Source organism: Equus caballus, chromosome 2 (assembly GCF_041296265.1).
Source record: "Equus caballus isolate H_3958 breed thoroughbred chromosome 2, TB-T2T, whole genome shotgun sequence".
In the NCBI taxonomy this organism is placed as follows: Eukaryota; Metazoa; Chordata; class Mammalia; order Perissodactyla; family Equidae; genus Equus; species Equus caballus.
In genome coordinates, this window is record NC_091685.1 from 123489807 (window position 1) to 123633395 (window position 143589).

Genomic DNA, 143589 nt, shown 5'->3' on the forward strand with positions numbered 1-143589 from the left:
TAGCATTGTGGACATCCAGGGAGAGAAGGATTAGAGATTAGGACAAGGCTAGGCAGAAGCGAACGGGTAAGAAGGAGGAGGGGGAAGAAAGAGACTGTGTTTAACCGCGTGTAACATGTTATCTTCTGTTGGGTAAGTAATTAGTATCCCCAAGCTTGTAAATAGCAGGATAATGTTCCCTCACTGAAATCAGGACCTTGTTTTTATGTTAGAAATTTATAATTTCCTAATTGCTATTGATATTTGTTGCAGCCTAAATAGGAAGATGTGCTTTTAAATTAGATTTGCCTATTATAAACAAATACATGTCTCAAGTTCAATCCAATTTTTTCTTAGTTCCTTATTGTAGGAAAGTATTTTAATTTTGTTTACTCCAAAAAATACGCACAATTGGCTTCTCTGTGATTAAATATTGTATAACTTCATTTGATTTTTAACTTTTTTGATAAAGTGGTTATTTTCAAAAGTGAATGAAGGCAAATGATTGTAGTAGGCAGTGAAATTAAGCATTTATAAATAAATATCTAATGTATTTCCTCTAAAAATAGGTCATTTCTGAAACAGACACATATTTGCAAATATAGTCCAGGCACAATATATTAAGTTTCTGCAATGTTTTTCCAAAATAGTTAATATATTTTTTATTTACCTATTTCTGCCTAAAAAACTTGGTGGCTTAAAGTCACCACCATTTTATTATGCGTCACCATTCCATGGGTTTGGTTTTGGCCTTGACTTGTTTATTTCAGCCCCAGGACTGGAACGTCCAGGATGGCTTCCCCACTCACAGCTGCCACTGCAGCTAGGATGGAGTAATGATGGGTGGCTGAAATGGCTCTATTGCATCAGCTCCTTGGGGTTTGGTTCTCCCATTGGTTGGGTTCCTTGGTCCTTTGCATGGAGTACCAGATCCTCTCTTTCCTTATGTGGTCTCTCCATGGTGTTCTTCTGGCAAGATAGCCAGACTTCTGAAGTCATCAGGCTTAAGCCTGGAACTGACTCACAGTCACTCCTGCCACATTCTGTCAGCCTGGATTCAATGTGAGAGAGGACTACACAAGGGTGTGATTACCAGGAGCGGTGGTTCATCAGGGGAAAAGAGGTAGCTTGTAGAGACTAGCTATTACAGTACGTGTCCTTGACAAGCTCATTTCCTGGATCCTCAATTGTAAAATCAAGTGTTTTTCAGGATGTCTCTTTTGTGTATTCTGAGGCTTACAAAATGCTCTTCAGAAAAAGTGTACCTGGTTCAATAAATTTGGGAGACAGTGCAAAAGATAGCCCTTCTCTTAGGCTTATAATGGCGTGCTAAAAACACTAAGGATGTTGCAGTACAAAAATGTTTACTTTGTTTAACCTGGCATTTCCCAAACATTTAAGTGTGTAGAACTGTCTGGCACTTAGTAATCCCTTATAAATATTTGTTGAATGAGATTTATCATAGGACCCTTTTTTGCAAAACACACATTAACATTAAAAGAATCCATGTTTCCAAAGGAAGGAACTTTGGGAAAAACAGGTTTATTATGTAAAAGAGGAGTACATGATTCTGAGTTTCTTCCTGACCTACAACACCCACGTAGGTGCTTCCTAATGAATTAGTTGTACTTTGGACTACACGACCCCATCTCCTGGTTGCAGGTGACTAGACTCCAGATGGGCACCTGACTCAAAGGCAGCTATCTACAGGCTGGTGGGCAACTTAAAAGATACGCTGGCACAAGAGCTTTGACCAACAGGGGTAGCCTAAATGGATTGTGATAGGCAGGCCAAATTGGATCCTATGACTTGGGTAGTTTGAGCGTGAGGAAATCAGTCAGTCAGTTGTTAGAGGCGGGAGCAGCAGCAGCAGAAGCAGAGAATAAATGAGCTTCCATTCTATGGAGCCCTATGGTGCTATTTCTTCACTATGCTGTTGTGTGGCTGCTGAAAACACTTCTTCTTTCCCTTTTTCCTCCTATCTTTTGAATAAAACCCCATCTATGTCCAACGGTGGCCCATCCATGTCTATTTTGCACTATCTGAAAGAGTCCAATTAATACACGATGTCAGGGAGAGGCTGGTGCTCTCTTACTCAGAATAAGAAAACACTCTGTTGAATTGTCTGGTCAGGGGGAAGTGCCACTATGACATGTCCCTTCACAGGCAAGCAAACACAGGAGGGACCCCTCCTAGGGGGCCCAACCATAGGCAGGACAGGGGCAGCTGGCAAACCAAGTGTTCAGGCAGTTTTTTCAACTGCTGTAGGAAACTCTTTGATCAATAGCTGCAGAAGAAACTGGCTATAGGTGAGAACTTTTCTTTATAAAGGATCTCAGAGATGTATGCTGAAAATTCTAGTTCTGGACGTGTTATTTCCCCCCAGTGACTACCAGAAAGGAATAACGAGGAAATTATAGAAGGAAGGTGACAGATGAAAGGAGATCTCACACGGACACCAGTGAAACCGGAACGGTTGTGCCAAATTTAGCTAATTACTAAAGCAGAGCTGTTCTAGGGAACACTGGAAAAAGGTTTGCTGGCCACTATGGTGGAGTCAAAATGCAATCACTCCCTAGGGTATTTATTAGGAGAGGGTGCTAAGGAGCAGGGAATGGCACTCAGAAAATTCAGTTTAAGTTCACGGAAAAGCCAGGTCTAGAATGTCAGTGACAAGAGGTAGAGTATTGACATCAGAACATCAACTCAATTAGTGGCACAGCTGCAATTCTCATGGGGGAGAAGAAATTAAGTTGAGAGGCAAGGAGTGAACAGTACTTGTCTGCTGTTGTGGTCTGGACAGGCTCATGGATGCTGAGCATTTGTAGATCCAGCACAAGAGAGAAACATGTTTGCTTTGGAGTGTCAGGATTCTTTTTTTTTTTTTTTAAATAGTTTTTATTTTTTAGAACAGTTTTCTATTTACAAAAAAATTAAGCAGATGGTACAGAGAGTTCCCATATACCCCATACTCAGTTTTCCCTATTGTTAACATTTTTCATTAGTAGTGGACATTGTTACACTTAATGAACCAATACTGATACATTAACTAAAATCCACAGTTTATTCAGATTTCCTCAGTTTTTACCTAATTTATTTTTCTGTTTCAGGGCCCCATCCAGGTTGCCATATTACATTTAGTTGTCATGTCTCCCTAGGCTCTTCTTGGCTATGACAGTTTCTCAGACTTTCCTTGTTTTTGATGACCTTGACAGTTTTTTTTTTTTTCAGCGTCCAAAATCTTCTTAATAACAAGGTAGAATCCACGGTTAGTTTTTGTAGCCCCGGCTGGCCCGTCGGCCTCAGGCGTGCTCGAACTTGCGGCCCTTGGAATGCACATAGGGTTTGGTGTGGCTGTGCGGGGTCCCTGGAGCCTTGCCGAAATGCCTGTACACCTCTCGGCCCTTTCGAGGACCAGAGAGCAGGACGGTGCCACAGCACTTCGGGCAGTCCAGGGCCAACTGGTCGAAGGTGAGGATCTTGCCCCCAGCCTTGAGGATGCGGCTCCGGGCACGACTGCTCACACGCAGGGCACACACCTTCAGTTTGGGCACCTCCTGGACCTGCACGTCGTCGGTGATAGTCCCTACAACCACAGCTGTTTTGTTTTCCCGGCCAAGAAGCTTCATCTTCCGGATCATGTGGGAAAGGGACAGAGGTGGCTGGTTGGTGCGACTCATGAACAGCCTCTTCAGCACGACTTGGTTGAAGGTGGAGTTGGTTCGTCTGGCCAGAAACCTGTACAGCTTGACCAACAGTCTCAGGTAGATGTCCTGGCTCTTGGGCTCCTTGCGCCGAACCTTTCGGTCCTTGTTGTGGCGGATGTCGACTCCCATGATGGCGCCTGCTCCTCAGCCAGGTCCGGAAAGAGAGCACGGATTCCGGGTGGGTGGGGAAAGCCTTGACCTTGACAGTTTTAAGGAGTACTGGTCAGGGATTTTGCAGCTTATTCCTCTACTGGAATTTGTCTGTTTTCCTCATGATTTGACTGGGGTTATGGGTTTTTGGAGAGGATCACAAAGGTAAAGTGTCATTTTCATCATGGCACATCAAAACTACATACTATCAACATGATTTATCACTGTTGATATGGATCTTGATCACCTGGATGAAGTAGTTTTGTCAAGTTTCTTCACCATGAAGTTAACTCTTTTTCTCCCCATTTCCAAATGCACTACTTGAAAGGTAGTGTGCACAGTCCATATTTAAGGAGTGGAGATTTATGCTCCCTCTCCTTGAGAGTCAAGTATTTGCATAAATTGTTTAGAATTCTTCTGCATGGGAGATTTTTCTCTTCTCCCCATTTATTTATTTATTCAATCATTCATTTATATCAATAAGGGCCCATAGATATTTATTTTACAGTTGTGATAATCCAATACGACTTTATTTTGTTGCTCAAATTGTTCCAGCTTTGGCCATTGGCAGCTCTTTCATTCGGCTCCTGTGCTCCTTTGACCGACCTGCATGAATACGGTGTTTTGTTATTTTTGGGGGGTTTTTTTTGGTACTTCCTCGCTTTCTGGTACTCCAAGACATTCTAGGCTCATCTTGTATATTTCTTTGCTAGTCTTAGAATCAGCCATTTTTCCAAGAAGCTCTGGTTCCTTTTATTGGAAATGGTATTGGAAACCAAGATCTGGGCATTAGGTGTCCTCATTGCTACTGAGGTGTTGTTTCTTTTGAGCCCTTTCAGCTGACAGAGTAAAGAAATATACATGTGTATTTCACTTATGTATATACTCATATCTATAAATATTTCTATATGTAATCATTTATATCCATATTAAGCTAAACATGAGTTCTTACTAATGTCTCCAATTCTAATCCATTACCACAGGGATCATTCTAGCCTCCCCCCAACCCCCACCCTTTGCTTATCCCACTCCAGCAGTGAGAATCTTGGCTCCCACTTTGTGCCACCCATTCAGGTAATTGTTCAGTTCCATTATATATGTATAGCAGCATCAGAACTGTAACCTGTATCCTCATGGGGAATGACTTATCAACTAGACTACAATGCTTACGTGTAGTTCCTTTTGCCTTTAGTTTTACAGACTCCACTCATTTCCAAATTTACTGAGGTCAGCACCCCACTCCCCTTTAGTGAACTATAAGGAAATGAAAAGGATGGAGAAGTACATTTACAGATTAAAATGGTTTTAAAGACATATCTTACTTTTTAAATTGTCAAGATTAAATTATATTGCCCAGGAATGTACATTTAAATGGTGAAACAAAAAAACAAAAGAAGTTATTACTCTAAAAGTAACCACATAAAAAAGCAACTTCTAGGGGCTGGCCCCATGGACTAGTGGTTGGGTTTGGCGCACTCCATCTTGGCGGCCTGGTTTGGTTCCCTGGCACGGACCTACATCACTCAGTGGTGGACATGCTGTGGCAGCAACCGACATACAAAACAGAAGAAGACTGGCACAGATGTTAGCTCAGGGCGAATCTTCCTCAGCAAAAAAAGAAGCAACTTCTATTTCTGGGCAAAGTGTCAGAGATTGGATATACTCTCCTGCCTGAAATAACTACAAAGACCCCCAACAAAATAATATATGAAACAACAGATCAGACATTGGATACCAGGTAGGGCAGGACAGTGATCCCTGAGCCATGGGGTAATACATGAGGCAAGCCCTATAATTGCTTTAGCTTAGTATCTGGACAAAGTTTCCAGGCTACAGGGCAGGGAGGGGGAACCCAGGCAGAGACCAGCATTCCCCCTGAGTTAAGAAATTGGAGCTGGGAGTCTGGGAGAGACCCCAGAGTACTTGAGAGGAGAGAGCTCCAGAGATGGCAGAAAGCCCAGCTGAGCAAAGACAAGTGAGGAAAATGACATAGGATAGAAAAAAACACCACCCAAAAGGAGCAAAGGAAAATATGCCTGGAACTCACCACCAGCAGACAATAGATCATGTTCTCAGTAGCCAATGTGGAAAACCTTGGCATTGGGCAAAGTACTCAAAATGGCATTCTGACTGGTGAGATACAATTAGTCACAGACTAAAGGCTGCTCTAGTACGACCTAATGATGCTAAAAACAAGCCTTGAAAGGATCAAACTGTTTCCAAGTAATTGAACTGTGGCCCAGAATAAAGCTCAAGAATATTTATAGGAATACAAAAATATTAAGCATTCAATAAGGCAAAATTCACAATATCAGGAGCTGGATAAGGAGGAGAAAAAAGGAGACAGGACAGGAAGATATAACCCATTATGAGAAAAATGAGTCAATACAAAGAATACAGAAAACAGATTTAGTAGTTTGAGGACATTAAAAGTTATTTTACCTTTTTCAAACAGGTAGGGGAAAGATTGCTCACATTAAATGGAGGCATGGAAGACATTTTTTTTTAAAAAAAGACCCACGTTGAACTTCTAGAGATGAAAAATAAAATGTTTGTGATGGAAGATATAGAGAATTTTCAAAACTTAGTAAGAAGAGAACAAACAACTCAATAAGAAAATAGACAAAAGATCTGTTCAGACCCTTAACCAAAGAAGATACGCAAAAAACAAATAAGCATATGAAAAGATGTTTAACATCATTAGTCACTAGGGGAGTGCAAATTCAAACATAATGAGATACCATTGCATACTACTACAATGACTAAAATTAAAAAGACCAACCATACCACGTGGTGGCAAGGAGATGGAGGAATGACAATTCTCATCCACTGCCGGCAGGAATGTAACATTGTACAACCACTTTGGAAAATGGTTTGGGCAGTTTTTCAAAAAATTAAACATCTGCCCTCCAAATGGCCCAGCCATTCCCTCCTGGGTATTTAGCTGGGGAAAGGAAAGCACACGTCCACACAGAGACTTGTACACGAATGTTTAGGGGAGCCTTATTTGTAAGAGCCCCAAAGTGAAATTATCCAAATAGCCTTCGACAGATGAATAAACAAATCATGGTGTATCCATATGTCAAGAGTTCAGCTACCCTGCTCCATAGTGTTGCTGCCTCGGCATCCATTTTGTTTGGCCAGGTGGCCTGCAGAGACCTTTAACTGACACAGCAAATGTAAGTTCCTGATGTGACTTCCCCAACAGCCCTTGTGATCAACAGTCTCCCCTGACTCCTGAGACTTTCCCCTTGTGTGTTGCTTACGTAAGACCCCCATGGAGCTTACCAAAACCCCACTCTTTTTGGTTTGAATTGACCAATCCAGCCCTAGCCTGGGAACCCCAGAGCACTCCACCTGTGGACCCTAATAAATCACATACCCGAGGTCTAGTCTTCTCTCTGCCTGCACCCTGCCTTGACCTCCCCATGTGGCCCCTCAAGGAATGCTGGATACATCCTCCAGGACCTGTGAGTAATAAAACTTCTCTATTTCAGTTTCTCTTCTGGTCTGTTGTTGAGCCGCAGTTCACCATCTGGCACCCTGTGCTCCACTTAACTAATGCTAATTTAACAAAATCATAACACCATACAATGGAATACTAATCATCAATAAAGTGGAATGAACTATTGACACATGCACAACATGGATGAATCTCATAATTATGCTGAAAGAATCAGGGAAAAGAATATATGCTGTGCTTGGTGCTGCTTCCCATTACTTACTACTCAGCTACTTTAACATATAGAAATAGTACAGTGTTTAAAGATAATTTGTGGTTTTGATTAAATTCTTATGTTCAGGTTTATATGATTTTCCCAAGGTCATATAATTAGTAGAAAACCTAGAATTCTAGCAAATTATTTTCACTTACTGTGAAGAAGATCTCCTTTGAATTATGGACAAGCCATAATTTAAAAATACAACAATTATGGGGCTGGCCCGGTGGTGCAGAGGTTAAGTGCACACATTTTGCTTCAGCGGTCCAGGGTTCGCAGGTTCGCATCCTGGGTGCGGACACGGCACCGTTTGACAAGCCATGCTGTGGTGGGTGTCCCACATATAAAGTAGAGGAAGATGGGCATGGATGTTAGCTCAGGGTCAGTCTTCCTCAGCAAAAAGAAGAGGATTGGCAGCAGTTAGCTCAGGGCTAATCTTCCTCAAAAAAAAACCCCAACAATTTTTAGTAAGTGGTATTGTGAAATTCACTATCTGGGGGCTTATTTCTAAGGAAAAAAATGACAATGGAAATGCTTCAGATGAAATTGCTAAGTGATGTTTTAAGGCTTCTCCCAGCCCCATTTCTCTTATCTTGCTCTCTACTCAGTCAAATCCCCCGGTGGAGAAGATATGCCTTCATACTTCTCCACATACGCAAAGTGTGAAGCAATGGAACTGCCTTGACTGGAGGGGTAATTTCCTCTATTGTCTGACCCCTGGCAAGTCCCAGAGACTTGAAGTGAGTAGGAGGGAATTTTCCTGAACCTGCAGTGATTCCTTCCAGACGGAAATCAAATATCTCTGTCTGCTTCCAAGTCATCACCCCAGGTTCTCAGCTGGCGGGGGTTTAACAATAGGGAGTGTGGAGGTGAATGAGATTCTGGGGACCATTTACCTCTGGCTTGTGCGGCATCTTTTTAATTCTGTTCATCCTGACGACCTTCTGAGACTCATGCTCCAATATTACCAAGGTCAGTGACTTACAATGTTACCAAGCATACTTACTTAACCATTACCATCTTACTGAGAATATCTGTCTCCCCAAAGGGTTAAAATACACTTTGCTCTGGGTTTCCTAATTTTTATAGCTCCTCAGTTTAGCTTAAAATATTTAATTTGTTCTTCTCAGTTTGGATGACTTTGGGAATACGTGGTTAAGTTATGAGGGAAGAGTACCTCAGTGTCTAAGCTTAATTACTTAGTTATAGATATCTAGGAGTGCCCACTCGTTACTTAGAGCCATAGTTCTCAAAGCATGGTCCCCTCTCACTAAAGGCTCTGCCTCATACTTACCTGGGAAAATAAACGCCCTCAGGGGAAACTCCCTCCTCTTCCCACCACCTACTCAAATGGACTGGCACCTTGCTCATCTTCTCTTTTACTTTATTTTGCAGGAATTACCTGTGACCGTCAAAGGCCCATCTTCACTAGTACTTTGGATTCCAACCCTCAAGGACTTCCATCCATCTACTACTCTCCTGCTCTCTGTCGGATCATCCTTATCATCATCCAGTTTGCTCTAGCTTCTCCTTTCTTTTTAAAATATCCCATCCTGATTCTGGGTTGTCCTTCAGCTATGTCTCATTACTTTGCTCCTTTTTTAAGCCAAACATGTTAAGGGTTGTTCTCACATGCTCACTTCATTTGACTCTAATTCACTCTTTAAAAAAAAAAGGTTTTTTGCATGTGTGTGCCAAAATTATATACCCAGATAGCTTAGGGTCAAATAATTCTATAAGGAATTTTATGACAAAAAAGAAATCGTTGGTCATCTTCCCCTTCTCCCCCAATTTTCCTTCTCTTAAAAGTAGGCAACTACTCTTAAGTCTTTTAGCTAATCCTCTCTGTATGTATCTCCATATCTTGAAATAATGGGTGTATTGCTATTCTTGGTCTTTATATGTTAGGCAGTATCTATTGGTTTCTCTCTATGGAAAATGAGGATATATCCCTCTTTCCTCTCCTATCACTATCACACTCAGATACACACAGAATCACTCACACACACACACTCCTTCTATCTCCTCAACCTCTCCACCTAATCATATTGCAGCTTTAATGTTTGCATTCATTGTTTATACTATTATGACTAAGTATGTGTGATTTAGAGCTGAGCCACGTAGTAAAACTATTATCACCCTTCTTTTTCAGCATGATATTTTCACTTTGGAGATAGCTTTTTTTTTTTTTTCTGTGGGTGAGTGTGGTTTTCTTTATGAAGTTCTTTATTATTTTTCTCTTCTTAAAAAGTAGTCCCTTAAGTAAAAAAGAAGAGTACAGAAACACACCCATGCTTTTTCTTTTCTTTTTAAAGAATACTTCCTAAGTGGTTATAGCAAATAGTTCTGGTGCTCCATCCATATCCCCTCAGCCCCTATTATTGTGGAGCATGCCATTCTGACTTCTACCTGTGAGTATATCCCCATCTCTCTCTCTCTCTTTTTTGCTGAGGAAGATTTGCCCTGAGCTAACATCCATTGCCAATCTTCCTCTTTTTGTATGTGAGCTGCAGCCACAGCACAGCCACGGACAGACAAGTGGTGTAGGTCTGCACCCAGGAAGCAAACCTGGGGCACCACAATGGAGTGTGCTGAACCTAACCACTAAGCCAACAGGGCTGGCCCTAACACCTCCATCCCTTTGCATGAGGGCTTCCTTTGGGACCAGTGCCCTCTCTACCTATGCACATTGCAATCCAAAAGTACTAGGAATGAACACTTCCTGGGAGGAGCCCTTGAAGAATGATGGAAGGGAGCTGTATAAACACCCCAGCTCTCTCCTCTCAGGTACTATACTCTGAAGCACACGTTCAACACTGTTTCTCAGAGTTCCCCTGTGGGATTAAGCTCAAGATGCCCACAATGGCTGCTTGATAACATGCTCTTTATTGACTTCCTTCCTGTTCCTGCATTGTTTTCACACTCCACCAATGGTGCTTCCTGGGATCACCTCCCAAATAAATGACTTGTACCCGAATCCTTCTTTCCTTGCCTGGTTCTTGAACAACCCAAACTAAGACAATCAGTACTGAGTATTTCTTATTATATCCCATTTTATGGTAGCTGGTATCTGGTGTCCCAGGTTTAAAGATGCTAAGATTGATCAGTGGACACAGGTGAGGTGAGCCTGATCCCTCCATTAGAAAAGTCCTTTTCCTACCTGTGTTAGTCAGGGTTTCCCAGAGAAACAGAACCAATAGAATAGATGGATAGAAAGAGATTTACTATAAGGAACTGGCTCACGTGATTATGGAGGCTGAGAAGTCTCAAGATCTGCAGTCAGCAAGCTGGAGACCCACGAGAGCTGAGAATGTAGTTCCATTCCAAGTCCAAAGGCTTGAGGACCAGGAGAGCTGATGGTCTAAGTTCCAGTCTGAAAGCCAGTAGGCTTGAGACCCAAAAGCCAAGGTTCCAGTTCAAATCTGAAAGCAAGAAAAGACCACTGTCTCAGCTCAAGGCAGTAAGGCAGGAGTTCCCTCTTACCTGCAAAAGAGTCCTCTTTTTCTTCTACTCAGGCCTTCAACTGATTGGATGAGGCCCATACACACTAGGGAGGGCAATATGCTTTACTCAGTCTGCTGATTCAAATGTTAATCTCACCCAGAAACATCCTTACAGACACTCCCAGAATAATGTTTAACCAAACACCTGGGCACCCCATGACCCAGTCGATAAACAAAATCAACCATCATGCTACTCTTCACCTAGTACTTTTAGCACTCACTAACGATTATTGACTATATTAATTACCTCATCAGGTGTTTAAAATTATTTTTAAATGCCAATATTCCTTCTGCATTTATTAGCTAAAATTCTATCAGTGTGAACTTTCCCTCATCAACTATTTGATGGCCCTGAAATAGTTTGTACAGAGAGGGTACAATAAATGTGTCCTTTTTGATGACTTAGTTTTCTAAGTAGTTATCACTAATTTAACCCCAAACTCTTTGTCAGTTGTCTGAATCAATATAGTCAATATACTCAATCCTATCAGATGCTCTATTAACCTCATTTTCCTAAACAAGGCTTCCCAAGGGCCTTCCAACCACTTGGAGAGTCTTCTGGCTCATATACTCTAGACCTGGTATGCAGCAGTCATCCTGGGATCTCCCTTCACCATCAATCTGGGAATTTCCTTCTGCTGTGTCCTGTGTGAAAACCCTGCATGCCATGTCTTTCTCTTCCCATTTTGGTGGAGCATATCCTCCATCATTTCCTTCAGAAAGGGTATCTGATGATTCCACATTCTAGATTGGACATACTTTTCTCTCAGAGCTCTGAAGGTACTGTTCCACTTGTTTTCTAGCTCTCAGTGTTTTCCTTGATAACTTCAATCCATTTTTATTCCTACTTCTTTGTGAATTCTCTTTCTTCTACTTGGAAGCTTGTAGGATTTCCAAACAATTTCAGAACACTGGGGGACTGTGTGCTGAAATTTCATAGTGCTATGCTTTGTGTGTGCAACTTTTATCTGTTGAGCTAGACATTCATGGAAGGATTCAAGTCCTTCAGTTCTAGGAAATTTTGTTGAACCATTTCCCTGGTTATTTCCTCCTAAGAGTTTTCTCTTTGGAATTCCTAATATTTGGATGTTGGACTTCCTGGACTGTTCTTTCTTTTTTTAAACTCTCCTCTTTTTCTCATCTTTTCAGATTTTTGCTCTGCATTCTTGGAGGTATCTTCACCTTTTCTTCTACTCCTGGTATCATGTTTTTAATTTCCAAGAGCCCTATTTTGTTTCCTGAATATTTATGGCATTGTTACTTCATTGATAAATCTTTCAGTATGTAGCCTAAAATTACTCCTTTAAAAAATAGAATACTAATGCTATTATCACACCAAAACAAGTAAGTCTTTACTATCAAGAACACAAGGACCCCTTAAACTTCCCCATTGCCACATACATTCTTAAAAAAGTATTCTTTTATTTGAATCGTTGTTCAAATAAGTTCCATATATTTTAACTGCTTGATACCTCTCTCAATTTTCTTTTAATCTTTAGTTCTGCCTCACTTATTTTTTTCCTGTAATGGAATTATGGAAGAATCAAGTCACTTATTTATTTTTTTTAGGAAGATTAGCCCTGAGCTAACTGCTGCCAATCCTCCTCTTTTTGCTGAGGAAGACTGGCCCTGAGCTAACACCTGTGCCCATCTTCCTCTCCTTTATATGTGGGACGCCTACCATAGCATGGTGTGCCAAACTGTGCCACGTCCGCACCCAGGATCCGAACCTACAAACCCCGGGGCCACCGAAGCAGAACGTGCGCACTTAACCGCTGTGCCATGGGGCGGCCCCCTCAAGTCACTTATGATGTAGAGTTTTCCACAGTTTGGATTTGGCTGATTTCATTTGTGGTAATTTTACATCTTCCTCTTTCCTCTGCATTAACTGCAAATGGACAATTAGACCTGAATGCTTGATTAGAATCAGATTAGATTTTTTTTTTTTGCATTAATACTTCATCAAGAGGCAAAAAAGTTCTGACGTTATTTTCATGATAACAGCCACTGAGGATCATTGTTTTCATCCATTACGAAATCATCAGGAGGTGTAAAGTGGTCACATTACAATTTTACCATTCCTTCTTCATTTGCTAGCTGTACTTCCACAGAGGCCAACCTCCTGTCATCAACTTGTTCATCACCTGACATACAGCGGCGCAGGGGATGGAGGTGAAAGCCCAGTGCTTCCCCTTTCTTTATCGGTTTTCAAAATAGAGTCGGCTCATTAGCATCCTCCAAGGGGACAACTGAGTTCTTTTTAATTGTCGCCATTATGAATACTTAGATTCAAACACATTTGATTTGTTTCAGTGTCTTTCAGTGACTGTCTCTGTGCCCTCGCTGACACGGGGAGGCTCCTTCCAGTTGGCTCCTGAGCCCTTCTGACGTAATCCCAGCAGTTTTTGACACTCTCCTTGTTTCTCCTTTGACAAGATGTTTCAGGCCCATTTGTGCGACCCACACCAGGAATCATGGATCTAAATGGACAGTATCAATGGAAACTTACATTTGCCTTAAAAAACAGTCTTTCCACGAAAAAGCCTAGGCATAGGGGCTGCCTCGCGAGCAGTGAGCGTCCTAGAGCCCGACGGCGACTCCGAACGGCATTTCCCTCTCCGAGGGCCGGGCCTCGCGGAGACGCCGGCGGCAGCGGAGGCGGCATGTGGCGTCCGGACCCGGGAACCCGAGCCCCTCCGTCATCGGCAGAACTGGGCTCCACACACAGCCCCGGATGGGTCCCCAGGGAGAGCTGCGCCCCCGCGGGCGGCGGGGCGGCCGGACGCGGCTTCCGTCTCAGGCGTGTGGGCCCCGGCGTGACGGCCGCACGGCGGGGACCCGGGCACGGCTCGGCGGGACCGGGGCCGCTGAGGGGCGTCGAACGGTCTCCTCGGAGCAACCCGCGCCCCTCGAGACGTCCGTTATCGACGGCCAGGCGTCCGGCGCGGGCTGCTGAAGGAAATCGTGCGTTGAGCAGGATTTTGAAGCAAAGCGGAACGAGTGGAGAAGGAGCTGTTCAGTAAACCCATTAACGCCTCCCTTTGCGAGGCCGGCCAAGCTGGGACAGGCACAGACGCGGGGGCGACAGCAGCCAGGGCGGGGCTCACGCGGAAGAAACCCCGCGTCAGCAGCTCCTCCGAACGCCACGCAGCCGGGCGCGAGCCCAGTCTCTGCGCATGCGCAGCGCAGGGCTGCAGGCGGGGACGCTCCACGACAGCCTTCCCAGGCCCCGCCCCTTCCTCAGAACCAGGGGGGCGGAGCGTCCGGCGCGTTCGCTTCGCCCCGCCCCACGTACCTCTGCCTCGGACCCACTTCGGAGGCGCGGCCGCCACGCGGCGTAGTCGGAGCCGCGAGCACGAGCGCGTGCGTACGTCAGCGCGCGCCAGTCCCGACGCGAAGGCCCCGCCCCCGGCCCGGCCGGCTCTGCCCTGCCCCGCCGGCGTCCTGGTAGCTCTGCCCCGCCGGTTCTGAGAGCCCGGCGCCGGCGCTGCAGCCATGGAGGTGCCCGGGAGCCTGTGCAAGAAAGTCAAGCTAAGCAACGACGCGGAGAGCTGGGTGAGTGGAGCGGAGGCGCCTCCGGGGGCTCGGTCTGAGCCCGCTCCGCGGCCGCCGCGTCTCCGCCGCCTCCCGTGCATCCTCCCGGTGCGGGGGCGGTACCCGAGGCCGCCGGCTGGCGCGGGGCGCGGGGCGCGCGGGGCGGCGCGGGGGTGGGGGTTCGGGCGGCGCGCTGCTGGCGGGCCGACTCGCTCTGGTGGGCAGCGCGCCCCTTCCCCAGCCCCGCGGCTGCGAGGAGACCTCGGGGAGCATCTCTGGATGGGCTGGCGGCGGCTGGAACCCGCACCCCGACCGGGCGCCGCCCGCATCCTCGGGAGGGCCTCGAGGTCTGCGGAGGAGCGGGGGCGGCGCCGGCCGCGCGCTCCTGGTTTTTCCAGGCTCTGCCAGTGCAGTTAGTCCATCTCCTTGTCTTGCCATCTCTGAGTTCCAGTGTGGAGGGAGAGTCCCCAACAATGTGGCCATTCATGAGCTGAGGCTGCCCTGAACTGAGGTTCTTTGTGGCTCGGTGTTGAATTGGAATATCCGGCAAATAACATGGGGTTTTACAGACTCGATTCGTGGAGTCAGTAAGGTGTGGGAAGACTAATGGTTTATAACGTTTAGCAACGACTGCCAGTTGGCTCTGATGGTCGAGGGGTTTGTCCTCATCAGCTTGCTTCCTTCCCTAATTATTCTTGCGTAAGAAACAGACTCGAGCTAAGAGTGTAAGTGCAGAGCGGGGTGGGGTGGGGGCGTGGTGTCCAACTTAGGCGTCTGGAAAAGCACTGGTTTTAGGTTTAGATAGAAATTTTTATTTCACGGTACAACAAAATTAGGAGGTTTCAATGCGTCATTACCCTTGTTGAGTCAAGGAAAGATGAAGCTCTTTCAGGCAGATGTTCATTTGCGGTCATTAATTTACATAGCTGTTGTCATCAAGGACTTTCACCTGATTCCTGTCTCCTCCTCGTTATTTGACTCTTCCTCAGATGATAAGGAGGGAAGGGAGATGAGAGGCGAAGTACAGCATTGAAGGATCACTGGACTGCTGGCCTGGCCTCGGTTCCGCCCTGCCGTTGACCAGCTGTGTGCTCTTTTTTAAACCTCCGTTGACTTAAGAAGCGTGTAGTGTGTACTTCACGGGGCTGTTTTGAGGGATAAAGAAGATAGTGGATTTGAAAGTGCACTGAAACCACTGCCATGAAACGTTTGATATTGCTCCTGTAACCTTGAGTATTTCCTGGTTAGGGAAATGAGGTTGACCAAATTAGGGTATTTACAGATAATTTGTTCCACCATCCCTAGCTCATTTATTTACTATTCCATTTGCCAAATAAGTGCATATTCTCTGTAGAGAACTGTGCTCCACGTGGAAAAGATGAAGAATGAGGGCCTCCGTGCTTGCTTTCTGGTGCCCATGGCCTGGTGGGGATTGTCAGTGGCATTACCAGGGGATGAGTGTATCATTGCGGACCACAGACTGGTTGGTATGTATGGGTGTGAGATACAAGTTTTATCACAATTTGGAGGAGAGATTATCTTAGCTTGGGTGTTTTGGGGGGGTTTTCGGGGAAGAAATGTGCTCAGATTTCTGAGGAAGAGAGGAACTGTGATAAAAGCCTGGGAATAAGACTTAATATTGTTAATTTTTCTTCCAGGAACAATGAAGAGCCCTGTTTAACTACTCTGGAGAGTTTTTGTTGAAGAGTGGGATAACATTGAATAGATAAGATGGGGCTAGGTTACGTAGTTGTTAATGTTTGGCTGCTGTGTTAAGGCTTGATTCTGTGGGAGATTTTTCATGAGGCTAAAATTCTTAATTTTCTGGGCCCTGTCAGTCTTTCTGCACCCCAATAGGGAACGCCCACCATATTTCCCTCTCACATATTTAACTAATAGGCACATGACAAAATTGGTATTCCAGGAGGACTAGTCTGCCGAAGAGCTTAGACTCTGTTAGAGCCCAGATGTGAAGCCCTGGAGAACAGAGGGTTACAGTGGGGTTTAAATGAGTTAATAGATTTGAAGCATGCCTGGAGCATGAGCACTAGTTAAGGTGTTCTTGTCGTTATTTATTCATCCAGGTTGAGGGGAGAAGGGCCAGACTAAGGTGGTGGTGGGAGTAGAGGAATAGATGCATTAAAAACACTCAAGGAAGAGTGAGGAGAAAGGTTGTGACGAGCAAGGAGATTAGGAAGTAGGTTAGGGGCTGGGGTGAGGGGGATAGTAGTTACACACTGGAGAGAGTTTACCTTGTGCCAGGTACATCTGAAATGTTTTACCTAAATTAACTTACTGAATCTTTGCAACATTTCTTAGGTAGGTGTCACGAGAGACAGTGGTTTGAAGCAAAGACGCAGAGCTGACTGCCTGGGCTCGAATCTGGGCTCCACTGTTTGCTAACCATGTAGCCTTTGGCTAGGTACTCACTCAGTTTCTCTGTGCCACAGTTTGCTCATCTATAAAATGGGAATGGTGGCCTCACAGGGATATTGTCAAGATTAAGGGAGTTAAGCTATGAAAAATGCTTAGAACAGTGTCTGGCATCCAGTAAGTGTTGTGTATTAGCTCTTATTGTTACATTATCTTCTTTATTAGAAGTAATATCTCCGTTTTATAAAAGAAGAAAGTGAGGCACAGCGACGGCATAAAGCTTCTTAGTGGTGGATCCAGTTTAAAGCATGCTGTATTCGAAGGGACAGCCTTAGTAGAGATAGTCTATAGCTCAGTGCTATCCAACAGAAATATAAAGTCAGCCACGTATGTAATTTAAAATTTAAAATTTTCTAGAGGCCACGTTAAAAAAAGTAAAAAGAAACAGGTTGAAATAAATTTCAATAGTATGTTTTGGTTTACCCAATATATCCAAAATACTATTTCAACATAAATATTTTTTCAATATACTATAGGTTCAGTACTGTCATAATCAATAGAAGATTATTAAAAAGATATGCTACCAGAGTAAGCTTGGATCTTAAAAGCCTTAGATAACTTATTCATGTCTTAGCACAGCTTAAGAAAGAGAAGACGCTCCATATGTGGTGGGATTCAGATGATAGTTTTGTCACTTACCACCTTTGTGATCTTGGGCATCTTACCTAACTCCTTGGGCCTCAATGTCCTCATTTGTAATAATGGGGATAATAAAACATACCTTATAGTGGAGTTAACAGTGCATACCTCATAGGGTTTTAGTGAGGTTTAAATAGGTCATATATTTAAAGCACGATGGTGCCTGTCATGTGAGCACTATCTCAGGTGTTCTTGTTGTTACGGTTCATTGATTTGTGAAATATTTAACAGCTGCTTTGCATGTGTCTTTGTTCCAGGTGCTGGGGATGCAGTGGTAGAGACAGAAAAGGGTCCTGTTCTCATGGATAGTATGTTCTACCTGGGAGAGAGTTAATTAGAAAGCAAACAAATAAATGAATGAGATAGTTTTCCCTTTCTCCAGTTCCACCTTTTCTGAACAGTTTGTCCCTTGTACTGTTAGATGCCTTTCACAGAAGGCCAGCAGCCCGTTCTGGATTTTGGGGAAGACTGAGGTGGTGCAAAAATGAAAGAGGAATGCAGAAATGGAACACACAGCATATCAGAAGCCAAACCAGAGGATAGTGCAGTCGTGCGTTGCTTAATGACGGGATATGTTGTGACATGCGTTGTTAGGTGATTTCGTGGTTGTGCAAACATCATAGAGTGGACTGAAGGGGAACAAAATTTGCCACGCCAAAACGTGTCTCTCTAACATGAGGATTATTTTAGGCTGATTATTTTTAAGAAATAAAAGACTCAGAAGTTTTTCTTGTTACCACCCCCTTAATTGCCTAAAAGAATTCAGATTAAAAAAACGTGTCTCAGGAAGCAAGCTGTCACCTTAGCATAACATGAACTAAATGGTGGACAGGGAGGAACCCAGAAAAGCCTGTTGGGCTCCCTTCTCTGTTCTTCCATTTATTTGTGGCCAAACACACACTTGTTTTCCAATCGTTTGCTCCTTTTCACCTACCTGTGAATTGCCTTCCTTCCCTTTGAAGTCCCTGACTCTCCCCACCCCCATCTTCTTTTGTCTTTAGCAGAGGATGGTATTTAAGGTGGTGGCTTTGGCTGTTTTGGCAAGTTATTCAGTTTTCCTGGGTTTCTCCCATGTATACATGTTAGTAAACTCTTGTTTGTTTTATTCCTGTTAATCTGTCTCATGTCAATTTAATTCTTAGACCAGACAGAAGAACCTAAAAGGGTAGGGGAAAAGCTCCTCCTCCCCATAGTACTTACACAGACCTGGCTGGTACAGCCTACTACACACCTAGGCTGTGTGGGACTCATCTTCTGGGAGCACCGTCATATATGTGGTCTGTCGTTGACTGAAATGTTGTTATGTGGTGCACGACTGTATGTTCTTCAGAGCATTGGCCTGGCTGTGTCAGGGGCAGACAGTGATTTCCCTACTCCAGAAGCCAGGGAGATGGTGCTGGAAAAATTGCCTACATAGGGAAAGCTGGATTTCTATCAAGACTGTACTCTGGATGTTGACTAACAACAGGAACAAGAATGACGGCACCGTCTAGGTTGGCATTGTCCAGTCCTGTAGCTACTAGCCACATGTAGCAACTTAAATTTAAAGTAAAAAAGTCTGTTCCTTAGTTGCACTAGCCACATCTCAAGTTGACATTGGCACGTGTAGCTAGGGGCCACTGTATTGGAAAGCGCAATATAAAGCATTTTCATCATCTCAGAAAGTTCTTTTGGACAGGGCAGGTCTAGATAGTAACTTGGGGATGGCTACCAACATTTTTTTCCTACTTATCTGTATATTTATTTATTCACGTATTTATTTTTACTTTCTTTTCAGAGCAAGGAAATTTCAGGAGATAGTGGCTACTTTGGAATCACGTTTTGGGCAGTTCTGCAGCCCTGGCTTCTTACAGAGGACCCGGCAATGTTAGCCTTTCTTTAGCATAGTTGCTTCTCTAAGTTTGACATGTGAAATAAGCTTCTCCAGCCTGGCTCTGTGTTGAATTTTGAGGAGTAGTTCTCTGCTCCAGTGGTTCTCAACCAGGTAAAATTTTGCCACCCCCAGGGGGTGTTTGGCAATATCTGAAGACATTTTTGGTTGTTACACTTGCATGAGTTGGAGGTGGTGCTTCTGACCTCTGTTGGGTAGAGGCCATCAAGGCTGTTGAACATCCCCCCATGCACAGGACAGCTCCCACAGCAGATTATCTGGTCCAAAAAGTCCTTAATGCTAAAGTTGAGAAAACCTCTGCTTTGCTTTGAGTAAGAAAAAGGGGGGAAAATTACTTAAGTCTGAAATGCAGAAGTAGTAATTTGCAATAAAATCCAATTGATAATAGCATTTTCTCTTCCACCAGCCTGGAAGTTACCATCCCTTGCTCTGAGATGGGTCACTTACCTGTAGCATACCTGTCAATAAGACAGTAAAACCCCAATCCTGACTGTTTTGAAAGCAAATTACTAAGTAATTAGTTCAAATGAAGAGAACAACATTTCTTTTTGGTATTTACCTGCGTGGTAACTATTTTTGTGGAATATCCTTTCCTAAGGACATTGTCCTTTACCAAATAAGTTTTAACTGAGTATAAATAGTGAAAATATTAGATGTTACTGATAGAAGTCCTGTTTCTGGCTTTAGATGAATGCAGCCATTGTTCAGGCTCCTTTCCCTATTCTTCTCTCTAGTTTTTTTGATGCTTGCATCCCTTCCCTATGTCTTTATCTTTCATATGTTTAATTGTGCAACTCAGGGTTTTCAGTGTATTCACAGAGTTGTACAACCATCACCAATATCTAATTTAAGAACATTTTCATCACCTCCAAAGAAAACCCTGTACCCCTTAGTAGTCATTCCCTGTCCCCCCAGCCCTTCCCCGTAACCAGTAATCTACTTTCTGTCTCTGGATTTCTTTATTCTAGACTTTCTTATAAATGGAATCTTATGGTGTGTGGCCTTTTGTGTCTGACTTCTTTCACTTAGCGTGATGTTTTCAGAGTTCATCCATGTCGTAGCAAGGATCAGTTCTTCATTTATGTAGTTGAATGGTATTCCGTTGTGTGCATAGACCACATTTTGTTCATTCGTCAGTTGGTGGACATTGGAGTTGTTTCTCCTCTTTGGCTGTTGTGAATAATGCTGCCATGAACATTCATGTACGAGTTTTTGTGTGCATTCTCACATGGTTTTAGTAGTTTATTTCAACCTCTGAGGTAGACATTAGTGTATTTTTGGCTGTCCGGTCTCTGAACCCCCTTCATATGTGTGGAGAATGCCCTGCTCTCATCATGGTGGGAGGCAGGGGTCTGTCACAGTGTAGTATTTTCTTTTTCTGTCTGTGGTTGGTGTCCTTCTCTGAAATATTTTGTTCTGTTTTGTCTCTAGTATCTGGAGGGGATCCGCAATGACCAAATACTGAATGAACAGGAGTCCTTGACTCATTTCTGACGTCTAGGAATCTCTTAGGTCTGGAGTTCCCACCTGGAGGTCCTCCAGGATCCTCTCCTCTGAAAATACTGATATTTTAAAAAAATCGATTAAATAGATATTTAAATATTATTTAATGTTTAAAACAGAATAGTTGGAGAGAAAAAAATGCCTCTGCATGGGGAGTGATGGCCAGGAATGTGCGATCCTCACTTTTGCTGTTTGTCTTTGACTTGTTAATGTTCAAAAGACTAATTTCACTTATCAGTAACTGAGCTAAAGGTTTTAGTTATCAGTCAGTCTGCGAGTTAAGTTTGTGGAATGCACAGGAAATGCACATCACAGATATCAGACACCATGTGACAATAGCCTGGTAAAAGGAATGAGAGTCATTTAGTCCCACATGTAGAAAGGGAATGAATTCTCTGGAAATGAGTTGTCCTGCTTCTGCTAGACAAGATTTCTAATTTCAGTCATCATTTCATTTGCAAGTCATACTTTGAAATAAATGCCTTGTATCTAACTTCTAGTGAGCACTGACTAGGAACAAGAAAGGAGGTTAGCACTGTGGAAAATACAAAGAACTACCTCCTAGGGCTTGACCGACCCTCCTAAGGAGGTCAAAACGTGTATGCACAAAAGACATCTAAACATATCAAACAGTCTGTAGATATCAGACGAGTGCGCCGGGCAGTGAGTGTTCCGGGAACTGCCTGACTGTGTGTACAAAAGCCAGGTGACTGTTGCTGCAAACCACCCAGATTGTTAGGAAAGAAGCCGTGAGCCCAATTTCTCTGCCCTGTGGATAGAAACTAGGCCACTGAAGGCTCTGAGACAGGACCGTGGAGTCGGAAGGAGACAACCTGCTCTAGGCCCTTGGTGAGTCACCCGTGTTGTGTTTTTCCCACAGGGTGATAGGAAGGATTTGGGCAGAGTGGGTGGACGAGGAAGGGGATGGAGAAGACTGCCTGCCGAGCGGCCTCTGCCCTCCGCCCGGTTCACCGCACACCCACCACCTTGCGGTGCCAGAAGCCTTACAAAGTGCTCTCTGATTTACTCTGAAAAGCTGGGAGGGAGGGGGACGTGGCAAATCTTTTTTAATATGAAAAATATCAAACATACATAAGCCTCCTTATTCTCACATTGCCGGGGTGTTTGCTATGAGAATCTTTTAAAATGTAGGTGGCAAGACACCCCAGGAGAGCGTTCTTCTCTAGTGATTACAACGGGCGGTCTCTGCGCATGCTGTCTTCTCTCTCATCCATATCCTCAGCAGCTTATAGCTTGTCAGATAATTTCTGTACGTTCTACTCAATTTAGTAAGAAAAGCAGACGACATGTTATAGACCCAACATGAATTTAAATTCATTAGATACGTGCTTCTTCTTGCCTGAAAGCAGAGTGACTTGGAAAGAGTCCCCAGACAAAATGAGCGAGTCAGACAGGTTCTGCAAGTGTCGTTGGGGAGCTTGTGCAGGGCCCTCCCCGCTGCTCCCCCTCCCCTTCCGGATTCCGAGGGGCAGGGGTGCGTCTCCCCTGTCCATGAGGAGTGTTGTGGGGGGAGAGGTGGGAAAAGAGATCCCAAACCCCAGGACCTTCTCCGGCAGACCAGTTTTAGAAAGGAGGACATGAGAGAGTTGAGACCTGGATGGAAATACGTTCTATGAAGTCCAGGCTTATGTACCTACAGGGCTGTCTGTTCCTCATTTTGAAGACTGCTGGGCCAAACCACAGCCCTGGATGGATCGTCTCCGACATTCCGTGCCTCTGCCTGTGCCACTGACGTGGCTGCTGAAAATACGCTGTCATGGTGACTGGTCTTGCTTTAAATTCATGATGATGGACTTCAGACGAGTCCTTCAGGCTGTCCCCCGTCATTTTAGGTTTTCCTAGTCACTCTTCCACTTTTCTTTGCACTTGCTGGTCGCTCTGTCTGGGGGGTGCTTCCCCGAGAGGTCATCAAAGGTCTTAAATGTCCTCTTTTTGGTGAAGCCTTCCCTGACCATCCTGTCCAGATTTTCAGCATCACTCCTCTGATGTTTCTTCACATTTTTTGCTTTATTTACTTTTTTCCCTCTTTGATACTTATTCCTATCTAACTTATATAATTTACTTATTTATCTTGGTGGTACCCGTACCCTCCTATCTCTCCTGTTAGTCCAGTGGTTCTCAAACTTGAACTTGTATCAGAATCCCTTGGAAGGTTTTAAAATACAGATTGTTTGGGCCCCAGCCCAGAGTTTCTGACCCAGTAGGCCTGGGCCAGGACTGGAGCATTTGCGTTGCTGACGGTTCCCAGGAGACACTGAAGGGGCTGGTCAGGGGCCACACTCTGAGAACCTCTGCTCGAGGAGTGAGAACTCGATGAGCTCGTGAGGACAGTGGCTGTTGTTGGTGTTGTTGGCTTCTGTTTCATCAGCACCTGTAAGAAGGTCAGGTGTGTACTGTGCATTCAGTAAATATTTTTGAATGACTGATGAATAAAACTGTCTTGAAAAATAAGATTCATAGCAGTATCATACACAAACACCCTATCAAAACAATGCTGACACATTTAATGAAGACATAACTTGTTGAAAAGAAACTAAATTTTGTTTTTGCTCCATAGGAAGAGAGAATAGAGGCTATGTGATTCATTTTTTTTCTTTAGAAAATAGCTTTGAGATATAATTTGCATACCATTCAATTCACCTGCTTAAAATGTACAGTTCACTGGTTTTTAGTATATTCACAGAGTTGTGCAACCGTACCACAATCAGTTTTAGAGTATTTTGATCACCCCGAGAAAGAACCCTGTGCCTGTTAGCAGTCACTCTCCATTCCCCCTCAACCTCCTAGGCTGAGGCCACGACTAATCTCCTTTCTGTCTCTATAGAGTTCCTGTTCTGGGAGGTTCACGTAATGGAATTACACTTAGCATGTTTTTGAGCCTCATCCATGTCGTAACATGTATCAATACTTCGTTCCTTTTTATTGCCAAACCATATTCCATTGTGTTGATATATAATAAAATTTTTAAAATATCTTATCTATCTGACTATCAGTTGATGGACAATTGAGTTTCCACTTTTTGGCTTTTATGAGTAATGCTGCCATGAACGTGTACGTACAAGTTTTGTGTGGACATGTTTTCATTTCTTATGAGAGTGTGTTTAGGAGTGGAATTGTTTGGTCATATGGTAACTTTATATGTAACATTTTGCAAAACTGCTGTTTTGCAAAGTGGCTATGGTATTGTACCTTCCCACTAGCAAGAATGTGTGAGGATTCCAGTTCTCCTTATCCTCACCAGCACTTGTCTTTTTTGTTCTTGGTTTTTTGTGCTGAGGAAGATTTGCCCTGAGCTGACATCCATGCCTGTCTTCCTCTGTTTTCAGTATGTGGGCTGCCAGCCCACCGTGGCCCTCATGGAGCTTGTCTGTAGTTTTGATTCCAGCCATCCTCGTGGGTGTATAGTGGTATCTACCTGTGTTTTTTTTTTAAGTTTTTTTTTTTAAACCTTGGCACCTGAACTAACAACTGTTGCCAGTAGTCGTCTTCTTTTTTTTTCCTGCTTTTTCTCCCCAAATCCACCCGGTACGTATTTGCATATTTTAGTTGTGGGTCCTTTTATCTGTGCTGTGTGGGACGCCGCCTCAGCATGGCCTGATGAGTGGTGCCATGTCCATGCCCAGGATCCAAACCGGTGAAATCCTGGGCCACCCAAGTGGAGCGCGTGAACTTAACCAGTCGGCCACAGGGCCGGCCCACTACCTGTGGTTTTGATTTGCATTTCTCTGTGGCAAATGAGGTGGAACATCTTTTCATGTGTTTACTCATTGTTGGTATTTATTCTTTGGAGAAATGCCTGTTCAGATCCTTTGAGGCCTTTGTAATTTTATGTCCTTTTGTTTAAGAAGAAGAAAATTTGGGAGAACAACAGTTATGTTTACTTGTTTTGTGAAATAACCACAAATAATAACCAATACATTCCACTTTTTCACCATGCCTTTCATGAGCCCAGCAGACACCTCTTCCACACAGGCGTCTGCTCGGATGCCAGCTTCTCAGAGGCCCGTCTTGACCGTCTCGTATAAGGGGCACTCAGCCCCCACCTCCCCTGCCAGTCTTCTCCTGTTTTATTTTCTACAGCGTACTGTCACTCTCTGACATTATAACTGAGTTGGCTTGTCTCCCCAGTGGCATGTAAGCTCAGCGAGGGTGTGGACCCTGCTCTGTTCGCTTGGTGTACTAGTAGGGCCTCCGTAAATATTGGCTGAGTGAGTGAATGGTTGCATGAATGAATGAGTGAGGAGACTGGGCTCTGGAGTCCACCCCTCACTAGTTATGGGAAGTTGGGCAAGTATTTAACTTTTCTCAGGTTCGACGTCTTCATCTATAAAACCACAGTAGTAAGAGTTGCCGTGTCCATGGCTGGCTGTGAGTGTCAAATTAATTCATGTATGTAAAGGACTAAACACTGTGCCAGATGCTCTGAAGAAAAAAAGACTGTTAGTTTTCATCTTTTTCCTTGCTTTCGGCATATTCCTTAGGATGGTAATTGTATGTTTGCAGGGAATATGTGTTTACCTTTTAAAGGACTCAGGTGAGCCTGAATTCATTCTTTCTTTCTTTTTTTCCAGGGGATGCAGAGAGCGACTAATGTCACCTATCAAGCTCACCATGTCAGCAGGAACAAGAGGGGTCAGGTGGTGGGGACCAGAGGTGGCTTTCGTGGCTGCACAGTTTGGCTCACAGGTACAGTCAAGAGATAAACCAGTTTTTCAAAAGCAGTGTTTATAGACAGCCTTGAACTAGGAGCAAGCGTGTTTAAATTTTGAGTTCCGTTCTTCTATCTGGAGCATCATAACATGTAACTGATAAAGTTGCTTAATAATAACATGTTTCCTTTTGGTAATTCCTTTTTGTTTATAGAACTGCTGGTAAAATAGGAAAAACCGCAATGCATCTTAAAACTATCTTCTATTTGTTAACTCCATTGCATTCTGTAAACTTATGTGTGGAGATAAGACCTGGATTCTGCATTCAAGAAGCTAATAATGAAACCATATGAAGAGAGAGAATGAGCGATAAAGAGTTCACATCATCAGTTTCCATCATTCAGCTTTTGCTTTCGCCTCTGATTGGTTCTTCTGTTGGTTTTCCCATGGCCTCTGTTTGGGCTTAGCCGTTAACAGGCCAGTGAGAGGGTAAACTGGTCCAGGTTTTGAGGTAGCTTTAAAAATGGCGGATCCGTTCACTTCTGTGAATTGTATTTAAAATTTTGATACATCTCACCAAATTGCTCACTAAAATGTTATAGTCTCTGTTTTTACTCTCCCACTAACAGTGTGGGAGAGGGTCCATTTTCCAATGTCTTTGTCATCACTGGACACGACCAGTCCTTAAATTTTGCTGATTGGCAAAAAGCAACCTTCCATTTTCTGTTTTTTTAAATTACATTTTTCAGTTTTAGATAGGTCTGTCTGGTTTTGTATGAAAGAAGACAACACACTCACATTCTTTCCATCTCTTCGTTCTTAAGTTTAGATTGTTGAATTGTTACTTTCCTATCATCCAGGTTTGTACCAGTTATATTCTGTTCTCGAATCTTAAATTTCCATGATTGTTTGTATTTGACTTCTGTGAGTGAAATTGGTTCACTACTTACCAGTTCCCCAGCACTTCCTTGATTATGCCAGGTCCACTCAGGAGCTCTTTATTTGAGTCAAGTTTTCAGTGTATTTCATTGTTAAGTAGTTTTTGTAAGATGGTCTTCCCTTGGGTTCTGAATTCCCAGAGTTTTTATGTCTGAGAGTGTCTGCCTATCTTTTCCAACAACTTGGCTGGGTAAAATATATATTTGGTTCATACTTTCTTTCTCTTTGAGTTCTTTAAACATTACCGCATTGTCTTCTGGTATTAAATGGTGTTGTGAAGAAGTGTGAGACTAAGCTCACGTTTTTTCCCTTCTCTTTAGGAGCTTTCCTTTTTTCATCTGGATGCTTGAAGAATTCTTTCTTTTCCTGTATTTTCCTAGAATTTTGTCATTCTCCACTCAGGCCCTTTATCCACCTGCAGTTGGTTTTAGGGGGTAGTGAGAGGGAGGGATCCATTTTCTTCTTAACCATGTGGGTGATCACTTGTCCCAGGAGCGTATATTGATGAGGGTATCCTTTTTCTCTGATTGCAGTGCCAGCTGTCATAGATCAGTTTTCACTTATCTATGGATTTGTTTCTGGGCTCTCTGATCTGTTCCACCTGTATGCTTGGCTCTTATTCCTGTTATTGCCACACTGTTTTAATTACCCATTTTTATAGGTCTTGAAGTCCAGTGGAGTATGTCCTCTTACCTATTCTTCATCAGGAGTGTCTTGACTTTTAAAAAAAATTTTTGGCTCTTTGCCTATTGTATAAGTTTTTAATTGGTTTAACTAATTCCCCCAAAACCCTGCTGGAATTTGATTTGGGATTGCATTATAGCTAAAGGTCGTTTTTGGGGAAAATTGACCTTTAGCATCTTGGGTACTCCTTTTCTTTTTTTCTTTTCTTTTAAAGATTGGCACCTGAGCTAACATCTGTTGCCAATCTTTTTTTTTGCTTTCCTTCTTCTTCCCAAAGGCCCCCCGAGGACATAGTTCTATGTTCTAGTTGTGGGTCCTTCTAGTTGTGCTGTGTGGGACGCCACCTCAGCATGGCCTGATGAGCGGTGCCATGTCCGCACCCAGGATCCAAACCAGCCAAGCTCTGGGCCACCAAAGTGGAGTGTGCGAACTTAACCACTTGGCCACTGGGTCAGCCCCTGGGTACTCCTTTTGTTGAACATGGTATATTCCATTTATTTTACCACTGATGATGCTTATAAATACTGTTTATCCTATTTTTTCGTGCTTGCTTTATGGTCTAGTATGTAATCAGTTTCCATAGATGTGTGTTTGAAAACAGCGTGTGTTCCTGTAATGTGTGCAATATTCTGTGTGTGTTCGTTACATCCAGCTTGTTAATTATTTTGTCAAGTCTTCTGTAGCTTTCACTATTTTTTTGATGATGTTATTGGAAATGGAAGTCAAGATTTCTTGCAATTCAGTAACCTAACAGGGACCTCTCAAGGTGTTGAGTGGTTTGTGTGCCATTTTCCTGCAATACGGTTTGCCTTTTCTCAGGTTTTATTTCAGATAAACTTTCTTCTTTTGTGTTTTCACATTGGTTGGTGTATTAGTTTTCCAGGGCTGCTGAAGCAAATTACCATAACATGAATGGCTTCAAACAACAGAAATTTATTCCCTCACAGTTCTGGAGGTAGGAGTCTGAAATCTAGGTGTTGGCAGTTGGTCATTCTCTGCCCTAAGGGAGAAGCTGTTCCTGCCTGTCCAGGTGTCCCTTGGCTTGCAGACACCTCACTTATCTCCTCTGATTCACACCAGCTTCTTTTCTCTGTGTCTTCATGTGGTCTTCTTATAAGGACAGCGATCATTGGATTTAGGGCCCACCCTAATCCTGTATGACCTCATCTTAACTAATTACATTCAGAAAGACTATGTCCAAATAAGGTTACATTCTGAAGTTCCATATGGACATGAGTTTTTAGGGGCACGCTATTCAAGCCAGTACAGTTGATTTCTCTCCTTCGGGTATGCTGTTTATTCTTATCTTAGTTTTGGGTTGTCTGTCTTGCATTATCTATTAATTTTCTCCAACTGCTTTAATTTCTTTGCGTTTTTGTCTATGTTCACTGTAACCATCTCAATGAAACCTATGTCAGTAGTTTAATTTTCAGCAGTGTCTGTTTTTACACTGTTTCAAGTTAAATATGTACGTAAAAATATATATAAATACACATGTATGTATAAACTGACACTTTTATTGTAATTTAGGTTGTCTTTGTTGTATAAAAAGTTTAGGGTTTCAGGGTTTTTTCTTCCTGATACTTGGTAGTATCAGTATTTATGACTGGTAGTTAAAAATAATAACAAAAAAACCCCAGAACAACCTGCTCCTCCCCACCGTCTGTCTCTGTTCCAGTTATTGCTGCTGTGTAACAGATTATCCAGAACCTAGTGGTGTCACAGCCGTTTTAGTCTGCTTCTCGTTTTGTAGATGAGCGCTGCGGGAGGGCTCAGCTGCGTAGTTGCACATGTGTCTTGCCTGGTCACGGTCGTGCTGGCACGGGCTGCTGTCCTCTGACGGCTCAGGTGGGCTGGCGTCCACTGTGACCTCCTGAGGTGATGCTGCCTGTCTGCTGGGAGCTTAGCCAGCTGAGCCTGTGGACTGAAGAAGATCACGCACACACACACAAGCCTGTGCACAGGAAGATCACAGCTTCCTGAGCTCTTTAGCTTGGTGATCTCAGCGTGTGTAGTAGCTAGCTTCTCCCACATGGAGCGTCCAAAGAGGCTGCACAGCCTCTTCTGGCCCAGCCTTGGAAGTCACACATCATCACTTTCACTACACTTTTGGCTACAGGCGAGTCCCGAGGCCAGCTCAGATTCAAGGGCAGGGAGTGAGACTCTCCCTCTTGATGTGGCAGTGGCAGTGTCGCATTGTAGAAGAGCTTGCAGGATGGCCAATTCCATTGTGACCATCTTTTGAAAATACAGTCTGCTATACTCATAGTAATGTAAGTTTAATATGTAAAGCAACTAACGCTGTATTGATCCTCTCAACATATCCTCTTTTTTTTTGTTTTGGTGAGGCAGATTGGTCTTGAGCTAACATCTCTTACTAATCTTCCTCTTTCTGCTGCAGGAAGATTGTCCCTGAGCTAACAGCTGTGCCAGTCTTCCTCTGTTTTATATGTGGGACACCACCACAGCATGGCTTGATGAGCAGTGTGTAGGTCTGCGCCCGGGATTTGAACACTTGAACCCTGGGCTGCTGAAGTGGAGTGTGTGAACTTAACCACTACGCCACTGGGCTTGCCCCTCATCATCTTTTCTAATTTTTTTCAGTAAGCCTTCCAGATTATGATAACTTCTTTCAAGAGCATCAGTACATTAGACTTCAGTATTTTGTCTGTTGCCTTGTAACTGCCTTAGTTATGAATTCTGTAATTACACCAGGGTGGCAGGTGTTAGTGCATAAATATGCTCCATCCTTCTCCTTTACTTCTGGTTGTTCAGTGAGTCAGCGTGGGTAGAGGAAGGTGAGCTGAATGAGGACATTCTCTCAAGGTTGATTATGTTATAAAGTGGACTCCCAGGTACTTCCATCCTGGTGGTCTGTGAGAGGTGACGATCCTAGGGTATAGACTTAACTCTCTAAGATTTCCCTTACTTATGTCCTTTCTTTTTCTTCCCTTCCCATAAGTAATTTGGACATATAGCTTTGTTTTAAAATTGGCGTGCAGCTTTAGAATAGTGGTAACAAGAGGACAAAGTGAATATGTACCTAACCGTGTCCGATGTGAAAGTTGATTAAGCCTGTGAAGCTCGTCATAGATTTCTAGGAAACCCTTGGGCATAGACAAGAGTTACTAAGAACATAAATGCTTTTTAAAACTATAGGTGTTTTTCTAGATAAGCGGTAAATCGTACAGAGAATTATCGGATAAGAATGTTGCTGAGAGACTGCTATGAATAATGAGTACCGTCAAGCCTGTGCTTACAGTTGCTCATTACTCAGTGGTGTGTGGAGTCTGATGGTCTGTCTGGTTTCAGGCTTGTCTGGAGCGGGGAAGACCACGGTGAGCATGGCCCTGGAGGAGTACTTGGTTTGCCATGGGATCCCATGCTACACATTGGATGGGGACAACATTCGTCAAGGTCTCAATAAGAATCTTGGCTTTAGTCCTGAAGACAGAGAAGAGAATGTTCGCCGCATCGCAGAAGTTGCCAAACTGTTTGCAGACGCTGGCTTGGTGTGCATCACGAGTTTTATATCGCCTTATACTCAGGTGTGTGGCTCTGTGCCATTCATTGCTCTTCTGCTTACGTTGGTTGAGAAGATGGCATCAGGCAAAGCAAATAGTTTAAACATTGACAGGTGCTTTGAGGCTAAATCCAAATTAAAATAATTAACCTACAACATTTTTGTGCTGCAACTTTCTGTGTAAATTCATTTTTGATAAAACCTATAAAAATCTGCAAAGTGAACGAAAGTTATTGGCCTCTGGCCAATGGCTAAATTATTTCAAGCTTGACTTTTCAATTCAATAAACCTGTAGTAAATACTTGACATTTATCAGACACTAGAGAAAGTCTTAAGTTTCTTAGCACGTGTCCTGCTGTGGCTGCTTTGCTCACAATTCTAGGGCCTCATCTCTCGTCACACCCTTCCTCTTGTTTTAGAGACTGTAGCAGGACTGATTCACTTTTTCTGTTTCTCTGAAAAGGTTGCGTTTCTCACTGTGAGATTTTTGGACCCACCCCCCCCCCCACCTCCGCCCCGGAAGGCGCTCTCTCCTTCCTCCTGTGCCTCTCTTCTCAGCACCAGCACCACTCTGCCTGGTCGTGCTTTGAGCCTCAGGTCAGGTATCTGACCTAGGTGCTAGGTCTCTCTCCTCCTGAGACCTTCCCTTCCTCCTTCAGCCTTCATTGGGTACCTGTCCTGGGTGCCCTTCTTAGTGTCCCTTAACACGTAGTTTTATTATAGTCACCACTTCGTTGATTGGTGATGTGAAGAGCAGCAGCAGCAGCAGTAGTAATAATAATAATAACAATGATAATAGCAGCTAACATTTATGGAACACTTAGAATTACCGGTAATTGTTTTCAAGTGCTCTTATCTGAACTAACTCCTGTAGTTCTCTGACAAGGAAGGTAGAGGTGAGGAAACGGAGGTGTCAGTTACCCGAGGGCACACACTCCCTGGCAGAGCAAGGATTTGCACGCAGACGGGCTGTCACTGGAGTCCATGCTCCTGCCCACCCCAGTTTGCTGCCTCTAAACCCCACCGGCTTGTTGAGGGCTGGGACTGTGTCATATTTATCTTTGTAATCTTAGTGTCAGGCCCTGTTCCTGGAACCCGGTAGATAGTTAGTGTTTGTTAATCAATAGCGTGGCCCCTTAGGAAGTCCAGACATCACACAGCAGGCCAGGTAGTGTAGAGGGTGAAGGCTGGGGCTCTGGAGGCAGACACAGTGGGCTGAAATCTCGGCCTTGCCAGTTCCCGTCAGACCTCGGCCAGTTCAGCTCACCCTCCGAGGTCAGGGAGCGCCTGCCTCATAGGGGTGCTTGGAGGACTAGTTAAGTCCTGCTTTCCGAGCTCTCAGCACAGCGCCTGTGTAGTAAGTATTCAGTAAATGTCATGAATAATAGCACAGTTCCAGTACTGTATCATGAACAAGTTTGGATGGTTACTTAGACTTTTTTAAAAACAAAACAAAATTCAAGCCGTAAGAGTTATAGATAAGTATCGTATTGAGTGTCAATCATACAGGTTCACTTAATTGAACCGTGGCAGGAGTTCCAAAAGGTTCTGTGAGGACTTGCTACTTTTTCCCTGAAATGGTGGGATCAGTGTCAACACATCAGTTTAAAGTGTATTGATAATGAATTGTATAAGCAGCATGAGAGTTATATAGAGTTCCTGAGTCCTTGGATATGAACAGTTTTCATAGTTATAAAATAGTGGTATTCTTGCACCTTCTGGGAATTGTTGCTATTGTTGGAAAAGGAGCAAGTTGGTAAGACCTGATTTGGAGAGCTGTCAGCTGAGACCTGGGTATCTGAAAGTGTCTGCTGATCTGCTCTTTGGCCCCTGGTTTCCATAGTGTGGAGCAGCAGGATGATTGTTAATCTCATCTCTGAGAAAAAGAGGCTTGCACTCCACTTGGGGCATGTCAGAATCCACGACAAGAGGTGGATTGAACCATATAATGCAGGATGTGTGTAGTTTTCTATGTCACCACTGAAGTTGGGCATCTTCGTTCTAAAGGTAAGCCTGATAGTTCCTACCCTTAAGGGGTTGGTAGCTAGTCTGGTGGGAATGTAGAGATGTGAACAGTTAACGGTGTCTGGAGACAGGTTATTAGGTAAATGTATAGAAAAGGTGCTGCGAGGAGTCACAGAGGAGGTGCTGCTTGAAGGGCAGGGAGGGTGAGTCAGAGCATCCCAGGCAGACTGAGGAAGAAAGCTGTTTTGTGCAGGGGACAGTGCAGTATTCGCAAAAGCATGGAAGTCAGGCTGAGGGAGCTTGGTCTCCTGGGGAACCGTAGGTAGTCTGGTATGACTGCTCTGCAGGGTGAGTGTGAGGGCAGGTGAAGCCAGAGTGGTTTGCAGAGGTCTGATGATGAGCTCTGGACTGCTCAGGATTTTGCCCGTCAGGCAGTTAACAGTTTGAGATCGTACTTGGGAATGGCATCATTGGGTTTGCATCTTAGTGAGGTCATCCTCGAAGCCTGGAATGAGCATGGCTGGAGGTGGGAGACTAGTTAGGAGGCTTTTGGAGTGGATTCCAGCAGCAGCAATGGGGTTAGAAAAGATGGACCTGTTTCAGGGCTCTTGAGCCTGTAGCATCTACAGGACGCTGTGCCTGGTTGATTGCTGCTTTTGAGGGGAAATGAAGGATGGTGCTTTCCAAATAGAAGGTGGTGTCACTGAGTTAGAAAATACAGGGCGGGAAGGGAGGAGATGAGTATTTCATTTTAGGTGGGTTAAGTTTGAAGTGCTGGTGGAGTGAAGATGACACCTGGATCGTTGGAAAATTAGTTCTGGAGCTCAGGAAAGTAGAATTGAGATTCAGATTTAGGAATCATTGACTTTATTAGTTGACAGCTAGAAGTTGAGTATACAGAATGAGAAGAGAGCCCCTCATGGAAACTTAGAAACACCTTGATTTAAGAGGACAGTTGGAGTGATCACAGTTGCTCTGCCAGACGCTAAGGGTCAGAGCTCACGACGTGATTTCAGTATATCAGAATGAGATCTGTGACAGAGGTGCATAGTGGGTTCGCTGAGAACCCAGAGGAAGCAAGGGCTGTTGGTCAGCTGGGGGTGCATGGAAGGCTTCCTGGAGGATGTCACCGTGGAGCGCGCTGTGAGGGAGCATGTGGCTTTAGCTGGAAGAGAGCAGTGGAGTGTTTCTGGCAGGGGAGATGGCAAAGGCGTATGGTCCAGCCTTGTGGCCCAGGCAGATCTTAATTATTAATGGAGCACCAAGTGCATGACTGAGAATGGCGGGGCCAGGTAAAGATGGCCCGGTCCTCACACTAAGGAGCCTGGATTTTACCCTGGTGATGGTGGGAAGTTTAGTGACACGGTCAGATTTGCATCCTCTGTCATCCTGGGGACAGTGTAGAGCAGGGCGTGGAGCAGATCAAATGTAGAAGCCGGCCGACTGATTAAAAGAGTGTTGCAGTTGTTCAGACAAGAGAAATGAGGTTGAACTAGGGAGTAGGGGAGAAGCACAAAGTGGGTTGGTGTAATATTTAGAGGAAAGTCTGAAGGACTTTGTGACAGAATGCACGTGGCAGGCAAAAGGAAGGAACCTGAACATTCTCGGGACTCTGGGTGGATAGCGTTGTCGTTCTTGGATTTGGGCAGCGTAGGCGGGAATGCAAGCTTGGGAGAAGGAGATTGGATGTGGTTTTGCCATGTTGAGGGTGAGGTACCTGTGGGATAACCAGGTGGGTATCTTTAGGGACGTTGGAAATGTGTCTTTTATCAGGAGGGCAGGCTCAGGCTTCAGTGTAGGTGTCTGTGCTGTAGTTTACGCTGTGAAGGCGGTTGGGAAAGGTACCCAAGGACTGCGTCCTCTGAGCAGTGGGCTCCTGGGAATGTGAGCAGCTCTAGTGTTTAAGGGGTGGGAGAAGTAGGAGGAGCCCAGGGGAGCCTGCACAGGAATGATCAGGATAGCCTTAGAGGAGTACGTGGGGTTGGTCCGGTGAAATGCACCAGCAAGTCCTGGTAATGTAAAGATCAAAAAGTGCCCGTGATTAAGAATTTTCGTATGATTTGCAAGTTCACTTGTTTTTAATGGATGAGAGTGACTTATACTTGTTTGTTGCCAGGGGAGAGGCCAGTGGAGAGGGATGAGGCTGAAGATCCCATATGGAGTAGGGCTGATGGCTAGAGCAAGGTCCGTGAGAGGGCAGGGGTTTGGAGTCTGAAGGAGGAGCGACAGGAGGGAGGGAGAGAAGGGTTGTTGGGAATGTAGATCCATTTCTAATATGGCAGAGAGGAGATTGAGGGCATTCATGCCCGGGGGTTATCTTTTTGAAATGGAAGTATGGTCACCTGGTAGGAGTGGAAGTAGGAATAGTTGTTAGAGATGCCACAGGAAAGGTGGCGAGGGCTCGCCTGAGCTGTGTGGGGATAGAACGGTGGAAGTTGTGGGGCTAGCTTTGAGGGTGCTGGTGCTGCCTTGTACACAGAGTATGAGTGTGGAGCTGCACTGGAGATCGGCAGGATGTGTGGATCCTCAAGGGGGCACGTGGGACTTGCAAGGAAACAGTGTTCCAGAGGACCGGGTGGAGAGAGTTTAGACTGAGCAACGAGGGTGATTACCAGAGTTGGGGGTAGGGGCTGTGTAGAAAAGTAGTTTTGGGAATGCTAGAGATAAGTGGCTGCAGGAGTCTGCGTTTGTCGAGCGGTTAAATTTGCCTCAGGTTCTAAATGGACCTTTTGTGAAGCTGCCTTCACACCCGCTCAGGCTGAGGTTGAATGTGGTGTAGAGAGCAGCCTGATGGCGCCTGCACTCGAGCTGGGCTTTGGCTCAGGTTCCTCATAACTTTAGGTGAAAGTGTTTATGGGGCATCTGTTGCTTCCCCTCCTGTAACTCCCCAGTACCTTGGATTTTTAGGATAGTATGCCTTTTAAAATTGTTGCGAAGGGTGGATATGTTAACCTTTAATTTCTTGGATTTGCTTTTTTCAGTTTCTATTTTAAAAATATAAATTAAATTTTGTCTATTTTCCATCAGTTCAGACGAAAGGCACTTTTACGTGTCCTTGATATTAATATAGTACCTTTGATTCGTATAAGCACTTTTTATTATGTCTTTTTCCTAAGGATCGCAACAATGCAAGGCAAATTCATGAGGGTGCAAGTTTACCTTTTTTTGAAGTATTTGTTGATGCTCCACTGCATGTTTGTGAACAGAGGGATGTCAAAGGACTCTACAAAAAAGCACGGGCTGGAGAAATTAAAGGTAAGTGGTATTTTTTCCTAGTTGCTTTTTTTTTGGCTTGAGGAAGTTAGCCCTGAGCTAAGAGCCGTCCCAGTCTTCCTCCACTTTGTGTGTGGATTACCACCACAGCATGGCTGACGAGCGGTGTAGGTCCATGCCCAGGATCCGAGCCTGGACCCCGGGCCACTGAAGCAGAGCGCACCGAACTTGACCACTGCGCCACCAGGCCCGCCCCCTAGTTTCCTTTTGCTTAGCTGTCTTATACGAACCGTACCCAAGACTGATCTTTTCTACGAGATTGTGAGAGTTTGGATGACTCAGAGCCCTTTGAGAAGAGAATGTCTTGCCACAGCTGTGTCTCTCAGGCCCAGCAGCAGCACCTGCACTGTGGGCACCGAGTGAGGACTGTTGGTCAGGTCAGAATCCCACTCACAAGTTGGAGTTTGGAGGGTTGGGACTTAGGGGTGGGTGGAAACCTACTTGATATAATTAGGTGCCTAGTATTAGACTGGATATCAGTTGATAGCTGCTGCCACTTTGGGGGGGATGAGGGTGAGGAAGATTGGCCCTGAGCCAATATCTATTGCCAATCCTCCTCTTTTTCTTGAGGAAGATTGGCCCTGAGCTAACATCTGTGCCAGTCTTCCTCTGTGTTTTCTTATGTGGGATGCTGCCACAGCATGGCTTGATTAGCAGTGTGTAGGTCCCCACCTGGGATCCGAACCCATGAACCCCAGGCTCCAAAGCAGAGTGTACAAGCTCAACCACTATGCCACGGGGTCAGCCCCTGCTGCCACTTCTCTTCTTTTTGTTCCAGTGAAAATGTAGGAAATTCCATAGCTAATGGGAAAAATGCCTGAATTATAAGCATCTTGAGAGCGAAGACTGTGTCTTGTTCTCTTTTGTATCGTGTTGCTTGGGATGGTCCCTTATTCATTCTGAGTACAATTGTTGGATTAGATTGATTTAACATATCATTGATTCCATCAAAATATATGCACCTGGCTTTTTAGGTTTTCTGATCTGCTCTCAGAGTTTCAACTGTGATGAACATTTGGACAGAGAGACATTTAGAACCTGTCTGCTGTGGCCTTTGATCCCAGTCCTATTGTTTATCTTCTAGACATCCTTTGATGTTAGTCCTGTAATTGTCATCAGAACCAGAGGACATGCCAGCGTTAAAGAAAAATCAAAGATAGATGACTCAGTCACTGTTGTTTAGGGGTCCGTGATTCATGCCGGTAACATTTGTTTGCCTCCCCAGCAGGGAGAGTGATGGCCTAGGATTGTCACGGGAGCTCCCAGGAGCATTTAGCTTCTGGCCCCGAAAGGAAAAGGTGGGACAGCAAGGAAAACCTTGTCGCTCTGGGCTCTTCTCTATTTGGACCTGGGAATGCTTTAACAATTCCATGGGGCCAGTTCCACCTGCCGTGGTGAAATCTTGTTCCCAGGGCAGGTTGACCTCCAGTCATGCCGCCACAGAAACTCCGCTTCCCCTTTCAGCTGGCACTTGCTCAGAGAGAGCAGGCCGCCTGACCTGAGTAATGTATGACAACTGGAGGGAACCAGTCTCACCCGTGACCTTCTGCATTACCCTCTCTGTTGATGGCCAGTTTTCCCTTCAGTGTGTGGTAATAGAGATTTGGATCTCTGATCGGGATCCTGAAGTCTAAATCTTTTACTTGTTCAGTTGTAGTCAGTTGTGTTGTTCCTGCAAGGATGGATTGGTGAGGGGGTGAGGTTTGTCTGCCCGGCTGGCGTAAGCTCCTTGTGAGCAGAGGGATCTTGAACCTTTTTGTGTCTTTAGAACCCAGCACAGTGTGAGGCTCAGAGCATGATACCCAGCACTCAGGCAGTAAGTGCTTGCTGATGGATGAGAAGGGGGAGTGGAAAGCGGATGTTGAACACACGTATCGATCCTTTTCTATTTGCAAGGTCCACGTTTGGTCCCAGGGACGCAAAGATGAATAAGACCGCAGGCAGAGCACCTTGAGTCACTAGAGTTTGCCTTCTCTATCTGGGGGTGTGTTTGTGTTAGTTTAGTTTCTGTGTTACTTGTTTACTTCCCGGAGTGTTTCTGAGTTCCTCTGGTTAAACATTGATAAGACGTTCCTTAGGACAGTATATGTGTGTGTGCTCATGTTTATTTTGGGTTTGCCGTGGTGCTAGAGTTCCTAGTTGTAGAGTTGTTTGTTTTAAAAAAGTCATTTACTCATTGTCAGAACGGTGCTTAAAAGGTTGCCTATGGATGCTCCCATTCAGTGTTGGAGAGCCGGCTGGTAAGTGTGCAAGGACGGACGAGGCTGCAGACGTTCAGCAGACGTCCAGCTCTCGTGGACTGGTGTGTGGCATTTACTAAACTGTAAATGTATCCCTGTGCCAGCCATCCTAATACCGAGATTGTTTTCGTGGGATTACTGTTCAAGTAGTTAATTACCTACTTAAATACAAAAGTGTTTTTTACAGCATACATTAATTATAGTCACTAATGGGATAAATTAGCGAGGCAGAGAATTCCTGGCCTTTTAAGCTGGTAAGCCAAGTCTTCTAACGCACTGCTTCTCAAGGTTTGCTGCACATTAGCATTACCTGGGGAAAGTTTTAAAACTCTGGTGCCGAGGCTGTACCCAGACCAGTGAGAAGACAGTCTCGTGGGGGTGTGGCCCTGCGATTCCACTGTGTAACTACATTTGAGAATCACAGCTTAAGAACTAGGATTTTAACTAGAGTTAGTTTTTCCCCATCGATTTTATTGTGCCTCACCACTAAATTATCTTGGGAATATCGGTAGTACAGAAATTTCTTTGTGGGTTCAGGATTTCATGTGAGACTTAGAAATATCAAATATAAAAAAAAATGAAATAAGTGGGCTGTAGACTTGTGCCTATTTTAGAACTCTTGATAACCGTGCCTCTTAATAGTAATGATTTTATTTATTTGTTTGTTTTTGCTGAGGAAGACTAGCCCCGAACTAACATCTGTGCCCATCTTCCTCTACTTTATATGTGGGACGCCTCCACATATAAATCGCTCAGTGAGCGGTGTGTAGATCTGTGGCCGGGATCTGAACCCGTGGACCCCAGGCTGCCGAAGTAGAGCGTGAGAACTCAACCACTACACCACTGGGCCGGCCCCTCTAGTAGTGATTTTAAATTGATGCTTACCATTCTAACCCAAGGATGGCCCAGTCATTCCGAGGCAGACTGGCCCTGGGAGACTTCTGTGTGGGGTGTCGTCAGCAGTGTGAGACAGGAGCAGTGTATCTTTAGCTCAGCCCGTCCTGGAGGGCGTCATGTGATCTTCATTTTCTTGGCAGTTACCCAGCAGCACACGTACAACAGGGAAAATCGAGATGGCGGTTAACACCCAGGTGGACTGTGTCTGACTGTGGAATGTATTTTGTGCTGTAGCAGGGTCACCTTCCCGGCTGTGTTTGCTTAGCTCTCGGCAGTAGTTTCTCTCGCCTGGACTCTTAATCTCATGGCGGCGGCAGCCTGCAGAGCTTCTGCATGGCCGTAGGTAGTCCTGGCGGATGTGGGGTTGGATCAGCTTTCTGAGAGGTTGCCTCGAGAGGAGGAAGACCTGGTCAGGTCTGGTTTGTGCCCGGGCGTGGGCGCTGTGTGCTGTGTTCTTGGGAGGAATCGAGCCGCTCCGGGCCACGTGACATTCACACCCGCCTCCTCACAGTCAATTTAGGCCTTTACTTAAAGGAAAACAGGACAGGCGACAGAAGTGTAGTTGATCCTCATTATTTGAAGATTCCATATTTGCACATTCGCCTACTCACTGAAATTTATTTGTAGAATTAAAAAGTGTTGTGCCAGAGGCTTGCGGGAAGCTGACTCAGTGTCCCCGTGGGAGCAGCAGTTCGGTGCTGACTGTCAGTGTTCGCGGCGACTGTACTGAACATAGCAGCTGCAGGTTGTGAGGGAATCACCTGTGTGTTTAAAGAAGGAACAGAGGTGTCAGTAGAAGTCTCCCCAGAAAGGAGCCTCAGTGCTGCAGCCCTGTGACTTGGAGGGGGCAGCGTGAATACTAACTTCACCATAGCAGGCTCGCGCCGAAGAAAGAAACCTGGTTCCCTCCACCCCCTTGTCTGGTGCCTTTTACAGGTTTCACTGGGATTGATTCCGAATATGAAAAACCGGAGGCCCCGGAGTTGGTGCTGAAAACAGACTCGTGTGACGTGAATGACTGTGTCCAGCAAGTTGTGGAGCTTCTTCAGGAACGGGTAAGAGAAGATCAAAGACAGCGTCATCAGAGAGTGATTGTGTCCATCTCATGACCTTCCCCTCCAAAAAGACCATGGGAGTAGTGCGGAGTGATGTGTTTTAAATCCTTCGTACTGCTGACTGTTTTCTGTGTGTGTCACTGTGTTCGGTGTTGTCAGGGCACCATATGTCACAAAGAAATATCTGTCAACGTAAAGCGCAGGGGCTTGAGAGCCACCTTATCTTTTGTTTTATCAGTAATTTTACCCCACAAATACCTGAGAAAACTCAGCCTGATTGTTCAGCTGTAAAACTTGGCATTATTCTCTTTGTTTGAGTTCAGGTGTATAGTGTAGTTAACTTTCCCTAGGTGTTTGGAGCGCACCCCGATTTTCCCTGTGACAACGTGATGGTACAGCCTGAGGTTGAATTTTTGGGAGGGAAAGATTCTAGGACATAAGGACCTTTCTGATTCCCTCGGAGTTCAGTCAAGTCTGAGTTTTTAGAGCGTTTTTCTTCCCTTCTCTGCTCCTTCCTCCACGCGTCCCCATCCGTCTTCTCCCTTCCGGCGGAAGGTCGCACGATTCCCTTAGTTGGGGAGGATCAGCTTTGTGAGGTGTCAGTCGTTACTCTCTGCCCTCGTCATGGTCGGCGCTGTCCGGGGACTCCTGAAGTGGTGGTGCACAGGCAGCGATGCCTCGTTTCTCCTCCTCCTGCCCTAACTGGGGCTTATGGCATTTGAAGCCCTCTTGATCTTTAAAATCCTATTACCATAAACCTCTTTCCTCTGGTATCTCTTACTGGCTATATTAGACATACAACTTTTTTTTTAAATTACCTATGTCTATTTTATAAATTTTTATTTAGCCTTTGAATTTTTCCATATTATGAAATATCTACCAGATAATTAACCTGGGACTCGCCTTCCTAATTTATTTCCCTTATCTAAACATTGTAGCTGAATAAATAGAAATAATACAAATTGGTGACTGGGCTGCTCCGATGCTTTTCTTTGTACAGAAGTGTTACCTGCAGGTAATGAGACCTTATCCCAGACAGTTTTTCACTTGATCTTCCTGCTCTCCAGGTCTCCTGTTAACCAGCTTCTGAGCTCTTGGACCAGTCCTGTTTCTGTGCTTCTGGCTTCCCTCCCTTCTCTCCCAGGCTGCACCAGCATTCATTCTTTCGTCATCCATCATCAGTCAGACATCTATTAAAAGCCCACTACTGTGGTTCGTCGCAGTCCTAGGCACTGGCAACACGAAGATTGACCAGCCACGTTTCTGTCCTTGAGAGATTTACATGGTAGGTGATGGAAACAGGAATAAGAATACAGTCATGCGTTACTTTACAACAGGGCCAGGTTCTGAGAAATGCATCGTTGGGCGATTTTGTCACGCAGACATCGTAGAGTGTGCTTCCACAAACCTAGATGGTGCAGCCTGCTACACACCTAGGCTCTGTGGTACTCATTCACCAGGACCGCTGTTATGTATGTGGTCCATCGTTGACTGACATGTTGTCATGTGGCGCATGACTGTATACAACTCCTAGAGAGTGTGTAGGAAGCCAGGGTTTCCGTGTGCACGTGGCACACCAGGAGGCACAGGAGTGAACTTGGAAAGGCTTTGGTATCGGATCTGTCTCATCAGTTCATTTTTAGAAGATATTTTTGCTGGGTGTAGAATTCTGGCTTGACAGATTTTTCTTTTAGGACTTTAAAGATGTTGCTCCTTGGTCCTCTTGTTTGCATTGTTTCTAATTCTTTGTTCTTCTCCTTCTAGTGTTTCTTTTTTTCCTGCCTGAGTCCAGGATCCTCTCTGACCCTGATTTTGAGCAGGTTTAGTGTGGTTTTTCTAGGTCTTTCAGGATGTGTGAGTCTTTTTTCTTCCAGTTTAGCGTTCTCAGACCTTCCTGGTTGCTGGTTGGTTCTTTCATTAGTTTTTGGAAACTCTCAGCCATTATCTCTTCACCTGTTTGTTTTGCCCCGCTCTCTTCTGGGCCTCCAGGTGCACGAGTGTTAGACAGTGGGGTATTGTCCCACAGCTTTAGATGATCTGTTCTTTCCCATTTTTGTCTTGATTTTTCAGGCTTGATCATTTCTAATCACTTAGTTTCAAGTTTATTGATTCCTCAGCTGTATTTGCCCATAGAAAGAATTCTTAAACTTGGTGATAATCATCAAAAAAATTCTCTCATTATTTGGTTCTCTTTTTACATATATATAGTTTACATCTTTCTGTTGAAATTATCTGTTCATGCGTGTGGTCCACTTTTCAACTACATCATTTTACATAAGAATTCTATAGTTATTTTAAAGTCCTGACTGATGGTTGCAACCTCTGGGTCATTTCTGCATCTGGTTTTGTTGATTGCTGTATCTCTTCATGGTGGGTGGTTTTTCTTGCTCTTTTTGGTGTTAGAGTTTTGTACCAAATGCTGAAAGAACAGGAGAAATTGAGATGGGTGGTGTTTATGCCTGGGCGTTTACACTCTTTTCCAGTCACCCTGTCAGTGTGGTGAGCTGAGTTAATTTAGTTGGTAGCTCAGCTGGATTTGGATTTCCTTATTCTGTAGTGACTGTTCCTGCAGCCCCAGCCTCAAATTTCTGCAGTGATGGGCTGTCCTACCTTGTGCTGAGCGTGGCCTGGCCTGCCGCAGGGTTTTCTCAGTGTTTCTCCTCCTCCCTCAGCTTGCGAATCCCCTGCCTGCCCCATGCAACGGCTCCCTCCAGGCTCTTGGTCCTCCCTTAGCAGGATCCCTTATTCCTTAGTGCTAGGCTTGTGCTGGGGAGCAGTGGGGGTTCTTGGTTTTGCTGGTCCAGCTTCAGTCTGAGGCAGGACCTGTGCTCCTGGATCTTGGAGTGGGTCTTTCTCAATATCCTTTCTCCTCCCTGCGTGGTACCCAACCTTGAACCTGGGAGGTCTTGGCACGTGAGTTGTGTGCTTCTCACATGCATTGGCAGGTCCGTGGTATGTGTCAGTTCAGGATCCTGGACCAAGAATTCCTCTACCTCCCTCGCTTTGGCAGACCATATTTGCTCTGCCCCTCCCTCAGAAACAGTGGCCCCTGGGAGGGTTTCCTGCTCTTCCCCATCAGCTTAAGGCTTTTGTGTTCTGCCAACCAAGGACCCAGGGAGTGGGCAGACTTTTGTGCCTGTGCACCACTGAGGAGAGTTCTCTCTCGTCTCCAGACCTGCTCCTGATCTTTCTTCTGAGCACCTCTTCCACGCCTACTTGTGAATGAGTGCAGAGCCCCTGTGTCTGGGCTCCCAGTGAGACCAGTCCACACTCAGCCTGTAAGAGTTTTGAAGCCATTTTAGTTGTGTCTTCTTTGCTGCCTTTATTGCAATCCCCCTTCCTCCCATGACTGCCGAAGGCAAACAGTTCACGGGTCGTGTCCTTTCTTGTTGGGGCTTGTCGCTCTTTGGAAGCAGTTCATGTTACTGCTTTAGGACCTCAGCTCTGTGGTGGGCTCACGGACGTTTATGATTCTGTAGACTTTATGGATTCTATGGATTATTTATAGGCCTTTCCTCTTGTTAGGTGATGTTCTATCGTGGAGTCTCTGTTTTATTTTTAGCGAATTGTCTGTTCTTACTCTACTTTTATTCTGTTGTGGTTGTTTTATAGTTTTCTTACAAATTTGTGTGAAATCAATAGATACTAATTATATGCCCTTTTTGTTGAAACTATGTTTCTAGTATTTTTCCTTTTTGTTTTGATTGTGGTTTTGTTTGCGTTTTTTGTACATTAAACCTATCTTTTTTACTTGAGATTTGTTATGTCAATGTTAGAATGTTATACATAGTTTTATTTTCTTAGAGTTAATATTTTTAAAGTACTTTTAAGTGTTTCAGAGCAGATCAAAGACAGCACTGTCTGGACTGGAAAGAAGGTTGACTGGTAAGGAAGTGGACTGCCCAGGCCTGTCCCGGTTAGTGTGAGATGTTCGGTGTGGTGTGAAGTGAGAACAGTGTGTGTAGGTTGTCTCATTCATCTTGGAAAGCTAAGGCACGTTTTGCCAGATAAGTTATGATTCACTGAGGTTCTGAAACCTCAATCTAAGTGGTAAATGAGTGACTTGGGTTATTATGCCTTATGTAGTGAAAACCATTTCTAAAATAAAGCTAAGTTTATTTTATCTCCTCTTCAGGCTCAGTTTGTTGGCCTTTGCGGGTTTTTTCTCACACCATCCAGTTCTCTGATTCTCTGGCACCGGCTGGGCGTCCAGTAAGTCACTTCCGTCCTGACACTAACTCCCAGAGTCAGCTCCATCCCTGCAGGTGTGGAGGGCTCAGTCCCACAAGACTGCGCCCACTTCAGATGCCACCTGCAGCTAGGGTGCCCAGGCCACCCACATTCCTGCCTGGCTGGCAACAGTCATGGCTTCCCCAGACCCCCCTCCCACCTCCAGTGCAATAATTCGACTCACAGAACTCGGGAAAGCACTTACTTACTGTGACCAGTTTATTGTAGTAGCCAAATGGAAGAGGCGTGTAGGGCCGGGTAGGGAGTAGGGAGTGACGTGGAGCTCCTGCACCCGCTGTGGGCACACCATCACAACTCAGAAGCTCTCTGGACCTGTCCTTTAGAGGTTTTCATGGAGGTTTCATCACGTGGGCACGATTGGTTAAATCTCAGGCCATTGGTGATGGAACTCAATTTCCAGCTCCTTCCCTAGCCTGGAGGTCCAGCACTGGTCCTCTAATCTGGCTTGGTCTTTCAGAGGAGCCCTCAGCCCAGAGTCATCCCATTTTCATTCCAGACACTCTTGTCACTCAGGAGGTTCCAAGGGCTTTTAGAGCTCTGTTCCAGGAACCAGGGACAAAGACCAAATGTGTTTCCCATCGTACCGCCACTTTTTATTAGAGCAAAGAAGGCAGTCTTGGGCCTCCCTAGAGGATGCAGGTGTTTGAGAAGTGCTGTCTCCAGGGCAGTCAGTGGGATTTTGCTGTTTGATGCTTGGGATTATCTTGGAAAGACGCTTCTGAAGTTATTCTACCAGGTATTGTTTCTTTAGTCTTTTTTCCTAAGATTTAGCATTGGTTTCACTTTCCAAGAGAAATTTGTTTCCAGTATGCTGTACAATGGGTATTTTAGGATGGTGGGTCTTTTTGGTTAGCATAACGTTACGTGTCCTCTGTCATCTCTGGATTATCTTATTTTTTGATCTGGCCTATGTGATGTAGTTGGGATACGTAACATGGTCATTTATATAATACTTAATTTCTCAGTATTTTATCAGAGCATCTTTCCTTTTTTCCCCCAAGCCATTCATCTTTTTTAAAAGAATTTATTTTTTGTGGAAGATAGAAAAAAAGTCTTAATGTGCTTCAGTTGGCATAGTTTTATTCAAGAAAATACCAAACACTGATGAGTACTGAGGATTTTGGATTTAATCCTTTTCCTGACCCTCAAATGGTCACTAGGTGGCCTGCTGGTATTGCATTTTAACATGGTGTGTTCTGCCATCAGGAAGTGGTGTTCTTGCTGCTGGTTTTAATCTAAAGTGATATTTTAAATACTGTTTTTAAATCTACTAGGAACTCTAGATTTACTAGTGCTATAAATTATTTAAGGGTTTGTCTTTTTATGAAATGGTGGTTTAGTGCTCTAAATGGATTTTATACTGCACATAAAAACCAGACTTTCAGCCCCGTTTGAAAGTGTTGCCAGCGTGTCGCTCGGTGTTCTTGCACTGGATACGTGTAGTTTAGATAATGGAAATTTAATAGTTACATAAAAATATGAATGGGCTCTCGTGTTCAAAGCTGTTTGGCAGATTTGGCTCAAGAAAAAAGTGCAGAAAATACTTAAAGAAAAAACTTGAAATGTGGACTCACTATGTTTATGAACATGTTCACAGTTCCTTTGGAAGATGAAAAAGAGAAGGCAAGAACTGCTCTTTTCAGGTGGGATTGTTGTCTCTTCTGTCTGCCAGTTTCTGGGTAAAAACAAACAGTCGTCTCTGAACAAAGACATGGATACAGCACATGTTAGATCTTAAATTGTGTTCAGTTGGTCGAGCAAAGAATTTTGAGTACCCGTATTACATTAAAAAATTAATATGTAAACATCCGTGATATTTAAATATTTCTAGACCATCCTCATTCGTGGTAGCTTGTGAGCTGTTCACTGGCCCAGCTCAGGAGGACTCCAGAGCACCCTCCGTCTTCTTTCCCGTAAGTGCTGGTGGCCGGGGAGGCCCTAGGATTGGAGCTGAGGGGTGGAGGTCTGTAAAACTTGCTCCGGGCCTGGCTTGTGATCTATTTCTGTTTTAAAGGAAATTTCCTGAAATAAAGAGTTTTGTGCGTGCCAGTTAGAAAGAACACATTGTTTTCTAAGAGCCGACTGTGTCTCTGGAAACCCTAATGAGTCCCAAATAAAATGGAGAGCTCATGTGGCAGAGGCTTCACATTCTGTTGTCCAGATATCTTGTCCTACTTTGAGGTGGTTTTGCTCCTTTAGATGTTTAGAAGTGGTTTTGGAAACTGAAAAGATTTGTCAGTAGGATGTGCTAGAAACTGGCTGTCTGCATTTTTAAAATTGTTTTTGTCTTCCTGATAGAGAGTCCTCTCTCCGTGTAGAGTCTACATAGAACTCGCTTCCTCTGAGCAAGCGTTCCATGTTCCCCTAGATTCGGGCTCTTGTGTTTAATTCCAAAAATATTCACTTAATTATCTTTTTTGAAGAGAAAAACTGTAGCAACCTCTTGAACTTTTATTTTGGCAGTGGTGAAGCATCAGAAGAATTCTGTATCCAAGTTGTGAGGCTAAAACTCATTTTAAAATATTGGTTGATGTGAATTTTGAAAAGGGAAGAATTTTGTGAAATGCTTGTAATGAAAAAATTTGGACTCAAAATAAAAAATTCCCCCTTGAAAAGAAAGTGATTATAGCCTCTATGTTCCTGCATATAAAGCAGCACATTACTGAAAATGCATTCATCCTAAAGCTATGCTTTATTAGTGCACAAAACGTTTAAAAAAATGATTTGTTTGGGTTCATAGTTTAGATATTACTTTTTCGTGTTCAGATGAGTTCTCTTGGAGACACTTGGGTCTGCTCACAAATCATTTGTGCATTTGTTTTTAACTGAGGGTGTGGGTGAAGAAAACTGGAAACACGATGAGTAGAAGTATTTATTAGTTCTTAGCTCTCACCTTGAATGTCTTCCTTTGAAGGGAGTAGATTCGCCTACCCAAGTGTCCCTCCAGCGTGGTGGCACTCTGGACAGGGGCCATTCCAGAGTAGAGCAAGGAGCACGGACCAGCCATGTGCCCAGAGCATCCCAGGGCACATATTTGTGAACTGAATCTAGTGATGCTGGTGAGAAAACCAGCTAAAAATGCCCTTTTCCATCCAACAGAGATCTTAGTCTGTTGGACGCTCTCCTCTGACTCTCCAAGACTCTTGACAGTTATCAGTGTTAAATGTGGGGAGGGAGAGAGTAGTCACCTCCCACCACAACATAAAAAAGGTGTCCCATCCTTACAATAATATGGGCTTCAGAGATGGCAAAGGAAGCTTTGTATAGAGCTGTTCGTATCACTGGAGTTCTTCCCTTCCCTGGTGTCCCTGTGTCATTGGTTCCCAGAGGGTGGATTCTGGCTTTCAAAGTTCTGTGGGGTCCAAAGCGGTGGAAAGGGAAGTTTTCAATGTATTCAGTTATGGGGTTTGAAAAAGTTGGTTGAAAATCATTCGCTTATCCTTAATGGAAATGTTTAGGCCTGGCTGAAATGTCAGGTACCTTTACTTTCTGTCTAGAACTTGATCAACACGGAAAGATCACGTGCTGCCCAGAAACCCTGGGAATTGTGAATGTTTAATAAAATCATGGACAATAAACTAAGAACAATTGGTGTGAAGAATGTTTCATAGCTTCGTTTTCATGGAAGAGACAGTAAGGGCCTTTTGGAGAGGAGAATAACACTGGGGTGTGAGTCGGAGTCCCACTTTCCAGCATTTACCAATCAACTGTACGACCTTGGAAAAAGTAGCCTCATTTCTCTGGCTTCAGTTTTCTCATCTGTGAAGTGGCAGATACTAAGAGTACCTGTCTCAGAATTGGACTGAGGAGTCTGTGAGTTAATATGTAGAGTGCTCAGCACAGCTGTGGGGTGTAGCAAGCACACGATAGTTATTATTTATTGAGTATGTACTGTGTGTTAAGTGCACTGGGAGGCGGTCTGGCAGGGATTTGGGGCAGTTATTAACCTCTCCTGAGCCTCACTCTCCTCGTCTGTGAGAGGAGCATACTTCTGCTCTCATAGGTGGATTGCCAGAAGGTTCAACGAGTTAATTCATGGAAACCCTGGGACAGTGCTGGTGAGGCAGTAAGCATCCCGTTAGTGTCAGCCCCACCCTTCAGGTACTTACATCATTTAACTTCACAGCAGCCCTGTAACACATATGCATACACACACACACACGTATAGTAAACAGCTGAGAAGGAGACCAGTTCAGAGATGTTAGGTAATCTGCTCAAGGTTGCACTGTTAGAATTTAAACTTACATCTTAGGTACAAACCTCAGAAATAACTAACCCATAGACCCCTGTTGCTTTCTTGTATCTCTTTTTGGTTTTGAAGATGTTGTGTCCTAATGTTTTGTGAGTAATGTGAATATTTAATTTTAAGTCTGTTTTGTGAAACTTTATCATACTCTTCCTCATAAAAGTCCTAATGATGCCTGACTTTTTGTGTAACTTGAGTTAATTTCAGCATTTGTTCCTAGTGTGGAGGATTTCAGTTCTTTATTTTGCAGCCAGAAAAGTGGGTATGTCTCAAGACGTCTTTGAGAGCTCGACATATCCAAGAGGCTAAGTGAACATGAGGGATGTGTGTGTGGTTCGCCTATGCACGTCATCTTCTTCTAGGGAACGTCGATTCTGAATTCTTGTTTTCTAGCTGATGAAGTAATAGGCTTTGTACAGACTGATGAAACTACCAGTGCCCTGTACTGTGCTTGTGGGCGCGGGACAGTTGGAAAGGGGTATACAAAATGACCATTACAACCTTTTAGAGGGTGGTTTGTTTTTTTCAGCTCCAAATTCTCTTTACTGCTATTGTATAATCTAAAATAAATGTATTTTAAAAATTTCCTGGAATTAGAAGCACCAAACGGACTACCGTAAGCTGTTTCTCTTCCTAGATTTTCAGAAGTCTTTTTTTCCTTTTTTCCCCCAGTTTTGTTGAGATATAATTGACATACAAAGAAAAGAAGAGTCTTGCGTATGCGATTTCCTCTTCAGGTGCAAGTGAAATCAAGTATTAGTTTAAATCGCGTACGTTTACTTATCACTTGTTTGACCACCTTGGCCAAACTGAAGACGTGCCGTCTTTCGCTTGGGCTCCTTGGCAGTCGTCTGCCTCACTGCTGCAAGGTTGTAACGTGCCACATGGACAAAGGGAAATGGAGGCAGCGGTGGTGGCCGTCCTTCGTCCCGCACCATCCCCTACACCCTGGTGCCACAGGCGCCGGATGCAGGAGGCCCGGAAGCACTGTGTGGGCCTGTGCTGCGCAGGTTTGCTTCACACACACTGCCCCGCCTTCCTCCTGTGAGCGGTGGACGCTCGGGGCACAGGGGGCCTCCAGAAGTGCCCTTCCTGTGTGCCCTGCAGGAGCGGGCTCGCTGAGGTCGGTGTTGGAATAGGCAATGGTTCCTTCTTGGCTGTCTTTAAATTTCTTCTTCCTTCCTGTGTACTCTTCTTACTTGTTCTTGGGTTTGTCGTGAGAAAGATCAGAGGCCTTGAATTTACTGGTAGGAGGAGGCCAGCCTTGGCACATGGTGTCGCCAGTGCTGAACCGTGTCTCTCTCGTTCCCTCTCTGAGGAGCACTGTAGCATAATTCTTTCTAGATTCTCAGAACCCACGGGAGCAGCTTGAGAGCTGGCGCCCAGGCCTTGCTGAGGTCCTCTCGCCTTGATACACGTCTGACTCTGCTTTGTTCTTCTCCTGAAGATACTAATGTAGGTCAAGGTATAAGTTAAAGTTTCTTACCAGACTTATTCCTCAGGAAAAATAAAGGGGAATGTCCTTAAAAATCTGGTTCTTCCATTGATATTTATTTTGGATTACTTTTTTTGTTATTTTCATTTTTTAATGGGCTTTATTTTTAAGAGCAGTTTTAGATTCACAGCAAAGCCGAGTGGAAAGTACAGAGTGAGTTCCCGTGTAGTCTGCTTGCCTCCCGCCATGCACAGCCTCTGCTACTGTCGGCATCCCCACCAGAATGGTACATTTGTTGCAGTTGATGAACCTACATTGACGTATCATCACCCAAAATTCACACTTTCCTTCAGGGTTGTACATTCTCTGGGTTTGGACACTTACCTGCCATCGTAGTATCATACAGAATAGTTTCACTGCGCTGAAAATCCCGTGCCCTGCCTGTTCATCCCTCCCTGCCCCCAGCCCCTGGCAGCCACTCATCTTTTTACTGTCACCATAGCTTTGCCTTTTGCAGACTGTTGTATGGTTGGAATCGTGCAGTGTGTAGCCTTTTCACATTGGCTTCTTTCACCTGGTAATATGCATTTAAGGTTCTTCCGTGTCTTGTCGTGGCTTGATAGCTCACTTCTTAGTACTGAATAATATTCCCTTGTCTGGAAGTACCACTTTATCCGTTTGTTTACTGAAGAACTTCTCGATTGCTTCTAAGTTTTGGCAATTATGAATAAAGCTGCTATAAACATCTGTGCAGGTTTTAGTGTGGACATAAGTTTTCAACTTATTTGTGTAAATACCAAGGACTGTGATTGCTCGACTGTGTGGTTAAGAGTATGTCTAGTTTTGTAAGAAATTGCCACACTGTCCTCTAAAGTGGCTGCACCATTCTGCATTCCCACCAGCAACGAACGAGAGTTCTGCTCCACATCCGCATCCTCGTCAGCAATTGGCGTTGCCAGTGTTTTGGATTTTGACCATTCTAATAGGTGTGTAGTGATGTCTTGGTTTAATTTGCAGTTCCCTGATGACATATGATGTGGAATATCATTTCATAGGTTTATTGGCCATCTGTACATCTTTTTTTGTGAGGTCTGTTCAGGTCTTTGGCCCATTTTCTAGTTGAGTGGGTTGTTTTCTTACTGTTGAGTTTTAAGACTTCTTTGTATATTTTGGTACCAAATATTTTCTCCCAGTCTGGGGCTTGAGTTTTCATTCTCTTGAGAGTTACTTTATTTTGAATATTTCTTGCTTGGGTGAGATACTTGTAGGAAAGCCCTTGATCAGTGTCAGTTTTGTATGCATATAAAGGTTACCTGATAGATTTGGTTGCTTAAAAAAAAGTTAAGAGTAATTATTCCTGGGGCTATGACAAGTGTTGTGAGCAAGCCTTGTGAAGGTCACCTAGTGAGCAGGGTGGAAGTGGCGATGCCGTGTTATCACAAGTATGCTTGTAGGATCAATGGGAAAAGCTCTGTCTCAATGTCGTCTGAACGAGCACTTGGAGTTAGGATAAAATCTCCAGACTGCATTTCATATGGGATCCAAAAGTACTGTTTCTCAGCACACAGTGGTGGGAGTCAGACAAACGCCGGAGCACTGTGTTGTGTGACTAAGAAGGTGGGCTTAGTGACGCCAGAGACAAAGATGCATGTGGAAGCTGGAATAAAATGGTTCGTGGCATGTTAAAGATGATGATGAATCTGTGTAGAGTGACTTTCTGTTTCTTTTTATTGTTACTTCTTATTGGAGGTCACCTCTTCTGTGCAGTTGCCTGATTTGACATCTGGTACCTTCTGGAATTTATTCTTTCTCACTAGATAATGGGACATTCTGCGTAGTGACTTCCTGCCGTGGGCTGTCACCTGCTTAGGAGTTAACCAGCTGACATTAGGAGAATTGACTGGGGAGGCACGGTGTTCAAAGCCCTCTTCTTTAATATTTCTTTTCAGTCTCATTTTGCGATGTTAGTTTTCTCATGGAGATTCCCTCTAGAGAGCTCCGCGTTGTTGAGGCAAGTTAACCTGTGCTCTTGTGGTTGTGTAGGATATTGTACCTGTGGACGCCTCATACGAAGTGAAAGAACTCTATGTGCCAGAAAATAAGCTTCATTTGGCAAAAACGGATGCGGAAACCTTACCGGCGTTGAAAATTAATAAAGTAAGTGCTTTGTTGCTTTTCATACCAAGGGGTTTAGGCTTGTAGACAGTCGTTAGTCAATAAAATTTGTGGTTAATAGCAGTGTGTGAGGGCGGGGGAGTGGAGCTGGGGTGCATGCAGTGTGGTGTGTATCAGTTTCCAGGGGCGAAGTGTGTTTACTATGTGAAGCTATGGTCCCAGATTGCTATGACTTAGATTTCCTTTATTGATTTTGAAATATCAAAGAACAAAGATTGTGTAAGATTTTTGGGCTTATCAGAAGGAATGAGTTCTAGACGGTTAAGAAATACTAAATATAATAATTAAAATGCAGCTTTTTTCCTGTAAATGTTTCCTAATTTCCTACCAAAACCTTGAATCTCCCTTTCTTGTATGGTTAAGAATACTTCTGTTGTACATCATAGTGCTAATGATACCATTAGGTGCTTTTCCCACCAAAAAACTGCTTAAAGTTTTGATATGGTATGATGATAGTGGAAGTTATAATTTATCATTTTCAACTCCGAGAATTTTAAGTTGTATCATTTAGGTGTGCTTTAAAAACAGATTAAGAAATAACCTGAGCTGGAAAACTTTCTAGTTAAACTTTCTTTTAACGTAGGTAAAAATCCAAAACACAGAGGGAAGTGCTCAAATCTGAAAGTAAGGAGAAAGAAAAAACCAAAAAACTCTGGGCTTGGAGAAAGACCCTTGAGTGGTTATTCAGATCTCTGCTAGGCGCAGGTTACCTGACGTGCTTTGTGTAACTGAGTCTCTGAGCAGAAGCCGTGCGGGGGGTCTGAGCAGAGCCGCTGAGGACTGACTGTTGCAGAGGGACAAGATTTGTCACCGACAAACTATGGAGTGAACACACACGCGCACATACACACGCAGAGAAGGAATTAGGAGGAATGGATGGGAACAGGCCACTCCCGCTCTACAACCCAGAAAGACAGTAGCTTTGTCTAAATGGGAACTTCTCTTCAGCACAGTGGTCTGTCCTTTGCACAGTATGAACACAAACTCACTGAAAACTTCCTCCTAAGTCAGGTGGTGTATTGACCAGCTCAGGCTGCCGTAACAAATACCATAGACTGGGGGCTTACACAACAGAAATTTGTTTTCTTACAGTTCTCGAGGCCGGAAAGTCCAAGCTCTAGGTGAGGCCAATTTGGTTCCAGTCTCGGCGCTCTTTCTTGCTGACAGCCGCCTTCCGGCTGTTTCCTCACAGCAGAGAGGACTCTGGTGTCTCTGTCTCTTCTTGTAAGGGCACCAGACTATCGGATTAGGGCCCCACCCTTATGACTTTATTTAACCCTTAGCACCACAGGCCCTACCTCCAAATATAGTCATGGGGGTGTTACAGCTTCAACATACCATCTGAGTTGGGGGGGTGGGGGGACATGTACATTCATTCTGTAACAGGTTAGAATTGGATTCCAATAGAGATAAATAGTGGCCACTGTCAGAGGTTTAGGAAAAATTAATAAGAGGAAACCTTGAAAATAAAATAGTTTGGTCCATGAATGTAACTTTTCCTGTGAATTGGAGAATACCCTTATTTGATTTTGTAGTAGAACACATTGGCCAACATACTTTGGGAGTAGATAGTAAGCTGCATTTACTGTACACTATATTTATATATGTGCTTGCTCTCTCTCTATATATACACACAGCCAGTTAAAAAGTAAGTGTATCTGGGGGCCGGCCCGGTGGCTCAGTGGTTAAGTGCGCACATTCCGCTTTGGCGGCCCAGGGTTCGCTGGTTCGGGTCCCGGGTGCAGACATGACACTACTTGGCACATCATGCTGTGGTAGGCGTCCCACGTATAAAGTAGAGGAGGATGGGTACGGATGTTAGCTCAGGACCAGCCTTCCTCAGCAAAAAGAAGGAGGATTGGTAGCAGATGTTTGCTCAGGGCTAATCTTCCTCAAAAAAAAAAAAAAGTAAGTGTATCCAGCTTACGTTAATGATACGTAGTTCATCAGTTTTTTAACGTTCTGATGGGATATGCTAGAAATATTAAAGTTCAAGAAATAACACAATGTTTGTAAAAGGAGGATACTCTCCTTGGTGAGGGACTTTTTTTGGTAAATATTTTTATCTCAAGTTTGTTTAGTTGAGGACAGTAGTTGTCAAAGTGTAGTTTCCAGACCATCGTTGTTAGCATTTTCTGGGAACCTGTTAAAAATACAAACTCTCGGACCCTACAGCAAACCGACTGAGTCAGAAGCTCTGGGGGGTGGAGCAGTCTTCATTTTAACAAGCCTTTCAGGGGTTTCTATTCATATTAAAGTTTGAAAACCGCTGGTTGAGGAGGTGCGGTCCTCACTAGGAGTGCTTGGAAGCCCAAGGTTATTTAATTGGTTAGCAGAAATGCATGTTTTCCTGGTGCCCTTCTTCCTTATTAGATTTGTGTACTCTGTAATCATTCTTGAGATGTTTGTTTCCATTGCTTTCAGAACTAAACTCCTGAAGGCTGTTACTGCTTCTGTTCGTAAGTACACGAAACGGAAATTTCCCTACTTTCTTGTTTCCTAGGTGGATATGCAGTGGGTGCAGGTTCTGGCAGAAGGTTGGGCGACCCCACTGAATGGCTTTATGCGAGAGAGGGAATACCTGCAGTGTCTCCATTTCGACTGTCTTCTGGATGGTGAGACGTTTTACATGCCGCAGTTCATGGGGTGTGGGGGAGAAATTACAGCTACAGGGACTCATCACCATTTATAAAAAGCCATGCTAACGTCTTATCGGAGGTAGCATTTGAAGACTGTTAGATCGGTACGGAATACTTTCAGTGAACTTTGAATCTTTTTTGCATTTTCTGTTTTCCTGATGGTGATTTATTGCAGGAGGAGAGGAAAACCTGGGGATTAGGTCTGGAGGTGGATGTAAGGAGCAGATGCAGTTCCCCGTGTCCACCTGGTCACTGTGGAAAGCCTCTCCTGGAAAAGTGCACACACACCAAAGTTAGCTATCCTGACGACGTGCTTGAGTGTTCCGAGAAGGAGTCAGGGCCTCTGAGCTAAGGAATCCTGAAATAGGTGGTTAAAAGGATGCTTCTTCCTGTTCTTTTAAAACACTACAAAAAAATTACCAAAGAATGGATGTTCAGTATATTGTAACAATCCAGCTACCTTAAACTTTGTATACTGTTGGTAAGATTAATTTAGTCCATTAAAGAAGATATTGCTAAATGTCTCAGAAAGTACTCGGTTGCTACAATGTTGGTGCATGTTATGACGTCTTTTAACTAGGGGAATGAAGTAGATATTAGAAAATGTAATTGGTAATCTTTCTTCTCGAGAAACTTTATCACAAGAATGTAAGGATTAAATCCTGCTTGTTGGTTTTCTTCCTTGGAACTAATGGTAGATTCTGTGGACTGCCTCCTTGGTAGTGATTAGGCGGGTTTGCTGCAAGTCCACCTGTTAATTTTCCATTTTAAACTCCACCCAGTGGTGGCAATTTTAAAGCAGCCAAGCAGTTATCATTGATTTTGTTGACATCTTTTGTCCGAAGAAGACATGCCATGATTTCTCAAAAACGTATGGTTTCTATTCGGCATGTAAATAAGATCCACGTAGGAAATGGAAAGTGAGTTTTATTTTTCTAACCTGTGCCCGGTGAGCAGAAATGAAACTTAGAGCTTGAAAAGTTGGAAACTGAGAATGTGCCTTGATCTCACTGACAGCCCATTTTGGCTTGAGTGGGGCCACTGATTACTGCCTGTTTGTCTTGGCAGTCACTATAGCGACATCGGTTCAATTCTGATTGAAAACCAAAAAACACGAAGTTTTCTGAGTGTTTTTGTTTTCCTGGGTCAAAGATAGCCAAGTATACCAAGTATGGTCATGTGTCACTTAGTGTTGGGGACACATCCTGAGAAATGCGTCGCTGGGCGATTGCGTCGTTGGGCGAACATCGCAGTGCACTTAGAACTAGAAGGCACACCCGCCACACAGCCAGGCTACATGGTACTAATCCTGTGGGACCACCGTCGTACATTCGGTCAGTCCTTGCCCAAAACGTCGTTATGTGGCGCATAACTGTATACTCAAGTGTACTTAATCAACTTGCCATTCAAAATGCAGTTGTCAGCAAGGATTTCAGTATTTCCTGAAAAGGCCCTGAAAAGTAGTTCTTTGTCTTATTTATATATTGGAGGTGCTCAGTATATTTTAGGTGTTGATTCCTCCTTGTTAAACAGTTTCTTTTACTTCTGTGATTCTATACTATTTTTTTTCCCCAAAAGACAGTTTCATGCATTGTTGTGAGAAGTATTGCCTCACGCAGTGTTGAATCTCTTCATTTTTGCTGTTCTTTTAGGCTTGAGTTCTTGCTTGTTCTCCCTCCTGATTTTCCGTGCCAGGTACTAGCTGAACGCTGTCACTGGGCCCGTAAATCTGTAGTTGTTTGAAGACTGTCCACTGACGTGGAAGGTGGATGTACGGCCTGTTGAGTAATGCACGCTGTGTGCTTCTGTTCTTTTGTGCCCTGCAGGGGGTGTCATTAACTTGTCAGTGCCCATAGTTCTGACAGCTACTCACGAAGATAAAGAGAGGCTGGACGGCTGCACGGCATTCGCTCTGATGTACGAGGGCCGCCGTGTGGCTATTCTTCGCAATCCAGAGTTTTTTGAGCACAGGAAGGAGGAGCGCTGTGCCCGACAGTGGGGAACGACCTGCAAGAACCACCCCTACATCAAGGTCCTGAGCACACCTTGCTGCCTTCTGTCTTGATTTGCCAACAGTGTTTGTGCTGAAGTGTGGGCATTACCTGTGTATCGACTGTTCCATTGGAATTGCTAATATTTTGCAGAATCGACACTGGATCTCAGATTAGTGTGATGAGCATATGGCCTTGTCATTTTGCAAGATAAATATTTGTTCAACAAATATTTTTTAAACATCTACTGTATGCTGGGCACTGAGCTGGGTGGTGGTGCTGGGCATATAGGCCCGATGGTCACGACAGGCAGTTGTATGCTTGGAGGTGGAACAGATGTCAGTCACGTGCTCACAGGCAGAATGTGAGGTCAGGGTGCTGTGGGAGCCCACAGCAGAGTGGTTTCACTGGTCTGGGTTTTAACTGAATATGGAGTTTCCCACATGGAAGCAGGGAAATATAATTAGTCTCCCCAAAGTGAGACTGTGTTTTATGTCTTTGTTATCTTTGAAGTCAAATTTCTGTCAGTTGTTAGGTGTTCTAAAGTAGACCTTGAGCTTTAAAAGATGCTGTTTAAGTGAAATTTTAGTAGCTTTATCTAGAAAATTTCCATAACATCTGTTTAGATCACAGCAATGTGCTAAACCTCATTTTGTTGTCGTGTAAAGGACAAAAACGTGTTGCTTTTTTCATAGGGAGATATATATATTGTCTTAGAAAATAAGGAAATTGAGCTAGTAATGGTGTCAGCCATTCCTACAACATTAAAATTCTGCAGTCATTAATGACAACATAGTTTACGCGACATGCTGACGTACGTTCCTTGAACCACCTAGCTAATCTGCAGGAGGGGGGCATTTCCATCTTACGCAGGGAGAAGTTGAGACTTAGAGGGGTAAATGTCTTGACCAGAGTGATGCAGCTGGCAGGTGGGATGAGGGTCTATTTTGAATCCAAGACTTTGGGCTGCAAATCCATCTTCCATAGTCCACAGCGGAGAGTCATTATTGCTATACATAGAGCTTCCCATAATATGTACTCCGTACCACTAAAAAGTACCTCTTATGTGAACTCAGTGCAAGAGACATTTTTCAATCAGTCAACAAGCATGAGTGCTGTTTACATTATGTGCCCCTTTCATTTAGAGTGATCTGTAAGGCTTCTTAGGATAGGTAGTGCCTGGTGTGCAACCCTGAGGCACCCGTAGGATTTGGATGGAGGGGACTGTGAGAAAAGCAGTCCAGGTGTGTGGAGGCGAGGAGCAGAGACTCGCTGTGTGAGTTGAGTTGAAGTGTGAAGATAGGGGCCGAGCGTTCCACCATAAGGTAAGACTTTGTTCATAACAACAGTTTACACGTATTGATGCTTTCCAACCACGTTGTGTCTCTCGGTCCTTAGAGTGACCCTTGGAGGTAGACAGGTTGTTGCTTTGTCCAGAGGAGTCCTGGAGTGGGTGCAGCTTGCCCGGAGCTACAGAGGCGCAGCTGGGAGTCAGGACTAGAGTCTGCCCAGGTCTTTTGTGCTCTTTCCGCCACGCTGCTCTGCCTGCCCTGAACCACACTTGCTAGGAATGCAGAGGCCACAGGCAGGTTTGGAGCATGGGAGGCTCACAGAGTGGTGCTCCAGGAACTCAGCTGGTGGTCTTGTACAGATGTCCACATCCCACGTCCCACGTCCACTCCCACCAGTACCATCCAAGCTCTCCAGGTCTCTTGCCTAGACCTTTGCAGTCGTCTCCTGGCTGGAATCCTGCTTCCTCTCGTACCCACTACACACCATTCTCCCAGAGCAGCCAGAGTGAAAGTATAAATCGGAGCATATCACTCCACCCTCCAGAACTCTCCAGTGGCTGCTCCCTGTGGTTAGACTAAATGCAGGTGCCTGGCTGGGCTGTGAGCCCTGCGTGCCTGGCCCTGCCTCCTTACCCCGCCCTCGGCTCCTTTCCTTGCTTCCACCTCTTCTCACCACTTCGCCTTCCTCCTGTTCCTCAAAGACAGAAGCCTGTTTCTGCTCCGGGACTTGGTACTGGTCCCTCTGCCTGAAACACTTTCCCTCCATGACTGGTTTCTCTGCATCGTCTCAGGTTAAATGTCACCCTCAGAGAGGCCAGTGCTCACTCCCTCACCTTCATGTCACTCACTCTGCTCCCTGGGCACTGGCTTCATTGCCCTGTTCATTTTCTCTGCGACATTTGTGACCAGCTGGTGTTTCTCTGGTTTCTCCCTTGTCTCCCCCACTAGAATGTAAGCTCCGTTACAGCCAGGCCTCTCTCTCTCTCGTTTTCTGCTGTTTCCCAAAGCCTGGTGCAGGCCCTGGCGCACACCAGATGTCTGTTGAATGAGTGAGTGGTTTGATGGATGGGGACAGACCTTCTAGTGAGGAAGAGAGGTAGGAGGTGAGGGCAGTAGCCCAGGCGCATTGTGAAACGTAAACCGAAGCAGTGGGGTGGAGGGTGAGCTTCAGCTGCACTGTGAGGCTGGAAGGTCCTCAAAGGTGATATCTCCTCCCAGACGCAGCTAAAGGTGAGTGAGGCTGTGGGGATTGGAAGGCACGAGCTCCATCGTCATTACTTTAGTTGCTTAAAAGTTTAGGACTGGAGAGCGCAGAGGGTGGGGGACCTGAGGTTACAAGTTTTCTGTTAATCAGCATACAACAACAGTGCAAAGAATGTTGTTACTTGAAAAGTCATAGTTACTCATTTTGGTTTTGTTTGCTTTTCATAAGTAAATATAGCAATCGTATCACAAGTCCTTTGAGAAATTATAAAATATACTTTTTGAGAAATTATACAGTACATTCTAATTCTATAGCATCTCTAATCCCGATTCAGTTGATAAGCCGTAGAGATTTACCAGCGACCTTGAGATGCGAGTAGTTTACAGGTGTGTTTAGCTTGTATGGGGGACGTGTTCTTCCTCATTCTGATCTTGGTTTCTATTTAAAGAATTATTGTCTCTTTCTTCCCATTAGATGGTTATGGAACAAGGGGATTGGCTGATTGGAGGAGACCTTCAAGTCTTGGACCGAATTTACTGGAATGATGGTCTTGATCAGTATCGTTTCACTCCTACTGAGCTAAAGCAGAAGTTCAAAGATATGAATGCTGGTAAGACATGGACCTAATCATCCAATACGGGACTCCTTGGAGTCTCTGCTTGATGGGAATGTTCTGGAAGGTTTCTTCCAACGCTTGCTAAAATGTAAAACAGAATGACGAGGAAAGTTAAATGCAGCAATGGAATACGTAAGGGAAGGCGGTCAGTCTGAACCAACCTGGGTGATTTTGTTTTATTGGTGTAATTTGATAAATGTTATTTTGTATACTGCATGGAAGATGGATGCTAATAACAAATTGGCCTTTTACTTGTTTGTTATAAAACTCACCTGTTAAAGCTGAATAGAACTACGGAAGAGAAATTATTTGAGGAGTTCACTCTTATCAGCGTGCTTTCTACTTCGGAATGTCTTATATGAGTGGAATGTGTCACTGCAGAAAATAATGGAACAACAACTCTCATCTTGTTTGCTCTCATTTAACATATTTGTTGTGCATCTTTATGTGCCAGAGGGCCAAATGCTCAGGAAGCGTAAATAAATAAGACAGGAGCTCACGGTGTAGAAGAGACATTAAACGGATAGCAGAAAAGGGTGAAGAGTAGGTTGATTATGATTTCACATCGCTGGGTTAGGATAAGTGCAGCAGTAAGGGAAGAGCCTCTAGGTGCTGGTCTTTGCACTGCTGTCTTACATATTATCGGGTGCCCCGGGGCAGGATCGTTACACCAGACGTCTGCTGTTAGCAGGTCTTACACAGAGGGAGGTAAACGATGTGTTCACACTGGTGCGCCCACGCTCTTTCTCCCCTACACTCACGGTTGAAGGTGCTGTGTCAGGGAACAGCGTTCACTGTAGGCTTGGGGACACTTTTTTAAGATCTGAAGGATCTTACAATCTTGCTACTAATGAATCCTCAGCCAAAACAGAAATGGTTAAGCTCTGATCATTGGTGCTGCTCTTTTCTATATTTTTTATGTAGAAATCAAGCAGATGTGGCTGAGAAAAGTGAGGTGAATGTGGTTGTTTTTAGGGAAATAGCTGGCCACCAAGCCATGTTTGTTACAGAAGCCACACTTCCCAAGTGGCCTCAGAAGTCTGGGCACGAGCACCCATTTCATCAGTTGTGATTAGCTTCTGCGAACCCAGGTCCTGGGAGTCGTCGGGAGTCCTGTGTGCGCGCTGTTGCTGCTTCACCACCTGCTGGTTACGTGGTTGTGGGAGGATTGTGTTCTCTCAGGCTCAGTTCTCTCGGTTCTAAGAATGGGGGCAGTGATGGTACCTCACGAGTGGGATTTTATTTTAAAAAGTGAAATGAGACCCCATGCTTAAGGCCCTGAAAATGGTGCCTGGCACATAGCTAAGACATTACAGTGTCATAGTTTCTGGTATGTGAGCCTGAAGCTAGTCTTATCCGTATTTGTGTGGAGCTTAAAGAACGAATATCTGTTTTCTTAAGCTCTACTGTAGTTCGCTGACATTTGAAATGATTAGAGCTTCAAATGGCTCGTGAGCTCGAGGCCTCAGGTGGGCCACCCACTCCTCAGAGCTGCGCAGTCCCCACCCAGCCTGCCTGGTTCATTCACATCTTCTGCTTGGCTCCTGTAGGGTATTTGAATGCAGGCGCCCTCTCCCTTCTGAATTTCTCTCTTCTCTGAAGTAGCGAATACAGATCTTCCTTGACATATGATGGGGTTGTGTCCCAGTAAACCCACTGTAAGTTGAAAATATCCTAAGTTGACAATGCATTTAATCCCTCTACCCTACCGAACATCCTAGCTTAGCCTCGCCTCCCGTCAGCTTGCTCAGAACACTCACAGGAGCCTATAGTTGGGCAAAGTCCTCTCACACAAAGCCTGCCTTATAATACAGTCTTGACCGTCTCATGTGATTTACCGAGTACTGTGCTGAAAGTGAAGTGAAGTGGTTGGATGGGTACAGAAGGGTTGTAAGTGTGTTGTCCACCCTCGTGATTGCGGGGCTCACTGGGAGCTGTGGCTTGCTCCTCAGCATCAGGAGAGAGGATCATACCATGTATTGCTAGCCTGGGAAAAGATCAGAACTCAACAGTACAGTTTCTCCTGAATGCGTGTCACTGTCGCGCCATTGTAAAGCTGAAAAATCGTAAGTGGAACCGTGATAAGTTGGGGACCGTCTGTGTTTGGCTTAAACTGCTTGTGTAGGAATTTCTCTGAATGCTACACTGGTGTTGCCTGTACAGCAGCTTATTTTCTGCTTCTTTCTTGCTAACGTGTTTCGGGCCCAGTCACAGAGAGTATACTGTGCTTGGTCTGAGTCAGTGATGCCGCCTCTTTCTCTTTTGTCCATGTGTGGTTTAAGGGTCTGTTTGTAAGTCACTTCTGGCCATTGAGATGTAAGAGAGAGTGGTTTCCAGGAAAGATTTTCCTTACTGATGAGAAACTGGCTTAGGACAAAAAGTCATCTTTTCTCATCCTTCGCTTTCTTCCTACTTCGGATGCTGTCATGTGAGGGTACAGTGTTTGGAGCTCTGGCAGCCATTCTGTATCCGTGGGAATCCATGAGAATCTTCTACTGGAGGAGTTTGTGATCCAGCCTAGAGTCCTCTCCCTCCAGACTTCTTACGCAAAGACCTCGTGCACATTTGGATTATTTAAGACACTTCTAGGTGGCTGGTCTTTTATTTCCAACTGGAAGCATCTGGTAGTTTAACATGTGTAGACTGCTCTTTTCTTCTGGAGAACAGGGGCATGTCTATCGGAGGGCTTGCTGAGACCACCTCCTTTGCTTTAACTTTTTGCCAAATTTGAATTCCTGTCTGGAATTCATGTTAGGAAATTAATTGTTGGCACTGTTGAGGGGTCTTTTCGAGGAATTATCATTCGTAATTGGAGACTTTATTTATTTATTTTTAAAGATTTTATTTTTCCTTTTTCTCCCAAAGCCCCCCGGTACATAGTAGTGTATTTTTAGTTGTGGGTCCTTCTGGTTGTGGCGTGTGGGATGCCGCCTCAGCATGGCTTGGTGGGCAGTGCCATGTCAGCACCCAGGATCCAAACTGGCGAAACCCTGGGCCGCCAAAGCAGAGCGGGCGAACTTAACCACTCAGCCGTGGGGCTGGCCCCGGAGACTTTAATATTATAATCTGTTTTACACTCTTCTTAGTGAGCCAAACATTTTACATCATTTAGAGAATTTTTTGTGTAGTGAGTGAGTGCAGCTTTATTTAAAGTAGCTGAGAGCCAGTTATTAGCCTCATATCAGACAACAAAGATGGTAGAGTATTATTTTGTTGACTTTCCCATCTTGGACTAAGGCAGATAAGCAGCAGACTGAGGAGTTCCCTCTGTAGTTCTTGTTCACTCTTTCAGGAAGCCAGTAACAGGTCACCTGCTGACGTGTGTGAAACAGTTCATGGAAGAGAAAACGGAACATTTATTTTTCCTTTCCCTAGGATTTCTTTTCCTGCCTCCCCCTGTTCTCCTTCCTCATCCTAGAATAACCTTCCTTCCCCTGGGCTGTGGTCCCGTGCGCAGTAATGTGGTCAGTTCTGCTGTTCCTAGACCATCCTGCAGCTGGAAGGACGGAGAAGGCTTTAACACCCACATCGGTGATTGTGAGCTGACACGGTTCCAGACGGCAGGTTCTTTGACTCACCGGTGGTTGACCACTATCCTGGAAAGAAGGATGGATTTCACTTAAGCCAAGTAGGAGCCAGTTAGTATTTATTACATGCAGAATGCTGGAGTCCTGCTGGGTTACAAAGGAAGAAGTTGACATAATTTCTTTCAAGCTAATATGAGGTAGCTAGTATTTCTGGGATGTATAAATCTAAGAAAGCTTTACAGAGCTGTTGCACTACAAACTTTATTTTAAATGAATGGGTAGAGACGTTGGGTGGCTATCTTAGGCAAAGTTGGGAAAGGTACACGGGAAAGCTGAGGCAGAAGCAGTGGTCTGTCTATGAGGGCGCGAGGCTCTCTTGACCATGCGTGGCCGTGAGCTGGAGATACTGGGATCTGAGCTGGTGCGGGGGCCCTGTCAGGTCGAGGCTCTCTCAGATGAGGCTCTGAACATAATTTCAGGAAGCAGTATTTAAGGAATGGAGGTCAGGGCTTAAGGGAACCCACCGGAATGTTGAAGCCTCGAAGAACTACAACCTCAGATATGATTACCACTTCTGAAGGGGCATAGGAAGGAAGCAGCGTTTCTGAAGCTGGGCAACAGGAGTGGGAGCTGTGAGGGGGCCATGGGCAGCAGCTCATCATTGGGGCTGTAGGCACAGCAGGGGTCCCCATGCCAAGGCAGGTGCGCCTGGGCCAGGGCTCCCCTGACTTTTCCCTCCATCCTCTGGTTGCTTGCTAGTGTCGCCCATCACGGAGGCAGGAGGACAGGACTGCCCCACGTGCACACCCAGACACACCCGCATGCAGACGCGCACACACACCTGCATGCAATGCACACCTACACGTGCACATTCCCAGGAACGTGAGTACGCACACACATACCCCACCAGATCCTGAGCACGTGCGCACAGACACCCCTGCATGCATGTATATGCACCCGTGCACATTCATAGGGACATGAGCATGCACACACACACCACCACACCCTGAGCGCACACACAGACACATATGCATAGACATACTTGCAAGTGGACGCGCACACACCTACATGTATGTACATGCACATGCGCACATTCGCAGGGGCGAGTACGCACACACCACCACACCCTGAGTGTGTGCGCGCACATGTGTGCACAGACACCCCTGCATGCATTTACATGCACACGTGCACATTCACAGGGATGTGAGCACGCACACACATGTGTGCACAGACACACCTGCATGTGGACGTGCACACACCTACGTGTATGTACACGCACATGCGCACATTCATAGGGGTGTGAGCATGCGCAGACATCCCACCACACGCTGAGCACACGCACGCATACCTGTGCACACTTAGGCAGAAGACAGAGACTAGATGGGATGGGGAGTGGAAAACAAGCAGCACAGAAGCTGGTTGGCAAAAAACTTTATATTTAAGATTATTTTTTACTTTAATTTGAAAGCATTTCTAGTCTTGAGAATGAAAAACAATTCGTTGCTGCTCTCCTTTGGGGTGTAAGAGTACCTGTTTATGAAAGATTCTAATAAACATGCTCATATTTACTCAAGAGGCCTATCTCTGTCTTAGTGATTTTTTTTCTCATAAGCAGTTTAAGTAAAAGAAAGACTGGTGATTGATGACAGTCGGAGCGAGGGGTCGATCAGACCCTTTCTTACTTCTAGCTCTTCAGAGGACTCCCACAAAACAAAGGTTAAACGTGCGCAGGCACGCACACAGCCGGCCCTGCCTGCACAGCACTGTCGTCAGCGCTCTCTTGTTCATCTGCTGTGTTGATTTAGGGGCAATCAGAAGTGCCTGTTTTAGGCTTGCCTGTTTCACGCTTCGGGTAGATCGAGTGCTGGTCGTAAAGCTTGGGCAGGGCTGGAAGAGGGACTGCGGGCCCGCTGTGCTAGCACGGCCTGCCAGGGAAGAAGCTGAAGGGAAGGAAGCAGGAAGGTATGGTTCTGGGCTTAGTGGTCAGGATGGGTACTGGGACTCTCACTGGGCTGGGGAGCAAGGCATAGTTCTGGGACCTCGGGGGAAGGGTGACTAGGACTTGGGAGCTCTTGCCTGCTCTTTGCCTGGTTTGTTGCTTGAAAGAGCCCTGCCAGGAGCTGAAGGTGTCCTGGGCACGTGGCTGAGACATCACAGAACGGGGTAAACCCGCATGCTGAGCACTGCGCAAGTGTTGATGGCTTCCATGCCAGGCTGGGCAGCCCACGTCCCATGCGCCTGCAGGGAAGTCATGCTCCCCTGTCCCACCCTCAGGATCTGCTGATGGGTATTGTTTCCTTGTCACAGTCAGCACACGCTCAGAAGAACCTCCTCTGCTTCTTCCCTTCCACCTGCTGGAAGGAAAGGGCTCCGACTGTAGAATCCAGAGGAGGCATGGAACCTGTACTCTGGGCTGTTCCTTTACACACGCATGAAGGACAGGAGAAGGAGTGGGTTTGGGGACTAGATCTGCCTTTGGCTTGAGATGTGGCGGTCACAGTGAAGGTGGACGAGATGAGGGGTGTGGGACAGGGATGAGCGATGTCTGTTGAGATGGTTTTAGTGATAAATCTCATTGACTGATGAAGTGGAAGGTCAGGACTCAGGATGCAGCCAACAGAAGCCATCTGTGCGGCCACAGTAATTGAACCCAGGTGAGGGGAATGACAGGTTTCTTGAGTGAGTACATAAAGAGGAATTTCGCAGGACCCAGCAATGAACCCGGTTGCTCCGAGAGGACTACGAGATGTCAGAAACAGGTGATTAGCCCAAAATGACCAAGCAGAATATAAAATGTCATGCATACTTGATTACAGCTGTAAAACATGTGCAAAAGGAGAAAAACTAGGAGACTGTGCAAAGAACCCTAAAACAACCAAACAGTTATGTTAGGATGGTACAGTTGTGGGTGACTTTTTCCCCAAAATTTTCTTCAGTCGTTCATGGTTTTTACTTTAAGAAGAATAGTAAAGAGGCAGATGAAATGGAAAAGATTGGTGCCATGGCTGGCAGGCCTTGAGGCTGTGAGTGGTGGGGTAAATGTTTTTGTCGGAGGTGATAGAGAGGTCAGGACTGTTTAAAACGGGAAAGTGCCTTTTGGATGTGGCAGGAGTGTCATGCTCCCCTTGACAGAGCAGGCAGGGGTTGGCTGAATGCGTGAATCCAGTCTTGTTCTTTCTTCCCTCGCTTTATCCTCCGCACTGTCACCACACTTACTTTCTGGAAACAGAGATCTAATCACGTCCTGCTGGAGTGGAAGGAGTGCATTCCTTTTACCACGCACTTACCCTCTGGGTGGTGAACGTTCTCTCCTCCGCTGGCCAGATTGAAAGCTCCTGGGGCAGGACCGGTGCCCGCTACCTCAGGACGGCATATCTGAGATGGCATTTTCCTCTTGTCCAAAGTGGTTTCTCCCCTGCCCCGTCTGCCCTGGCGGCTGTGCAGGCTGCACCGTGGGGAAGAGCAGTCCGCAGACAGGTCTTGTGAAGATGAGATGGAGGCTCATGGTGTCAGCAGTGAGGAAAGCAGGGCTGCGAGGGAGCCCGGGGACAGGGCGCTTCCTGGCCTGGGGGGCCGAGGGCAGGCCGGAGTGTGGGACTCAGAGGTGGGCAGTGGCGCTGTGCTCCCGCAGGGGCTGGAGGGCTCGGAGAAGCGATGGCGACTGCTGGCGGTTGAATTTGAGGTGCTCGGGGAGCACTGCGAGGCCGCTGGAGAGGTGGCCTGGAGCTGAGGGCAGAGTTTGGTCTGAAGAGGCAGATTGGCGAGTCACTAATGTAGAGCCCTGCTCAGCGACCTCAGGCGCCAGGGGGCAGGGGGAGGGGTTTGGGGGGGGGGGTTGCCCTGTCTTCACCGCTGTTCCAGTGTGGCCCCATCGTCCAGCGGGCACATCGTGGTCTGTCAGGTGAGCCTGGCCGTATCCTGGGGAGGGACAGGTGAGTGGGGGAGAGAGACAGAGTTTGATTTGTGTGGAGCTGTGGGGACTCTTCCTCAGCAGCAGTCATCCTCCGATTTTGCTGTCTGTCCACCCTGCCCACTTGCTCTCCTCTCCCCACACTAATCCTGCACGGTCCTGTTAGACGAATTTTCTGTGAAACATTGCTGATTAACTCACAACCCCCGTTTGGTAAGCAGTATCCTCCCTCACTTGGCTTTCAAAGTTCTCCATAATGACCTTGTGCCGTAATGGTCATGTCCGTCGTGACAGAATGGATGACTATGTTCCTTAGCATGTCTCTGCTTTTCTCCTTCCACAGTTCTGCTCACACCGGGTGGCTTGGTGGCAGTGCTGTTGTTACGGTTATCAGCCACCTCTCATTTGTCTTTCAGAGGCTGGTAAGCCTGCAGGCCAAATTTGATCTACCGCCGGTTTTTATAAATCAAGTGTTAGTGGAAAACAGCCGCACTCACTCGTTTACGCGTTGTCTGGGGCTGTGTTGCGCCGCTGTAGCAGGGTTGGGTGGTGGCAACAGAGACCCCACAGCCTGCAAAGCCTGAAATACTCACTCTGCTCTTTATGGAAAAAGTTTGCTTTTATGCCTGGTGTCAGCAACTTCACAGTGTACTTTCTAGAAGTCAGGATTATAGAATTCCTGGTCTTTTCCCAAGAAGCAGTGGGACAAAGGGTCAGAAAGAAATGGAAATAATAAATGTTAAATTTCAGTCATTTTGTAGATCGCCTCCCATTTTCAAACAGTTTAAACTGTGATCATAGGTAAAGCAGTCTTAAACTAAGCCAGAAGGAATTATAAGCAAAAAGGCAAATGTTTTACACTGATGATGGTGTGACAGTGGGAACATCACTGTCCTGTAGAAGATGGGGATAGGAATGTGAGACATTAGTAACAGTTGCTGTGAGTGTCAGTGGCCCCAGGTCGATAGTGGCCCATTATTCTTCTTCCATACTTGATGGAAAATTGATGGAGGAAAATGTAGCAATGATGCATATTGGGTTTGTTACTTGGGACAATGTCCTGGGAATGTACACTCTAATAGATCAGATACTCCTGTTACATTGTTCATCCACGTAAGCTCCCTAGTGGAGAAACCAGATGGTATGGACAAAAATACAGCCTGGACCCAGACATTTGTGTGATTCATTGATAAATAGTTGCAAGAGATTGAGAAGACTGGAAGTTCAGGAAAGATCTGATAATTGGCAAGGAAAAATGGGCAGGCACATAAAGCAGTCATTGGGTTTCTTAGCGGAACTGATAGAAAGGAAATAATTCTACCTGGAAGAAAATTTGGCAGTGAAATCCTTTATGTGCTGCTAACGTGAACTGTTAATGTCGTCCACCTTAACTTCGTCTGTTAAATGTCCAGCGTGGAGCTTGATTAATTCCTTTTGGAAAGAAGCCTAGGTAGATAAATTATTAGAATCTGTGAAATAGGTTTGTTTGAGACAGAATGTATTTTTATGTTTCCTTTTGCACGTCCTGTCGTATACATAATCTTGCTAAATGGCGGTTTTACAGAATCAGATTTGGCCTCATTGAGGTCTAGGCGTGCAGTCGTCCTGCATCTGAGATGTGTTCCCCAGGGGTCCCGTTCGGAGATTGGTGCCTGTTCCCGGCTTAAGGAGCATGGAGGCGGTGTGTCTCGGCTCAGAGCTAAGGCACCCTCACCTCGGAAACACTCACTGGGAGTGTCAGTTCACAGTGGAGTGGACCTCGAGCCACCAGTAGAACAGTGGGTTCAATTCCTGCCAGGAAGTTTTAGATGTGGTGTTTTGTTTTGTTTTTTAAAAATTTTTTTCTTTGAGATTCATAATAGTTTACATCCTTGTGAAGTTTCAGTTGTACATTATTTCTTGTCTGTCACCACATGAGTGCTCCCCTTCACCCTGTGTGCCCACCCTCCACTCCTCTTCCCGTGGTAACCACTGAACTGTTTTCTTTGTCCATGTGTTTGTTTGTATTCCGCGTGTAAGTGAAATCATATGGCGTTTGTCTTTCTCAGTCTGGCTTATTTCACTTAGCATAATACCCTCCAGGTCCATCCATGTTGTTGCAAATGGGATGATTTTGTCTTTTTTATGGCTGAGTAGTATTCCATTGTATCTATGTACCACTAGATGTGATATCTTCTTTTAAAGATTGAATTATCTTAAGGAGCTTAGATTTATTGAGAGATTGCAGTGTGCATCTCACCATGCCAGCTACTTTATGTTATTTTCTGGTAACAATAACCTTAGTATCATCCCCACTTCAAAGATGTAGAAAGTGAAATTCAGTCCTGAAAGTCTTTATTCTGAAGCAAATCTCACACTCCGTGTCATTTTACCTAAATATTTCAGTACCTGTCACTTAAAGGTGAGGACTTTGAAAGCACAATCATGATACCGTTATTGCACCCGCGTAATAATAATACTTTTTTCATGTCATCAAATATCCAGTCAGTGTTCGAATTTCTAATAAGTTCTTGGTAATCACATTTCTTTTTTTACAGTTTGGTTTATTTGAATCAGAATAAGATCTACACATTGTAATTGGTTCATGTCTCGTCATAATTTTTTACTGTTTAAAAAATTTTTAATTTTGAAATAATTTGAAATTTACAGAAAAATTACAAGAATAGTACCAAGAACTCCGTATATTCTTCACCCAGATTCCGCAGTTACTTTATTTGCTTTTTTGCCATCACTCTATTTGAAAGTTGCAGACATGCTGCCTCATTGTCCCTTAGTATTTACACGTGTTTTTCCTAGCAATAGGGCCATCTCCCTCCTCTCCGCAGCACGCGCATCACACTCAGGACAGCACGCTGACGTAGTACGGTAATCCATTCTCCACTCACATCATGCCATTGTCCCAATCGCGTCCATGTAGCAGAACCGGCAACAATAAAGTCTTCTCTGCCGCCTTTCCTTTCTGGTTCAGGAGCTCAGCCCTGCCTCTTTAGTCTCCTTCAAGCTGGAACGGTCACCTCGTCCTTATTGTGTCTTTTACAGCGTTGACCTTTTTGAAGAGCACCTGTCATTTGCTGTTGAATGTTTGGGTTTATCTGCTCCTTCCTGATGATGAGATTCAGGTTACAGGTTTTTGTCAGGAATACCGTAGGAAGCAGTGCTGTGTTCTCAGGCTATCATATTGGGTGGTTCACAATTTTGATTCATCCTATTACAGGGGAAGTTAATTTTTCTTTTAAAATTAACTTTTATCACTTAAGATTGTGTTTGCCAGGTTTTTCTGCTGTAAGTTAATAAGTTATTTTGTACTTACTAGTTCACAAGTATTTTGGGGACAAGATTTGGAGACTCCATCAGTATCCCATTGTCTCCTGCCAGTTCCAGCTACAAATACTGCCAGATGGCGATTTTCTGATTCCATTGTTCCTTCTGCATTTGTTAGGTAGAGGTTCCACTTCTCCCCCGTTGGTCCATTCATTTATTTTATTCTTTATGGACTCAAGGATTCTTGTTTTACTCAGCAGGTTACAATCCATTGTTGTTATTATTTATTTGATGATTAGCTTGCCCTGGGTTGGCCACTGGGGCCCTGTCAGATTAGTGCTCTATCCTTTTGGCGTGTCCCCGTGATTCTTTGAGCACTTCCTGTCTTCATGACCCAATATGTTCGAGCTCGTGTTGTACTTTCCTTGCTCTGGCAACCCTAGAATCAACCGTTTTGCCAAGAACCCTGGTTTATTTAAGTGGAAGTTGTATTTACAACGCAAAATGTGGGCTTCATTTGTGCACCTTACCACTGGGTGGTTGCTGCTTGTAGGACCTTTCAGTGGACAGAGCTAAGAAATGTCCCTGTGCACATATATACATATACGCACAGACGTTTATATCTGTTCCTGTATCTGCCTGTCTCTACAGCTGAAAACCATGCTTAGTAACACTAATCAATACCACATGGTCTGTTCTAGCCTCTCTCCTTTCTGTGTTTATGCCTGCTTTCTCCTGTGGTGAGAATCCTGGCTCCCATTATCCTCAATATGTTTCCTTATTTGCTCTACCCCCTGACATGTAAGCAGTCTCCCGAATGGCTGTCTTGGCCCTGGTGCTGCAGGCTTCTGCTGGGCCAAAGTCCTTTCTCCTCCTGGGCTGCAAGCCTGGAGCCTGCCTTCTCAGAAAAGTCTCCTGATAACCAGCCCCACATAGGAATGAAGCCAGGGTTGTCAGCAGGCAATACGGAGTTAACCAGTTTAACTAATCTAGCATTTGAGTAATAGCATGTCCTTTTAAGGGATATTGTTGTTGCTAAGCTGTAATCCAAAATCCAGACCTGGCCTCACAGAACTATGTAGGGTCCAGTCAGGCAAAGTAATTAGTGTAAATAAGCATCCTTGGATAGTAAGTACTTTTCTTAAACTACAAATTTCTCTGCATTTCTGTCTGCCTTTAATACAGGAGTGTCCTAGGTTCTTATGGAAGGATTCACCTGATGGGTAATTAAGACGTAGACCAAGAATTTACGTCCACTGTAAGCAGTTGAACAGAGCATTAGGACCAGGAAGTCTGGTTGTTATTCTCAAGTTTCCTATGAATGCAGAAAGTGATTGTTAGGGATCCATCACTGTTATGTTACGCATCCTCAGACTTGTGAGGTTTGTGAAGTAACCATCACTGTGAGTCCTCTCGCCTTGGAGTAAGTGGTCAAACCAGTGCACATTTTCCACCAGTTTCTGATTCTGAGCACGCATGTTTGCTTAATCCTAAGCATCAAGCTTCAAGAATAATTGCTTATCCTTTGAAAGGTAATCTATTAAAAATGTACTGTTCTTAACTCTGGAAATTCTCTTTTCAGATGCTGTCTTTGCATTTCAGTTACGCAACCCGGTGCACAATGGGCATGCTCTGTTAATGCAGGATACCCATCAGCAGCTTCTGGAGAGGGGCTACCGGCGCCCTGTCCTCCTCCTTCACCCTCTTGGTGGCTGGACAAAGGATGACGACGTTCCTTTAATGTGGCGTATGAAGCAGCACGCAGCAGTGCTGGACGAGGGAGTCCTGAACCCTGCGACGACAGTGGTGGCCATCTTCCCATCTCCCATGATGTATGCTGGACCGACTGAGGTAGACTGCTCTTAAGATTTTCACTGCGGCCGCGTGGAAGCCACTCTTCCTCACACAGACCTATCCGTGGGTTTTTCTCTGATCTGCGGGTCTGTTCTCGACGTTCGGTGCGCCTGGAGTACTCTGCTGCTGTGTCAGGGGTATCCTCTAAGGCAGCCCCAGGAGGCAGCCCTCTGGGAACGGGAGGCAGGGAGAGGCTCTGCTGCTTGGGGTCCCAGCTGCGAAGGAGGGAAGGGTCCCTGCAGACGGGGCTGCCCTGGGGGAGGTGTGGCCCAGCCTCCGTCTGGAACTGCTCTGACAACACCCATCTTACCCTCTGACGGAGTCCTGGGTCACTCTTCCCAGGGGACAGATTTGGTTTGATTTTTACTTCTTCTGAATTTTGGAAGGGCCAAAGGTATTTCAGTGAGAAGAAACGCATTATATCTGAAAAAGTTCGGAAGACATTGCTCCTCCGTTCTTTGTCAAGGACTGGAGTGTGATAGAGTCTAGAAAGAAAACTGCTTCTTGATACTGGGTGGGAGAGGGTTCTGGAGTCCTACTTAGTGGTCAAAAGGATGTTTTGAGATCTTCTTATAAACATATCTTTTTATAGAGCAGAGGACTTAATTAGGTATTTGCTTCAAGGCAGAGTAGGCTTTCAAAAAATATTTGTTGAATGAATACGTCAATGAATCACCTAAAACACTGTGTGGGAAATTCCTCTGCAGCTTATTGTTGAGTGTTCAAGATAAAGAATGGAATGCACATTATTACTGCAGTCTTTTCATCCCCACCTTGAAGGGTGACGAATTTACTTAGATTTATCTGGGAGGCAGACCCCGTTAGAAAAGATTAAATAATTTAGTTGTGTATACTCTGTGAGGTCTTCATTCAAAAAATATTCAAAAGGAAACCCAAGCCTGTTTGGCTGGCCTTTGGAGTCAGACCTAAAAATTTTTATTGGAGCTTGCTTGTGGGGTTGTACACTGTGTTACCTCTTTGTCCAAGAAAAACAGACAAACAAAAACCTACAGTAACAGCTAAAAGATTAAAATGTATTTGACTCCTCTCTTGGATCCAGCCTAAATAATGCGCTGGAACTTCTGCCTCAGGTAAAACTCCTCGTATTCTCCCTTCTTTGTTAGTATAAAATGTTCATAATAATTGAGCGGTGACAGCCCTTTAAGTTTCCAAGAGACCACCATGACCTTCAGTTCTTGTATCTCAAAGAACTAAATTGTTTTGGAGATAAGTAACAGTTCTGTTCCAGTAGTTCCCGACTTCTCTGATGGTACTGTCTTCATTTCATCATCATCATCATCACTTTAAGGGACTCTTTTGGTCTGGAGTTCTCCAGAGTTATAGGATGAATGGTTTTCAGTGTGGGATGGCCCAGGTCAGTTTGGGGTCAGGAGTGAGTTCATGATCAGAAGCCTCATTAAGAGCCTGCGAGGAAAGTGAAGGAGTTTACCTTCCCTGTTGAGGGCATAGTCTGTCGTCCTCGTGTTTCTTATTCCCTATCTAAAAGAGGAAGAGATACAACATTTTATTAACTAAATAAACTAAAAACTGCTTTTAAGAAGGTGGGAATGAGGGGATAGATAAATAACAAAAACAGCCAACTATCAGAAAAGAGAAAGCCCTTTCTTGGGAGAACACCACAAAGAGTTAAGTATGCTGTTTTGTCTGCATTAGAAAGACTTTAAGTCTTCTGATTTCAGAGCCAGGTGTGTTTCTTAAGGAAGAGTCAAAGGTGAAGGTACCCGCAGGTACCTCTGGGTTGCTTGCATTTTGGGGTGCCATAGGGGCTTCCTCCTTGCAAGGCGAGGTGTGCCGGCCGCAGCAGGCCCCTCCCTGGCCTGAGGTTCTGCTCCCGTTGCTACCACAAGCGCATGGTCTGCGAAACACAGTAGGAGACTGCTGTCTGAGGCCTGCACGGCTCTGGGCCTGGTTTGCCGTCGGCTGGTTTGGGGTCTCCGACTTCTGGGATGTGTTTAAGTGCACAGTAAATGGTTATTCAGAGGGTGCGCGAGGAGGTGGGACTAGATGTTCTTTAAGGTTCTGTCCCATTCTCATCATTTTCTGATTTCTCTTATTTTCTTTTAACTTCATATTCAGATGAAGTATACATAGGAAAAGGTGCACATTTCATAGGTGGGCAGGTAAATGAATTTTGGATGATACATCCAGCATCTAGATTTTTAAAAAGACTGTTACCAGCACCTCAGAAGCTCTCCTTCCTGCCCTGCTGTGCATCACCTGTGCCCTCTGCTGCAGCCGCCGTTACTGTCCTCACTTCTCACGTTGCGGCTCCACTTTGCTTGTGTTGAGGTTCCGATGCTCTGGGAGGCAGACTCTGAGAGCCAGAGTAGCGCTCAGGAAGTTTCTTAGGGATTGCTCTTGGGATCAGCGCTTGTGGAAGAGAAGAGAGAGAGGGAGGAGGGCTGGGCAGGGGGAGAGGGTGAGCTGTGATTCAGTCTTCGTGGAGCCTCAGTTGACCCCATGTGAAGTTCTGGAAAGGCCCCTCGGAGATGCTCCAAGTTGCACAAGAATCTGCGTTTGTGCCCCGTGTTGGCCAGGGATTGGCGCCCACGGAAGGGGACATATGTGCCTTTGGGCGCTGCTGCTCTTTTCCACGGAGGCAGTTTCTAAAGAGGGCTGACAGCTGCTGGGTGTGTGCTGGCTGCACTCCTAGAAGCTGGGGCGTAGTCCTTCCCGAGGGGGACCTGGGCGTTGCATCCGGCATCCAGCCCAGCCTGTGCTGAGGCATCTCACAGCTGAGATCTTACAGTAGCTGCTCCTTTGTGTCTGACTTCTTTCACTTCACGTTATGTTTCTGAACTCACCCTTGTTGTTGTGTGCGGTTAGTTGTAAGCTGGTCATTCTCGGTCCTGTGGAGTGTCCCCTTGTGTGACTACCGCCAGTACTGTGGATGGGCCTTTGAGCTCTTTCCAGTTTCCTGCTGTTGAGAACAGCGCTGGTATGAAGACTTCTGTGCGTGCCTTTGAGTGGACATTTCTGCTGCTTGTAAACCAGGGACTAGCACTCCTGGGTCGTGGCGAGTGTGCGTTCGGCTTTCGGAGAGGCTGTCACTCAGTCTCCCAGTCTCCCAGGGTGGTTGAACCATTTTACACTCCCACAGCAGTGAGTTTCCTCACCTATCCTTATTCTCTTAGTCATTTTAGCCGTTTTGGTTCTTTAGCCTTGACTGTGTAAGCGTTTTGTGATACGTTTACTATTTCTTAAGCAACCTCAGAAATGTTTTATTGAACTAGTTTCACTGAAGAGGAGATGGAGAAGTGGTCCATGAGTTGTTCTTATTTACAGTGGTAGAGAAATAGAGGGCAGTAATAGCCCATTGTTATTGAGCTCTTACTGTATTTGCCAGGCAGTATTCCAAGAGTGTTACACGTATTAGCTAAATTAATGCTCAGAACAACACTGTGAGGGTAGGTACAATTAGTCTCAATTTACAGATGAGGAAACTGAGGTAGAGAGGTTAAAAAACTTGTTCAAGGTCACATAGTAGCCTATAGTCAGTCTTGCTCCAGAGCCATGTACCAAAACTTCCACAGGATGTTTTTTATCTTATTAATATTAAAATATTTTTAAAAAACATGTGGCCACATGTTTTTTGAAAACAGCCTGGAAACAAACTCTGGAAGTATCCTGTAGGAGTTCTGAAATAGTGAGGATGGCCCTGGCTGATGTTCATGAGAAGTGGTAGCTCTCAGACTTAGTTTTTCATTGTCATAGCCTAGAGTTGTGGTTGTCCTATTCTTTGTATCGTCTGTACTCTTATTATACCTGCGTCATGGCATTAGCAGTGTCTCCCTGTGTTTCTGTGTTGTGAGGAGTGAATGGGATGATGTAAATAAGGAAACACATTGCCTCGCTCCTGACAGTACGTGGTGATTAATATCAGCTGCCTTAAAAACAGTACCAGCTGCTTTGCTGCAAGTTCTTGATATCCCTGGGGTTCTGTCTCCGCATTGAGGGAGCTGCCTGCACCTCAAGGTTGCTTATCAGTCTGTGAAGTCCTGTGGCAGAGAGCCTGGGACGCCCTACTCCCAGCAGACTTCGTGTCGGAGCATGCATCCTCTGATTGGGATTGTCCTTTGTTGTTTGGTCATCTCTAAAGCTAGTATAAAGGATATGAAGGTAAATAATTTAAAAAAACAACAAAGATAACCACTTTTTAAGTGCCTGCGTATGGGTGTGTCCCACACTGAACAGGTCTCCTGTGTATGCTATGTAACCTTGTCCCCACAGCTTGGTGAGGTAGGTTGATTCCTGTAGGTAAAAACTGCATTTTACAGATGCGGTTACTGAAGCTCAGAGAGGCCAGGTAACTTACTGTGGTCTGTCAGAGAAAACCGGAGCTGCACAGTAGTTCGAGTAGGAAAAACAGATTTTGGTACAGGAGCTGTTGCAATAGAGGAAAGAGACCTCAGGACAGAACTGGGCTCAGTTCTGAATACGGCTTGGGCAAGTGGGGATGTACGGTGGAGCAGAGTGGGGGTGTCAGTGGATGGAAAATTACTAAGAGGAAACATCAGAAATAACAGGCAAGGGACGATTCTGAATCTAGCAGGATTCTTGTGAAAGCAGCCCAGCCTGATCCAACAGCACTTAGCAGATGGTAAGAATGAATTTGACAGATAATGGAGGATGGGGGGTTCTCATTAAACTGACTTTGCAAGATTTTTCTACAGCTGGCTGGGACAGGCCCTCCAAGGATGGACACTGAAGGCTGAGGCCTGGAGGGCTGAGAGGAGCCTGACCAGGGCTCGATCCAGGATAGTCTTTGTCAGAGCTTCCAGCCAGCAAGACCAGAGCTGGGATTGTCTGAGGCATGGCCTGCCTGTTCCTTTCACCAGGGCCCCGTGCTGCCTGGCAGCCTCCAAGGAGCCTGTGCCTTGGCGGCGGGTGGGAGGGCGAAGAGGTTCGGTGCCGACACAGCTCCCAGGTCTTCCAGGAGGGCTGAAGGCCCCTGCGGTTGTGTCTACCTGTGCATCTGTGTCAGGAGTGTCAGTTACGAACTAAGAGGTGTGATTCTGGTCAGAAAGCACTGGATCTGGGGCCTGAGCAAAAGGCAGTTTTTAACTTCTGAACTTTATAGCACAAACTTCAGAAACTCCAGTAAACGTGTTTATATGTTAAACCGTGACATGTTTCCCTGGTTATGACCTTGCAGGATTGAAGCTGTGAGGTCGCTGGCTCGTGAAAACTGTCCATTTCTTTCTCCAGTGCCTCACTTGTGTGTTTGACTTATTTGGCTTATTCACAGCCTTGAGCGAATAATTTTTTTGTAATAAAAAAACGCTCATTTTTGTAGCTTTTCCAGTGACATCAGGAAAAAGTCTGCCAGTAATGCTTATTTGCCAACTAGTAATAATAAAATAAAAGCGATGACTCCCTTTAATCATTTTCTGTAGGTCATTTAGGAGGCTTTGGTACCAGCTTTGTTTCTCTGACTGGCATGCTCCTCAGAACAGCGAGCAGCTCTGGAGCCGTTGGTCCCTGCTTTTCCAGTCCGTAAAGATTTAATGGCTTGACTCCCAAATTCCATTTTAGGAATTGGGGGTGTGTGTGGGAGGGGGCAGCATGTGGAGGGAGAGTTGCTTTTCTGATGCTAAATAGGTCTTACATATGTACGTTTTTATCTTTCTGAGGTATTAATTGACTGTAGGAAATGTTTTGTTCCGTCTCACAAAAGACTGAATCCTTTTTTGTAAAAAGGACAAATAACACTTTCTCAGACCTGTTGTGTGAAAGTGTGGAAAATAAGATGTGTTTTGGAATGTGGGTATGTACAACCAACAGCTCCATCCTGGGTTGAAGACGTTGGCATGAGAATTACCAGTGGAATTTTGGAGAGAGCACGTTGTTGGAGGTGGGGCTTTTTCTCTGCCGTGGAAGTTATCCATGCTGTGGTAAGTGGGTCCTGTGTTAAGTGCGCAGATGCCCGTGAACAGGGACGGTAGGACCATATTACGACCCAGATGTCAGCATGTTATTTAATAGTCCATGCTTTACAGCACGACCCGGAGCGGCAAATGACATGTCTGTTAGGATGGAAACCTGGCCCTCCCTGAGAGCTCTTCCAGGAGTTCTGACAACCTAAGGGGACGTTGCATCCTGAGCTCTGAGCCCCCTCACAGGAGCCATAGACTCCCCAGTTTTAAGTATAACCTTTGACCCTTTTGGGTCCTTGATAATGTTGTCTTCTGCTCATTTATTGTATTCATGTTTCTGGAGTGAGGCGACACAGGTTCACTGTCCCTTGTCCAAAGTCTGGGGTCACGTATTACTTGATTCTCCTGCTGGGTCTGGGACATGGAGCACGTTAATGTTTCTGTAGCAGAGTGAATCATTTTTCACCCCAAGAGGATCAGTAAAGCCCACAAATGACTTTATGTCAGTTTTGATCAGATTTTGCCTACTAAATTAGCTGAAAACCTAGGTTTTTGGATTTCAGATGGATGTGTCAGCTTATCTTACTGTCGTAATCGTTTCACAAAATATACATGTATCAAATCATCACATTGTACACCTTAAACTTACACAATGTTGTATGTCAATTATATCTCAATAAAGCTGGAAAAAAGTGGATTTCAGAATTTTGGACAAGCAGTTGTGGGTCTGTACCACAGAAACATTTCAAATCTATTGATTTGTTTTAAAAGTAATTTTGAGGATCTGTATAGTCTGATACTTTATAATACTTATAGCTTATATGTCTTGAGAATTGAAATTACTAATTTAATTCAGAGACATTAGATTTTATAGGTGTTGTAGGTTGTTTTTCATGGGAGGAAAAAATGTCCTTTTTTTCTCCTGATTTTGCTGTAGTTTTTCAGCTCAGAATCTGTTGTTGTTTCTTACTGAAGCCTCAAGTTCCAATATTGTCTGTTAGCCTGATTTTCCAGTGATTTAGGTTATCTGTGCCGTTTCTTCCCTAAATAGAGTACTAACCTGTGTTTTTCTCCTGCACTGACGCCCTGTCTCACGGTGGGGCTGGGCGCAGGGTAAACGGCTCAGTGCAATAGGGCTGTGTGGACTTGGCTGTTGGAGACACCCGGGAATTACACTGATCTCTCAGTTGTTTATTTTGCAGCCTTGGACATGTTACTGAAATTCCCCAAGTCTCAGTTTTCTTATTGGTTAAACGGGAATAGTAACTATCTTATCGATTTGCTGCAAACATTAAATGAGAGAATGTTTATAAAACGTTGTATACGGTGACTAGCATTTAGGAAGGACTCAGCAATTGGTTCCTGTTTTTATCTTCTCCTACCCAGTGAAGGACTTCGTGAAATGTTTTCCAATATCTCTCCCACGATTGCCTTCCTTAAAGTAATAGTCACTGAGAACGCAGAGAGGCAGAAGAAAATCAGGCCCCTCTGACTTTTATCAGAAAGAAATCTGGGGCCCCTTGGGCTTGGGAAGTGGAAGCAGGAGGGAGAGGTGGCCATGGCAGGTCTGCCGTCTGGTCTGCCCCCTGACACGCCCACTCTGCGGGCTGGGCTCAGCCAGGGCAAGGTAATTGACAAGGAGAAAGTTAGTTTGGTTGCTGATGATTCTGAACAATACCTCTTTTAACATTTGCGTCCTGCCTGGTGGAGAGTGGCTGCAGCCAGGATGAGAGTGGGATGAAGATGATGTTGGAAGATGACATTCCAGCCCAGCTGGAGCCAAGAGACCTTGTTAACAGCCCAGGCTTTCGACCAAGACACCAGAAAAGCATGCCTTAGAAGTAGAGACCACACCCCAGAGAGTGTATCCATCTGGGCCTAATCAGGAGGTGGAAACCACACAGAATGTGGAAAGGGCGAGTTTGAAGAATTATTAACTTTAGTATGGAAGTGACTGTACAAATGCAAAGTGAACTCTAAAGCTAGGGCTGAGGGAGGTGACTAAAGGACAGACTTGGAAAAGGGGTTCCCTCCCCAAGGCTGGGCTTCAGACTTCATTGAAAAAGGTGTAGTTTCATTCCAGTGGATGGTGGAGAAGTTCACTGGTTTGCAGGGACCACAACTGGCTCACAGACGCCAGGGAGGAAACGACCCTCTGGGCACAGGCTAGCTCAAGCTGATAGGCTGGAGCACACAGTGGGTCAGGGCACTGGGACCCCGCTTGCTGCCAGAGCAGTGTGCGGTGTGTGATACCCATGTTGATGCGGATGCAGTAGACAACCCTCTGGGGCAGAGGTGATCCAGGCTGCTGGTGAATAAGCAGAGGAGTCAGGGAGCTGCTGCTGGTAGCGGGGCGTGGAGCGCACCCGTGTCTGCATTAGGGGGGCTACAGTGAGGTGGTCGCTGGCTCAAGCCAGGGCTGTGAGGCTGCTGGAGGATCGTGCACTTGGGCCAGAGTGCCACCAAACGTCCCATACACAGGCACCACTGACACCCCTTCCTGCTACAGTGTCCCTCGAATGCCCTCTACTGATAAAACTTAACACTGGGCTTACTGTAAGAGAGAAATGCTTAAAGCGTCCTGCCCGTTATCTCAGAGCAAGTGCTGAGGGTGAATTTGGAGGTGAGAGGCACTAGATTGATAATTGGCACAAGAAGCTAGGCTGAACCTGCCCACCAAGGGTTAAAACCAAACCTCAGAAAGATAAGGAGCAGTGCCAGTCAATTGCCTGCCTGCCAGAATCAGCTCTTAACATTCTAAGGGAAAATAACCCAATTCAGATTCCTTAAAACAAATCATCCACAAGTCCAACATATACAATAAGAAATTGTTGAAAGTATGAAAAAGCAGGAAAGTGTGATTTATAATCTGAATAAAAACTGTCACTAGAAACATACCTTGAGATAATGCTGGTTGGAATTAGCAAATAAGAGCATGAAAGCTTCTTAAAGGAAAATATGGTCTTATAGATGAGGAATCTCAGAAAAAGGGGAACTATAAAAAAAAAGAATCCAGTGGAAATTCAAGGACTAAAAAAGTATGGTATCTGAAATGAAAACATTTATCGGATGGACTTGAAAGCGGACTTAGAGTTGGCAGAAGAAAAGGTCAGTGAGCTGAAACTTGGATCAATAGAAATTATTGGAAAAAAAGGAAAATAGATGGGGAAAAGTGAGCATAGCCTCAGTGGTTTGTGGATGGTACCATGGCATCTAGCATATGTGTAACTGGAGTTCTGAAAGGAGGGGAGAGAGAATGTGACAGAAAAAGATTTTGAAAAAAGGATGGTTGAAAGTTTTCCGAAATAGGTGGAAAATGTCAACTTACAAATTCAAGAAGCCCAGTGAATCTTAGAATAAACCCAAAGAAAACCACTCTTAGGCACACGGTAGTGAATCTGCTAAAAACTAATGATAGGAAGAGGAACCTTAGAAGCAGAGCACTGGGGAGGGAGAGTGGAGGAGGGAGGTAAGAGGACTGATGGCTGACTTCTCAGGAGCAGGACGAATGGCACCAATAGGGTCACACCTTTAAGAGGGAAAAAAAAGGTAGAAATAAGCCTGTTAATCTGGAATTCTATATTCAAGCAAAAATAAAGGTGAAGTGAAGACTTTTTCAGTTAAATGAGAGGTGAGAATTTTATCAGGGAGGAAAAGTTTTTAAGAAAACTTACAGCAGACTTCCCCAGAGGTACCATTATTTGCTCGTGCTGTGTGGCCATGTGGCTATGTGGCCATAAGGCAAGGACCTGGCATTTTCATCCTTTAGAGTGAGGTTTCTCTTGTCAAGGAATAAGGAAATGAGGGCAAGGAGAAATCAGTTGTTGTGTAGGCAACCAGCAGTGTTTGCCATGTATGAATTAAATTACTTTTTTTTCCCCTTTGCTGAGGAAAATTAGCCCTGAGCTAACATCTGTTGCCAGTCTTCCTCCCCCCCTTTTTTTTTCACTTGAGGAAGATTGGCCCTGAGCAAACATCTGTGCTAGTCTTCCTCCACTTTATAATTGAGTCACCGCCACAGCATGGCTGACAAGTAGTGTAGGTCCACGCCCAGGATCTGAACCCGAGAACCTGGGCAGCCGAAGCAGAGCGCACTGAACCTAACCACTGTGCCACAGGGCCAGCCCCCTAAATTACTTCTGTAATCAGAAAAAAGTCGCAAAGGTGTGTGTTATTTGGTACATAGGTGCAAGTAAAGCAGAAAATAAGTCGTTCGTTGTTAGGTTGGCCATTTATGGATTCCTAGAAGGCTTTGTGGAAAACCTTTAGGCGTTGTCTTGTATTCCTTCTTCAGGATGCGCTCAGGATTCCAGACATTGTGCCAGCTACCAAGCATAAAAAGATAAATAATATATCTTGACCTCATTCTGCTGGAGAAAGAAACAGGCACTTCTTCCTGGTTTTGGCACCCCTCTTCTAGGCATCATGCCATCTTTCTCACACAGTGAGTGAATTATCTTTAGAAACACCAGTTAGGCAGCAGTTTTTTCAACTGGGATTGTCGGGGAGCATTTCACAGAATGGTAGCAACAGTGGCAGTGTTGTGGCTGCCCTCCAATGATGGCCAGGCGCTGTCCCGAGTGCGTTCACATGTGGTCAGTCTTATGTGTTAAGCATCATTCTCCTTTTTGTAAATTAGAAAACTGAAGCTTATATTAGGAAATTGCCTACAGGCATTCAGTCAGCAAGGGGTAAAGCCAGGATTCCAGTCTTGGACAGCCTGCCTCCATGGACTGTGTTCTTAACCCGATTCCATGATGGCTGTGGGCTGACTCGCATCCTCCTGATTAAATCATGTGACCTTTTCGGCAGGTTGTAAGTTGACTCACACCAGGCATTCTGGGAAGAGTTACGTGTGAGGTGCTTGTTTACGTCTGATACAATTTTAAAAGCATTCCTGTAGGGAAGCCATTCAAATTGCCTGCAGGAACATGTTGACCCCCCATGTTTGGTGCATTCACATTTAATTTACTCATATAGCCTCTAGAAGAAGTCCAAGAGGCAATTTGATCAACGCAAAATTAGAACTGGCCACTGCCCCCAGTATGCTTTGTGAGCCTATAAGGCACCAGTTTTTCTGGGCTTCAGTTTCCTCTCTTGTTTAAACGGGTGGAGGGGGTGGGACTGAGTGATCTGAGCTTCCTTGTGTGTTAAAATGAAGCCCTACATTCCCACTTTATTGACTCTTTGGTACTTGAATGATTTAAGCTGCTAGACATATTTAGTGAGCAAAGTAAGTTCACCTAAATTCAGAGAACCTAGATGGACTTTTTAATTTAAGTCTGTGTAAGCAGCAGCTAATTTTGCATGAGGCAGAAAAGAGTTTTCATTTGAGTGGAGTTGCAAAGTGGTTAATTGATGATAAAATCCTGGCTGACCCCTTGCTGAAAATTCTGAGTCTGGACTAGCAAAAGTCTTCTGTGCATCTGCTGTGAAGGAGGCAGAGGGGAATGAGCAGAATTTTCCTGAAGACCTGAATCTGAGAGTGGGCAGAGGACGAGGTGGCGTCTGGAGAACAGAGGTTTTGTTCATACAGAAGTGTTGCAGCTCAGTGCATGCAGTGAATGTCACAGTAGAAACGAGGTGGTTGTAGGACTGTCGGTTTTCTCTGTCGAGCTGGCAAATGGGGAAAGAGAACTAGGCTCGCACTCAGGAAGCTTGTTAATGGTCCATGTTTGGAAGTGGGACACGTCGCCTTGGGTTTCATTCCTTTGGCCAGAGCTCAGCTTCATGGCCACACTGCAAGGGAGGCTGGGAATTGTAGTAAACTCTGTGCTCAGGAAGAAGCATCGTACAAGGTACACAGAAACACAGGTAGATGGAAAACTAAGGGAGTGCAAGGAGGTCAAGGCAGTTATTAACTCTGGGAAAACAAACAGTAGGACAAGGAAGGATATAAAATAAAGATAATAATGGCTAACATACTGTGTGTTTACTCTGTGCCAGGTACCGTTCTAAGGTCTCACGTTTCATATATTAATTTTCTTAAGAATTTTATGAGATAAGTACCATTGTAAGTCCCATTTTACAGATCAGTGTTAATTTCACCAAAAATGTTGATATCACTGTATTTATTGGATAAATGGGATAGGGAATGAGGAGAGCAGAGTAAGAGCCAAACATCATCTTTTATAGTAGAAAATATAAATAATGTGGAAATAATGTCTATATTATAAAATATCTAAGATTAAACAGCCAAGTCACAGCAGTATATGCGTGCTGTTTGGAAATAAGGAGGTGTAAATACCAGTAGAAACAACTAAAAAAACTGAAACTCCTCAGGGTGACCGGTTTGAGTGTGGGGGACGGGACTGCCCTCATGCTATTGTACTTTCTAAACTCTGTTGATAAAAATATACGTACGTGGTATAAGGGACTGTCGACAGAGAGAATGCACACGATGTGCAGTGGTCGTCATCTATCCTTTATGTTCATGTTGAACAGCCATGGTTTTGTAAAGCACTCAATAATGGAGACTGAACTGAGAGGCAGCTGAGGCCAGGTGGCTAGATCTGGGTTTGCTCCTGACTTTATTGGCCAAGTCACTTAACCTTTGGGGGTTCACTTCCTTCAAATTTTAATGAGAATGATCTCTTAGAGTCATTTTAACTTTTAAAGTTCCACAATTCTAGGTGTTAGACTAATTTTAGTTTTAAACGATAAATCTTGATGTGAAAATAGAGGCTTCAAAGCCGGTGTTGCATGCAGCATGCCTGTTTAATCAACAACGACACTCTATTTTATTCTTACCTTGTATCTTGGGTAGTAGTCACTTAGCTACATGATTTTCTCAGAACCAGCTTATGTAAGTATTCATAGACTTTAAATCATTTTCACCCAGTAGTTTTTTTTAAACTATTGAAGTATGACAGCAAATTGCGTAAGTCATAAGTGTACAGCTCAATGAACTTTTACAGTGAGCGCACGTTCATTCCCAGCATCCAGATCCTGGATCAAGGAACAGAACATTTCCAGGCACTCCTAGAACGAACATCAAAGTGGGTTAGGTACAAGCTCGTATTTCCAAAGTTGGTCAGAGGATACAAACTTTCGGTTATAAGATGAAAAGTTCTGAGGACCTAAAGTGCAGTGTGGTGACTCCAGTTTGTGATACTGTATTATCTATTTGAAATTTACTGAGAGTGGATCCTCAGTGTTCTCACCCCTCCCCCCGACACGAAGGCAGCTGTGAGAGGTACTGGATCTCTTCATTAACTTGATTCTCATATTTCACAATGTTTACATGTATCAAGTCATGTTGGATGCTTTACCTGTATACAATTTTGTCAATTATACTTGGTAAAGCTGAAAAAAAAAAAAGAAAAAAGAAAAGAAACAGAACATTACCATCATCCCAGAAGCCCCTTCCAGTTGCTTCTCTCAAAGAGTCAACCGCTAGCTTGACTTTTAACCTTGTAGATTATATTTTGAACTATGTATAAATGACATCTAGTAGTTGTGTAAAATCATACGTGTGGACACATGTATATTTACATATCTCTTATAAGTAAGAAATACATATAAATACATGCACATATGTATACATTTATATTTTTAGGGCGTGGGAGAGGTTGCAAATTTTGTTTCTGGCTTCCCAAGATGCTAACATTTAAATTTGTTGAGATTTCCTACTGATAGATACTGATTGTGTAAGATGTGCATTTATTATCCACTTACTACTTCTGAGTGCGAGTCATGAAAGCATGGTGTTATCTAATCTGAAAACCTTTCTTCTAGGTCCAGTGGCATTGCAGAGCACGGATGGTTGCCGGAGCCAATTTTTATATTGTTGGACGAGACCCTGCTGGCCTGCCTCATCCGGAAACAGGGAAGGACCTCTACGAGCCGACTCATGGCGCCAAAGTGCTGACCATGGCCCCTGGCCTGATCACTTTGGAGATAGTCCCCTTTCGCGTGGCAGCTTACAACAAGAAGAAGAAGCAGATGGACTACTACGACTCTGAACAGTAAGTTGCTCGTTCTCTGCGTGAATCTGAGAGACACCTTGTGCTCCGAGCTGCTCTGGGGCCTTTGACATCTCGTCTCATCTTTACGACAACTTTGCTGATGACAGGCTTTGCTGTACCCATTTCAGAGAGAAGAAAACCAAGGAAACTAATTTCTCAATATTCCCGAAGTTAGACATAGAAATAAAAATGAGCTGGTTTCATGGTTCGCGATTTCAGTTCTGTTGTGAAGTATTTAAGGGCAGTGTTGACGTTTCTGTGTCTGCATGTCTCTTGCATCTTGCTGAGCATGCAGAGGTGGTCCAGGGACTCGGTGATGGTTACTTGGGCAAGGCCAGGGCATCTGTGTAGTGAGAGAGAGTTTAACTGGGGTTTGTGCAGTCACTGTGTGACAGCCCTGTGCCCTTCGCTTTATAGGTATTAAATCAGTTACTCCCCACAGCAGTCCTGTGAGGAAGGTGCTGTATTATCCCCATTTTGTAGATGAGCAGTAAGCTGGGGCTAACAAAGGTCAGATAACGGTGTAAGGTTGCAAGGCCAGTAAATGGCAGCTCAGTAGCTGAGCCTGAGCACCCTGGCTCCAGAGCCTGTGCCCTTGACCTCTAAGAGTGCACCTTTCTCCCAAGCTCTTGGGAGGAACCAAAGCTAACAATCTTTCAGTACAGCTCGTTGGTAGTACTGAGCGTGCGTCCGTCTCCCTTCGACTGACAGCGTGTATTTATTTCTGTGGATAATGGCACTGGGCAGTGCACTCTGTAAGTTTGGAGAGCCAGTTGGGGGTTCTGGCCCCATCCTTGCTGTGTGACTTGAGAGTCGTGTGTCATCTCTGGCCTTGTTTGCTCATCTCTAGAACGATGGCAGTGGACGAGGTGATGACCTTCTTCTTAAACTCTGGTTCTTTCCACCGTCTGTGGCACCCGGTTGTGTTTATGTCTCAGGAGGTGCTTGACATTTTGTTGGTTGATGTTTATTTAACACACTTGCTGTTTCAGTTCAGATTATAATGCACGTTCGGCAGGTAGAGCAGGTAATTATTATTTATGTTTTGTCAGTGTCGCCTCTCCTGACAGGTGCCAGTCACCTTTCTTCTGAGAAGCCACATCCTTTTTTCTGTGGTACTTTTTGCAGTTGACTCGGTGTTAGGAATAATGCTCGCCCTGATTCTGTGACCTCATTTGGTGTGGCCCATTTTGTGATGGGGGGACAAGAAAGAAAACGAAACCTTTTGAAAGTTAAAACATTCTCATTTCTAAAAGAGAAGTAAAGTTTGGTGTCATTTAATTGTTTTGAGATAAACCACAGGCCGTCTGGTTACAGAAATACCAGTGTTAACAGTAGAGTTTGAGAGGTTTGTTGGCTTCTCATTTAATGGCATAAATAATTCTGGAGAAAATGCAATTTTAGATGATAGCAGGCTTTTCTGGGTGATGAACTGTAGCTAAAATACAGGAAAATCTTACGCGAGTGAATGAGCAGAAGAGGTGTGTATAATTGGTGCGGCGAGTAAGGACCCTTCCCTGTGGCCTGGGCGTGGGGTCAGGACAGCAGCTGTTCCAGACTAAGATCTGAATGTGGCCCAGAGTCCGGAATACTTCGGGACCACAACACAAGAATTTGCAACAAACCAGAACGTTTTCACCCTCGTACAAATCAGTTTGCCAACACCTAGAAATAGTTCTGAATCATAGGTTTCTTTGTTTTTTTGGCCTAAAAATATGTATGTATGTGTATGTGTGTATGCTTGTCTGCACACTACAGTTCACCGTCTGAAACCAGTGCAGCCTTGAAAGTGGTGTGCTGAGAGTTGTAAGTGGGCTCTCCCGAGGCCTGCCTTAGAAGCTTGAATAGGAGAATCTGAGGAAAAGTAAAATAAATCATAGTGAACTTTGAACCACATTACCACAAAAGGTGGTTGAAGCCTGAAAACATAAGTTAACTGTTGGGGAAAGTCAGAAAGTTTCAGCTGCAGTCCTGTCCTTCGTGGTTAGAATTAGCGGAGGGCCACCGTCAGAGACTGGGGCTTCCTCAGGCTGTGCAGGCGGCCCGCGGGGTGTCTTGTCAAAGCTCCGCAGCCGAGAGCATGGAGGAGGCCACTTTGCCTTCCTGCACATCTGCTGAACGTGCAGCATCCGAGAGGGAATGCCGGGTGGCCACCCGCTGCCTCACCCAGCGTGCAGTCTGACTGTGTGATGTGAACGTGATGTTGTGAACACAGTCTTGTTCACAAAGTGATGGTTACTCGGTCATAGAGGGGAGAGAGAACTGTCCTGCTGGTGGCCAGATATTAAAACTTAGGTGAGTGTCCATTTTGATGAGTTAAGGAAAGCTAAAGAATCAAGTGTTTTTATCCTCCTTGTGCTGACACGTTTCGTTTCTGCAGTCTCCCTGCCCCGTCAGCTGACTTAATCCCACCAGGACCCTGGGCCCATCTGTGTGTGGCTGACTGGCGTGCTGGGGAGCCTTGATAACTCTCGTGCTTTGTTAGGTCTGTGCAGTGTTGCTGTAAGTCACTCTTTTAATCATTCAAAAGCTAAATAATTACATCAGTTCTCATAAGATTTTCCAGTGATGAATTCTATATTAGTTGCATGAGTGGCTTATTTTCTTGGAATTTTTTTTTAGTTACCAAATCTTAATAAATTGTCACTTGGGAATCTTTAAAACTGCCTAGTTTCCCAACTTTTTATATTTGTGTTCAGATATAATTAAGTTGATGGGAATATGTTGGAAAGTGATTAAAATTTTGTGGAGAGGCGATGGTCTTTGATGTAGTGAGAAAACAGAGTTATTAATTATGCACATATGAGGTTGTCCTACGGTTGATTAATGGGTGTTGTTCAATGCCAGCTTTTATGTAATTAATGATTTTGTAGCTTTTGATTTAATACCCGTGTAAGACAAGGCTTAGGGAGAAACAAACTTCATGAGGATGTCAGGCGAGCTAGTATTGATAGGAATTGTGATAAAAGTCATCTGTTTACACTTAGGAAGTTAAGTAGGTTCATATTAGCTCTAACAGTGACTCCAGGAAATTTAGTTTTCGGGCTCCAAGATTAAAGCGCATTCTTTCAGATATTACAAACAAAACTTTTACAGATAATTCAGTTATCTTATTTGGAATATTTTCTCCTTCATGCAGTAAATCTTTGTATTTGGGTAGATAAATGCAAAACTATGGTTCGGATTATTGAAATAGCGACTTAGCAAAGAGAGAGAGCGCACACAGTGAGATGCTGTGTGCAGGTGGGTGACGAAGGGACAGGTGGGTGTAAGTGCTTGCTGTCTGCTTATTTCTGTATTATCCATAGAGTATTTCTTTCGTTTTTTAATGCTGGAGTTACCTTATATCGTGTACTAATAGTGTCATTTTTTTTCAGCATTCTAGTTGTAGGCATCTTCAAGGCTGTTCCATTTGGTCTTCTCTTCCTTTATACTCTTTCCAGAGGAAAGCGCATCTGTTCTGGTGGTTTCTCTGTGGGGACTCTTGAACTGTACCTCAGTGTTTCCACGTTGCTGGTTGTGTTAGCTCTCTACTGCTGCCTGGCACGTTCCCACAAACTGAGTGGCTTCACACAGTACTCCCTTACTACCTCCCGGTTCTCTAGCTCACAAGTTGGAGTGGGCCAGACTGGATTCTCTGGCCAGGCTGGGCTGTTATCTGAGGGCTCCGCAAAGAATCCATGATGACCCTTGTGGTTGGCAGAGCTCACTTCCTCATGGTTGTAGGACTGAGGTCCCCATCTTCTCACTGGCTGTTGGCTGAGGGTTGCTGTCTGCTCCCAGAAGCCACTTTTAGGTTCTTCCTCGTGGGCCCCTCCATCTCAGCAGCAGAACCTCCCTGGCGAGTCCTTCTCCTGCTTCACATCTGACTTCCCTTTCTGCTGCCAGCAGAGAAAATTCTTTGCTTTTAAAAGGGCTTGAGTGTTAGGTTAGACCCGCTCAGATGATTTCACTATTTTAGGTCAGTTGACGAGTAACTAATCACATCTGCAACCTCCCTTTGCCGTAGGAGGACACATCGTGGCAGTAGCACCGTGGGGCAGAGGCCATGAGGGCCATCTCAGAATTCTGTCCCCACACTAAGGGGCATTTCTGCTTAGATTCCTTGATACCACTTAAAATGCCCAGAACCGACTTTACCTTTCTCTTCTCCAAAGCCTAAATTTCCCTAGTTACTGTTCTTCCCATTGTATAGAATCTTGAAGTCCTTCATTTTTTCACTTTACTCTTCACATCCGAGTCTTGTCATGTTGATGATTGAAATAGTTCTCGTGTGAATTCTTTTCTTTCCCTTTCTTACTGCATAATCTTTGTAATACATGTTTCTGTTCGAGATTCCATTAATTCAAAAAATGCTTTGTTTTGTTAATTTTGATGTTTCTTCTGAAAACTTGTAGAAGTCTAACTGTAATTTCATGAATTTACCACTGAGTCTCGTGTTTGTAGATTTTGCACATATTTTATTTGCAGAGTTACTGCATGACTGTTAATAGATAAGATCTAATTTAAAATCTGTTGTATTGTCTGTTTTACTGTACATTTGAATCATAATTAGGGATGTACTAGTATGTATATTTTTGAAAATCAAATTATACATGGTACTTTCTATATACTGTATCTTGTATTGAGGTCAACATGTTATATTGAAATTAGTACAAAACTTTCTGACTTTGCTGTGCTTTATTCATTTATTATCGGTTTGTTGAGTCTTTACTATGGACATGCCATTGCTAAGTGTGGGCGCTGTAGTTGGAAACGAGCAGATCTTGTCCTTGGCCTCATGGGACGTACATTCTAGAGAAGATAGACAGTAACCCACTCACACACAGTTAAGTGCTTTGCAGAAAACTTTTGGGAAGCTCTGCTAGCACTAGTCTGACCAAGCCTCAGTTATCAGGGACGGGTTCTGGAGCAAGTGCCATTTGGGCTGGGCTCCAAAAGATGAGTAGGCATTCCCTTGATAAAGAAGGAGATAATAGCATTCTGGACAATGGGATAAGCATGTACAAAGGTCCTGAGGTGAGGAGAATCAAAGAGGCTTGAGTAATTGGGTTAGACCCACTCAGATAATTTCACTATTTTAGGTCAGTTGATTGGGAAAGAAGGCCAAGGTCGGGTAGAACAGAGAGTAAAAGGAGGTTGATGAGACTGACAGGGAACAGTTCTCTGAAAGGTAGGAACTGGAATAGATTTTTCAAAAGATACTGTTACAGTGTGCATTACCTACTAGAAAGTTCAAGTTTGGGGTAAGTAGGCAAGTTAGATTATACAAATTGTTTCTGCTAAGAAATTAACTGAAAATGCTGGATAGAAGGACACATTTTTGTGAAAGTATTGTGGCTCTGACTAGATGATGGTGACTGTGAGTGACGGCTAGACCTTCAGGTAAGCTGAGTGTCAAAGCTGCCTTGGTCCTGATGGACCCAGCAGACTTGAGTATGGGTTTCCATGGTCCTGACTCGGGTGGGGGTCCAGCAGGAGACGCCCATTCAGCCAGACTCTCTCCTGCCTGCAGTGCAAGGGGACCTGAAGGGAACCCCAGCGCTTCCCCACCAGGAGGCAGTGAGCCGAGCCCTGGGCCTCAGGTTCACATCTCAGAACTCTGCTCAGATGGGCCACTCACGTTACCTGTGTGCTAACAAAACAGAGCAACCCACCAAAAAGGCCTCAAGCTGTGACGTGGGTCTCAGGCGGTTCCTGGCCAGGCCTGCCTCTGAGTATGCGCAGAAGCAGACTCTCCCTGGAGCACTGCCCCTGTGTCCTCGCCTCAGCTGAGTCCCGCGAGTGGTTGGACAAGCCTGATGAGCACTCTCGGTGGGAAGTGATAAAGAATACGAGCAAACAGAGCCTCAAAGCGAGAAAAATGGAAGCTCCGGTCAGCAGAAGCACACCCGCAGAGACTTCCCGCACTGGAGTTACCACACGTAGTTACAGAGTGACTGTGCTTGCAGCGTTCATGAAAACAAGGACAAGTTAGAAACTGTCTTCATGGCACAGAAAAGTAGAGAAAGGACCTGGCAATATGGAAAAGAGAAGGACGGGAGGGAGGCCAGTGTGGAGGTGAGCACGAGTGTGTGCAAGAGCGGGGGTGGGAGGAGGCCAGTGTGAAGGTGTGCACGAGTGTGTGCAAGAGCGGGGGTGGGAGGAGGCCAGTGTGAAGGCGTGCACGAGTGTGTGCAAGAGCGGGGGTGGGAGGAGGCCAGTGTGAAGGTGAGCACGAGTGTGTGCAAGAGCGGGGGTGGGAGGAGGCCAGTGTGAAGGTGTGCACGAGTGTGTGCAAGAGCGGGGGTGGGAGAATGGCCAGTGTGAAGGTATGCACGAGTGTGTGCAAGAGCGGGTGTGCGAGGATGGCCAGTGTGAAGGCGTGCACAAGTGTGGACAAGAGCGGGGGTGGGAGGAGGCCAGTGTGAAGGTGAGCACGAGTGCGGGCAAGAGCGGGGGTGGGAGGAGGCCAGTGTGAAGGCGTGCACGAGTGTGTGCAAGAGCGGGGGTGGGAGGAGGCCAGTGTGAAGGCGTGCACGAGTGCGGGCAAGAGCCGGGGTGGCTCAGGTCTGGGCAGGTTGTAACGGGGAGCGAAAGAAATGGATTGGGTCAAAACATCTGTAGGAAGCACAGTCATTAGGACTTAAAGTATAATTTCCATATTAAATGAAGGCTGATTTTTTTACTTACTAAATAAAGAAATCTATTATCTCCCCCTCCACCCCGCTGCCCCCGCCATGTTTCCAAACAAACAACAAGAACCACCACAAAACATTTGAGTCCCGTATTCTCTGGGATTCTGGAGGTGCTGGGCACGGTCTTTAATGCAGTTGGTAGGTGTAAGTGTGATGGAGTTAGTATGGGGATTGTGTTTGCAACAACATCGTTATTGGATGCAAGGTAAATTTTAAGATTTCTGTAATAGGACAAATATTTTGATTCTGAAAGTGTTCTGGTGGCAAGATTCTGATCCTGATTTTCCATTTCGTAAAACAGTTCCTAAGCAAAATATTTTGTGTACTTTGCTCCTTTAAGAGTTGTTTACCTACCAATAGGTGATGATCATTTTCTTTTTAATTTTTATGGCAAACTTCCTTCAGTCAGTAGTGAAATAGATGATATGGAAATGTACATTATTTGTCTTCATCTTTTCATAGAGACCTCTTTTGCAAACATTCTAGAGAAGTGAGAAGCTTATGTTTTCTAGAAGTAATTTTTTTCCTCTGATGGTTAATATTAGGAATGCTAGAAAGGACATCTTAAGGAGATATTGTGATATTTTTACTTTAAACGCCAGCAATACCCATGTCCTACTTTTGATCAGTCTTAATGTCTGAAAAAGAAGTGGGGCAAAGAGAGGGAAGTGCATGGAGCAATAACCAATGATGTAAGGCCTCCCATTAGACTCAAGTGAACTGGAGGAGACCACATGGAAGATGTGTTTTTTCGTTGCCAGGGAAGAATGGCCCAAAAGCAGGCGAAAGCACTCCTCTCTCTCCCGAAGACCCCGACCCGCTCTGAGTCTTGTGGGATGAATGGGCACAGCCGTCAGCACTAGAGAGGAAGTGGAAGGAGCAGATGAGACAGTTCTCAGAGGGTATTCCCCTTGGGCTTAGGTCGAGTGGTCTGGGTCTCCCAGCAGGGCAGCGCAAGAGCTCTTAATCCTCCCACCTGCCGAGAAGAAGGTGGGCCTCATTCGAGCTCCCTCTTCATGACCTTTGTTCCTACAGAGTTTCTTCTTGGCGGGTGATTTTGATGCATTCTCGGGTGAATAAGTGATGAAGGGAATGAGTTCCCCCAGTGGTCAACCAATAAAAAAATTGTTTTATTTTTAAATTATGAAAGCATTTAAAAGGAGAAAAAGAACACTCATGCCACTACCCATTTTTTCACGTGCTTTACTTTTGTGCTTTTTCTATACATTCATTTAACGTAGTGGAGCATAGTTGAGTTTATGGTATAGTAGAATTTCCTTTCCTACTTTTTATTTACTTCTCATGAATGTCTTTCCGTGCTGAGAGAAGTTCTCTGTGCACGTCCTGATGGCTCCTTACTGTCAGTTCTGGTCTATACTTGGTGCCACAAGTCTCGATGGTCGTGTGTGCAGCTCAGAGTTGGGTGACGAAGCTTGGAAGGCTCCCCTGCGGTGGGAACCAGCCGGCTGGAAAGGCTGACCAGGGCACACTTGGATCTTTGGGTGTCCCTGAGGGCGACAGCGTCTGCCCTCCCACCTAGTACGCCTCTTCCCCCTTCCCCAAGACGTGGAGTCCAGGTTTCTGTGTCTGTACCTCCAGGTGCCACACTTGATCTCCCTCAGCCTGTAGAGGGATCTTGCCTACTGTTCAGAGTCCGGGGTGGGGTGGGAAGTAGCCTCGAGTCATATGTCTCATGTCTTGATTTTGTTCCCTTCCATCTGCTTTTCTTTTTTCCTATGGCTTTGAGATCTTCTCGTTTTTCTTATTGTTTCCTGCTCTTTTGAGGTAGGAGTAGGGTTTACTTTTTCGAACCACATCAACTCAGAATTTCTTTCTTAACAACGTGCCAATTAGCAGGCCTTCTCAACTTTGACATTCGGGGCCAGATAGTTCATCGTTGTGGGGGCTGTCCTGTGCTCCTGTGCCCCGTCGGTGTTTGCCCTGCGGAGGGGGAGGGAAGCCGGCAAAATCACCTCTGTGGAGAATCAGTGGTTTGTAACAGTATTGGCATATTTGAGCACCTTCTGCTCGCTCTTACTTATTTCTGTCATTATTCACAAGTCAAAAGTAGGATCTTTCTTTTTTTTTTTTTAATCCAGAGACTTCTTTTTACGTTCATGTTTGGAGCTGATCTAGATATTTGAGGGTGTTAGAAGTCCTCGTTTCTAAATAAATGAAGATCGTCACATGTGTCTTAAAAGCAGAAAGCGAGTAACAAAGAAATCCTGGTGATGAATATAAAGGAAACTCTAATATAGTTAGAGTAATGTTCTTGTCATCCAGAATTCAGTACTTGGGTTCACTTAGTTTTCTGGTTAACTCGTGGATGATTAGACCATTTGGGCTGCTACTTTTTAAAAACCCTCTGAAGATGTGTTACTTCTGTCTGTGTGCCCTCCCGTCTTAGCTGCAGACCTCATGCAGGAAGCACACCCACGGGGACCAGCGTGACACTCGGAATCATTAGGGCGGTCTGCTGGAGCGATCTTCCTACACACAGAGCTCAGCCATGTGTCTCTCCTCCCAGACAGTTATATGCGGATGACAGGCCTCTGAGCGCTCTGCGATTAGCTTCCTGAAAGTTGGGATCCATTCTTAAGTAAGCAGAGGCTTCTTTCAGAAGCAAATGAAAAGTGATCTACCCGTTCCCAGTGGAAAGCACAGAAGCTCCTAATTTTGCCCACCATGATATTTATGGCTCTTTTTAAAACCTATCCATTGGCACCCAGTTAAAAACCCTTGTTCTCAAGCTCAAAGATACAGAGAACAGCTCGGTGGCTGCCAGAGGCAACTGTGTATGGTGATGGATATTAACTAGACTTATTGTGGTGATCATTCACAACATAGAAAAATACTGAATCGTTATGAAACTAAGAATAGTGTTATATGTCAATTATACCTTGAAAAAAAAACTAACAGAAGTCCTGTTCTTCTACATGGTGGTTTATTATAGATTTCATGACTCTTTGTGGTAAAGAAAATTGAGTTGACTGTGCAGTACCCTTAAGGAAACCCTGCAGTTCATTATTTGATTGAATGATAGAAGCTGTTCTCAAGCTTTTATTTATAAGACTGGGGTGCTAGAAGGAAAACATGATGAGGTGCTAGATAATTAAATTTTTCATGTATTTCCTTTGGTCTTTGGTTTGGAAATAAAAATTGTTAAATTTGTCATGTAATCGTGAACCAATGCTTTTTAATTCCTGGAAAGAAAGCCATAAACACCTGTTTATCCAGTTTTGAAGAGGTGATTTTTTGTTTACCTTATTCCTAAGAATTCTTAGTGTTTTGATGTGAACTGTATTATATATAAGCTGCTTTCAGGTTAGACAAAAAGTTCATCAGACCCAAAATAGTTCATTAGATTCACTTAAAAGTTACCACCATTATTTTTAGTTTTTTCAGAAAATAAATTCCCCTTTGCTCTGATTGCTTGTTGTCTAGTCAGCATTTTTAAGAAGCTGAACTAATTGAGCACGAACCTCCAGAAGACACAGTGGAGGGGCCGTCCGCTGGCCCCAGCGCTGGTCCATGTGGACAGCTTGTGCTGTGGCTCTGATGGCCACATCTGTGGACTGAGGGACAGCAGATGGTGGTAAACATTTAAACTCTCCAGCAAATGGCCAAGAGTCCTTGTACTCTGAGTTAGTCAAGATGCTGGCCACATGGAAGGCGTGTGTCCATGTGGGACAAGAGGCTGGTCCCACAGGGTCCCTCAGAACTTGCTAGATGGTGCGCTTTCCCCCTCCTGCTGTTCTAACTCCTTCCCCTTTGTTTTTTCTAAGAGCTGTGGCTTATAATCTATGACCAAGTGGTTTTGAGAAGGAAAAAACTAAACATACTTGTGTTTCTTTCTTCAGGTGCTGTGGGAGACTGGTTGACAGGTGTGATTAGGGGGCTGATGGGGGTGCTTTGTAGTGAAATCCTGGGGTCCTTTTCTTGGTAGCCTTGCCTGTTTCTGGCAGATTCCTGATTCTCACAGGTAATGTTCAGAGCTAATTTTAGATCATCCCCCCAGTGCCTCTCCTTTTACTTGATGTAATTGTTTCTTTAAAATGATGTCCAGTTAAAGATGAAGTGTGAAAAATATGATTTGATTACACATAGTGACCCTTGCACCTGACTTCTGATAAAAAGTAAAATCCTTATGTGACAGTACCAGTAGGCGGCAGAAAATGAATGTGTTTTCCATTGCCGGGGTGGAGTGGAACCACCACCATGTGGAAGCAGGAATGCCCATTTCATCTGACGAAGAAACGCCTGTGGCATGCGGGCCAGATGGAGTGTGCAACAGCCTTAGGAAAAGAGGTGCCCAGGGACCTTGGTTTCAAATGCAGTTTCAGAAGGAATGAAGCAAACTCCTGGATTCCAGACAGTTTGGCATCCAAGAGAAGGGAAGGACTTTCATTGGTCTGGCTCTTTTCCTTTAATCAAAAGCAAGACACAGCATCCAGCAGCTGCTTTCTCACTTCTCGTTGCCCCCAAGAACAAGCACTTGATGCGTGTGACACAAGGTGTTCTATTTTGAAATCACAATTTAAAATTTACATGGCCAGAGAAAGCTCTGGGGTCATAATTTTCCTCAGTAAAGCTTATTTTGGGAGCTTATCAGTGAACCTTCAAGGAACTGAAACATTCAGTCAATCTTTCATCAAATGAGTCTCAGCTAAACCAGCCAGTTTTACAGCAGGTTGGAACAGGATTACTGGGTACGACTGGAAAGAGATCTGGACCCCTCCCCCCCACGACTTGCTCTCTGGTCTCGGAGGTGTAGTCGCCTGGCTGGCCTGTAGAGAAAGTTGACTCACTGTGTTGATGGATTCTGTTATCAGTTCCCTCCCGTGCCCCCTGTTGTCACTCTCAGAAGGCAACCTCATGTCCTGATGGAGAAGGCGGAGACCATCCTGCATGGACCGCCTCGTCTTTTTCTGACTCCAGATCATCACTATGTCCCCTTCCTTCACTCCTGACCCTTTCTTTGTCCAAGCCCCTCTCCCCGTGTTCCTCATTCCAGACTTTCTTCTCCGTCTTCCATCTCTCTTTCTCGGCTTTCGTCCTCCTCCCTGTTCTTATTCTTGCCATTGATTTTCTTCTGCCTGTACGCTTGCTAAGACCTCCTTTTTCCTTAAAAAATAAAAAACTGAAAACACATCTTTTCTCCTCTCTGCACCTCTGCTGTTACGACTCCATCTCTTTCCTTCATTATCTACCGAAACTCTTCTATTTGAGAAGATGAAATTCTGATTTGTAAATCCAGTAGGTTTTTTTCCCCTCATGGTCATCTTCGTTAGACCCTCTGTGGCCTTAACATTGTAAACTTTCTCTTCTTCCATGACCTGCGTATAATCCTCTTGGTTTTCTTCCTCCTCCTCTGACTAATGCTTTCCCTTTTTCTGAGTCTTCCTTCTTTGGCGAGCTTATCCGTTTTCTCAAACTCACTTTTCATTTTGGTGTTGAAAAGTTTACAGATTGTTTCTAACCCCAACATTTCCTGAATTTTCTGGAAATCTCCCCTCTCATAGTCTTGTTTCTTTTCTAGGCCCATTTCACATGCGGTCAGTTTCTTTTTCTCCTCTTAAGTTGTCATTTATGTAGGAGAAACATGATAGTGTACCTCACGTATGCACTGTGGTAACCAGCTCGTCTGCATGGGCTGTTACATTACAGTAGATCTGACTTTTCTTGCACGTCGAACAGATGAGAGAAGTGGGAGATACCCTTAGCTTTAAACTCTTTGAATCCATCTTGGTTTGAAGCAATATCTGTTAACCTTTCCTTTCATTGATCATCTTTGAAAATTTGTGCAGACATTTCAAAGATGTCTCACCTAGGAGGACAAGAGCTGCCGACGTACTGAGTCAAGTGTGTGTGTCTGTCCCCGTCTCTGGTGCGCAGGGACAGGAGGAGCAGCAGGTGACCAGGGAGAATGGTGCGCGCCTGGATTAAGGTCATGCCTGTCTGCTTGATAGTAAGGGGACATTCCCCGGTGACTGATTAAACGAGTCACACTATTTTATATCCAGATCCTATATGTATAGCATCTCAGAATAAAACTCTCAGACGTGTTTCAGTGTGAGGTGGGGCTTTCATTAAAGTCTGGGTGCCATACTGGGGAGTGGAAAGACCAGAACTGGGGCCAGCAGCAACTCTTAAGAGGTAGAACTAAATCCGCCACCAAGAGTCAAGCTGATTTTAGGACCTAACAATAGTGGTCGAGTGTAGGTGCGAGAGGTGTTAGTCTCGGGGTCATTCGACCAAGTCCAAGGTTCGGAAGCCCAGTGAGTCGTTAGGTCATTGAGCACACGGACAGCACAAATCAGAAGAGCAGAAGGAGAGACCAGAAACCGGTGCGTGGTCTGCATCATGAGGAAATCACAATACTTCTGTCTTGGTCTGGAGCCCAGTCCTATTGAGCGGACAGCCGAGAGCGCATAGATAACTAAATGAACCAGGCTAGGGACGTGCTGGGTTCCCCTGACTAACATGGAGGTGAGCAAGGGCAGAGAAGGCAAGTCTGGAGGGGATTATTGAGGAGCTCATGAAGGGCGTGTGGAGCTCTCTAGTGTGAATAGTCCACATTTAGATAAAAGCGAATGTATAAGGAGCTCAAAGTAACACAGCGGTCAGAAACCCTGTATCTCCTTTTTTGCCAGAGAATGAAGTGGTGAATTGTTTAAGACTATGAATGGTTCTATATTGAACCAATAAAATTTCTCTCTATATAGACGTTTTCATTCTTTATATTTCACCAAGCATTTATTGAGTTCCTAATAAGAAAGCTAATAAAGGACCCGATCACTGGTCAGTGAGTATTTACTGAATGTGTTCTGGGTCCCTCCCGTGTTCAGATGTGCTCTTTACTGCTGCTGTCTGCGTCTAAGTGTGAATCAACACCGTTATAGCCCCGGGACCGGAGCAGGAAGCCCGTGCCACAGCGGCCTGTTCACCTGCTCTTGGCAGGAGGGTGCTCCAGATGCCTGTGGTTTCAGATGAATTAAAGGTTATGGCATTTAAGATTATTCAAAATCACTTCGGATAGAGATTTTTTAAAAAAGATTTTAGTTTTCCTTTTTCTCCCCAAAGTGCCCCCGGTACATAGTTGTATATTTTTAGTTGTGGAGAATTTCCTTCTTTTTTAAGGCTGAATTATATTCCATCATGTGTATATGGCACATTTTCTTTATCCATTCGTCTGTCAATGAACACTTAGGTGGTTTCCACATCTTAGCTATTGTGAATGATGCTGCAGTGCACTTGCAGCTGCAGAATCTCCTCAACACAGTAATTTCATTTCCTTTGGATATATATACATAAGTGGGATTACTGGATCATATGGTAGTTCTACTTTTAATCTTTTGGGGAAACGCCATACTGTTTTCCGTAATAACTGTACCAATTTACGTCTGTCAGCAGTGCACAAGGGTTTCCTTTTCTCTACAGCCTTGTCAACACTTATCTCTTGTTTTGTAATAATAGCCACACTAAGGAGCGTGAGGTGATAGCTCACTGTAGTTTTGATTTCCATTTCCCTGCTGCTTAGTGATGTTGAGCACCTTTTCATATACCTGTTGGCCATCTCTATGTCTGGAGAAGTGTGTACTCAAGTCCTTTGCTGGATAGAGATTTTTTAAATAAGCTTTTACTCATTATAAAAACTGTTCTTGATAATAATTTAGTATTTTATTTGATTTTGATATTCCTAATTGATAAAAATCATCATTATAGAAAACTGCAGAAAACATGAACAAAGTTAAAAGCACCCATGATTCCACTTTGTAGAAATACCCACTATTACCACTTGGGTGTGTTTCTTTGTGACCTTCCTCCACCCCCCATATTTTAACAAAATTGCAGTGGCATTGCGTATGAAGTTTCGTGTCGTGATTATGTCACTTAGCGTTGATGACACCAGGAACATTTAATCCCAGCCTTGACTGTGCAGTTCTGCTCAGGGCTGAACCAGAATTTGTGTAGACCTTTGACTGTTAGGTTATTTACAATATTTTACTATTGTAAAACAACGTTCAGATACCTATGTTTATGTGTGACGTTTGTCTGCATCTCTGATTCTTTCCTTAGCATAGATTCCTGGAAGTGTGGTTGTTAGTTTAAACATACCTGGCTTACCTCCAGAAGCAAGGACCACGTGGAAGTTTGTGGTTTCCCTGGACCCCCAGGTTAACTCCACAACAACGAGGCGGGGAGGGAACAGATGCTGGTAACGGAGCAGACAGGGCCTGTGGTCTGATGGCCTGAGTGACCCAGAGCTCTCGCTGGGTCCGGGTCTGCTGTCCAGTGGGTTCCCCTGGTTGAGGGAAGAGGTTGAAAGGACCCGTGGATGGTGTGTGTTGTAGCCATGGCCGCTCTGTGCTTAATGGTCTGAGGGCTTCTGTGTGTCCTGTGTGTGTGAAGGTGAGAGGAGCTAACATGGCCTTTGTGGTGTCTGTTCAGTAGGATCATATTAATTATTGCTACTTACTTGCTGTTGCTATATGAAAAGTTCCGGTTTTTCTCTTAATGTTCCAGTATGCATTTAGCCTTTCAGATTCAAACTTCCTAAAAAGTTTTCAATCTGTGCTAGCTATATTAGATTTTGTTTTTCTTTAAAAAACTCCTGGTTCTAAATTACTAGTTGCAGGCGCTGGGGATGAGAGAGGGAGGGAGGAGATGGGGAGGCTGTGGAAGGGCACCCGAGGGACCGTCATGTTATGGGTTTGGAACTGTTCTGATTCTTGACTGTGGTGGATACACGAACCCACACACGTGGTATGATTGTATAAACCAGGTAAACAGACGGAGAAATGAGTGTGGCTAACACTGGGGACATCTGAATAAGGTCAGTGGGTTGTCTCCGTGCTGTACTGTGGCGGTGATGGGGCTGTGTCAGTGTCAGTATTGTGGTGTGATATTGCATTGTAGTTTTGCAGGATGTTACTGTTGGGTGAACTGGGTGAAGCACACTTGGGATCTAGCTGTATTATTTCTTACAACCGTGTGTGAATCTACAATGATCTCTGTAAAAATTTCAATTAGAATATATTTTTTCTAATTCTAAAAATGGGTAATTTTCGATAGTGTAATGTTTTCCGCTTAATGACAAATTTGAAATCAGGTTGATATTCACAAGTACTACGTTTTATCTATATTTTTTTCCATTAAGCTTGTCCAACATGAACAGAAAGAACAAATGCTTTTAAAAATTTCACTATAAATAAGTTTTTAAAAGTGTGAAATAATTTTCTTTTTCCTCTCTTTCAGCAATGAAGACTTTGAATTCATTTCAGGAACACGCATGCGCAAACTTGCCCGAGAAGGCCAGAAGCCTCCCGAAGGTTTCATGGCTCCCAAGGCCTGGACTGTGCTGATGGAGTACTACAAATCCTTGGAGAAGGCTTAAGCCGCTAACGCAGTCCCTCGGCCTCTGACACTCCCTGTTAACAAGAAGGGACCACTTAGCTACTGCTGGCGTTTCTTTGTGGTTGTGTCTGTCTGGATACGCTTCCTAAAAACAGACCATTTTCCTTAACTAGCATCAGTTTTGGTTTGCCTTATGAGTTCTGTTTTGGACTAGTGTAACACACTGCTGGTTTTAATGTATCTTTTCCACTTATTATAGTTAGTATTCCTATAATGCAATTTTAAAATCTTGTCTTTTTATATTGTATTTATGCTTCTGTATCATGATTTTCTCAAGCTGTTACATTAGTTGTAACCAACAGTATACACATTGAATCTCACTTCTCATCCCTTGAAAAAGGAAAAAAAAAATCCTGTAAACAATAAACTTGGCTAGACTTTGTTTTGGAAATTTTACAAGACATCTGTAGCAATTAGGTTTTTTTCCTACATTGAAAATATGAACCGCTTTCTTCCTTCCTTCCTTCCCATCAGCTATTGATCTCTCAGCTGTTAGAATGTGAAGTCCTCTTAGGATCTGTGTAAACCCTGAATGAACTTTCTTTATTCAATAAAATTAAACTTTTTGGCTTCTTATGTGATAGCTTTTATGTTGTTTTGTTTATACATACTGTTTTTTTCTTGTGAAAAGTTTCCGACGGAGGAGGGAAAATACAGGCATCTTTCATTACTGGAGTCTGATAATTACTTCCTAACACTGTGTCTCATACTGAATTTTTAGGTGGGAAAATAACGATGCATTCTCAGTCTATCCAAAAACTCAACCAGTTTCCCCAAACATCTCTCTAATATTCCTAAACAGCTGACATGATGGTACCAGTAACAGAGATGGTGGAGGGAGGGGAGGGATGCCAGTAGGTCCACTTTTTAGGGGCAGGGAATGGGGGCTACATATCAAGTTTGCTTTTGCAGGATATCATCAAATAGGAAATTCAAGTGGAGATGCTTATTTAGGAACTGGATATACAATTTTGGTTGAGATGCCAGCATTTTTGATTTGCAGTCATACTTTCTATGATGAAATAATCTTGCATGATCTGGGCTTGAAAATTGAGCCTCTAAAGAGACGGCAGATCACACATGAAGGCAGTGTCCTGTCATTAAGGCCAGTGGGAATGAACTACCACTAGGAAAAGAAGTAGAAGGAAAAATGGAAAAAAAGGAAAAATGGATCATTGAGGGAGTCAATTAGAAAGTTGTTTAAATAGAAAAACATGGACACTGTGAGTCGATATTTTCTGATGGGTACATTTATTCACTCGCGGATACTGAATAAAAGTACTCATTAGCGTGTGATGTGGAGGGTATGTGGATGTATATGTTGATGGGGAAAGTTAGAGGTGATCGTTGATATTCCTTTTTTGGTGCCACATTATCTAGATCTCTTTATTGCGGGAGAACTCCTTTCTATGAGTCTGCAAAGTTGAAGGGCACCGTAGGTTCTCCCTCTCCAACCCGAAAAGCTAAGGTGTGACAGCAGCTCACCTCAACTAATTCAGAAACTCTCCCCCGGAAGTGTTGAACGTGTAGGAAGTGACGCAAACATGTAGAGACAGGATGAATCGTGGCTTCATGGTGGCAATGAGAGTCGAGATTCTGGGGGCGGGCTGTCTCGTGGAGGTGGCACCCACGGGAATAGGGCTCCTGTGCTGAAGTAGCATCCCATCTAGCATATTGCAGTGCCGTGGCCTCGGCTGAGTCCTCTGCCTCCTTTCATTTTCTAAGCCTTGTTCTCTTGCATTTTCTGTCAATTCTGTAAGATACCCAACAGGCTTCCCATAAATTCCTTTGCTGCCTGAATTATCTGGAATTCATATTGTTTGCTACCCAGAACCCTGATCATAGCAGGTGGCATGTAAAAAGATGTGTATTTCACATGAAGATCTTGATACTGCTAAATTCAAGATGATTTTTACTGTCAGCATATTTTAAAATTTAAAAATATAGAAAATAATGTTTAATACTTGGCACTCAGAAAACTTATCCTTTTAACACTACAAAAATGTGCTCATAAAGTCAAGGTTAATAGCATTAGGGTGAAATGTAGTCTAAAAAATAACTGTGTGTTCTATCATGGAATTGTCCTTTCTGAGTCTGGTCCTTGCTGTGTCCTCTGCCCGCCAACCCACCATTGGAGACTTAATGAAAACATGATTCTAGGCCCCTGTGCTCTTGGGATTGTCCCCCCACCTGTGTGTTCCAGAGAGATGGGGAAGAAAGTAAAAGCACTTAATGATTTCCACCAGTCCACAGGCTAGTATGTGTGCCTTTAATCTACAAATCTGATATATGCAGGAGTTTTATTTTTCCTCTTTGCAGTTCATAAAAATGAGCCCAAACCAATCTTTAGAACATTCAACCTTTACACCAAACCTCTCCTGCCACTTGGTCTTGGAAATCTTGGTGCCATTTTTATCTGTCCACTCACTGAAAAAGGGAATGGAAAAATAATAATTTTTTTTAAAGGAAGGAAGAAAAGAGAGTGCAATCATCTTGGCAAACATGTAATGTTTTAAATCTGTCAATTCTCTATCCCACTATGATAATCAAGACCACATATTTGAGTTTCATTTCCATCCAAGAGGGGAGCAATTACGTCTATCTCTTGGAAGTCAGCATTCAAATACTTCATCAGGAAAAATTCGGAAGTCATGCTTCTCACATATGGTATGTTTTTATTAGCACATATGTATCCAGGGGTGGGTTGGATCTCAGGAAGTATTTGCCCACTGGGCCTCATTTATGTGTGAGGTATATTTCTTACTGGGCCTACAAGCATCTTTGTATTTCTGCTGGATTCCATTCCCTACTCACACAGTCTTGTCCTGAATATGATTACATAGAACTTGTGCAAAAAACATCCTGCCCACCTACCTCCCAGTCAGCCTCTCTGGACTGAGAGAAGAGCTGGCCTCCCTAAAGATACGTACTTGAGCACTACGATTGAGCAGGGGTGTGTTAAGATTGAATCCTCTATCTTGACTTCCTGCTTCCCCAGATTCCTGAGGAAAATGGCACCAGAATTTAGGGCTTAGATTTGAGGAACTGATATTGGAAACATGGAAAATATCATCATGACCCTTGACCTCCCAGACCTGTGCCAGCACCAAGCATCTGTAACAGTCTGCCTCTGAAGAAGAGGAAAACATCTCTGCTGAAATGATTTAGAGCACCAACTCCTTCTCTGCTTTTCTTCCAACCGCTCTGGCTTATCCCCTGTAAGTATTTGTTCTCCCCAAAAGCAAAACCACTCCTATTGCCTAAGAGAACGGAGGCATCTGTTAAAAGCAAACATCCTGGGGCCTTGCTGCACAATCAGAGCCCCAAGAAAAAACAGCTGAGTGTGAGTAATTCAAAGGCAAGGCTTGAGTTCTGTCTGACACATGTCTGCTTCCCCCTGGCTGCCCAGAGCCCGGCCCTAAATGACTTCCACCTGAGCTCAGCGTGGGGCTGCTGCTGCTCCGTGTGTCGAGGGGCACATGTATATGTCCCACATAGGTGGGGAAGAGGGAACCTGACTTTAGATATGTTGTGGGCGAACTCCAATGGGATACTCACTTGAAGCTGCTAAAGAATTTTGAGTAAGAAGTAAGTTAAAAGTTTAGTTATCTAGGAGATGTTTTGGCTTAAGCAGAGGCACAAGCTTAAGGGAGAGTATAGTTTTGTGGTTAAGAATTCAGGCTCTAAGGTCGAACTTGACCAAGTCCTTGCTGGTTGTGGGACCTTCAGCTTGGTGAGGCCTCAGTTTCATTTCGTTATCTGTGGAATGAAGGTTGTAGTCAGGAATTATATGAGGTAATGCGTGTAAAGCACGCCTCCTTTATTATTACTTATTATTTTATTATTTAAAGATGTAGTCTTTTGGTGAAAAACACAGTGATAACGATATGAGACTAGACCTTGTCATCTTTGCTGCATAATACCATTCTCTGAGCAGTGACTCGAGGCAGACGGAGCTTAGACACAAATCTGAAGGCCGTGAAAACGCAGTACCCCTGTTTCACCCACACTTTTTTCCCCTCATTTTTTCCTTGCGTCCAACTTCTCTCATGTTCCCTAGATTAAGAAAACAAGTAGATTTTTGCAGAGAGAAAAAGCAGAAAAAGGTACACATTTGCCTAAAGCAAGCATAGACTAATCCAAATGCAAAAGAAAAAATCACTGAAGAAATGATAACACTTTGGGAAAGTGGACTCAAGCAGAAGGTCAGGAGTAGAAAGGCAGTTTCTTCTCGGCCTGAAGTTTAATGAGAAAGGTCTGCTTGAGTTAACATGGTCATTGGTTTATAGGAAAGCTGCATCTTACAAGGACTACACTGTTCCTACCAAAGCTGAGCTCAGCTTGTTGGTACCTCTGATCGAAGCATAAAATCTTACATGTATTTAACGTTCAGAATTGAACTATAAGTGGTGTTTCATTGCCAGTAATTACCGGAGTCTTCTGTGGCCAGAACAGATAGGGCACAAAATAGGAAGGTGAACACAAACCTGTGCACTGTTTTCCCAGAGTTTTCCGCACGGGGATTTTTTTTCCTGTTCATGTGGTCAAAAGATCTCATAGCTAAGAATAGAGGGTGAGCAAAGAAGAGGATAAGATTTACATTTATCTCGAACAATGTAATCAAAATCTCAATGCTAGCTAACATTTACTGAGCATTCATTGTTATGTGCCAGCCACTGTGCTAACTGCTTTCCATGTATTATTTTGTTTAATGCTTGTGGAAATAACTGGCAAGTAATCAATATTATTAAGAAAGGAGAGGGAAAAAACGAAAGTTTTAAAATAAGAATTGAAATAAAAATTGAGTATAGTTTTCTTAGAGAAATTAAAAGTTAACTGTGATAGGTTGGGTATAAGATGAACGTGCAAAACCCAAAATCACACAAATGTACAAAAATCAAAATCTCTATTAATAAAAATGAAAATGTCTGTTGGAGGAGGTCGTGGAGAGGACGTGACCTCCGGGGACCTGAGAGCTGACCCGGCGATCGGGGGCTCCTCCCTGCTCCCTTGCTCTTGGAATGTCCGCTCCGCCCACCGTCCCCATCCCCGGAGCGGTTCACGGATGCGGCCTTGAGAGAGCAACGTGTTGTCGAGACCGTCTGCCTGGTGAGGGCGACTGAGCCCCGTGAAGGCCGATGTAAACTTTCAGGTTCTGGTGCGCGGGGGCGGAGATCTGCTGCTCTGACGGCCGAGACAGGCCTCTAGTCTGTCCTCTGCTGCTTTCACCTGCCACCTCCCAACCTGGGGCGGGGGGCTGCCTCTTTCTTACTCTCTCCCCGCCCTGCGTGCACGGGGGCCCGGTCAAACTTCATCCCGGAACCCCGCAAGGTTGCGAACCAACAATGACCCAATAATGACAGCCACACAACCTGTAAAATACTTAGGAACAAAATTAAGAAGAAAAGAAACAAGATCTATTTGAATAAAAGTATAAAATTGTATGAAAAGACATAAAGCAAGTCCTAAAAAAATGGCACTGTATACCTGGTCCTAGGTGAAAAGACTTAAAACCATAAAAATCTCAATATTCCTAACATTAGTGTTTGAGGCAATTAAAACCTCAATGATTTTTTTGGGCGGAGGAATTAGATAAAATAATTTTTCATTTGGAATAATAAATACCAAGAATAGGCAAGAAAATTCTGAGAAAGAAGTGAGGGGAGACTGAGCCAAAGACTCGTGAAGAAGAAGAAGTTGTTGTTTGAAGCCACTGAGTTCTGGGGTGCTTTGTCCCCAGCAAGCACTAATTACTGCAGAGACCCGGGCATGTGTGTCCTAACTCAGGTGTACTCGCCAGCTGAGGACGGCTGGGAGGTTTGGGTTGTGGTGAAGGTAAAGAAAATAGGAGTCTGGAGAAGGAGCTGGACATTTTATGACAAGAAGGATAAACCATAGGATCACTTAGAATAGCAGGGGCTGGACGTAAAATAATTAGGCAGCGGTGTATATTTAAACACGGTGTTGAGTTCCAAGCTATAAAATAGAATAAATAAGGAAACAACAGATAAGCAAAATTCGCTAGACCGGGAGTTGCAAACTTTGACCCGGCTCGCTGTCTGTTTGTGCAAATACAATTGTGTAGGAGGAAAGCTACTCCACTCGGCTGAGTATTGTCTGTGGCTGCTTGTGCTCCAACAGCAGAGGGGAGTAGTTGAGACAGAAAGCCTGTGGCCTAAAAAGCAGAAAATATTCACTCTCTGGCCCTTTGCAGGAAGTTTGCTGATCCCTGCTCTAGACCGACAATTGCTTCTCCAGCGTGGAGTCCCTACTAAGAGAAGGGACAGGCTTGGGGACAATTGCTTCCACAGCGTGGAGTCCATCCTAATAGGAGAGACAGGCTTGGAGACAATTGCTTCTCCAGTGTGGAGTCCCTACTAAGAGGAGAGACAGGCTTGGGGACAATTGCTTCTCCAGCGTGGAGTCCCTACTAAGAGGAGGGACAGGCTTGGGGACAATTGCTTCTCCAGTGTGGAGTCCCTACTAATAGGAGAGACAGGCTTGGGGACAATTGCTTCTCCAGCGTGGAGTCCGCCCTAACAGGAGGGACAGGCTTGGGGAATGGAGCAGTATGGCCGTATGGAGTCTGTCTCCTCCTTCCAGTCCCTTCTCCACTTGGAGGGGAATGGGAGGGTCGGGGAGAGGGCAAAGGGAAGAGACTCAATCCTTCAGTGGATTTAACCCCATGAAATGAAAGAACTCAGGGTGGTGCACCCTCAGCTGCCCATATTATGGGGTGAGATTGGATGTGTAAGACAGTAAAATGTCCAAACAATTCAGTAAGTGTCAGACATCCAGTCTGACTCGATCTGGGGCTATGTTGACTGAACCGTTCACTGAGTACACCAAAGTTCTTAGCATCATGTTGATCCAGCAACATTTCTTCTGGTAATGGGAACTAAAAATTTGTGAATACAAATAATTATATTTTTTAAGTAGCTACAATGCAGAGAATAAAAATAAATATGAATTTTAATAAGCAATAATTCCATTAGTAGTTTTTTCACTTCTACACTTATAACAACAATTACAGATTCACAAAGGTTGGTGATGGGAATGTCAGGCTTATCAGCAGAGCCATCAAGTGTGTGTGCTGACAGACTATCACGCCTGTGGTCAGCATACGTCAGCTAAGGTTCCTATGACAACATTCACCTTTGTGTTTCCTGACTTCCATATTTTAATTTGTTTCTGGTGCATTGTATTAACATTTTCCTTTGCATTTAGTTTCCTCTTTAAAAATGAGAACAAAAGAAAAATTTTAATGTCCCAATCTCTCAGGGCAGTTACCATATACCACATAATAGCTGCACTGGGGGTCTTAAGTTTTTTATATGTTTAAGTCTTTGGAACAATAAGGAGGGGACTTGGTTCCTTTTATTCATATCTCTAATGAATTAAAAGTAATGTGCTCTGTTTGCCTAAAAATTTTTCTCTTACTGCCAGAAATGAACAAAAGAGAACAAAGAACCTCAATAAAGCAAAGAAAATATAATACAGCTTAGAGACAAACATGAAAACTCCGTTTTGAGTCATTAAAATTACATTAACTGGAAACTCTTAAGAGGCAATTTTTTTAAAAGGGTCTGGAGTCATGACTTCTACCATCAGAGAGAGCAGAGGCGATATGGAAAAAGCAAAGAGCTCTGTATGCAGGGCAGTTTGGGGCATTGTGTTAAATGAGATTTTTAGAAGTGTGAAAGTACGTGTTCCAGAACTTTCCATATAGTAGAATTTCAATGTATATTTGCTTCCTTTCCTTTTGAGGTAGACATGATGAATTGTCTAGACTTTATTCCACTTTCTGTATAGACAGGACCCTGATGGTGTTGAGGTTGGCTATGTGCCAAGTGGGGTCATGCAGTGCTTTGACTGTGACAGCCTTGACTCAGGGTTCCCAGCCTCCCTTGTAGCTATAGTTGACCATAGGACCAATTCAGGCCAAGGAGACCTAAGAGGAATTCTGTTGGAGTGCAGGCTTTGCTTTCCTCATAAAACAGACAAGACCACTAGCCACACAGTATTGCCCTTTTTTTCTATGTTAGGCAAGCTTAACAATGCTTCCTTGGCAAGCTCTGTAACTAGATATGATGGATGGTGTCTAGCAATTTCTGTTCGATTGTATTTGAAAAAAGTCTAACGAAATGTATTTAAATTGTGGCCTTGATCCATGTGTATTAAAGTCACCTGAGTTGGTATCTGTGGGTTGAGGCCAGGAATATGCATTTTAAATACGTGCTTTGTGTCATTCTTATGCACCCTGAAGTTTTATATCTGGTGGCAGAAAAGCTGAGTTGGATGGTTCTTTTGAATTGATTTGTTTAAAAAGGTATAGTATGTTTTGATTTGGATATGCATGCTGATGAAAGAGCTTAATAAGCTTTGGACTTGACTATCATCTCCAGAAGCAGGGTTTAAGAAGTTACTGTTTAGAATCAGAGAGTAAACTCTGGTCCTTTGGACATTTTGAGAAATATTTGAGAGCAGCCACTATATTTTCAGCTAGAGCCAGAAGTGGAAGAACCGTCTTCTCCTGAACTAGGGCTGTGAAAAGTCTTGTCTCCTTTTCTAAAAGTTTAAAACGTATTGGCTTTTCCATAAATATTTCTCAGGGATTCCTGAAATACTAAGGGCTCACAATCTTTTTAAGGAAAAGAACAAGACCACCACTAACACTGAAAACATTTTTTTTTTCGAGGAAGATTAGCCCTGAGCTAACTGCTGCCAATCCTCCTCTTTTTGCTGAGGAAGACTGGCCCTGAGCTAACATCTGTGCCCATCTTCCTCTACTTTATATGTGGGACACCTACCACAGCATAGTGTGCCAAGCAGTGCCATGTCCACACCTGGTAGCCGAACCGGCAAACCCTGGGCCCCCGAAGAGAAATGTGTGCACTTAACCGCTATGCCACTGGGCCGGCCCCTAAAAACATTTTTAAATTTTCTTTCTTTCTGGATCCTAGGTTACCTCTTCAGGCATTTTCAGTCAGCCTGGTCCAAGACTCCATGCAGGAATTGACAAAGCAGCCTAGATAGCCCAGCTTCCTTGGCTGAAAGACTTATAATCAGGTAAATGGGCCTTTAATTTTAAAAAGGAAAAGTTCTTTTAACAGGTGTTATGAGGTATCTACAGACATCTCCAGATTCCCCCAAAGTTGATCCTGCTGTAGAAGATCCTCCGACACTAGGGAATAGACCCCTGGAGCCCCACGTGGTGTGACGCTTCCTGTCGCCCCTTCTGCTGCGGTGGTGGGGATGACACTGGCCCTGATATCAGTTCCCCTACATTAAACCCAGCATATATGGGGTTAAAACCAAAGCATTCATCCCCTCTCCCTGCTTACTCCCTGGCTTCCTGGCACCAGAATCCACCATCCCCCATGGAGGCAGACCACCAAGAACAGCCACCTGCAAATTCTGTGATGTCTTCCTCCTCCTTCTTGCAAGCAATGGAAGGCTGATGGGAAAACACAAACCAGCAAGGCCACGGGATCTCCCTCCCTACAAGGAGCTGCATTCCTTGCAACCTTTAAAACCTCTGGCCTCCCATCTTTTGGGGAGATGAGAAGAGACGAGCTGAATTTGAGGGCTCACTCTCATCTCTGGGCTGATGTCACCTGAAATAAAAACCCTTTCCTTGCCATAAGCCTGGTGTTCCAATTTTTATTTGGCCCCTTGTGTGGCGGGTAAAGAACCTATATTTGCAGCCGGTAACAGGGACCTGACGCAGGCATCCTTGTCTTTGGGGCCGCGCCAGTCTCCCCTTCTCTCAGTATTTCTGTCTCTCTCCATGTCTCTCCACCCACAATGGAAAGGTTATAAAATATGAGAGGAAGGAACACTTCAGTCTCAGAAGAACACCTGCCACCAGAGGTCTCTAGGCAAGATTTTCAATGTTTACATTTTTTTTTCAACTTTTCTTCATGCCCTAAGGAATGCAAGGCAGCTCTATCACGCTTCATGGAGTCCAGGCATCCCCTTACCAGTAGGGACAGCTCCCTGCCTCTAAGGGTCCAGGAACGACTTGTGGAAGATCCCCTCCCTCCAGTCCTGCAGTAAGCACAGGATGCAGCTATGGGAGGTTGGAAGTCAGAATCTATCCAAGCAAGTGACTCTTTACAATAACCAGGGCTTCCCATTCTGGGAGCGTACTTAAAAGTGAAATTGATTTAAAAGTGCTGGAGAAAATCTCGTTACAAAAAATAAGAAAATATAAGTGAAAAAAACAAAAATGGAAAAATGGTCAACTACACGAGATTTGTTATTAATGCAAACTAAAACAACATCAAGGGTCTTGTTTTATTCTGGGTAGAACGCAATGAAGTTAGATGGCAGGGGTGAGGGTGGGGGAATTTCGCTGACGCCAAGCCTTCTCACTTGCGCTCCCTGAGTGTGCAGGAGAGCATCGCCGTCCCCCATCTCTGGCAGTAGGGGTTACTGATGTCCTTAATGGGAGCAATTTCATGCGTGTGGAGGGGTGAAGCCTCTTGCAGTAAGAAGGAAGCATTTGGGGGCTGGCCCCGTGGCCGAGTGGTTAAGTTCGCATGCTCCGCTTCAGCGGCCCAGGGTTTCTGTGATTCGGATCCTAGGCGTGGACATGGCACTGTTCATCAAGCCATGCTGAGGCAGTGTCCCACATGCCACAACTAGAAGGACCCACAACTAAAAATATACAAGTATGTACCAGGGGACTTTGGAGAGAAAAAGGAAAAATAAAATCTTAAAAAAAAAAAAGAAAGAAGCTTTTGCCTTGGACCCAGCTGGAGCAGCCACTGTAAATTTCTGCCCAGGAGTGTGACCTGAGACCAGCGGGGTTTTAGGTAAATAACTCTGGCCACGTGTGCTGAGTGGAGGGGAGGGACTGAAGAGCAAGAGGCAGAGGGCCCACTTATAAAAGGCCTGCACTTTTTCAGACGGGGGCTGGGGGCCTGGCTTAGGTGCTGACAGCAGTGATGGAGACAGGCCGAGGCCCTTACCATCTTCCCGAACAGCCCTGGGCCTCACCGCTCTGACTGTTCTGTGGTGGCCACGCGTGCTTTCAATTCATTGCTCACTCGCAGGTGAGCTTTTGACAATGTGATTCCACAAAACCAAGTTTGTTCCTTTTGTGGCAGCTCCGGAGACCTGATGTGTCTGCTTTTAGTGTCTGTGCCTCGGGGAAACCTCTGCGGGCCCCCTCTTTCCCCCTTCTCCAGTGGCCTTCCCTCGAATCATTCCACCAATACTGCCATGTTACCGGATACTCCCTCCAGGTCCTAAGAAGCCTGCGGTGCGAACTTCCCATGAGTCTCTAGGCTGTTTCTTAGAAAACTGCAAATGTCTTTTCTTGATTGGAATTTTAGGATCTGTGAGGAAGAGCACTGAGGAAACGATGCTCCTCGGCAATGTATGCTGTGGGCGGCACGTGCCAGGCACGGTGCAGAGCGCTTGACCCACATCAACCCTTGTAATCTTCACAGCCCCACCGTAGAGGGAACACCTTTGTCTGTTTCACAGATGCAAAAACGGAGACTTCAGTTAAGTCTCAAGGTCACACGCTAAAAAGTGGTGGAGTTGGGGACAGGAACCAAGGTGTGACTGATTCCAGAGCCTGCCCTCGTGTGCAACCGGGTTTCTGTTGAAGGAGTTGGAAGTGTCCGGAGATGCAAATTAGCCCTTCAAGAGGAGTAGGTACTTAAAGATAACAGTATAATAAAGACGCAGGAATAATACGTCGTTGAACATCTGCTGTGCGCCAGGTTCTGTGTCGAGTTCTTTATACAACGTATTTCGTTCTTGCAGCAGACTTAAGAGCTGGGTAAAACCCCCATTTTACAAATGGGAGAACTGAAGCTCAGAGAGGTTAGGGGAGTTATTTAAGATCACACAGCTACTAAAATGCAAAGTCAGGACTAGACTCGAACTCAGGAATTCTGCAAAGGTGGCTACGACTAAACACTAGTTTGTATGTATTTTCTGATTCTTATAATATGCTTGGAGTTGAGGCTGCTTCATAATCGAGACTTACAGGGTTTTCTGGAGTTTATCTGAAAAGCTCCTGGATCAGAACTGCTTCTGATACTTGATCCCTGGACCTGTTATGGAATCCAAAGTGGGTTCCATCCTGGTGAGTTAAATCAGACTCTCCACCAGGATCAGTCGTCTCACAAAGTAAAGTATATTTGCAGCAAATGGGAGACCATGAGGAATCATCTCCAAAGTCATGGTGTCTACAAACAAAGAGAAGCAGGGACATTTATTTCGGACGGGGAATGAATATTTAAAGGAGAGAGGTGGGTATCCTCTTGTGCAGCCTCAGATGGAAAACATGCTTCCACATACACTGCCGGTGATGGCAATAAGGCCTCAGCTCCTATGGAGAGATCCAAGCATTCAAAATACGGCAAAGGTCACAGGCATAGCTCTTGTGGTGAGGCTGGGGCAGGTTCAGGGAGGTTGGTGACTGCACCTCAATGTAACAACAGGAAAAAAACAGTTAAATGCTTCCAAACCCACCCTTGAGTTCCTTGGGGTAACTAGTCAGTGAAAAAATCCCTCCTCTATCTTCATCCTGCTCTTCATTCTCGAGGGGCACAGGTCGAAGCTCCTTCTTTTGCAACTGCTTCCTGCCGAGTGTGGGCGTTGTCATAGGGGCCAGTAGAGGAGCAGAACTTCCAGCTAATCTCACATAGGTTTGTGGGTCACCACAGGCCCAGCCCTGAGTTGTTCGTAACAACCATCTGTAATCTTATAGCCTCAACGCCTTTAGTATACGTTTAGGATCTGGGCGTACTTGCCCCCTCCCTCCAGATTCCACCAGCTCTTTCATAGTCTCCGTACCGCGTTGCCCATCCTTCTCTGATGGACCTAGTCTTGCTGCCCAGGAACATGCAACCTCCTTGGAAGTGGACCATACCTAAATGGTGTGGGATTGGTTAGGATCCAGGGCAGAACCTGGAGTGGATAGCCAGTCATTACTTATCTGGATAGTGTCACTGACAAATAGAAATGACAAGCAATAGGATATATTGGAGTATATGAGGAAGCCATTTGGTGTAAACCTAATTCGACCTGACTTTGTTTTTTCCAAAAGGGCCTGATGTGGCCATTGAGCATGCATTGTATACCTGCTTTAAACGTTTCCTGTGGCAAGCACAGATGGCCTTAAGATAAAGGTGCAACTTCCCCCCACATTGGCATTTCCTTAAGGATAAGCATCTTTCCTTAGCCTAGGAACTGATTGCTGTGCTCACCTGTGACCACTGAGCTCAAGACAACAGACCTGCCACCCTGCTGTGTCCACCGAGACAGGAGACCTACCTGCTGTGTTCATCCGTTGCTGTGCCGACAGAGCAGTCTCACGACTATTGTAAAAGGGACATATCAATCCTATGTGAAACATCCTCTTTGGGGGTATATAACCACTCTGTACACCCCACTTCTTTGGTGCCCTTTCTTCCTTTGGGAAGAAAGGCCCCGGGCCATGGTCTCACATTTTAGCTCAGAATAAACTCTCCCAAATTTTCATTTATAGATTGGTTATGGATTATTTTCGTCGACATCACCAAAACAAGAGTTTCAAATCAGAGAGTGCTTTGCAGGAAAACTTGGAGTCATCAATTGTCTGTGACGATCTCTCTTGATGTTCAGGCATGGGTGCCTTTTTTTACCCTTGCGCGGTGGATCCAAGGGGTGGCTCCTTCTAATTTTAGGGAAGAGTGTGTGGTTAGTAACACCAAGCAAGGCCCTACCCAAATAGGATTTAGCTGATTTGAGACCACTCACTCTTCTAAGTTTTAAGACACACCCAATTTCCCGGTTCATATGGGTAGAGTTTCACCTCTCTAGGCAAGGAGTTTACATATTTATTGAGTGCATCTACCACCTGCTTCAGATTGATTATGTGTTTGATTGCCATGGAAACCTCTGGGTCTGGGTTTGTGAGCAAATCTGAGTCTTTAGGGAACGGCCTCCCATAGGTCATTTCAAAGGGGCCAAGGTTCAGTTTGTCTTTGGGAACTGCCCTTATCTGAGTGAGGGCTGATGACGATCAAGGCTGCCCCAGGGAGAGAAGGCCAAGGCACCCTGCCCTACATACCCATCTATATCATCCTCCGGGAAGCATAGGACGTCCTGACCTGATCCGACCTGACTCCTATCCAAAGTTATAGGTGCACCCAATAACCAGACCCCACCTGCACTGATACCATTTTAACAATTTTTTTCATGATCTTTCCTTGGTCTTGTAAAGAAATAACTCACATACCTCTGCCTTATAAATTTAGCTCTAACCCTCAACCCATTGCAGCTGTTTCCTGCCCACGGGTCCTGTCCCCATGCTGCTCCATGCTGTTCTCTGAACAAAGAGCACTACTACCAGACCTTAAGAGTCCAAGAAATCTTTCTGTCGACTCCTCAGCTTGCCAAGCCCACATCAAGGGCTATTGGCAGTAATTTTAGCCAATTTTTCTGCGTCTCTTGGCACAATTTAGCCAAGGTCCTCTTTAAAGTTTGATTGACCCGCTCAGTTTTTCCAGACAATTGTGGTTTCCAGGTGGCATGTAGCCTCCATTTAATTTTTAAAACTCTGGCTACTTCAGAGGTTATTTTTGATATAAAAACTGGCCTGTTGTCACACTGAATTGATCTAGGCAACCCCAAACGGGAAATTATTTCTTTTAACAACACTTTTGTTACCTTATTCACCCTTTCCGACCAATAAGGAAGGACTTCAATCCATCCAGTAAATGCATCCAAAAACACTAAGAGGTGTTTGTACCCTCCGGGGACCGTGGGCAGAACAGTAACATCAACTTGCCAGTCTTCTCCCAGTAAAGTTCCCCGAATTTGAATTCCTTTTGCCAGGAGAGGTACAGGAGGTCTGGTCTGTACATTATTCTTCTGGCAATAAATGCATTGTCCAGTTATTTTTTCAATGAATTCTCTTAGACCTGGGGTGCTTGTGATTATGATCTTCATCATCACTATATATAAGCTCTCTTTTCCATAATGGGTAGAATCATGAGCACTAATAAGGAGTCCCCAAGCTGTTTGTTTGGGGACCCAAATCTTCCCTTGTTGGTTTATCATCCAGCCCGTGACTATTGGTGACCACTAGAAACCCTGTGTAGTGTGTTCCCTCACTTCATCTGGGAATACACTGGTGTAAATTCATAGAAGGGTAGAGCGGGAATTAATGGTAATTGGAGAAGCTCTCCTTATATAGCAGCCCTTTTTGCAGCTGCATCTGTAAAATTATTCCCTTTTGTGGCTTCCGATTCCCCACTTGGATGGCCTTTACAATGGAGCCCAGCTACTTCCTTGGGGCCCTGTACAGCTTCTAGTGGTGTAAGGATCTCTGGCCCATGTTTAATGTCCATGGTTCACTCTGGAGACCTCTGTGGCCAGCAATCACTTCTGGGCAAGCATGGCTAATAGGCCCATTGGAATCAAGGAACAGGGTAGCTGGGTTTAAGGTATGACAAGGTTTTAAAGAAATATGAGAGGAGGGGCCGGCCCTGTGGCTGAGCGGTTAAGTTTGCGTGCTCTGCTTCAGCGGTCCAGGGTTTCACCGGTTTGAATCCTGGGCGTGGACATGGCACCACTCATCAAGCCATGCTGAGGCGGCATCCCACATGCCACAACTAGAAGGACCCACAACTAAGAATATATAACCATGTACCGGGGGGCTTTGGGGAGAAAAAGGAAAAAAGAAAATTAAAAAAAAAGAAAAAAAGAAATCTGAGGGGAATTTAGCAGCACAGCTTGATATTGTAATATTTTATTCTGGGATACCCGGAGATGTCCTTCAGTCTCTAGTGGGCTAGAGCCTTGATGAGGGGTCCACACCCTCATAGGTGGGCCCATAGTCAGTTGTTCTGCTGTCTTGATTAACAGGCAGGTGGCAACTACAGCTCTCAAACTTGGGGGCCATCCTTTCACCATAGTAATAGGCTACCACCCTTTTAGGGGTCCCAACATTTGGCTTAGCACTCCTATAGCTACTTCCTGTCTTTCATGAACATATAGACCAAATGTTTTGCTCAGGTCTGGTAAGGTCAGTGCAGGCACTTCCATTAGCAAGTTTTTAAGCTCATTGAAAGCTTGGTCACGTAGCTTATCCTGTTCAAAGGGGTCTGTTTCTGGCCCCTGTAGTTTATCCCAGAGAGGTTCAGCAATTAATCCAAAGTTAGGGATCCAAATGCAGCAAAACCCAGCCATTCCCCAGAATCCGTGTAGCTGCCCATGAGATTTCAGTGGAGCAAGTTGACATATTACTATTGTCCTCTCTAGGGGAAGGCTGCATTGTCCCCTTGAAATGATGAACCCCAAACACTTTACAGTCTCTTTAGATATTTGTGCCTCTTCTTTAGACACTTTATATCCCTTACTGGCTAAGAAGTTGAATGTATTTAACTCAATGCTGACACTATCTACCTGGGGATAGAATCAGATAGCACAGGTTAAGGGTACAGTCCCACAGGATTACCCTTCACCTCCCATTCTAGATGCCAACTGCAAGTCCAGGCTGTCACCAGTGCCTCTGACCAACCAGCCACAGACCAGAGGTCCCCACAACCCCGTCCTTGGGTTTGATTACTTTCTTAGAGTGGCTCACAAAACTCAGGAAAACATTTCACTTAAGAGCAAGATGGAAGAGATGCATAGAGCAAAACATGTGGGGAAGGGACGTGGAGCTCCCAGAGTCTCTCTGGGCGTGCCACTCTCCCAGAACCTCCACATTCACCAACCCTAAGCTCTGTGAACCCCATCCCTTTGGGTTTGGTGGAGACCCCACCACATAGGCACATGTGATTGATCACTGGCCATTAACCATTGGCAACCGAACTCAATCTTCATCCCCTCTCCCCACCCTGGACATGTGGGGAGAAGCATGGGGCTAAAAGCTCCAACCCCCAAATCACACAACTGGTTTCCCTGGCAACCAGCCCCCACCCTTAGGGGACTTCCAAAAGTCACTTTATTAACATAAATTCAGGTGTGGATGAAAGGGGCTTGTTAGGAATAACAAAAGACACTCATTTCACCTTTGTTACTCTGGACTTATTTCGGGAACTGAGAACTAAAGTGATTATTATAACAAAAGATGCCCCTATGGCTCTCATATGGGAAATTACAAGAGTTTTAGGAGATCTGTCCCGGAAACAAAATGAAGATATTTACTATCCTAACTCCAGGAGCTTACAGCATTGACAGCACTAAGGTCTTGAGCAAATTTATATTCCCCTGTTCTCAGCCTTTTAATGGGAACATGGGGGTGTTTCATGGAATCTCCATGGCCTGATCAATCCCTGTTCTAAAACCTATTGATTACAGGAACAATTGCTCTTTATGGCTTCTGGCTTCAAGGGGTATCGTTTCACCTGGGGCCAGTGATCTACCTGCTTCCATTTTACCTTCCTGGTGTGGCGCTGGCTGCTTGCCCCACCTGTCCTTGTGTCCATAATTCCAAGTTACCTCAGCTTCAAACATGTAGGGGATCTCTTCCTTCTCAGGTGCTGGTGTATCCTGTAATAGGGCCATCAGCTTACCTCACCCACTTCTAGGAACTTGGATCTGTATTTTCTCTTGTTCCCAGTTTATTGAGGCCCCTAACTTAGATAGCATATCCCTCCCTAGAGGGGAACAGAGCATTCTGGTACAAACAGTAAGGAATGCCTGAGCATTTATTATGCTATTTCACAGGTCAAGGGCTCCAGAAATCTTTTGGTCTCTCCTTTTCCTGATACTCCTTTTATGTTCCACTTTCCTTTAGAAAGGTTTCCCTTTTTGGGTGTTTAACATGGAGAATGTGGCTCCACTGTGGAGCAAGATTCAACATGTTCTCCTCCTCCTGCCAAGACCACCCAGGGCTCCTAGATCCAACCGGGGAGCCCCACGGCCCTGTCACATCTCATCTGCAGTCAAGGGAAGCTGCCACGGCTCGGTCTTGTTGATCCCTTTCCTCTCTGGGGATGGTTGGGGGCAATCCTGCCACCAACGCCCTCTCTGTTGGCAGTCCGCACACTGATTAGCCCCCAACTTTGTTGGTGGCTTTCTGGTCCCCTCTTGCGGGACGGGGTCACTCACCCATGGCGTCTCCCTTCTCTCCCTTGGGTTACCTTGAAGAGACTGTGAGGGCCACAGATAACAGGGCGGCTTGCCTTTTCATCTTGTCTTCCTTTTCATCCTCAGCTTCATCCTGGTTATTGAGCACCCTCCATCAGCCACTCGCAGCTGTGCAGGACTGGTATCAGGACCAATCTGGAGCACTTTGAGATATGAAATAGCTATTAAGAACTGGTTCCTAATCCAGTCGTACTATCTGGAAGAGGGGGCTGAAGGGTCTTTGGTTCTTGGAGAATCCAGTTCCCAGTAAGGGGTTTGGCCCTGTTCCGGCCTCTGGTTCAAGCAGGGGTGAGGTAGAGGGATGAGGTGGAGGTCCTCCAGGGCTCACCGGCTGGTCTAACGGCGCGGCTGAAGCTGGTGTATGCGAGCGAGGTGGACTCTGAGGTGGGCTTTCTTTAGTCCCGTGTTTCCTGATTCGGAGGAGCAGGTCCTCCTTGTCAGAAAGATCTTGTAATATGGGAAGTATTTTTGAAGTCTTAGATTCAAACTTTGACTCTTCTTTTTAGACATAGTGATGTTGGCCCTGATATCATTTCACCTACCTACGGGATTAAAACCAAAGCACTCTTTTCCCGCTTACTCCCTGGCTCCCTGGCCCCATAATCCACCATGGACAAACAGCCAAGGTGGCCCACCTGGATTCCTTATCCTCTCCTCCCCCTTCCTGCAAACAGCCTCCCAATGCCAAACGCAGGCTGGTGGGAAAGCTCCAACCGGCAAGGCCACTGACTCCCTCCTCATCTACAAGCAGCCACGTTCCTCACAAACCTTTAAAACCCCTCGCCTCCCTTCTTTCCGGGAGACTATATGAAATGAGACGAATTTGAGGGCTCACTCTAGTCTCCCGGCTGATATCATCTGAAATAAAAAACCCTTTCCTTGCCATAAGCTCGGCGTTCCAGTTTTTATTTGGCTCCTCTCATGTGGCAGGTAAAGAACCTACATTTGTAGGCGGTAACAATCTTGGCATGAAGCACTGGACACAAGGGATTTCTTCTTCTTTCTCGGTTCTCTTGCAAATTAGATCTAATTGTAGTATGGTGTTAACACTCAGGGTCCCATTTTCTGGCCATTTTTCCCCGCCTTCCCATGAATATTGTGGCCAGGGTCAGTTACATAAAAACATCATCTGCTCTCGGGTCAATGGGGAACACCTGAATGCCTTCCAACTCTGGGGGATGCAGCACAACAGGCTTTCCTCTGGGATGGAGCTTGCTCCCCCCATGTTCTAGCATCTTTTCCAATGTTCCAGGTGCAACTTGTAACGGGTAGTGGGGATGCAGATGCCACAAGGCTGTGCCCAGAGGAGGTTTAGCTCCCTAATAACCTGAAACGAGACCCTGCTGAGTAACTAAATTCTTAAAGGGAAAAGAAAACTGGTGGACGCTGGGTTTCACCCAGGGACCGCTGATAGCTAGGGCAAGGGACAAAACAAGGAGGCCTAGGAGTCCAGAAAAGCCAGACTGTGGACAAACAAGGCTGATGTCGAGCGTCCTCGACAAAAACATTAATTCAAGCATCCCCAGCAAACAAACAAACAGACTCAGCGAGGGGGCTTGATTCCATCTAAGTGGACCTCTCCTCTCATCACAGGCCCAACACAATGACAGACTCAGTGACTTCAGGGGGGCCTCCAGCTCCCATCTCATCACTCCAGAGGAGATTCGAACCCCTGACTAGTCAACAGGGATTGCTCCCGTTTCACCAGAACCAAGCATCAGCTCTTCTGGAGTGGCTGGATCGTGCAATCTTTCCAACCAAAGGGGACTCTCACTCCCCTGAGCCAGGCTACCCCCGATGGGGACTCGGACCCCAAAGCCAGGCCCCCACAGGCAGACTTTGTGAGAGAACTTAAAGAAAGATCTCTTACAGCCGTGCTGTGGGTTGGTGTCCCTCTCCCCCACTGAGAGAGCCACCGAGCAAAGCGCTCAGTGTAGCCACTGGGTCTCCCAAGGGGGCAGTGACGCCAAGCTGGCAGCACAAGCACCACAAAGGGGTAAGCCCCACGTTGGGCGCCAACTTGTCACCAAATCCAAAGTGGGTTCTGTCCTGGTGAGTTAAATCAGGCTTTCCACCAGAAGCAGTCGTCTCACAAAGAAAGGTATATTTGCAGCAAGTAGGAGGCCATGCGGAATAATTTCCAAAGTCATGGTGTCCCCGAACAAAGGGAAGCAGGGACATTTATTTCCCATGGGGAACGAATATTCAAAAGGGAGAGGCGGGTATTGCTTGTGCTGGCTCAGTTGGAAAACCTGCTCCCACAGACACCGCAGTGATGGTAATGAGGCCTCAGCTCCTCCTGGAGAGGTCTCAGCAATAAAAATAAGGCGAAGGTCACAGGTGTAGCTCTTGTGGGGTGGCTTGGTCTGCTTCAGGGAGGTTGGTGATTGCATCTCCCTAACATAACGAAAGGAAAAAAACAATTTGGAAAAACAGTTAAATGCTTCTGAACCCACCCTTGAGTTCCTTGGGGCAATCAGTTGGTGACAGACCCAGTGAATTGGTATCTCTGTGGATAGGGGCTCAGGGCTCTGTATTTCTAAGAAGCCCCTGCTTGATCAGTTGGTGGCCGAGTTTCAGGGGCAAGAGCAGACACGTGCAGTGTCTAGAAACCTAGACATGAAAATGTACCTGGTGCTCCTGCCACAGTCCCTTGGCCAAAATGAGTCACAAAGCTGCCCAGATTCAAGGCGAGGGGAAATAGTCTCCATCTCACTATGGAAGGAGCTGAAAAGTCAAGTTACAAGGTCACATTGCAAAAGATAGAAGGAGAGAGATATTTTGTGGTCATTTTTATTTTATTTTTTAATGTTTTTATTGAGGTCACATTGGTTTATAACATTATATAAATTTCAGGTGTACATCATTATATTTCAGCTTCTGTATAGAATACATTGTGTTCACCACCAAGAATTGAGTTTCCATCCATCACCATACATACGTGCCTTTTCACTCACTCCCCCAACCCCTCTGGTAACCACTAATCTCTTTTCTGTATCTGGGTGTTTGTTGTTTTTTATCTTCCACATATAAGTGACATCAGACGGTATTTGTCTTTCTCCATCTGACTTATTTTGCTTAGCCTAATGCCCTCAGGATCCATCCATATTGTTGCAAATGTCATGATTTTGCCTCTTTTTTTGTTGAGTAGTAATCCACTGTATTTTACCACGTGTTCTTTATCCATTCACCCATCAATGGACACTTAGGTTGTTATCAAGTCTTGGCTATTGTAAATAATACTGCAAAGAACATAGGGTGCATATAAGTTTTCGAATTAGTGTTTTCATGTTCTTTGAATACCTAGCAATGGAATAGCAGGATCACATGGTATTTCTATTTTTAATTTTTTTGAGAATCTCCATACTGTTTTCTGCAGTGGCTGTGAAGGTTACATTCCCACCAGCAGTGTATGAGGGTTCCCTTCTCTCCACATCCTCTCCAATACTTGTTATCTCTTATTAATTATAGCCATTCTGACAGGCATGGGGTGATATCTCATTGTAGTTTTGATTTGCATTTCCTTAATGATCAGTGATGTTGAACATCTTTTCATGTGACTGTTGGCCATCTGTATATCTTCTTTGGAAAAAGGTCTGTTTAGATCCTTTGCCCATTTTTTATTTGGGTTTTTGCTGTTGTTGAGATGTATGAGTTCTTTATATATTTTGGGTATTAACCCCTTGTTGGATGCATGATTTGCAAATATCTTCTCCCAATCGGTAGGTTGTCTTTTTGTTTTATTGATGGTTTCCTTTGCTGTGCAGAAACTTTTTGATTCGATGTAGTCCCATTTGTTTATGTTTTCTTTGGTTTCCCTTGCCTGAGGAGACATATTCAAAAGAATACTCGTAACCATTGCCAAAGAGCGTAATGCCTGTGTTTTCTTCTAGGAGTTTTATGGTTTCACGTCTTACATTCAAGTCTTTAATCCATTTTGAGTGAATTTTTGTGTGTGGTGCAATTTAATGGTCTACTTTCATGCTTTTGCCTGTGACTGTCCAGTTCTCCCAACACCATTTACTGAAGAGACTTTCCTTTCTCCATTGTACATTCTTGGCTTTGTTGTCAAAAATTAGCTGTACATAAATGTGTGGGTTTATTTCTGGGCTCTCAATTCTGTTTTATTGATCTGTGTGTTGATTTTTCTGCCAATACCATACTGTTTTCACTGTATAGCTTTGTAGCATATTTTGAAATCAGGGAGTGTGATACCTCCAGCTTTGTTCTGTTTTCTCAGGACTGCTTTGGCTATTTGGAGTCTTCTTGATCCATATAAATTTTATGATTCTTTGTTCTCTTTCTGTGAAAAGTATTCTTAGGACTTTGATGGGGATTGCATTGAATCTGTAGATTACTTTAGGTAGTATGGACATTTTAACTATGTTAATTCTTCCAATCTACGAGCATGGAATGTCTTTCCATTTCTTTGTGTCTTCTTTGATTTCTTTCAACAATGTTTTATAGTTTTCAGTGTACAGGTCTTTCACCTCCTTCGTTAAATTTATTCCTAGGTGTTTTATTCTTTTTTGTGATTGTAAATGGATTGTATTCTTAATTTCTCTTTCTGCTACTTTGTCTTTAGTGTATAGAAACACAACTGATTTTTGTGTGTTGATTTTGTACCCTGCAACTTTACTGTATTCGTTTATTATTTCTCATAGATTTTTGGTGGATTCTTCAGGGTTTTCTATATATAAAATCATGTCATCTGCAAATAATGACAGTTTTTACTTCTTCCTTTCCAGTTGGGATCGCTTTTGTTTCTTTTTCTCGGATCTCTTTTATTTCTTTCTAATTGCTCTGGCCAGGACTTCCAATACTATGTTGACTAAGAGTGGTGAAAGTGGTCATCCTTGTCTTGTTCGTGTTCTCACAGGGATAACTTTCAGTTTTTTGCCACTGAGTATGATGTTAGCTGTGGGTTTGTCATATATGGCCTTTATTATGTTGAGGTACTTTCCTTCTATACCAATTTTATTCAGAGTTTTTGTCATAAATGGGTGCTCTGTCTTGTCAAATGCTTTCTCTGCATCTATGGAGATGATCATGTGATTTTTATTCTTCATTTTGTTCATGTGGTGTATCACATTGATTGATTTGCAGACATTGAACCAGCCCTCCATCCCTGGAATAAATCCTGCTTGGTTATGGTGTATGTTCCTTTTAATGTATTGTTGTATTTGATTTGCTAATATTTTATTGAGGATTTTTGGGTCTATGTTCTTCAGCAATATTGGCCTGTAATTTTCTTTTTTTGTGTTGTCCTTGTCTGGTTTTGGTATCGGAGTAATGTTGTCCTCATCGAATGATTTAGGGGGCATCTTTTCTTCTTCAATTTTTTGGGAGAGTTTGAGAAGGATGAGTATTAAATCTTCTTTGGTAAAAGAAGAATGTTTTTCTTCTTTAATAGAAGAATGTTTGGAGGAATTCACCTGGGGAGCCGTCTGGTCCTGGACTTTTGTCTTTCGTGAGGTTTTTGATTACTGTTTCCATCTCCTTACCTGTGATCATCTATTCAGATTCTCTCTCTCTTCTTTTTTTTTTTAAAGATTGGCACCTGAGCTAACAATTGTTGCGAATCTTTTTTTTTTTAATTGCTTTTTCTCCCCGAAGCCCCCCAGTACGTAGTTGTATATTTTCAGTTGTGAGTCCTTCTAGTTGTGGCATGTGGGATGCCTCCTCAACATGGCCTGATGAGCGGTGCCATGATCCTGGGCCCAGGATCCGAACTGGTGAAACCCTGGGCTGCCGAAGTGGAGTATACAAACTTAACCTCTTGGCCACGGGGCTGGCCCCTCTCTCTCTTCTTGATTCAGTTTGAGAAGGTTGTATAATTGTAAGAATTTATCCGTTTCTTCTAGCTTAACCAATTTGTTGTTGTAGAGCTTTTCATAGTATTCTCTTATAATCTATTGTATTTCTGAGGTGTCCATTATAATTTTTTCTCTTTCATTTCTGACTTTATTTATTTGAGCCTTCTCTCTTTTTTTCTTGGTGACTCTAGATAAAGGTTTCTCAATTTTATTTTCCTTTTCAAATAGCGACCTCTTAGTTTCACTGATGTTTTCTATTGTCTTTTCATTTTCTTTTATTTCTGCTCTGATTTTGATTATTTCCTTCCTTCTGCTGATATTGGGCTTTGTTCTCCTTTTTCTAGTTCCTTTAGGTGTAGTGTTAGATTATTCATTTGAGATTTTTCTTGTTTCTTAACGTAGGCATGTATTGCTATAAACTTCCCTCTTAGTACCACTTTTGCTGTATCTCATTGATTTTGGTATATTATATTTTCATTTGTCTCTAGGTATTTTTTGATTTCTCTTTGATCTCTTTGCTGACCTGATAGTTGTTCAGTAGCATTTTGTTTAATCTCCACATATTTGTGACTTTTCTAGTTTTCTTCTTGTAGTTGATTTCTAGTTTCATACTGTTGTGGTCAGAAAAGATGCTTGAAATGATTTCAATCTTCTTAAATTTATTGAGACTTTATTTGTGGATAATATGTGATCTATCCTGGAGAATGTTCCATGTACCTTTGAAAAGAATGTGTATTCTGCAGTTTTTGGATGGAATGTCTGTATATATCTATTATGTCCATTTGGTCTAATGTGTTAGTTAAGGCCAATATTTCCTTATTGATCTGTCTGGATGATCTCTCCATTGATATAAGTGGGGTGTTAAAGTCTCCTACTATTATTGTGTTACTGTCAATTTCTCTTTTTATGTCTGTTAATAATTGCTTTATGTATGTAGGTGCTCCTGTGTTGGATGCATAGATATGAACAAGTGTTATGTCCTCTTGTTGGATTGTTCCCTTTATCGTTGTGTAGTTCCCTTGTTTGTCTCTTGTTATAGTTTTGTTTTAAAGTATATTTTGTCTAATGTAAGTATTGCTACCCCAGCTTTCTTTTTGTTTCCATTTGCGTGGAGGATCTGTTTTCATTCCTTCACTTTCAGTTGTGAGTGTCTTTAGGTCTGAATGTATCTTTTGTGTCAGCATATGTATGGGCCTTGGTTTTTAGCTCATTCAGCCACCATATGTCTTTTGATTGGAGCATTTAGTCCATTTACATTTAAAGTAACTATTGATAAGTATGTACTTATTGCCATTTTATTACTTCTTTTCTGGATGTTTTTCACAGTTTTTCTCTGTTCCTTTCTTATTCTCTTGCTCTCTTCCCTTGTGGTTTGATGACTTTCTTTAGTGTTACATTTGGGTTCCTTTCTCTTTATTTTTGTCTATTTATTGTAAGTTTTTGTTTTGTGGTTACCACGAGGTTCATGTATAATAACCCATGTAAATAGCAATCTATGCTAAGTTGGCCTGATACTAAAAGCCCTACACGTTGCCTCTCCATCCCCGACGTTTTAAGTTTTTGACATCATATTTTGTGGTCTTTTTGCACTTTATTACTAATGGGAGTCCCACCAGGCAGTGGGCTTGGCAGTGCCCTTCACTCTTTCATTTATATAACCCTGTCCTGAAGTACTGAGGGTACTGATGTGCTAGTTTACAGAGACAAAACAAAATAGTGGACTTTGTAATGAGATGGGAGGAGATGGTGGAAGTCTTGTACCATAACGATTTCACTGCATTTCTCATGGTAAAGTACTCAAGAGTTGTTTCACTTAAATATGTGTTTTGCATTTTTTAAACAAAAGGACAGCAGTCTAGTTTCAGTATTTTTTTTCTGTGATGACATTGGTTGTCAGTAGAATGCTACCCAGTAGACAGCTTTTAAAAATAGAAACACATTTAATTTATCTCCCAAGTTTAAAGCGGTATTTTAACAGTGAAAGAGAGAGTAATTGCTTTTCAAAAGAAACTTCTGCTGTGAACAAAGCATTTTGAAGTTGGATGTTTGGAAATGTTTCCACTGTTATATGATTTTATTGTCAAAAACAATGTAAATGTGTCACATACAAATTTTCTCATATCCTAAAGTATTACAAAAATTTTAACTAAATTTTCTGTTTAAAAACATCCTTCAAATAGAGAGTTTGACTGAGTTTTGAAACTATTTGATAATAATAAGAAAACACAATACTTTCTGATTTATTTACAAGGAAATAGACTGATATCAGAAAGATGAAAATCTACTAGTGGTATTTTAACAGAAAAATATTGAAAATTGGTAGATGAAATTGAAAATTAAACTCCAGGATTTACAACCAGTGACAGTTTCTCCATGTGGATTTAAATATCTAAGCAAGGAACTTTTTTCAGATGACAGCCATTAAAACTCAGTAATATCACAAAACATTGAACTGAGATCTTAAAAAATGTAACAAGGTATATTTAATCACATTTGGTTCACTAAAATCATTATATTAATGTTGCATTTTTAGTAAAAACAATGTTCTGAGAAACATTAATAAATAAAATTTAAATTTATTTAAAAATATGGATTATATTATCTTTGTATTTTTCAAATTTAATTTTCTATTTTTACATTTCATAATTGACAAAGACTAATAGTTCAATGACACATAAAAAAATAAATACTCACACCCATTAAGTTGGCTATTATCCAAAAACCAGAAAATAACAAGTGCTGGCAAGGAAGTAAAGAAATTGGAACCCTGGTGCACCACTGGTGGGAATGTAAAGTGGTGCAACAGCTGTGGAAAATGGTGTGGTGATTCCTCAAAAAGTTAAACTGAGAATTACCATAGGATTCAGCACTCAACTTCTAGGTATACCCCCAAAAGAATGGACTCAAACAGATACTTGTGCACCAATGTTGACAGCAACGTTATTCACAGTAGACAAAATGTGGAATCAGTCAACTATTCATCAACAGACGAATGGATAAACACAATGTGGTCTGTACACATAAGGGAATATTATTCAGCCTTAAAAAGGAATGAAATTCTGATATATGCTACAACATGGATGAACCTTGAAAATGTGCTAAGTAACATAAGCCAGACACAAAAGGACAAATATTGTATGATTCCACTTACATGAGGTATGTAGATGAGATGAATGCATAGAGACAGAAAGCAGAAAACAAGTTACCAGGGGCTGAGGGGAGTGGGGAGTGGGACGTTATTGCTTAATAGTTACCAAACTTCTCTTTGGGATGATATAAAAGTTCTAGAAATGAATAATCATGATGATTGCATGATATTGTGAATGTTCTTAATGCCACTGAATTGTACACTTAAAAATGGTTAAAATGGTAAATTTTATGTTATATATGTTTTACAACACTAAAAATATAAATGAATATTCACACATTTATGTGGATGTGTGTTCAAAATACCACCAGTAAATACAAGCATGTGATAAAAAATCTGGAGATGACTGGGAAGGGGCTGTTTGGTGAGACGCACCTTATAAATAAACGTAGAAAGGAGAGGTTCACCTGGGCTTTGGGTGCCATTCGGCCAGGGATGTCAAAAAGTACAGAGCTAAATAGTAACAAAAAAGCCTTTTTAAAAATTTCTTTTTAATTTCTCCAAGGTTACTAATTTTGGTTATCCCTGGCTTATTTCCAATAGTGATTAACAGTAAAAACTGTTATGACAAAATGGCTCATGAGCTGTCTTTAGAAGAAGATCAGAGGCAACTGGGGACACGGCCTTGTACTCTTTGGTCAATCTTTAGGGAGGATCGACCCTGGGTTCTTCTCCTAGGACGCCATAGCAAACGACCACAAACTTGGTGGTTTAAAAGGGCAAAATACTATTCTTCCACAGCTCTGGGGGCCAGAAGTCTGAAATCAAGGTGTGGCAGGGCCATGCTCCCCATGAAGGCTCTTGAGGTGATGCATTCCCTGCCCATTCCAATTCTGGTGGCTCCAGATGCTCCTTGGTTTGTGGCAGCATCACTCCAATCTCTGCCCCATCTTCACATGACTTCACCTCTGTGTCTGTGTCCTCTTCTCTTCTATCTCTTGTGAGGATACTTGTCATAGGATTTAGGATCCACTTGGGGAATCAAGGATGATCTCATCTCACAATCTTTAATTTACTACATCTGCAAAGACCCTTTTTTCCAAGTAAGGTCACGTTCACAAGTTCTGGGGATCAGGTTGTGAACATACCTTTCTTTTGTGGAAAGTAGAGGTACCATTCAACCCACTAACAAACTCAAGATGTTAAAAGGGTGTTGGCATCTTCTCAAAAGAAAAAGCCAAATGTGTGGAACCAGGAATGAGTAACAGAGAGTCAGACTGGGAATTCTACCAGAATCTGAAACTTGCCTTGGGGCTTGATGATCTATAAATTTGTGTAATTCTTTGCTAGGGTTTCAAAAATTATTTTTTCTACCTTTTGTTTGCCAGTCTTAAAAGGTAGAACAATATGAATTTTCTTCCCACATAATCAGGATGAGCAAGGCTGACTGCTGTAACAAATAATCTCAAAATCTCAGTGGCTTAATACAATAACAGTTTATTTCTTTCCCTTATCCCAGTCTGCAGGTACATGTAGGTCATTCCATTTTTTGACACTGTTGCTTTCAATCTGTGGATTCCTTGGTCACTGTGGATGAGAGCAGTGATGATCATGAGAGGGTTTTAGGGCCAGACCTGAAAGTGGCCTCTGTCACTTCCTATGTACATTCCATTGGTCAGGATCAGTCACATGACTCCAAACGAACTGCATGGAAGGCTGGGGAATATAGTCTCCCTGGATTCTCAGGAAGAGTTAAAGAGATTATTGAGCACTTAGCTAGTCTCTGTCACAACTTTAAAAAAAAAGTCTTGATTTTTTCCAAAAAGATTTAGGATATACTATGAGGATTCATATGAGAAAATATGCTAAAAATAACTAAATGAGGAAATTAGGACAATTGGAAAACGAGAGTGAGAGAGATCGTGTACTAAGCATTTATGTTTTATGAGCTTGAAACTCTTCTTGTGAATCATACAGCCCAAGTTGCTATTGCTTCTCTCATTGTGCCAGCTGAGAATTCATACTCCAGAACAACTTCCCCGTGTCTGAGCCAAACAAGGCATCAAAATGGAAATTCTGCTTAATTAGCCTTATCCACATAACTTATTTTTGCTTTTGATATAAGCCTAGGAATTCGGAAAGAGTCTGATGCCGCCTTCCCCATTTTATATGAAACAGAAGCATAGAGACCTTAGCTAAGACTATCACGCAAGCAATTGTCATAATGCTTGTTCCCTAGACAGGTGGAGGGTGCATCTGGGAGGGACCCCTTGGTGAAGCATTGTTGAGGGACCTTGGTTTTAAGCTTATAAACTGACAGTGTTCTTGACTGTATGCCATGGTTGGTCATGGTTAGAAAGCTTATTGCAATATGACTCTGAACCAAATGCTCTATCTCTCGACGAGCGTCAAGGCCAAGAGTGTCCTTGGGAAAGTGACTTCACTTCTCTGAGCCCTCATTTTCTTGCCTATAAAATGAGGATCTCACAGGGATTTGGGGTTTGGTGAGACAAAATATTTGAAAGCAGCTGACTCAAAGTTCCTGGCACATGGTAAGTGACTCATAAACATTCCTTCAGAATTTTTTTGTAGTCTTCCCATATTTTCTGGTCAGAGCCTGCATCCCCCTCTGATGTGGCACTGGGGTGGCCAATGGGCACATAGATCCTGGCTGCAGAGGGAACAAACACTAGTTTGTAGTGCTTCTACAACCTGGTCCCCAACTCTGTGCTGTAGCATGTGGTAGTCAGCTTGTTTCGTGACATGTGGGATTCCAGATATTGATATTTATAACTTTAAACGTCATCAAGTTTTAAGTGAGCTTTTCAGTCTTGTGTGGGGCGGGGGGGAAATGGTGAGGTGGAGGGTAACATAAATAGGCTTATAGTCATAACCCAATGAATATGTTTTGGGACAAGGAGCTGGGATGAGAGAATTGGCCAAATGTGTATGAGTGATGATCTCGCCCAGTGTGATGTTCTGGGAGCTTCTGGCAAGCACAGCATCGAGCATGTCAGGGCTCCGAGGGTCTCTTTTGTTCTCTCCTTCAAGTATCTCAGATCCACTTGCCAGGGAAGATCTGAGCAAGAGAGGCTGGTCTCATGCCTGGAGCTGTCTCATTAGCTTTGCGTTACTGTATTTCTGTTTTCATCCATCTGGGTCCAGGACTATGCACAGGATAGAAGTAATTGCAAAGAAAGCCTTCAGCTTTTCCTATAGACAATATAGAGGGGCGGTAGGGATTTCTCCATTGGTGTCCAGGAGTTCTTTATAAGTCTTCCACTTTTCTGGTTGTGGGAGGGAAAGAATAAGATCTGCCATCCTTGAAAACTTCACAGTGGGCAACTGATGGTGGTATTTCTCTTGTCTTCATTGTGGAGTTTTATTGAAGCTTGAGAAGGAAAAAAAGGTTTGTTCTACTCCTTTCTCCTAATTAAGTTGTATTTTTTCCAACCGTGGGATACTCAATACTAGTTTACTGCTCTGTGGAATTCATGTTCACATAGGCGAGGGTTTAAAACCAGGGGTATATGAATAGGCTTCAATAACCCCCTGAAATTATATGGGAAAAGACCTGCACATGTGTATGTGTGTGTGTCCTTTTTTCTGACTTTCAGCAGATTCTCACGGGCACCTGTATCCTCCCCCGAAAATGTTGAGAATCGCTGGTTAACGTGATATCTGCCTGGTGGTCTGGATCTCACTACTGGACATGGCTGCTGTATTTTTGAGAGGGGATTAGTTGCTGTCGTTTTTATTTATAGCTAATTTTACTTGTGTAACCCTACATCTATGTAGGGTAAAATTTAATGAATTTCAGAATTTTGAATTAAGAAGAATGGTTCAAATTCTGGCTCCCCCACTTCCTGACTGTTGACTTAGGCCACATTACACGTGCCTCTGTGTCTTCAGTTGACCGAGGAATGAGACTCCTTCTTTGGAGGGCTCACAGGATCCTTTGAAGAAGTAAGGCTTTTGAACATGTGAAACATGTTGCATGGTCCAATATAAATCAGACTTCTTAAGTCATGAGTGTATAAAACGTCTGCCCAAAGTGGACAGCAGTCTATTTAAAAAAAATTTAAATTAATAAGTGCTACTTAGAGAAAAATAGAGAAATCAGGTCAAACATGAAGAAGAAAAGAAATCAGCTATAATCTCATTACCCAAACTTACTTCTAACATTTTATTGTGTCTTTCAAGTTGTGTTTCCATGGATAGAATTTTTAAAAAACATAGTTGTAATCATACTATATTTATAATTAGATAAGATAGTTTATAAACATAATTTAAGCCATTTTCCTTATTGTTGGATTTTAGATTATATTAATTTCCAAAGTATTAGTGATTTTCAGTGAATATTATTAGGAATAAGACATTTTAAAGAGATTCTATCTATAAAGTGGATTTCCAAAGGTGGAATTTGAGCACCATAGTATTGTCTTTCTGTTTTTTTTAAAGTTCTTGACATATAATTGGATCCACAGATTATTTTTTCCAACATTACTTTAAGCTATGAAACACACTTACAGAAAGGTGCACCCCCACACACACACAGTGCATCTCTCATCTGTCTATTACAAAGCAAACACCAGTTCATGTGCATTGCCATGGCTCCAGAAATGCCCAACATGCCCCTCCCGTTCATTATTTCTTCCTTTCCTCACAAAGGAAACCACAATCTTCTTTTGGGAAGTCACTTCCTTACTTTTATTTATGGTTTTATCATTGAAGCATACATCCCTAAATACTAGAATTTACTTTCACCTGCTTTTAAAACTTTATCCACGTGCAGCCATGCAATATGGATTCTTCTGTCTGCCTTCCAATGTTTGGTTTGTTTGCGAGATTCTGTCCTCTTGTTACATGTGACTGGTAGGTTGTTCATTTTCCTTGCCATAAAGTCTCCAATCTGGGTAACAATTATGAGCTGTGGTCTACCCTCATCATGTTACAATATCTGAAAGGACTTTATATTTTTGTGTTTCTTTATAGGGAAAGAAGAAACAAAAGTTTGAGTGTCTGTTTTAGTTCAGACACCACAAATCTGGATGTGGCTGGGAGAAGAAAGCGATTGTGTTACGTGCGTGTGCTTCAGTTTTACGTGGTGTGTTCAATAAGGGAAATAACTAATATATACCATATGGAAGATAATCTACTCAGTTTGAAAATACAAGGTCACACAGGTGTGCTTGTGTGTGCTTTTGCATATCTATGAAAACCTCTTTTTTCCCCATGGAGAGATGAAACAATGTTCCTTTCAGAGAGCAGGTTGTCAGCCCCTTTGTAAAGTGTGATGAGTGCTTCTATATTTAGACATCTTGATCCACTGACAGCATTAGTAGGCATTTACTTTGCTCTGTTACAAACTTAAGACCAACAGTTACAATCTTTCCTCCTCAGGAACAGAGATAATGGAAGATAAGATTATTGATAAAATCCAATAAATCACATAGGTTTGATTTAAAAACAGGGAAACACAAAACTTTTACATTTATAAAGTGCAGAGATTTAGAAGCAGAAGACTTCTTTGTCCTCTGCATGCCTTAGGCAGGTCCGTCTTTACATACTGATTCATTTAAAAATGGACTGTTCTTCAGCTGATAGGTTCACAAATGGAGGCATGAGGGGTTTTAAGAAAGAGCAGCCCCTCTGCTATCAATGTCTCTTTACCCATGAAGAATGATTTTTTTGTATCTTTGACAGCATCAAGGTCTAAATTAGAAGCGTTGCCAAGCAAGGTTCCAGTAATGCTCGAAGTTCACGATAGTGAAGTTATTCACTCACAAAGTGGTGAATATGCCTTTTGGGGTGAAACAAGAAGGTCTTGCAGGCTCCATCAGGCACTTCGTCCACTTCTGAAAATCTGCCTTAGTACGTGTTCACATTTGGATGTCTATTTTCGATTCCAAGGGAAAAGGAATCAGGACTTTCTGTTCATTACCCGAGCTTGAACTGTTAGCGCAGTCTCAGTGGGTCAGTCGGTGGTGAACACGTAGTAAATAGTTGGAAGTTGTTACACTAGGCTGGCAGCCAGCATCTGTGCAAACAACATTTGTTACAGCATGGACAACGTTTCACAGTGTTTTGGCAACAATACAAAGGCCTTCCTGCCACCAAAAGGCTTCTCGCCACCACAGTGTTTGCTGACATGGAGAGGAAAAACGAGCAATCTGCTGACTTTGTTAGTGATTGATGCTCCTGATTCCAAAGGAATCAAGTCCCCAAATGAGGAAGCAATTGAAGCTTGCTGACTGCTAGGGTGTAAGAAAGGAAATGGATACTTTGCATTCTCTTAAGACAGGGTGATCAGTAAATCCTTGCTGCCACCCCAGTTATTGAAATAAAATTACACGTAACCATGGGGGGCTGGAATTGACCACCCCAAGATATGTCTCTTTGGCGTGAGGATTATTTTAGGTTGGTTACTTTTAAAAACTGCAGGCAGGAGAGAAACTCTGAAAAGTAGAAGTTACCCTTTGTTAAGAGACATTTACATTTGTAAAGGAAAATCTCCATCTGTAAAGGTGTCTCCCTCTCTATACCAGGAAGAAGGGGGATGACCTTGTCTAGAAACTCTTCATCAATTCAGAAGGCAAGGACTTAACTCTGCATAATAACCTTACCCTTGTTTACTGTGCTTTTCTGGTAACCTCCTGTAACTGACTCCCCCACCCCCAACATCCTCCTTTGTCTTTAGCGGAGGATGGTATTTAAGGGGAGAGCTTCCGCCATTTTGGTGAGTTACTGAGTTTTTCTAGATCTCTCCCATGTGCACATGCTATACAACTTCGTTTAATTTTCTCCTGTTATTCTGTCTCATTTGAATTTAATTTGATGTCCAGCCAGAAGGACCCAGAGTGGGTAGAGGAAATGTCTTCCTCCCCTACATAATTTTACCATCAGAAATTTGTTTCTGAAAGTCATGTTCAGTGTAGTGAATACTGACTTGGAGCTCATTCCCCACTACTCTAAATGGGAAATATAAATATGATATATCATCCTCTCCTAACTGATTTCCTTAAATGGAACTAAAATGGTAATTATGTGTATTTCCCATGTACAGAAGTAATAGATTGTAAAATGCTTACAATACTGCTTCCTGATCACCAAACAATAAAACAGTGGTGAATAAACAGTTGCTCTGCCTGCAGTGACAGCTTGGCCCTCCCCTCTTTTAGCACCTGGCAGCTTTTGAAAAAGTCTATGTAGTCTGACACTTTAACAATCGTGCTTGGAATTGCAGAATTTTCCTATAAATGATTTTGTTTAATACGTTGTAATGAGTGTGATGGTTAATTTTATGTGTCAACTTCACTGAGCTAAGAGATGTCCAGACAGCTGGTAAAACATGATTTCTGGGTGTGTCTGTGCAGGTGTTTCTGGAAGAGATTAGGATTTGAATTGGTGGACTGAGTAAAGAAGATGGCTCGCACTCCTGTGGATGAGCATCCTCCAATTGCTTGAGGGTCTGAAGAGAGCAAAAAGGCAGAGGAGGGGTGGCTTTGCTTGGTTTGAGCTGAGACATCCATCTTCTCCTGCCCTCTGACATCAGCATTCCTGGTTCTCTGGGCTTTGGACCCAGACCAGTGTTTATACTATCAGCTGCCTAGTTCTCGAGCCTTTGAACTTGGGCCTACAGCATTGGCTCCCCTGGGTCTCAGGCCTTCAGACTCCAACTGAACACCCCAGCTTTCCTGGATCTCCAGCTTGCAGACAGCAGGTCATGGAACTTCTTGGCTTCCATAATCACGTGAGCCAATTCCTGTAATAAATCTCCTTTTGTGTATATCTGTTTATATCCTATTAGTTCTGTTTCTCTGGAGAACCCTGACTAATACAGTGAATTTTAGGGATATAAATATAAATCCTTTCTATGTAAACATCAGCCAAAATAAATAAACAAGTTGTGCTGAAAGATACATATGTTCCGTGAGGGGTGAGTACTGAAAAACAAAAGATCTTCCACCGTAAAACATTAGCCAGGGGGGCGTTCTGCGGGGTCTGACTGTACATGGCCCTGTTTTAATTGCATAATCATTAATTGATTAGATTCTGATATTTCAGGGTTTACAATCATCGAGGGTTTGCAGTGGCTGAGGGAACAGCCATTTTACACTGCCGACATGCAGGTGCCAGTTCATAATGGAGTCAATGCCTTTTCTGTTTCTTCTCCCTCGTGTCCAGAGGCCTCTGGCCCATCCACAGACCAGGAGAGTGCGTCTTGACCCATCTGTGGGGATGCAGGGAGGACCGAATGCACAGCTCTAAGCAGGAAGGGTGGGACCGGGAACAGGCACTGCGCAGCATTTCTCGTGGGTTTTCAGGAGCAAACCCCTGTTTGCCTGGTGTTAGCATAGCAAACATCAGCCAATGACATTTCCCAGTGTGGGGAGATTAGAAAAGAGCACTGTCTCTGAAGCCAAACAGACCTGGTTTCAAATCCCAGTTTCCCCACTTCCTAGCAGTGTGACCTTCAGCAAGTTACTGAACCTGTAAGATTCATTTGCTTCATCTATTGAAAGAGAATAGTTAGTGTACCTACTTTAGAGGCTTATGATCAGGACTAGATGACACAGTTACATTTTAGAAATCTCTAAAAACTCACCCGTAATAGACTACAAAGGTTAATTTTGTGTCAACTTGGAGGGTGTTTTGGATGAGATTAACATTTGAAGCAGTGAATTTGGATTAAGCAGACTGTCCCCGGTAATGTGGGTGGGCCTCATGCAATCAGTTGAAGGCCTGAATGGAACAAGAAGATGAGCCTACCCAGGCGAGAGGGAGTTCTCCAGAAGACGGCCTTTGGACTTCGTCTGCACCGTTGGCTGTCCCGGGTCTCCAGCCCGCCGGCCCACACTGCAGATTCAGACTCGTCAGTCTCCATGATTGCAGGAGCTAATTCCTTCTCATAAATCTCTTTCTTTACGTGTGCATCCTTTCGGTTCTGTTTTTCTGGAGAACTCTGACTAATGCGCAGACCCATCCTAAACTCAGGGCTCTAACACGGGAGTTGTCTGAGGTTAGCGTCTGCATGTCCATGGCGTACAGCCACCAACAGTATCAACCAACGCCCACTAGTTTGAGTATAAGATACCTTTAAGCAGGAATAAATTCCACAAATTCATAAACCATTAAATTAACACTGAGATGATTTAAAATAGTTTCCCATCCACTTAATGCAATTTTTTCAGATTGGAAGAGACTATCGTGCTTTCTGTGAGGTTCGAGATCTGAGCAACTCTGGTTTTTAAGTGCGGATACTTTTAATGCAGAGGGAGTCAGCATCTCCTGACAGACTCTGCTGAATTCCGTGGGGCTCAAGACTGTCGCGTCATTTTTGCAGCTTCAGAGGCTGATGACGATGCCTGGTGCATAGAATCTTTCTTCTGAATCTTTGAAAAGTTAATAAAAGAAGATCTGAGGGAGTGGAGGTCACAGGCCAATGATGTTTGATAGACACTGAATCTCATTTTATCTACAGTAGATGGAGCCAGCTACCCAGTGAAAGCCTGGCTCTCAGCGTCAAAGTGTGTTCCCTGGGAACTGGGCTGCTACAGTAAAGTTTTGCATATTTGGGAGGACTGGGATGGCTGGTGGGGGGGAGGGGGTGGCGGTGGTGGTTCTGAGTTTGTAAAAAGTTGGCATTATAGAATTATAAGAGAAATGAATTTTTCTTACAGTCAAGACTAACCAGGGTTAGGAAGCATCCCCAGCCTTGCTCTGTCTCACATGGAACTCCCTGCAGCAGGCGGCGGTGGGGAGCAGAACTCCGTGGATGGAGTCTGTTTCTGTGGTCCCTTTACTGCAGCTCATCACCAGCAGAAACTCTGCTTGAATACACAGCGGGGCGCAACGCCTCTTCCTCTCCAACAGTGGTCTGTAATCTCCATCAGAGCCTCCCCAGAAAGGGGCCTTTACCCTCCTTTTCCCCAGTACCTGTCGACTTGCTAGTCTTCCCCATACCAAACATCCAACAGACTATAAGGAAGATATAGAAAGCGATTTTACTAAAGGGTCAGCTGTACCTCAAAAACAGCGGTTCAGTGAGGAGGAAACCAAGCCTATGCCATATGGAGCACCCCTGTGCGCCAAGGCCTTGCTGATTTAGGCGTTCAAAACAAGGGAAACCCTTGTGAGCTTTCTCTCTCTCTCTCTCTCGCACTCTTTCATCCCTGCTCATCTTTCTGCAGCTTTCTAGTCTTAGCCGTCCAATCCTGACATGTTTTCTTTCCTCTGGGAAACTTCTCCTGTTCTTACAGCGTTTGCAAACTCCAACGGCTTTGGTTTCTGCTAGGCGCTCATGGATACTCTCCTACGACCAAACTTGCTCTTTGTTTTTCTCTCTTTTGGTGAGGAGATTGGCCCTGAGCTAACATCTGTGCCAGTCTTCCTCTATTTTATGTGGGATGCCGCCATAGTGTGGCTTGATGAGTGGTGTGTAAGTCTGTGCCCAGGATCTGAACCTGGGAACCCCAGGATGCCAAACTGGAACACGCAGACTTAACCACTATGCCACAAGGCCAGCCCCAAATTTGGCTAGTTTTGAAAGAAAAGAGGAAGATCCAGGAGGTGTGCGCAAAAGGGGATTCTGGACTAAGCCTCATGCTTTGGAAGAATTGTTTACCACAAAAATACATGCACGAAGTCGCTCTGTTAGAGAGTGAGTGAGCACCTCTGTTCCCTCGAGTTCTGGAGCTCAGTGCAATCACAGCATGACCCCTGGCTGGTGAGACACTTCTCTACATCTCTTGCTGTCTGTCCTCGAACCAAGAGGTGAGCACGTCTGCGTGCCTTGTGTGTTATGCTGCTGTCATTGTCAGGATACAAACTACTTCAGCACACAGGAAGGATTTGAATGGCATAAACGCTTAGGTAAGAGAAAAGACAAATTAATTAGCCCATCCAACCCTTCCTGCTCAAAATCAGCCTTTCAGACAGCAGAAATGCAATAGATTCTTGCGTAATGAAGCATCAGTTCCCAGCAAAGCTGAGTCCCTTTTCTTCTCTTCGTGTTTCAGTTTGTTCATCTAGAGGTACTTGTGAAGTTAACAAGCCATATTCCAACCGTTTGTACGTGGTTACTGAAGATCGCTTTTCAACATTACAATCCTGTCACTTACATTTTATCTCTGTAGGCCTAGACGTAATACTGGCAGAGAGTGACAGCAGCTCTTTACATTGGCAACCGGACGGACAGTGAAGCTGGAATCACCAACAATTTGATTTTCATAAACATATTTAATAAGACTTACTTATATTTTTAAAATAATGAAAATTTACCTTTATATACTTTTTATTTGATATTTTGATTTTCCATAATAATAATTTTTAATTTGCCTTTGATTGCTGTAATAATTTTGACTATATTAGAAGAAAATTACTGTTGTTGAAAAATATATGAATAATTTTAACTTAAAATTTTAATTCCTATTTTTGGTGAAGATATATTCAAGTTTTGCATATTTTGAATATCATTACACTTTATTTTAAATTTATTAGATTATTATTATTGGTGGAACAAAAATTATGTAAAAATCTTTACTATAAAAACATAATTAGTGATTTTGCTGAAATGTAGGCAAGAAAATTTTATGAATAAAAACATAATGATTTATGAACCTTAGAGGTCTCTCTTTTATTGGTCATACAAACACCACTCATCGACAGAACACTCAGACATGCAGAATAGTAATTAAATTCAGTCTTTTAAAATATTTTGGCAACTTTAAGTTATGTAAAAACCAAACCTTTACACAATCTTTTCAGTTTTGTTGTTATGAATGTATTTGTCAAGGTGGGAGGGTAAAACATACTTTATTTAACAATTAGGTTGAACTTTAACTTTTAAATACTTTGATAAAGATATATGGGCCTCCATCTGTCGTGAGAGAGAGAAGAGCAGCCCCCGACGGCTGAGAGCTGAGCCGACTTCGGGTGGCTGGGAGCTGACCTGGTCCTCACAGGGAGGCAGCCGTGTTCTCGGTGGAACAGAGACAATTTCACACAACACCAACGTCAGACCAGGGCGCTCTGTGACCGTGATGGAGCAAGACAGAAACAGGACCACTCTGGAGTCATGTTCTGACCACAAGAACATTTTCCAAACTGAAAAATGACCAAACCTCCCCGTCTCCTAGTTGTTAGGAGAGACTCCTGCTTCTTTAGCCGTGCAATTTAGTTTCCACTCTCTTCTCATTTTCTAGATGAGAATTATTAAGATTCGCAAACACAAAATTACGCCCGTTTCCTGACAGCATCTGCTTCTGAGCAAAGTCCCCCTTCCTTCAACTGTCCCCAAATCACTTAGTACAGGCTCAAATCCTCTAAGTCCCTTCTGCACCCTCTTACTTAGGGGGCCGTGCTCCGCACGTTCTCCCTGGTTGCCCTGAGCCGACGACCCCGGCACACCGCCGACGCCTTCCTGGCGGGGTTAAGCCGGAGGTCTTTGCCCACACTGTCGCTCTGCGTCCTGCAGACATTACGCCAGGGCCCGCCTGGGCTGTGGATTCTGGTTCCGGCTCAGCTTCTGCAGCTGGTGTTGCTGCTTCCTCACTCGTTACCAAGGACCAAACCATCGCTAAGGTCGTGATTAATCCCACCCTAGACAGTGCAAGGGGAAAGGAGATTCCTCCCGTGAAAATAACTTCAACCCTGTTCCTTGTGAAATGATAGAGCTGGTGTTATTTAATGATTCATGAAAGAATTCGATAAATATTTGCTAAGCACCGGTTACGTGCTAGTCACTAATATAGTGGCTGAAGGCAGAGCAGTGAATAAATGGATGAAGACCCCTGTGTTCATGGCCCTGACATGCTGTGGGGCGTGAAGACTCCTGCTTGTGACTGGTTTACATTTACAGAGTCTCTATATTAGATGCAAATGGCTCTTTCTCAGTCACTCACGATGAGTGACACTAACCCAATGAGAGGCTTTTTTTTTTTTTTAAAGATTTTATTTTTTTCCTTTTTCTCCCCAAAGCCCCCCAGTACATAGTTGTATATTCGTCATTGTGGGTCCTTCTAGTTGTGGTATGTGGGACGCTACCTCAGCATGGTTGTGGTTTGACGAGCAGTGCCATGTCCGCGCCCAGGATTCAAACCAACGAAACACTGGGCCGCCTGCAGTGGAGCGCGCGAACTTAACCACTCAGCCATGGGGCCAGCCCCGCAATGAGGGGCTTTTTGATGACCACTCTTACTCCTCTCTACCCCTCCTCCCTCCCCTCTGTGCCCCACCTCTGTGTGAAGATGGGGAGGAGGGTTTAAGTTTAAAAGCACACAAAGTTGAGAGCTGAATTCTCTGAATGCTGTTCCGTTTGGTAGTTTAGAGTTATTTGCTATCAGCAACATGTATTTGTACACAAATAATTTATTAAACTAAAAAAAATTGTTTTCAAATTAAATATGCCCACTTTCATCCCTGGCGTCTTGTAGGCACTATTTAAGGAAATCAGAGCTTTTCTTCATAGTTAGAAAAGATAACCTCAATTCTAGCACTGATGAGGTTATCATAAAATCCAAAATAATGAAATCCAAATTTAATTCAATGCCACAAATTTGTATAGAATACCTTCTATGGAAAAGGATAGTATCTTTCTTTTATGAAGGTTAAAATGCTTTGCAAACATTGGTGGACATTTTCAAGATAACGCATAGATCTGATCTCAATAAATTTGTAGCATACAGTATGTGTATATACATGTATATATAAAGCAACATTTTTAGTAATGACTCATATAATAGTGTCTGCAATGTGGTTTCCATTATAACTCCAGTCCTCATCTGCTAGTAACTTTCTCCAAATTTAATATTTTGGGTTGAAATTTTCCATGCCTGGTTTAAGCTCAAAGGCATTTAAAAAATTATTTTTTTAAAGTTGCAGGACAATTCCTTTGGCTATCATATGTACGTC

General features: G+C 44.1%; 2 protein-coding genes across 12 annotated transcripts; one reads left to right on the forward strand and one right to left on the reverse strand.

The window, feature by feature from the left end:
* Nucleotides 1-444: 444 nt before the first annotated feature.
* LOC106782861 (large ribosomal subunit protein eL18-like) lies at nucleotides 445-14236 on the reverse strand. Of its 10 annotated transcripts, none has more exons than XM_070261606.1 (4): nucleotides 13568-13870; nucleotides 10799-10977; nucleotides 5007-5090; nucleotides 445-4442 (listed from the first exon to the last, which is right to left on the reverse strand). In XM_070261606.1, exon 4 carries the CDS (start codon nucleotides 3813-3815, stop codon nucleotides 3282-3284), a length of 534 nt encoding a protein of 177 aa, XP_070117707.1. In that variant the 5' UTR covers nucleotides 3816-4442; nucleotides 5007-5090; nucleotides 10799-10977; nucleotides 13568-13870; the 3' UTR covers nucleotides 445-3281. The 10 variants fall into 10 exon arrangements, with proteins under 10 accessions (XP_070117707.1, XP_070117706.1, XP_070117701.1 ...); XM_070261605.1 differs by having other exon boundaries at nucleotides 445-4675; XM_070261600.1 differs by having other exon boundaries at nucleotides 12740-13870.
* Nucleotides 14237-14332: 96 nt separating this feature from the next.
* Nucleotides 14333-103239, forward strand: PAPSS1 (3'-phosphoadenosine 5'-phosphosulfate synthase 1). Of its 2 annotated transcripts, none has more exons than XM_023636765.2 (12): nucleotides 14333-14613; nucleotides 25651-25765; nucleotides 30664-30899; nucleotides 35956-36094; nucleotides 40186-40304; nucleotides 52280-52393; nucleotides 54915-55026; nucleotides 56877-57082; nucleotides 60012-60147; nucleotides 72434-72702; nucleotides 86340-86569; nucleotides 102505-103239. In XM_023636765.2, the coding sequence occupies exons 1-12, from the start codon at nucleotides 14554-14556 to the stop codon at nucleotides 102641-102643; spliced, it is 1875 nt and encodes a 624-aa protein (XP_023492533.1). In that variant the 5' UTR covers nucleotides 14333-14553; the 3' UTR covers nucleotides 102644-103239. The 2 variants fall into 2 exon arrangements, with proteins under 2 accessions (XP_023492533.1, XP_005607960.1); XM_005607903.4 differs by lacking the exon at nucleotides 14333-14613 and adding an exon at nucleotides 21231-21907.
* The last annotated feature ends 40350 nt before the right edge of the window (nucleotides 103240-143589 follow it).

Excerpts from the sequence above, each read along its gene's own strand:
- LOC106782861 (XM_070261599.1), bottom strand. The coding sequence starts at position 3,815 with ATGGGAGTCGACATCCGCCACAACAAGGACCGAAAGGTTCGGCGCAAG.
- PAPSS1 (XM_023636765.2), top strand. The coding sequence starts at position 14,554 with ATGGAGGTGCCCGGGAGCCTGTGCAAGAAAGTCAAGCTAAGCAACGAC. Across the intron at positions 55,027-56,876 it reads TTTCGACTGTCTTCTGGATG|GGGGTGTCATTAACTTGTCA; the intron begins GTGAGACGTTTT and ends TGTGCCCTGCAG. Across the intron at positions 86,570-102,504 it reads GACTACTACGACTCTGAACA|CAATGAAGACTTTGAATTCA; the intron begins GTAAGTTGCTCG and ends CCTCTCTTTCAG.